This window comes from Ostrea edulis, chromosome 4 (assembly GCF_947568905.1).
Source record: "Ostrea edulis chromosome 4, xbOstEdul1.1, whole genome shotgun sequence".
NCBI lineage: Eukaryota > Metazoa > Mollusca > Bivalvia > Ostreida > Ostreidae > Ostrea > Ostrea edulis.
The window spans coordinates 79,673,216-79,784,078 of NC_079167.1; the positions used below are offsets into that span (position 1 = coordinate 79,673,216).

General features: G+C 35.3%; 3 protein-coding genes and 1 long non-coding RNA gene across 5 annotated transcripts; 1 reads left to right on the forward strand and 3 right to left on the reverse strand.

The window, feature by feature from the left end:
• Positions 1-25,406: 25,406 nt before the first annotated feature.
• Positions 25,407-38,767, reverse strand: LOC130054345 (uncharacterized). Of its 2 annotated transcripts, XM_056163890.1 has the most exons (4): positions 38,558-38,767; positions 29,222-29,359; positions 25,689-25,803; positions 25,407-25,607 (listed from the first exon to the last, which is right to left on the reverse strand). In XM_056163890.1, exons 2-4 carry the CDS (start codon positions 29,349-29,351, stop codon positions 25,442-25,444), a joined length of 411 nt encoding a protein of 136 aa, XP_056019865.1. In that variant the 5' UTR covers positions 29,352-29,359; positions 38,558-38,767; the 3' UTR covers positions 25,407-25,441. The 2 variants fall into 2 exon arrangements, with proteins under 2 accessions (XP_056019865.1, XP_056019866.1); XM_056163891.1 differs by lacking the exon at positions 38,558-38,767 and having other exon boundaries at positions 29,222-30,303.
• Positions 35,527-60,051, reverse strand: LOC130053864 (multiple epidermal growth factor-like domains protein 11). Its single transcript, XM_056161491.1, has 12 exons — positions 59,963-60,051; positions 53,633-53,881; positions 50,976-51,218; positions 50,424-50,561; positions 49,111-49,251; positions 48,736-48,876; positions 47,929-48,072; positions 39,466-39,603; positions 38,771-38,908; positions 38,558-38,689; positions 36,813-36,823; positions 35,527-35,745 (listed from the first exon to the last, which is right to left on the reverse strand). Exons 1-12 carry the CDS (start codon positions 60,015-60,017, stop codon positions 35,527-35,529), a joined length of 1,749 nt encoding a protein of 582 aa, XP_056017466.1. The 5' UTR covers positions 60,018-60,051.
• Positions 60,052-63,680: 3,629 nt separating this feature from the next.
• On the reverse strand, positions 63,681-90,265 carry LOC125672577 (multiple epidermal growth factor-like domains protein 10). Its single transcript, XM_056161492.1, has 9 exons — positions 90,262-90,265; positions 89,548-89,790; positions 88,346-88,588; positions 88,118-88,255; positions 87,864-88,004; positions 87,517-87,543; positions 87,303-87,398; positions 63,957-64,071; positions 63,681-63,876 (listed from the first exon to the last, which is right to left on the reverse strand). The coding sequence occupies exons 1-9, from the start codon at positions 90,263-90,265 to the stop codon at positions 63,699-63,701; spliced, it is 1,185 nt and encodes a 394-aa protein (XP_056017467.1). The 3' UTR covers positions 63,681-63,698.
• LOC130054361 (uncharacterized) lies at positions 76,144-78,245 on the forward strand. The gene is made up of 2 exons (XR_008802670.1): positions 76,144-77,441; positions 77,595-78,245. It is a non-coding gene; the product is annotated as an uncharacterized LOC130054361 (long non-coding RNA).
• Positions 90,266-110,863: the final 20,598 nt, after the last annotated feature.

The following is a 110,863-nucleotide window of genomic DNA, read 5'->3' on the forward strand; positions in this document are numbered from 1 at the left end:
GATAATGCGGGATGTGACCACTGTGGAAATTTGTGGCTGTCACTGCCTTCCATTAGCCATAGAACAGGTATGCAGATTACATGTATACTAATCGTGAATACATGCAAATTTGTAACTGAAGATATTGTTTTATTTATATAGGTATCTGTAATTCTATTGATGTATGCAACAATATAATAAAAAATACCATCAAAAAATCAATGATACATGAATCAATTGAAGGAAACAGTAATTGAATTATTCCACACTGTAGTCGGATTATTATTCTCTTCAGTTGAATTAATGATCAATTTAATATAAATATATCTTTAATTCTAAGTTATTTATAAGTACATTCATTTAATGTAAGATATTGTTTTTTCGTTTGCTGAATTAATGATATGTCTGTCATGATTTGAATCATTCCACGCATTGTTTTAATGAATATTATTGGGAAAGAGCAATAATTCAATGCTTGTATTAATTCAAATATGTCAAATAATTCACATAACAATATTCAGGGTTCTAAGTCAGTATTATACACATGCATTTCAGGTGTCCTAGTCAGAAGATATGACTTCAGTGAGGCACAAAGTGGAAAATCCTATTACAATGCCAAAATAGCTCACATGAGGGCAAAAATTCGAAAAAGTGTGACAGAGGGAAAAAGTGTTTTAAGTGCTTCTGACATGAAGGCAGCCCTTAATGAATGTGGAGGAATCACAAGCTGTCAGGCAGCACATGCAGAAATCATGATTTCCCATTCAAATTCAGCCACTGGTCTTATAACAGAAATTTCCCAACTGTCAAACATTGAGATCAAAGATGATGGATCGCTGCATACTTGGAGATCATATGCTATATACGGTGGTATATTAAGGACACAGAATTTTTATTTTTTCAAAGATACTAGGCAAAAATTATCTCGTGTGCACTACATAATATCTCGTGCGCACGACATAATATCTCGTGCGCATGACTTATTATCTCGTGCACATGACATAATGTCTCGTGCGCACGACATAATGTCTCGTGCGCACGACATAATATCTCGTGCGCACGACATAATATCTCGTGCCCACGACTTATTATCTCGTGCGCACGACTTATTATCTCGTGCGCACGACATAATATCTCATGCGCACGACATAATATCTCGTGCGCACGACATAATATCTCGTGCGCACGACATAATATCTCGTGCGCACGACTTATTATCTCGTGCACACAACATAATATCTCGTGCGCACGACTTATTATCTCGTGCGCACGACATAATATCTCGTGCACACGACATAATATCTCGTGCACACGACATAATATCTCGTGCGCACGACATAATATCTCTTGCGCACGACATAATATCTTGTGCGCACGACTTATTATCTCGTGCGCACGACTTATTATCTCGTGCGCACGACTTATTAACTGTTGATTCATACAAAAATCGGGAAAGGGGGGGGGGTACTTTACTACTTCTTCAGCATCATATGTATGGCGTTTCCTAATTATAATAACTTTACAGGGGTTCATGTTTTCCAGGGGGATCCAATGTCATTTTTTCGTTACTTTACTATGTACATTTGATAACTTCGCAAATTCCAGGGGAGGGGGAGGGGGAGGGGGTCCGAACCCCCGAACCCCCCCCCCCCCTCTAGATCCGCACATGGCCTGAATCATTCAAATAGTTTTTTTTCTTTTTTTATTTGGGAGTTTTTTTTTAATGCATACAGTGTAGGACTTGTCTAATACACCATTTATATGCGGATTCAGGAATTACTGAAGAGGGCATGCTTTGTACACGGACACAATAGATATGTCGAAGTTCAAATTTTATTAGAATACAAATTGGATGTTTGTGAATGCTAAGATATTAATGGTAGGTACATCGACAGGGATGTTAGGACAACGAACACCAATGGACGGGTGTTCCCCTTCTAATACAAAGAAAACTAAATATTTTTCATTCATAATTTCTGGCGTTTTGGGCAATAATTTCTTAATTAATCGCTTTTTTCTTTGTAAGATAACAACTACGATAATCCCCCTCTTCGTAAATTTATGGAAAATACCAAGAAAATTATGTAAATAATGCTAATCTTATGAGTGTTCTGTAGAAGCAATGACGATAGGATGTACCAAGAAGTTTAAAAAAAAAAAAAGCGGTTTCGAAAGATGATGACAATATGGGAGCGATGTTTACATAGGGAAGTCTTAATATGATTGAATGGCGTACATGTAATAATGGAATATTATAATACATCTGTAAAATGTGAAAATAGCTTAAGTTTTCACGTTTTGCATATAGTTTACAATGTATTTTTTAGTTTATGTATGTAGACTTTGTAGCATCTCTTTCGAAAAAACGAAAATGACTCCTGATTTTTTTTTTAACTACACACACACTTTGCTGATTTTCATCAATGATTTTCGTATTTCTCGCGAGGACTTCTTTCACAGTTGGATTAATAACCCGTTGATCTTTTTTAACATGTGGCATTTTTTTTATTCAAGAAATTGGGCCTATCCCAAGAGACCTCCACCTTCTGGATCCAACAATGATCATTGCATATCTGGAAGTCGTCCGACTGAGGGGAGCTATTCCAATCTAATTGCTAGTACCTTTCTCTCTGTGATTGTCCATTTCATATTTTCGATTTCACCTACATAACCGTTAGACCAGTCAGTTTCGATCTAATTTGGTACATGCAATTTATCCTCAGTAACTAAACATTAATACCTTCTTTATAACAGTATGCTAGTGCTCTTATGCATTTGCATGCATAGGCGTAGCTTGGGTTCGAATATTACCGAGGCAGGGGGTCTGGGGGGCTGCGCCCCCAGAAGCCATCGACATTTTAACAACGTAAAAAGTGTTTTTTTTTTTTTTTACCGAGGCAGCTGCCTCGGTTGCCTCAATGGAAGCTACGCCACTGGCATGTTTACATGCAGGTTTTCCCCATTCATTGTGTGAGAGAGAGAGTGTGTGTGTGTGTTTGTTAAAAACTGCACTGAATATGGTGTATATGAACAAGGTAATTATCCTTGTGTTGTATACTTTCAATTTATAATACGGTCACAAGAGGAAATTACATCATCGTTATGTGGAAACTTTACAGCCACATACAATTTAAGTAGAAACAGTGAGAAATGACCAGTGACCCAGGAGCAGGATTGGCCAATAATGGCTTATAAAAATTGATTACAAGTTATTGGTATTTATTGAAATCGTTTGAATTGGGTAAGCATTGTATATAACCTATAAAAACCTTCGTTGGAAACCCACGGGCAGTCTCGCACACGTGAGCCAACACATTGACCTTTTCTCATTTTAATGAATTATCCACCAATGAGAAAGTGAAACTCGGTATGAAAACGAAGATCATGTTATGAAAAAAAGTTGTTTGAGATAAATCCGTAAGAATTAACACGATTGGAGAAATTTCCTTCACAAAAGTGTGAAGAAGCCAATCGGATTAGAGCATAAATTAATCATAAGAACAAGACAAATTTAATGAGTTGGCCCACGGTCAGTAAGCATGTGCGAGACTGCCCTAAGGATAGCGGCAAGATGCATCGCCTTTTATCTTTTCTTCAATTTGAAGCCCTATGACAACTTATTAATTTCACTTCCTTTCATATTTCTTTTTTTATACTAGTATCTCTTGATATCGATAAAAATATCATAAACACGTATGATATCAGTCTGCAATTATCCATAACGCACTATCTATCAATCACTTAAACAATTTTATTGATAGATTGGCTGATTTAATTCTATATCAGTACAACAACCTCCACAGTTTTTCTTTTAGTTTTCCATACAGTTCCCGGCCAGATGAAGCACAGTCTGGCATTTGCCAGCCATTTTCTTCCATCAGAATGCGACAAATGCTATCGAAATCCGGATCATTTGTATTTAAATTAGGGTGGTTAAAAGTACACTCATTTTTGCATGCATTTAAAAACCGATCATTAGACAGCCACAAATAATCCCTGGTGCCGTAATCTTCTGGTGACGTGTACATTATAACTGGACGTCCATGGAGTACGTGCTCGTTTCTTGACCTTCGAATCGGATGCAAATTCAAAAGAAGCTGGATGTCGTTCAATTCCCTCTGATAAAAACACATAAGAATACGAGATAATAAGTCGTGCGCACGAGATAATAAGTCGTGCGCACGAGATAATAAGTCGTGCGCACGAGATAATAAGTCGTGCGCACGAGATATTATGTCGTGCGCACGAGATATTATGTCGTGCGCACGAGATAATAAGTCGTGCACACGAGATATTATGTCGTGCGCACGAGATATTATGTCGTGCGCACGAGATAATAAGTCGTGCACACGAGATATTATGTCGTGCACACGAAATAATTTTTGCCTAGTATATTTGAAAACAAAAAATTCTCTGTCCTAAATATACCACCGTAGATATAGGTTGTGGACAGAAAATAGAAATTCAAAATGATCACGACACAGTTTACAACAATGATGAAAGGTAATACATGTGTGCATATAGAAAACAAAATCATTTATGTTACTTTATCAGTCAGGAAAAGCAATCAATACACCTTTCATATATATATATATATATATATATATATATATATATATATATACATGTATATATATATATACACTTTCATATATATATATATATATATATATATATATATATATATATATATATATATCTCCAAATTGGTTTTTTTTTTAAATCACAGTGTCCGGTATAAGATATTTTATAATCATTTTATAGTCCTCAGGCGTTACTATTTTAAAATTTAACACCTGAGGATTATAAAATGAAAGCGCTTGCGTTAATATATATATATATATATATCAACCGACACACAGTATCGTCACCAACGAGAAAAAGTAAAAACAAATTTAAAGAAACGCGGTTACTCAAACAAAGAAGTGAAAAAACAACTTTTAAAAGTAGATAAACTAAATCGTTCAGATCTGCTGAAATACAATAAAAAGAAACAATGTGATCGTGTTCTCTTAGTACTTACCTATTCAAAAGGACTTCCAAATATTCACAACATCTTAAAGAAGCGTCACCAAATCCTGGAAAATTATGATCGTCTAAAAGACGCATTTAAATCCAAACCTATTGTTGCCTTTAGAAGAGACAAAAATCTGAAAGACATTCTAGTTCATAAAAAACATAATAATTTATTTTTTAAGAAAGGAAATCTGTGCGAGCCGTGTGGTGCTAAGAAGTGTATTCTTTGTAAATATGTTGTCAAGACAAGCCAGTTTGAGGATGATAATGGAAACAATTATCACATCAAAAATTATATTAATTGTAAATCATGCAATGTAGTGTATGGAGTTTTTTGTAAAAAATGTAACAAGATTGTGTATGTAGGAAAAACTGGTGGAACTTTATATCAGAGACATGTCTTGAATTTATCACTCATCAGAAGGGAAACTAATGATCCTGTGGCTGTTCATTTTTATTCCGATTTTCACACCATAGATGATTATAGCATAATAGGCATTGAAAAACTGTACAAGAGCGATATTTACCGGAAATATAGAGAAAATCTATGGAAGAAAAAGCTTAATACATATATACCAGTTGGTATAAACAAAAGGGAACATTACTGTCTATAAACTATCTTAAGGAACATTTTTGGGTGTAGTATATGTGTACTATCTATTAAATTTTATTATTTTTTTTTAAACATATATGTTTATATATCTGCAAGAATTTATTTTACACCAATTAGAGTCCACTTACAGGTTTGATTTAAAAGGTTATTACAGTAGCTCTCGCAATTTTTCAGATGTTTTTGGCGCAATTTTGATACATGACGTTGCCTTTCAGATGTATGTACATTGTGACGTCATAATACGTTGTTCAACGTAAGTTGCTATGCATTTTAATAAACACGACTGATGAAGGCTGGTGAAACGGCTGAAATATTTCGAAAAGTGTTTTAATGTTTATATATATATATATATATATATATATATATATATATATATATATATATATATATATATATATACTTATAACCTTTTGTAGGTCATTGAAGATCATTGAGCACTTAAGTTGCCATCAAAAGTAGAAGGATCTATCACAGCAACACCTGTAGATAATGGGTTTGGTTGTCCAGAGGGATGCAGTCAAGCCTTTTCACCCTTTAATGCTATGCATGAGCATTGTCTACTTGGAGACCACAACTTTGACCTCCAGCAAATGACCACTTACGACAAAATTAAGCTAAGATGGTATGATGCATGCACCATTTTGTCTGAGATGCTGAACATTTCAAAATTTGATCATGACCAGGAGAGCAGCTTAGTGCAGGGATCCAGTCAGAAGAGTGACCAAGGATGGGCATTGAAAAAGGACAGGAAGAAAGTGCGTTTCTCAGAAAAACTAAAGGCATATTTAAAATCAGTTTTTTTTATGGAGAAAACGCTGGAAGTAGAGTTAATCCTTCTGCCATTGCAAAGAACATGCGTGTGGCCATGGAAAATGGCATAAAAGTATTTGCATCATCGGAGTATTTGGAACCCAGTCAAATTGCTTCCCTTTTCTCCAGATTGGCTGCAGAAAAGAAAACACAGTCCAAACGTCCTGAGGACATTGAATCAGCCTTATCTCTCATTGAAAAAATAGAGGTCATTGAGGAAATAACAGCTGTATTATCCAATTGAATTGTGTTTACATCTGTTTGCTTTCAGTGCTTACTTACAATTAATATTAGCACATCAGAATTTTGATCAATGTTTTTTTATTGATACCTATTATGTGTATGATGATTTTTGAAAAGAATTTATTATAAAATGCTGATACATTCATTGTAATGCATGTTGCTAAAGTAAAATTGATTTCCATAGATATTCTAAAAGAGAATAAAGCTGTAAACATTTAGGTATAATAGTTTTAGGAGCAGCTTGGATATAATTATGTTTATTTACATGTAGATCTGATAGTTTTACAAAAGTAAAATTGTCGATATGTATTGTAAACTACAAATTTTACCATGAATGTAAAATAATTCCAAAGACGTAGACATAGAATGCATGTCAATAGAGAATTATATGGTGATGTTTTTGTAGTATACTCTGATTTCTTTGCAATTGTATTATACAAATTGAAATTTTAGGTGTGTTGCTAAGGAAAATTCATTGTTATGGCAACATGGTTAAATCTAATGTCTTCAGTGGGTCCAACATGTGAATAGAGAATTTTATTGTGATATATTTACATGAAATTCTCACTTCAGTGAAGTTAAATAGTACAATTTGAAATTTTATGGTTGTTGTTAGGTGAGAAAATTGGTTGCTATGGAGATATGGTTAAATGTGATGTGTTCAATAGGCCTGCCATATCTGTAGAAAATTATATGTTGGTATAATTGTATCATATCCTCACTTCATTGCATTTGAATCCTACAACTTGAAACTTTATGTTCGTTGCTAAGGAAAATTGGTTGCTATGGTGATATAGTTAAGTCTAAAGTCTTTATTGGGTCCGAATTGTCACTTAAATATTGTGGAGCATTATGAATTGTATTTATTTTTAGTGAATATTATCATTTCAATTCATACATTGTAAATATTCATGTTTTAGTGTGTTATAAATGAGCCCAAAATAGTTGCCTAGCAACCATTACTGTGTGTGTTTCCGACTCTTTTGATTTTTGTTTTGAGTACACTTAATATTCTTTGTTTTGAAATTATGCACCAGAATTTGGCACTTTTCCGAAAATTTTAGTAATACGTATTTAAAATACCATAAAATAGTCAAATTTACAGAAAATTGTTTGATATTAAAACCATGCCTATCCCAATATCCTCTACATGCACCATATAACAATATTTCATTATTATTGTATATTTTTATTTTGAGGTAACCCTTGCCTCTCCCAAATAAATTGTCACTTTATTTTAAAACGTTTTATTTTTTTTTCATATACAAATTTCAAAAAGTCTGCTTTTGTTCACTTTGCAATTCACTATGCACTGGCTGCTATGGAAACCCAAATATTGAATTTTCCATAGCAACCGTTGTCGCACGGAAGTTTTACTTTGTATGTCATTATATACCATTGTAACGAAGAGTTATGGAAATATTTGTTAAAATCCAAGATTATCAGTATGCCACTTTCTGCATGATTCTTTCAGAGAGTAGTACTTAAATACTTTTGTCATTGTATTATTTTCAACTACTGAATCTTTACGAAATCAACCTCAAATCACTTATTCTAAAATATCTCAAATACAGAGAACCTCGGTCTTTCAATTGGTGACAAAACTTCATCTCTATTATGAATTATGTCGAAAATTATGCCAGACGATGGGCTAAATATGAAAAAAGAAGAATTTGATACTTTATTAGCATGGGTAAAAAGCATAAGAGGAAAACTAAAATTCCGCATTAGACATATCAAAACAAAAATAGGTACCATCTATCCTTCTGTGTTTAGTAAACACATAAGTGATAAAAGAATTAGATAGGTTACATGAGGAATATGTTTTGGTTCTAGCTGATAAAGCTTGTAACAACATTGTCTATGTTTGTAAGCCTCATTATTACAACAGTATTTTAAACGAACTTGGCATTAATTCCACTTTTGGTAATCGTACTTATACTCCAACTGCAATTTCAAAAGATGAAATTCTTTAAAACCATGCTTCAGTTTTAGACACATTTAAACTCCCAGTCAATGGGTCGAATGAATATGAGTTACCGTACCTATACTGGATTCCTAAACTGCATAACACCCCTTACAAACAACGATATATTGCTAGATCCAGTAAATGCTCTACCAAGCCCTTATCTTTGCTCCTCACGACAATATTAACAGCTGTGAAGGAGAAACTTCAAACTTCCTGTGCGACTATATATGCCAGAAATGTGGATTCTGTTTCATACCGATTGTAAGGCCGTTCTGGGCACACTGATTTTGACTACTGATAACTCCGTTTACCTGATCAGGATATAGGGCTCACGGCGGGTGTGACCGATCGACAGGGGATGCTTACTCATCCTAGGCACCTGATTCCACCTCTGGTGTGTCCAGGGATCCGTGTTTGCCCAACTATCTATTTTGTATTGATTATAGGAGTCAAAAAAAATTTAACGCAAGCGCTTTCATTTTATAATCCTCAGGCGTTACATTTTAAAATAGTTTTGAAATGGTCTTACGTCAAGAATTAACTAAAGATATTAAAGAATACACCCGCAGATTGAGACTAGCCGAATTCTTTGGTGAGGAGGATGAACATGATGAAGAGAAAAATCTGGAAGAAAGCCTTCTCAGAAATAAATCAAAATTTAATCCAAGGAGAGGCCGAAATAATATGTTAGATACAGTTTGTGATGTTTTACTAAAAACTCCAATCATTGATGATAATTCAAACACCGGAAAAAACAATATATCGAAAACTGAAATGAATGCTTTAAAATCATTGTCATTGGATGAAAACATTATTATCAAAGAAGCTGACAAAGGGGGAGCCGTTGTAATAATGGACTCAGATTTCTACAAATCCAAAATATTAGATATGCTAAACAACGATGAGTTCTACTCGAAAATAAATGAAAGTCAAAACAAAAAGATTCTACAAAAAATTAGAAAAATTATACAAAAACATAAGTCATCACTTACTGAAAAAGAAGTGGATTTTATCAAAAATTTTGATTTGAAAGAAAGCTGTTTCTATGGCTTACCCAAAGTTCACAAATCGGATGAAATAAAACACGCAATACAGCTTCAAAATTGTGAATACATCACTTGTCTTAGACCCAAGGATTTGAAATTCCGCCCAATTGTAGGGGGGCCATCCGCCCCAACACAAAGACTTAGTAACTTGCTGGACATTATATTAAAACCTCTGTGTAATGAAGTCAACAGTTTTGTCCGTGATGATTTAGATTTCTTACGACACTTACCTGATAAGGTAAACGAGAACGCAATATTAGTAACGTTTGATGTTGTTAATTTATATACTAATATTACTTGTCCACTAGGACTTCAAGCACTAGAATATTGGATAGATAAACACCCAGAACAAATAAATGAACGTTTTTCTAAAGACTTTATTTTAGAGGCAACAGCACTTGTACTACAAAACAATGTTTTCACATTCAACAACAAACACTATCTTCAAGATAAAGGTACCGCAATGGGAACCAAAATGGCTCCAACATATGCCACACTTACACTCGGCTATTTAGAGGAATTATTATACCAAAAAGTTAAAAAATCATTTGATGAACAATTCGGTCTATATATAAGACAAAACTGGAAAAGATACTTGGATGATTGCTTCATTATTTGGAACAAAGACATTACGGATTTGAATAAATTTAAGAACATTCTAAACGAATTGGATATCAATTTAAAATTCACAATGGATTACAGTACATCTTGAATACCATTCCTGGATGTTTCTGTTATCAAAAAGGAGGATAACATAATTACAGATATTTTTTACAAACACACGGACACTCACCAGTATTTACACTTTTCGTCCTCGCATCCAAGACACACAAAATGTGCCATACCTTACAACCTCGCCAGAAGAATATGTACCATCGTTAGCGAAGAACCTACCAGAGAACAACGTTTAGGGGAATTAAATAGTTATTTACAAAAACAGAATTATCCAATCAAACTTATAAACGACGGAATCAAGAAAGCCAGAGAACTCCATAGAGAAAATCTTATCAATAAATCCAAAATCAATCCCACAACAAATTCACACATTTTACCGTTTGTTACAACATACAACCCAAGGAACTCTAATGTTACACCTATCGTTCGGCAATTCAACGACCTACTGAAAACAGATGAAAAAATGGGGAAAAGTTTGAAGAAATATACTTTTATCAACAGCAAGAGACAACCGAAAAATCTTAGGAGACTGTTATGTAAATCTAATTTTCAGGAAAAGTCCAACAAAACAATTTTCACCGTTACCAAATGTGACGATCGGCGATGCGGAACGTGCCCATACTTAAGGGAAGGAAGTTCGTTCAAATTTAACAACAAGGAATTTACGGTAAATTCACATATAACGTGCTCCACCAAAAATTTAATTTATGTTATAACATGTGCTGGCTGTGGAAAACATTATATCGGTGAAACTGGAACTACTCTGCGAACTCGTATACGAGTTCATAAACAACACATTTCAGCACCCGAATACAGAAAAATTAAAGTTAGTGAACATATTGATGTGTGTGGCCACGGACAATTCAGTGTATTTCCGTTTTATAAACTCTATAAAGAAAATACTATTTCCCGACGAGAAAAAGAAAGACACTTTATCAAGACTTTAAAAACGGCTCTCAATAGCTTACTGTGAAATATGTTTACTGTTATTATCTATGACGTCATAATATGCTTAACGTAAAAACCTTTTCCCTTCATTCGTTTATGACGTCGTTATGTACGTGAAATGTTAGGACGCCTTTATGACGTCAGATCATTTCAAAACTATTTTAAAATGTAACGCCTGAGGATTATAAAATGAAAGCGCTTGCATTAAATTTGTAACTTTGTGTACTGTTTATTCTATTTCTTTTAATATTTTATACCGGACACTGTGATTTTTTTAAAAACACAAATTGGATATATATATATATATATATATCCAATAATTAAAGTCAAGAAACACAAAACTCGAATAACATTTCACTGTTAGCGCTTTCGGCTTTAATGCCTCTTCAGACAGTTATAAAATGAAATAATATTGCTAAGTAACGTCAACATATCACGAACTAAGTAATTGTCATTTGTGACGTCATAATAAATTACACTGGTAGCGGTATAATACACACAATATTAGACAACACTTGGAAATCAATTACATATTTCAGTTCAATGTAGTTTCAATTTTACACAGTTATTTTCTATTAAGTTTGGGATTAAACAATTTTATAAAGTATTCCTCCTTTGTAACTCTGGAAATTTCGCAGTCATTATACATTTTATAAAATGGAAATATGTTGAAATCTCCATGACCACAATTGGCAAAATGTTCGGAACATGACGAATTTCTGATATTTGGATCGCGAATTTGCTGCTTGTGGACGCGCACACGGGCGTTCAGTTTGTTGGTTTGTCCGATATAGTTTTCATTACAGGTAGGGCAGGTCATACAATATATTACATTTTCGGATTTGCATGTCATGTTAGAATTTGGTGTTAATTTTTTGCCGCATTTAAGAATTTTTTCTCTGCCTTCCTCTAGATGAGTGCATGTACCGCAACGTGAATCACCACATTTTTGCACGGATTTGGAATTTTCCGTTGTAAATCGGGCACGCGTTAGAATTATCTTCAGATTAGGAGCCTGTCTTCTGCTGTTTTTTATTTGAGATTCTTTTATCAGGTTTTTGAGATTTTGGGATTGTTCTAATATACGAAAAAATCTTCTAACTGTTCCAAAAATATTGTGGTTGCGAGGGTTATGCGTAATTACAAAAGGAATATCGTTAAAGCAGAAAGCGCTAACAGTGGAATGTTTTATGTTTCTTGACTTTCATTATTGGATCTATTTACTGTATCAAATACCGAATTCTTTATTTACAAAGTATATATATATATATATATATATATATATATATATATATATATATATATATGCAAGGTGAAGATAACGAACAGTGATCAATCTCATAACTCCTACAAGCAATACAAAATAGATAGCTGGGCTAACACGGACCCCTGGACACACCAGAGGTGGGATCAGGTGCCTAGGAGGAGTAAGCATCCCCTGTTGACCGGTCACACCCACCGTGAGCCCTATATCCTGATCAGGTAAACGGAGTAATACGCAGTCAAAATCAGTGTGCCAAAAACTGCTTAACAATCGGTATGAAACACGTCAGACAGCATTTAACCCAATGCGAGGTTGTACTGACGAACTAGATCGTTATAACGACCATATAACTTGCGAAATGCTGACTTTAATCGAGACTGTTGAAACCCCTGTACCATCAACTTGTTTGTCAGTAGCTTACCTTGATTTAAAAACTGACCATACGCAGAACAAGCTCTTGCATATCGATTCAGTTGAGATATATAAACACCATATGCAGGTGATAATGGAATATTGCTACATAAATATGGGAAGATGACGATGGACAAGCTGAAATCATCCCGTTTGTCATACAGTTGAGTTGTCAGTTTGCCGTTAATGTCTACTTTCAATAAAATATCTAAGTATGAAGCAGAAGTGAACGACTCTGTGATGTCCTTTATTTCGAGCTCACAGGGATATATCAAATCGACATATGAATGAAAGCTATTATTGTTAATTGACAAAACGTCATCGATATATCTAAATGTCGAATTGAAGGCCACAGCGAAAGATTTTTTCTTCTCGAGTAGAAGTGTTTGATTAAATTCTGCTTCATATGAATATAGAAACAGGTCAGCTAACAAAGGAGCACAATTAGTGCCCATGGTATTTCCAACAGACTGTTGGAAAACCAGATCACCAAAGACCACGAAGATATTTTCAATGAGGAACTCTAGCATTTTTTTTTTATTTCAACTTCAGAGTACTTGTGCGTGGAATCAGAGTGGTGTTTAACAAAGTAAGTTTTTGAATGACTGATCACTAGATATGAATATTTCCGTTTCCCGGTTTTGTTGAAGAAGCAACTGTCTATGATGTCAAAAAATCTAGTCTTTCATTTATGGTGAGGAATGGTCGTGTATAGTGTTGAAAAGTCATAGGTTTTAATGTTATTGATTTGGGAAAAATTCTGCGATTTCAAGTTTGCTAAAAAATTGTTTTTTATTTTTTTTAGAATCCACATTTGATTAACACCACTTCTGGCATATGTAGTCGCACAGTAATTTTGAAGTTTTTCCCTCACAGCTGTTAATATTTTTGTGAGGAGCAAAGATGGGGGCTTGGTAGAGCACTTACTGGATCCAGCAATGTATCTTTGTTTGTAAGGGTTTTTATGTAGTTTAGGAATCCAGTATAGGTACGGTAACTCATATTCATTCGACCCATTGACTGGGATATTAAATGTGTCTAAAACTGAAGCATGGTTTTGAAGAATTTCATCTTTTGAAAGGACAGTTGGAGTATAAGTATGATTACCAAAAGTGGAACTATCTAATTCTTTTATCACTTCTGGTTTACTAAACACAGAAGGATATATTGTAGGTACATTAGTTTTCATATGTCTAATGCGGGTTTTTAATATCCCTCTTATGCTTTTAACCCATTCTGACAATGTATCAAGTTCTTCTTTTTCATATTTAGTCCATTGTCTGGCATAATCTTCAACATAACTCATAATAGAGGTGAAGTTCTGTCGCCAATTAAAAGACCGAGGTTCTCTGTATTTAGAACCTTTAAGAATGAGTGATTTGATGTCCTCATTTTCAACTATATCAACATCACCAGTAATGACGTGTCCAGCTGGACTATTGTTGAAACGAGATGAAGAACAAGAACATGTTGGTGGATTACGTATAAGATGGTATATATCTAGGCACTGCAAAGTTTGTTTATAATTAAAAAGTTTGGATACAATAGTAGAAGTATAGCTGTAGGAAATACAGGGTGTAGACTTGAACTTGAAATAAATTTGAATACACGACTGAACCCTTTTATGACGAAGAATGTTGCTTATGTTGACGGCATCTATTCCTTTGTTTGTAAATTTGTGCTTGAGGAACTGGTCCGTGCTGGTTTATGGAGCCTGTGGTAGGCAACATCCATAATCATAGAGTTCAGTCTATATTCAGGTGTTGAAAAATCCAAGAATAGACTAGCCATAGCTTCTTCAAATAACGTGTGTAAAACTCTCAATGGAATACAGTAAAGTTTTGTACGAATATGATGTGGACCTAATTGTCTGTTGACGTAAGGCAAAATTGAATCAAACGTACATCATTTATACTTGGTTTTTTATAGGAAGGATGTCCATCACTGAGTTTCCGTCTTTGGGTATTGGGAAAGAGTCCCATCACATTCACGTTATTTCCTTGTGGACTAGTCAAATTCCCCACATCATATACATTATCATTGCATCCATATGGAAATACGGTGCCTAGTGTCCTGGTCCAGTGATATTCTCGTTGTCTACGAAAAGGCGTGCTTAATGTAGGATTGTTTGTGTGATGGTATTTTTTTTTCTAAAACCTTACCCTCATGGACAAAATGAATTGGTCCGGTGCATTAAAATGCTTGTAAAGAAATTGGTTACCACCATTATTAATTTGAAATATGTGCCCCGATATTCTTTTATTAAGTGAACCCTTGGTTTCTCCCACATAAATTAAGCCACACAGATTACACTCAATGCATATCGTACAAGTCCATTTAAATGACTCCAGGTGAACAAAGGAACACAAGCATGGCTTCTAGTTTATTGAACACTTGACTCCATAACCAGGGGAGGAATAATTGTAACATGCATATCAAATAAGATAAGGGAGCAGTTCTTAATGTCAGTACACAATATATCGAATACCGTCACGCTCAGTACCCTTTGCTTGTGTGAGAGGTGACTAAATGGGACCGTTCTTCGGATGAGACCACAAAAACCGAGGGCCCGTGTCACAGCAGGTGTGTCACGATTAAGAGCTCTCTGTGCTTCAAGGCCGTAAGCGCCGAACATCCAGGTCTAAATTTTGTAGCCCTTCACCGGCAATGGTGACGTCTCGATATGAGTTAAATATTCTCAGGTCCCATTAAACAATATAAAAAAATACGTACTAGAACTATGTCAGACACAAGATTGATGAGTTCTGACACACTATCTTCATTACCTCCAATCTGAAACCAGCATGGTCCCATATCTGCATAAACTTGAAATCCCTGAACACAAGAATGATATATGCCAAGTTTCATTGAAATTGGTGCAGTAGGCGAAAATTAAAAAAAAAGTTTACAGATAGACGACAAACAACAGGTGATCAGAAAAGCTCAGTTGAACTTTCAGCTCAGGTTAAATATAACAAGGTTAAACACTTTGGTATCACGAGAATGGTCTTATAACAAGAAATGCACACGTGAAATACGAGAACCATATCACTCATCATTCAAACGTTATGAGCAAGGTTGACGTTTCGGACACATGGGCAGACAAAACAATACCCCCCTCCCCCGAGTATACATGTAGTTGCTGGGACATGGAAAAATTTGAATCCACACAATTTGAGAATGCTTGCAAATTTGATATGATTTAGCGTGACCTTTCTACTGTTGAAAAATATTTTGATGGATATTTTAAATATTCGCATCTAAAACTTTGATCTCTTGATATGACCCCATTCTATCTCTGGGACTCATAAATTGAGCAAACTTGAATTTTAACTACCTGAATGTATTCAATGTATAACAAAAGACTATTGAACAATTTTTAATGAAAGTTTATCTTAACTAATGATAAAATTGAAGTGTAGATCGAGTTCCCATGACTGGTAAATGATTAGAACCCTATCTTTCTTGGAAGAGTTCTCCGTCCTTGGTAAAAATGAAAATCTAATTCTTTTTTAAAGTTTGTAAGGTAAATGATTAATTCTATTTCATATTTTCATAAATTGTAAGTTTATGTATCCTTTTACCAAGAGATTTGTATGATAAATAAATTTCTTTTTAAGATACTTTGATTAAACATGCTCTTTCCATAGACTTAAATGTAAAATTTTAGATGAAATAAATTAAGCGGTTATCAAAACTTTGTAAATCCCTATGGTTGAATACTGTTCTTCAATAAACTCTTGAAAATGATACTATACTAGGGGAAAACGGGAACTATGCATTATTAATTATATGAATAATTAATAAAAAATAACAATGAACAAATTTTATTTTTTGTAATACTGTTAACAAATGTATTTGTTACAACATTTCATAATCCATTAATGTTAGCGTCGAATAACGTCAATTTCAGCACACTCGCTATACACTGGTATTCGAACTTGAATTAACAAAGTTAATAACTCATGTGATCACCATTTGCATTCACGCATGCTTGACAACGGGGCCTCATTGATGCCACTAAAGTGCTGAGAAATGACTGAGGGATGTTGTTCCAGATGTTGGTAAAGCCTGGGCTAAATCAGGCAATGTCACTGGCTGATTTGGTAAACGGCGTCGACGTCGTTCTATTTCATCCCAGACGTGCTCGATCGACGATAAATCGAGGGAAACAGCTGGCCAAGGCAAGACATCGATATTCTGTTGAACAAAAAAGTCCCTGACTACACGTGCAACATGTGGCCTTGCGTTGTCTTCCTACAGAGTGATGTGATTTTGTTGCCTCTGTATGAAGAGTATCACATGGCGCTGATTAATTTCGTCTTCATAACGTACGCCGGTGAGATTTCCATTGACAATCTGTGTAGGAGTCCTTCAACGTACTACCACCCCACACCTTAACGCTATAGCTACCTCCAGCGAATTGTCGACGTTGCACAACACAAGCGTCCTGGTACCGCTCCCCAACGCTCCCCAACGCGACGATACACTCTACAACGGCCATCACTGCTATCCAAATGGAATCTGGATTCATCAGTGAACAGAATATTGGCCCAGCCCTGGACGTCTTTGTCTGATGTTGTGCTCGCGCAGATGATTACGCACAGTTCTTGAACTGATTGATTGAAGTCCAGGAATGTTACGAGAAGTCAAACTTGCAGTCTGGAAACGATTTCTCAGGTGCACAAGTCTAATGTGGTTGTCCTGTCGACGCAACGTCACACGGGGAGGCCCAGAACGTGGTCGATCCCGAGTGTTACCAGATTGTTTGAAACGTCTCCATAATGACTGGATGGTGTTCCGATGAACTCCAAAGTGTCTTGCTACGATATGTTGTGCCATTCCAGCGCCAAGCATCCCAACAGCACGATTACGTTGATTTTCAATGAATCGTGGCATGACAGAAGGGTAAATTTTGACAAAACTAAAGTGCTTTCCTTAACAATTAGTGTCTAAAAAAACCTTTTACACTTCTTACTTCAAACAGTATTGTCCAGTAAAACTCGTGCGTACGAACATTTCAATAAACAACATGTGTTCACTAATGATGAAAACGTCCGTGCATCTGAGTTGGGTACTATCCGATATTGTTAAAAAACATCACATTTATCGATTGTTTAAATTTTATAAATATAAACAATAAATATTCAAAAATATACTAAATTTTATAATGCACAGTTTCTTTTTTCCGCCAGTATATGATTACAAAATCCCACGATCCATTTACCAGATATGAAATATTATACATTTATTGCATGGTACTGTAGTGATGGAGATATGAAGATTCATTCACCCAAGACAAAGTATATTCCTCGAGGGCAACAATTTTTCTTGGATGATTAAATCTTCATATTTCTCGAACATTCATGCAATAAATTGTTTATTATACCGAAAGAAAGCAAAACTACAAAATTGTATTTTGCAGTCCGCTCATTGCATGTACAGTGTAACTGAGATCGCCCTAACGGTAACACCGCGCCGTCAACGTATTAGAAGGTACAAACAACGAAAACAGTGATATGATAACCAGTTTTTATGCCTTGCGAACTATGAAAGTACAATGACTTGGACGTATTGTAACGTCACAGTAAACTGTAGTCTGCCTTGATTTAAAATTGATGGGAAATCCAAGGGGCTGGCGAAGGGGTGAAATATGATGGGGAGATATGATGTTTGAGAGGGAGATATGAAGTTTTATCAAACCTGGCACGTAACTGTCTAGACCAATCAGAATACACGTTGCATAGAATTCTCGTACTGAGGTATAATAGGATCGTTATACATTGATGATTACCTAAGACCCTGCTGTGAGGAGTGGGCGATTTTCAAGATATTTCCTCATATATTACTAAGTAAAACTGTGAACCAAACTACGTCTGGACATCATAGTTAATATGACCAATTATGTCCCTGCTGTTGTTGAATTATTGAAATGTAGAAAATATAAAACCTTGAGACCCAAAAGTTGATGAGAGTGAATCTACACTATGCCAGGACGTTTTCATGTAAAGTTAACTTTGTTTGGCTCAGTGTTTCTTGGGGAGAAGATTTTAAATGACCACATCCTATTTTTACCATCTCTTGTACTACTTTTAAAGAAATATCTTAGTTTTAATCTGGATTTAGAGTAATGCTATTTGAATCAAAATATTCTTTCTGCTATCCTCTTTTCAAAATGACCGAATGCTTACTTTTCCTACGCACCTGATCCAACTTCTGATATATCCAGGGGCCATGTTTGCCCAATCCTCTGTTTTGTATTCCTTAAAAAAGTTAAAAAAGCCCACTATTCGTTATCTTCACTTTTCATTACTTTGACGTAATTTGTAATAGCGCCGTGCACCTATCACTACATTAATTTATTAAGTGCTGTAAGTTGTAGCTTGGTGGATCAACGGATATAGCGGACTAACACTGCTTAGAATAACAGATTATGGCTTGGGATGGATACTTTAGGATCAATACCAGCTTGTCACAGTTTACATGGGGAGCCTGTGTGAGGGGTATGTTAGGAATGACCGTCATTTCGTATCACGATCGCTATAACGGATGGATTCGAACTCGCTTTACTCGGTGGAGTAGGTATACTTGATAAAACAAGTTATGAATAATCTCCCTAATGAACTCCCTTGGAGGCAGTGTCGTCATAATATACTGTAGATTCCTTAATTTATGCGAGTACTTATTATCACGAAATGACTCATGGACGTCAATTCGCGAGAACATAGCAAGTTTTTGCATGTATTTTGGGTATATAAAATTAAAAGCGAGTTATTTTATTTCGCGAGTGATGTTTCTCGCTTATCTACGCAATAATAAATTCCTGGCGTATATTTAGGAATTTACAGTGATCCGTGAGTCGTTTGTAACTTCTCACTTTGGATTACCGTAGCAAGCAGTTTCTGCGTTCTGTACGACTTGTGTGAGCATGACTGGCATTTGTCATTAAAGTAATATTAATTCATTATTCAAAATGTAAAATTAAGTGATTATTCCTGATTTTAGTATCAATTTCTATTTAGAAATGAAAACAGATTGATATGTATTTTGTTACCCAAAGACCAGCAAGATATTTACAAGATGGAAACTATGTTTTGCTATACTAAACTTAAATCAGTTTCGTTGACGTTCATAGAGAAAGCTGAGTAAGAGATATCATTCGTAGAAACACCCCTTGTTTCGATTGATTGTTAGCACAGTGTACATTGTGACTAATCTTCACTACCTTACTTCACAAATGAGAGAGTTACTAGTAAGACAGACATAGACACAAATGAGAGAGTTACTAGTAAGATAGACATAGACACAAATGAGAGAGTTACTAGTAAGATAGACATAGACACAAATGAGAGAGTTACTAGTAAGATAGATATAGGTAATATGAAAATTGTTTACTTACGGTATCCAGAGGACAAAGTTAGTCTCAATATTATCAAAACGACGAGTGTCTGCATGTTAGAATTCTTAAAACAACCAGGAAGTTTTATTCTAAACTGAAGAAAATAAGGGGACCAAGAGTTGTCATATTTGTAATTGTAGAGGCATTTAATGGCCGTTATGAATTAATAATGTTTTCCGACATTTCCCTCTGAAGAATTCACATGACTGAGAACGAATTAATAACGTTTTCCAACACTTCCTTCTGGACAATTTACGTGACTGAGAATTAGCGCTGAGATAGGATCACACAATGTAATTTTGTCATATTCCGTCACAAGTTTTAAGTTATGTATCACAAATTGTTACCTACATTGTATGTATGGTATTTTAAAAAATGCGGGATTTTGATATTTCTCTTATACTTTTTTATGTTTATCAGCTTCTATTACCCAAACTCCGCTCACCGTAACTCGTTTTTGCTGTCATTAAAACTCTGAACAAAAGAATGATGGAGATTGAAAATTTGTCATTTATTACAATACTAAATGACGAAAGAAATCTTCAACATAAGATTTTGGGGGAAATCAGATAATACAGTCTACCTCAAAGTATCTGCAAATCTAAATTACTCAAAGTCTTATTTCCCCCAAAGAAGAAAACATAACTTAAATAATTCTACGCTATAAGATGACAAATAAAAAATCATCAAAACAAACCCATAGGAAAAAGATGGCGAACATAAATTCATATGTCGATTTGATATATCCCTGTAAGCTCGAAATACGGGACACCACAGAGTCGTCCACTTCTGCTTCATACTTAGATGTTGTATTGAAAGTAGACATTAACGGCAAACTGACAACTCAACTGTATGACAAACGGGATGGTTTCAGCTTCGCCATCGTAAACTCCCCATATTTATGTAGCAATATTCCATTATCACCTGCATATGGTGTTTATATATCTCAACTGATTCGATATGCAAGAACTTGTTCTGCGTATAGTCAGTTTTTAAATTGAGGTAAGCTACTGACAAACACATTGATGGTGCAGGGTGTTCAACAGTCTCGATTGAAGTCAGCATTTCGCAAATTCTATGATTGTTATAACGATCTAGTTCGTCAATACAACCTATCATTGGATCAAATGCTGTCTGACCTGTTTCATACCGATTGCTAAGCCGTTCTTGGCTCACTGATTTTGACTGCGGATAACTCCGTTTCCCTGATCAGGATATAGGGCTCACGGCGGGTGTAACCGTTCAACAGGGGATGCCTACTCCTCCTAGGCACCTGATCCCACCTCTGGTATGTCCAGGGTTTCGTGTTTGCCCAACTATCTATTTTGTATTTGTTTATAGGAGTTATGAGATTGATCACTATTCGTTATCTTCACCTTGTATGAAACACATATCGGCGCCATCCGAGGTTTTAATCCATTCTGACAAGGTATCATTTCGTCTTTTTGATATATAGGCCATCGTCTGACAAAATTTTCGACATACTCTAAATTTCTAAATATACGCGTGGAATTCATTATCGCTTAATTTTGCGAGAAACATCACTCGCAAAAAACATTTCTCTCTTCTATTTTTATATTGCTACAACACATGAAAAAAACACTTGATCAACAAAGTAGTCGCGAATTTATTTTCTCCCGATTAGACTTCCATGAATCATTTCGCGACAATAAGTACTCGCGTAAATAAGGAATACACAGTAATTCACAATAGAGATGAAGTTCTTTCGCCAAGTGAAAGACCTAGGTTCTCTGTGTTTAGGAACTTTTAAAATGTGTTGAACAAGAACACGTAAGTGGATTACGTATAAGAAGGTATATATCTAGGCACTGCAAAGTTTGTCATAATTGAAATTTTTAAATGCAATAGTGGAAGTCTATCTGTAGAAAATAAAGGGTGTAGACTTGAACCTGAAATATGTTGGAATACTAGACTGAACTCTTTTATGACGACGAATGTTGCTTATGTTCACGTCATCTATTCTTTTGTTTGTAAATTTGAGTTTAAGGTGATGGACAATGTTTATGATCATATAATTCAGTCTATATTCAGGTGTTGAAAAATGCAACTATAGACTAGGTATGGGTTTTTCAATTAACGTATGTGAAACTCTCAATGGAATAGAATAAAGTTTTGTGTGGATAGGATGTGGACCTAATTGTCTGTTGACGTAAGGTAAAAGTGAACCAAGCGTGACATCATGCATATTTGGTCTTTTCTCTATCGTTCATGACTGCGTTTCCGTCTTTGAGTATTGGGAAAGAGTTCGATTACATTCACGATATTTCCTTGTGGACTAGTCAGATTTCCTACATCATATACATAATCATTGTATCCATATGGAAATACAGTATATAGATACTTGATCCAGTGGTCTTCTCGTTATGTACGAAAAGGGGTACTTAATGTTGGATTGTTTGTATCATAATAAATGTTTTCTAGAATTCTAACCCTCATCGACAAGATGGAGTTGTCGGGGAAATTAAAATGCTTGTAAAGAATTTGGTTACCATCATTATTTATTTGATGTGCCCCTATATTCTTTTATTAAGGAAACCTTTAGTTTCTCCCACATGCATATGCAGATTAAGCCATGTAGGTTACACTCAGTGTTAAAAATGTCAAAACCTTTGATACAGAAACTACGTCTGGGGAAATTATTACTAAATGAATTTCTAGTGATGAGTATATCATACGATTTACAATTTTTTAGAGAAGATTTTTAGATCTGAATAGGAATCTTCAAAACGATTTCTGTACCAAAGCTGACAATCTGATGACTGTACATACGACAAAACTTTCATATTTCGAAGGATAATCTGATGAACACCAACAAATCTGTTAGAGCCTGTGCCCCATATAGACTTCACAGAGTGACACTTTTCTATACTTGGCCCCGTGTCAGCCAGTATCGTCTTGTTATTGTTTATATTTATAAAAGAACATATATCGAACGACAAGTATCCTCGGGGACACACTGTTCACCAACAGAGATGCATGATCGATGATTAAATGAAATGTGACGATAATACGTGATATGTACATATATGTTAGTAAAGAATACTTTTAATAAAAGTTGTTGTCCTTTTATATTGATGTTTTCAAAATCGATTTCGATAATGTAAAACTTTTACGATACCAATTGTGTTGCACCAGAGCTAAGTACTTCGTTACTAACTTACAAATGCGTATGTATATTTAATTGCTGTTTCAAAATTTAGAAATTCATTTCAGAATTAAGGATTGTCTCCCTCACGCATATATCTTATTTTAAGACGAATTTGAATCCACCTTTTTGGCACACTGTTTTTCCCTATAATAGCTCTAACACTTCATTGTTATTTCGGATTTCAAACATTTCGGTTGAGCATCACTAAAGAGACATTATTTGTCGAAATGCGCATCTGGTGCATCAAAATTGGTACCGTATAACTTTTGCATGGTAAGAAATCCACGATTCTTTACGTTTTACGGTTGAAGGTCCCTTGTAAAAGTTCATCAAGTGAAAGGTGAAAATAACGAACAATGATCAATCTCATAACTACTATAAGCATTACAAAATAGATTGTTCGACAAATACGGACCGCAGGACACACCAGATGTGGGATCGGGTGCCTGGGAGCAGTAAACACCCACTGTCGCCCGGTCACACCCGCCGTAAGCCCTACATCTTGATCAGATGAACGGAGTTATCCGTAGTCAAAATCAGTGTGCCAAGATTCGTCTAACAATCGGTATGAAACACGTCAGACAGCATTTCACCCAATGATAGGTTCTATTGGAAAACTAGATCGTTATAACGACCATAGAAGTTGCGAAATACTTACTTTAAACGAGACAGTTGAAACCCCTGTACCATCAATTTGTTTGTCAGCAGCTTGTCTCGATTTAAAAACTGATTATACGCAGAACAAGCTCTTTCATATCGAATCTATTGAGAGATATAAACACCATATGCAGGTGATAATGGAATATTGCTACATACAATGTAATCATGGGAAGTTCACTATGTGCCAATGTCAAAGGGAGGTAATCCCTGGGTGTTTAGCGATTTCCTGGGTTGGCCACAGGGGTAGATTTGAATTTGAAATGGATTGTGCCAAACTCTCGCCGCTAAATGTTGCACTTTATCAATAAATTGTTTGAAGTTATATTTATTTCCATCTTTTATGCATCAAGGATTTCCGTATGGTTATCTTGATTATTGTGCTCATTTATGCTGACATGTTTTTATATTCATAAGAAGCAAAATTTATCAATAAACTTCTACTTGAGAAGAAAAATCTCTTGTTGTTGCCTTCAATTCAACATTCAAATGTATCGACGACGTTTTATCTATTAATGATAATAACTTTCATTGATATGTCGACTTGATATATCCTTGTATACTCGAAATAAAAGACACCAAAGAGTCATCCACTTCTCCGTCAAACATAGATGTTTCATTAAAAGTAGACATTAACGGCAAACTAACACCTCAACTTTATGACAAACGGGATGATTTCACCTTCTCCATCGCCAGCTTCCCATATTTATGTAGCAATATTCCATTATCACATGCATATGGTGTTTATATCTCTCAACTGATTCGATACGCAAGACCTTGTTCTGTGTATGGTTAGTTTCAAATCGAGGCAAGCTATTGACAAACAAGTTGTTGGTACAGGGGTTTCAACAGTCTCGATTAAAGTCAGCATTTCGCACATTCTATGGTCATTATAACGATCTGGTTTGCTAATACAACCTAGCATTGGGTCAAATGCTGTCTCACATGTTTGATATCAATTGCTAGACAGTTCTTGGCACACTGATTTTGACTGCGAATAACTCCGTTCGCCTGATCAAGAGATATGTCTCTTGGGGGTGTGACCGGTCTTCAGAGGATGATTACTCCTCCTAGGCACCTGATCCCACTTCTGGTGTATCTAGGGGTCCGTGTTTGCCTATCTATCTATTTTGTATTGCTTATATGAGTTATGAAATTGATCACTGTACGTTATTTTTACGTTTCATCAATAAAAATCATCGTCATGAAAACGAGAAGAATAAGTTTAATTCAAAAAGCATTTTATGAACGATCTCTTAATGAGAGATTCTGATATGAACTATCATTGGGAATGTTGAGTTCCTGATACAGGTGTACATCGTTATTGCTGACTTGTAATGGCGGTGATATTTCGGCACTAGTAACATAGTCAGACGAACGCATCTCTTGTTTCCTGTTATAGAGTAGCCTAAAATATAGTAGAATTGATATGAATTATAAAGACTTTATGGACTCATGCAGAATATCCATAACCCACAACCATATTTACCTCAATAATATAACAATGACAACGACCAGGCTAAAGTTGATGACCAGTGAGATAGACAAGGCTGCGATGTATGCATCCGGGGTACTATACTCATCATTACTGACAATAGGTGCCTCTGAAAGTAAACAATATTTAAGTTTTAAATTTAGTATTGCTTCTGATCACTAGAACATATGAAAGATTACAGTTTGTGATAGACAGACATACTTTCCTTAACAATTCAGATTCTAGACTTTTTGGGGAGAGAATTATTTGAAAATGTTTAATATTACTTTTTGTACAAATATGGGGTTCCTAACTCAAAGTAACCCACAATAGGTAAGAAAGATTTAATAGAGATCAGCAGGTCACTTCGCTGTTAATACACCTGTGAAACAGTACTGGTCGACTAGGTTCAGTTTCAGTTAGGTTCGAAAGATGAAAGGCTAAGATAACGAACAGTGATCTGAAAAGGTACATGTATAAACGATGATAAACTTCGGTATGAAATTAGAGTAACAGTTATCACTAAATATTGGTGATATCGCGAGTAAAACCGTTACTACAGTATACAAACCTTCCAAGGAAAACACGTCAAGTGGAATTTGATTTGGGGAAATGATATTCCAAGTTTAGTTTTTGTCTTTTTCAACGTAAAGGTTATTAAAGTTTAGAGAAATCGAATAATGTTTGAAATTCAGAGTTGTAAATACCTCTAGACGTTAATTATATTTTGAATAAAACAGAATGGATCTCTTGTGTATCGTGTTAGCCAAAACTGCCAACGGTATGGTTAATAAAAACATATGGTATATTGGAATTACTTATACGGGTACGTGTGCTAAAAATAGCCTATCCTGTCAATTAGATGAAAATTGTATTAAATAATGTACTGTTGGTACACCCGACTGTGTGTGAGTAATTTCACACGCTATTTCATTTGTATGGATTCAAGTGGTAAGTCGACGAGGTAAATATGTAACTTATATATTTGTATAATATGATTCTATTTTGAACATTTGCTTTTATTCCCATTGTGATTGCTAGTTCACGAAGGAGGGAGGCGGCTTAAAGCGTTATAGTTATTGCCGAAACGTTTAAAGCAGATAGTCTAAAAGTTGTAAGGCGTGATCCAGTCAGCATTGATGTCATGATTTGTGTTTCAAAAACATAGGTAATAAGACTTTACGAGAGCTTTAAACAAGCTTGATATTTGTCGTTTCAGTAGATAACACTGGCACACTGTTTTTCCCTATAATAGCTCTAAAACTTCATTGTGATTTCGAATTTGAAACATTTCGGTTTTTAGCATCACTGAAGACACATAATTTGTCGAAATGCACATCCGGTGCATCAAAATTGGTACCGTATAAGTTTTACATAGATGAGTTTTTTATAAATATGAGTTCAACACTTTCTTTCACTACAGTCAGGGGACTCCGCACACCCAGAGGAAAGTGCGCATTATCACATTTACCGAAGCAGTTCTGAGAACAATTCTTGGAGCAGTTTATTCCATATGTTCCTATGTCACATGCTTCAATACATAAAATTCAGATAGTTCTAGTTAATGAAAAGGGTGCGATACTACGTTATACGCATATTATTGATCCGTCATTGACAGGTTTTGTCTTCTATTTGTATTTCTGCGCTGGGTTATCAAACTTATGACAATGCCTGATTTGCCCACCATATATTGGAAAAAACACCAGTGTATGAAACAATTTGATATATTTCGCTAATGTTTAAACTAAGATCTAGAACTTTCTTTGATAGCGTAGTTGCGTTTGAGCAATATATAAATAAAAACATTGAAAACACGTACCGTGCATTACAAAAGTTATTTAGGATTTTTGATTTGTTTTGTCTGTTTTTATCATGTCCCTTCGATAATTCTTCACTCAAAGTTACGCTTCACAAACTGAGTTATTTAACATACTGAAGCCTGTTGCAACACGGAACCTCCATTTTAAAGTTTTCATCCGATAGACCCGCGGTGCACACTTCTAAATGCCGAATGTTTGGCGAAGGAACACTCAATACTTATTTCTACGACTAATGTTTGACATAACAAAAGCACGAGCGGGGTTCGAAACGACAATATCCCTGTCTCAAGGGGCAAATCCTTACCACTGAGTCAACAACGTAAATGATACATTGTTATACATGAATATGATTATGGATATATGCACTGTTCTTGGCATAGAAATTAGTATTCTAATATATATCATTATGTCTCATATTTCACGAAATATTGATATATTAAGTGGTACTAAAATCTATGATGATGAAAATAGCAGTAGAAATTCAATACTTCTGGCTGCAAAATTGGACATTGATAGCTTGAAGAATTACTATATTGATAAAGTTAACATGCAACTACAAAACATCCAATTCTTTAAACGTGCAAAATTACTATTCTATAGTAGAATTAAAAAGAACTATGAATTACAAGACTATTTGAAATTTCCAATTGTGAAGGTAATATGCTTTTAAAAAGTTAAGAATATCTGCCCACCCTTTAGAAATTGAAACTGGTATATATTCAAAACCATATATTCCAAACCGTTTCTCTCAGTTTTGTAAAACTTCTGTTGAATATGAGTTACATTCTTTATATGACTGCTTTATGTATAAAGACATAAGAAAGTAATATTACCCTTTGAACATCTACAATTCAAATGATGATATATCAAAGGGAAAACATTGTAAATTACTATGCAAACTTGTCAATGCAGTTCATGCTAGAAGGTTATGTGAATTTTTATATGAAAATTTTGACTTGTGCAGCAAACGTAAAGTGCTATGATTATACTAATGAAAGGCGAATATAACGAACATTGATCAATCTCATAACTCATATAAGCAATACAAAATCTATAGTCGGGCAAACACGGACCCCTGGACACACCAGAGGTGGAATAAGGTGACTAGGGGGGAGTGAGCATGTTATATGCAATACTAAATTACATACATGCATTTTACGTCACATGTACATGTCAAATATATATACCTGTATTTACATATATGAACTGTAAGTATTTAGTTTAGCTTCATTATATATCTCATATTCAGATATTATGAGCTCCGTTTACTTGATCAAGATATAGGGTTCACGGTGAATGTGACTGGTCGACAGGGGATCCTTACTCCTCCTAGGCACCTGATCCCACCTCTGGTGTGTCCAGGGGTCCGTGTTTGCCCAACTATCTATTTTGTATTGCTTGTAGGAGTTATGAGATTGATCGATGTTCATTATATTCACCTTTCATGAGCAATACAAAATATGCCAACAAGTTTGGCGAATCAATAAATTGAATTAAAATTATTCAGGTAGGGGCCAATTCCGTTCACTTTGACTTATTTTAAGACGCATTGTTTCGTATTTAGCCAGTCTCATAACTCAGTCGATTATGGATGGGAGGTCCTTGGTGCTTGTGATCAGGATTAAATATATTTCGAACTCTATATATGTGTGAAACTCCATTACAAAGTTGTATATAGCTGTACGCCCATAATAAGTGTAAAATTACTATTCTTAAACGACTACATACGCTTGTTGCAGAAACTTCCTAAGTATCCGGATGTACAGCCCTCCAGACAAGATCCAGAGATTGAATTACATGTCATATTTCTGCAATGACTGCTGCAGTGATTTCCACAATCTTTGCCATAGCTTCCCATGGAGCATTCTAGAATAGCATTAAGGGGAAACAATTTCAAATTAAAAATATCTCCCTCAAGCTTTTCCTACATAACAATAAACATTTATGTCAAACGTAGTTCCCCGGTATATCCTGGATTACAGCCATCGTCACATATCTCTGTTGTCCTGTTACAGGGGCGGTAGCTCCGACACTGTCCTCTACAGTTATACACACAATCAGGGCCGTATGATTCTGCAGGACACTCTGGTAAAGTAGAATTTTATCGGAATATTTACAGCCATTCCCCGGCATTGGTGACGTCTCCATATGAGTGAAATATTATCTAGAGGGACGTCAAACAATATTCAATCAATCAATGAATCTATGGTTTGACGGGACGTCGGGACCGCGAACGGAACCCGGGCTCAACATTAGGTATTTTAATGTAGAATAACGTAATTCAGATAAATCCAAGAGGAGTTACTTCCCCTTTTCAAACGTTCAGCGGTGAAAGTTGTACAATTTTGCATATGGACACTTACAAAATAGTATCGTACGTTTTTGTATATATCTGGTATATTTAGCATAACTAGTGATTTACAATCCCAGCTCCACTAAAGCTATAACACTACAGAAAACGACTTTGACTCGAAAATGAGGATATTTCATCTGATGTACTGATATAGAATCTTTTTTTTTTTTTACTCTCAATGACATATTAAATGTAACAGTCATGAAGTTAATGCCAACATTTACTATTGTAACGTGTAATGTGGGTTCAAACCACGGATAATAATTTTTCTTAAACGTTTCCTACGTTTCTAAATGATTGCATTAACCTATAGTTCTAAACAATGATAATAAATCAATTTGAATCAAACACTGTGATTATTTCCTTATTGATTTATTATATGATTTTCCTCTAACTATTCCTTGCCTAGTTTAATCATTCGTGTTTCAGCCTCTGGTCTGAAACCACTGTTTCAGACGCTGTTTCAAACTACAAGTTTAAATTCTTTTATTTATTTGAGAATTTGCTCCCGGGCTATCTTCTGAAGGAATAATGTCTCAAATGGTCCACCCGCAGTAATTTGAGGTCCCGCATACGATACAATAAACCTTACCTAAATTCTGGATGTGGGATACGATCTTCTCTCTTCTCCGTCTACCAGCAAACTAACTTAGATGCGCAGAAGCGCCTTCTATTTATACCTCCGCTCAATTCTGCTGACTCATATACTAGTCTCCAAAACGTTTGAGACAATGTACAACACACAAGGAATAGCTAACCATTGACAAGGCTCTGATTGACCCTGATTGCCTCATTTACATAATCAAAGGAATTTTCATTACATTACCCACGCCTCCGAAATATATGCTACTCTGCATATTGAACAAAGAAACATTTTTTTTAAAAAGTTTCATGCATCGTTAATAGGACTCATAGTCCTCTAACCACTTTGGTGGACCACATTTTCGTCTTGGTTTGGTAGACTTACCAAGTTCATCGACACTCTCAACAATTCTATCAGGTTCTTGCTCTATTTCATCTGCTTCAATGTCACTGTCTAACAACTCGGTTATCATACCGGAATCTTCCCCTCGGAGGATTTGGTCCCTCTTTTTTCGCATTCGATCGCAATGTATTATCTGCCTTTCACCTTTTCTTCCACAGTTAACAGTATAGGGCACTTCTGACCACTTTTCAAGGACTTCGAAAGGCCCACACCAAAACGAAGTGAGCTTCGGAGAACAACCTATTTTCTTTTGTGGAAAGTAAATAAAAACTTGATCACCTGGTTTAAATTTCTCCCAGGACATCTTCATATCATGATATTTTTTCTGTCTACTCATGGCAGCATCTGTGTAATTGCGAACAAAACTGTGGGCTCTCTCTATCCTTTCTTTAAGAATCCAAGCCCATTCATTTGGACTCCTACCTTTAAGAGGCTCTGGCATCTCATACTGCAAATCTAATGGCAAAGATGTTTCTCTTCCAAGCATTAACATGTTCGGCGTGAAACCTGTCGACTCATGCTCTGTAGACCTATATGTCATCATGATATAGGGAATATGAGTGTCCAATCTTTTTGATTCTCCTGTACATATGCGCTTAGCATACATGTTAAGGTTTGGTTAAATCTCTCTACCATCCCATCAGACTGGGGATGGTAGGCCGTGGTCCTTGTTTTCTAAATGTTCAAAAGTTTACACACTTCACGGAAAAGCTCACATTAAAATTGTCTGCCTTGGTCAGAATGTATTATCTTAGGCGTTCCAAGTCTTACAATAAATTCAACTTAGCCACGGTCTTAGCCTCCATATTTGGCATAGGAAAAGCCTCCGTCCACTTAGTGAAGTAGTCTGAGACCACTAAAATATATCTATTGCTATTTTCCGTAATTGGTAGTTCGCCCAGAATATCAGCCGCTATGTGTTCCAACAGCATCCCTGATGGAACAATCTGCATCGGCGCTATCTTTTTCTTATTTGGGTTCTTTCGCTTCGTACAAATGTCACAGCCTGTGACATATTGTCTTACATCTTGATGTAAGCCAGGCCAGTAGAACCTTTGTCTCACTCGCGCCAAAGTTTTATGTACTCCTAGATGTCCTGAGGTTCTGTCATCATGGCATTGTCTTAAAATTGTTCTTCTGTTAGAGAGAGGAATAACTTGCTGGAGTATTTCGTTATTTGTTTCCAACACTGTCCATCGTCTGCATACAATTCCGTTTGTCAATTTCAGTCTCTTCCATTGACTCCATAGTGATCTAAGAAAATATCCTGTACTTCTTATATCTTCAAACGATGGTCTCTCATTTGTTTCTAGCCAAGACTTGACCAAAGCTATGTCTTTATCTGCTTCTTGACGTTCTTGTATCGACATGGTGTCTGTATCCTTTTCTTCAAAGACTGATCTAAGTTGCCCTTTGCTTATCAGGCTTTTGCCATTGCAGTTGTCATAACCACATTGTCTACATGGGATGCGGCTCAAAGCGTCTGCATTGGTGTGCATTTTCCCTGGTCTATGTTGAATTTGGAATTCATATGTAGAAAGTGTTTCTATCCATCTTGCAAGCTGGCCTTCAGAATCTCTCTTTTTCAATAATCATCGTAATGAACTGTGATCTGTTCTGATTAAGAATGGCTTCCCATACAAATAATGTCGGAAAATACTTCACAAAATGGACGATGGCCAGCAGTTCTTTACGTGTGACACAATACTTTCGTTCCGTTTTGCTTAAACAGCGACTTGCATAGCAAATTACTTTTTCTTCCCCGTCTTGTAATTGTGACAACACGACGCCCATGGCAATATCGCTGGCATCAGTGTCTAATATAAATGGTATTGTGAAGTCCGGGTGTGCCAGAATGGGTGCACTGATTAATCTATTTCGCAAAGTATCAAATGACTCCTGACAATCGCCAGACCAGATGGATTTCATTCCCTTTTGTGTTAACACATGTAATGGTTTCGCCAAAACTGCAAAGTTTGGTACGAATTTACGGTAATAGCTACAAAATTCAATGAAAGATCTTAGCTCTGTTACATTACAAGGTTGCGGCCATTTCTTGATAACCTAAGTCTTCTTTGGATCTGTGGAAATGCCTTCTTCAGACACAACATGTCCCAAGTAGTCAACACTACGTGAAAATAGGGTGCACTTTTTCGCTTTCAATTTTAGTTCAGCTTTTGCAAGTTTGTCGAAGACCTTGGACAAATTAGTTTTCATTTCATTAAAGGTTCTGGCATATACAATGATATCATCTAAATAGATAAGACAAATGTCCCACTGCAAATCCTGTAGAGTTAAATCCATTAACCTCTCGAACGTAGCTGGGGCATTACATAGCCCAAAGGGCATGACATTGGATTGATATAGTCCATTTAGAGTTACGAATGCTGTTTTGGCTTTGTCTTTTGAGTCCACTTCAATCTGCCAATAACCAGAGTGTAAATCGAGGGTTGAAAACCATTTGCAGCCAGCCAGTTGGTCCAGGGTCTCATCATTGCGTGGAATTGGATATGCGTCTTTCTCAGTTATTGCATTCAATCGCCTATAGTCCACACAAAACCGTGTAGACCCATCCTTTTTTTCACCAATACTACTCTAGAAGACCAAGGGCTATTTGAAGGTTATATAACCTTGTTCTTAATCATTTCCTTCACGTGCTTTTCTACTTCTGGATTCATGTGTTCTGGGAGTCGTCTTGGAACGTCCTTGATTGGTTTGTGATCCCCGGTGTCGATGCTATGTTTAGCAAGTCCTGTTCTTCCCATGTCACTATCAGACTTTGTAAAGAGTTGAGCATATTTCGACAGAAGAGTTTTAACTGCATTTGCCTCTGTCTTACTCATCTTCAGGCAAGTCCTCATATACAGCTCATTTAAGTGCTCAGGCAATTTGTCATCAGCAGTTGTAGGTTTGTAATCATCTTCTATTATACACTCTATGGGTGATAGTTGTCCAACTGTTGTTCCTGTGTGAATTATTACATTGTCGCCAGATGGATTAAAAAGTCTTACTGGGACGGTAGGGCTACCTCTCACTACTGTCCTTCCAATCAATCCTCTGTCAGAACTCAAAAACGTTTCTGCAGGCTCCACCACTCCAACATATAAATGCATCTCATTGTTGTCTGGAACTATAACTTTTCCTGTTGTGACAATTTCCATCTTTGATGGTATCGACACCGTTTCTAGTGCCACAATTCTAAAATACCCTATTCTTCCCTCAAATTCTAGAGAGTGAGTTTCATCTCCTAACTGCAGCGTTCTTTCATGTAAATCAATTATGCCTTTGTTAGCTTTTAAACAGTCAAGGCCCAGAACAGCATCAACAGTCATGTCAGCCCAGTATTGTCTGATACAATATTTTCTTGCCAAACTTGCATTTCACGAGTGTCTTTCCGTATATTTGAAGAGGCGTTCCCGACGCTGATAATATACTCTGATTCGTTTCAGCCAATTCCAGGTTACACTTTTTATTTATCTCTTCAAACTTCTTTCGAGATACCAGTGTAACTGTAGCCCCTGTATCAACCAATGCCAGGACAGGAATATCATTTATGTTTCCTCTAATATACATTCCTGGCTCATTAGCATTTCTTTGAACTCCAATGCTTCCTTGATGCTCATGTCTAGGTTTTCTCCCACTATGAGTGGTCTTTTTGAAATGTCCAGAACTGTCGGGCTTGCCTTTGCCAGTCTTGTCAATTTTGCTTGTATTTGGGTGTGGAAACTTCTGATCAACTATTCTGTTTGACTGAGCAAGTCTGCAGTCTCTCTTTAAATTACCAGGTTTGCCACAATTGTAACACTTCTTTGGAATCCCTACTTTAGAACCCTTCTCGAACACCCTTGGCACATTATCGGTTTTAGAAGTTATCTTTTCATATTTTATATCATTTACTTCTTTCTGCAACCTGACCAGTATCTCCTTCATAGAGCTAACTGTTTCTTCTAAACTTTCACGCTTAGTTTCACGTTTATTATCATCTCCAATATCTCGAAGAAAACCAGTTTTTTCATACTTTTTGCGTTCCGCTCCTACAAAAGCGTCAAGCTCAATTGCATGCTGGATAGCATCGTTGAGGTCCTGTGGTCTAGATTGTTTTATCCTCAGACGTATATCTGCGCTTGTGAGAGCATCAATAAAATACTCTTTAGCAAGCGTCTCACAAACATCTACTGGAGCAGTAGGATAGGCTAGGCGTGTTAATCGTCTGACATCTTGTCCAACCTGTGGTATGGTTTCGTTAGCCCTTTGTCTTCTCTCTCTTAGCTGAGCTCTATATAATTCTGTTTGGTTAGCTGGAGAAAATATCTCTTCTAGGGCTTTTGAGAGTTCCTTGAAATTCATTTGCAGTGTTTCAGTTAGGTTCCCAAGCACTCCCTGAGCCTGGCCTCTGGGGGAAACAGCAAGGTACATTCCCTTTTCAGCCTCAGACCAATGGTTCAAACAGGCACAAGCATTAAAATGTGATTTATAATCTAACCACGATGTTGAACCATCATATGTTGCTGGTTTAAGCTTATCAGACTTATCTGTATTTTCTTGAGCACCTTCATTATTTAGTACTTGTAACATGTCCTTTCTTCTACGTGTTGTAACATTTCTTGGCATATTGTCTGGCGTTTCTAGATACATCGGTGTTGTTTCCGACCGAGACCTGTCTTTGCTTTTATAAAGTACATACGAGTCTTCTGTCTAAGCATCAAGCTTAGTTTTAGGTCTTGCTCCTTTTGCCTCATAGTTTTCCTCTGCATTATGTTCTATATTACGCCCAGACTCTCCAATGCCCGAGTCTCTTACAGTACCAGGTGTTGACTGTGCCATATTTTCCTTAATTCGCATGCTTTCATTAGAAAGTTCCTTAATTTTCTCTTCTAGAAGACTTATTTCTTCGTCAATATTGTCCATGGATTTCTATAATCTAAATCTTACAAAGTTTCTAAACGTCTTGTTTCATACAGTGAAAGTAAATGTAATCTTTTAAGTAGAACTACAATAGTTCGGATGTTACACTACTATTCAAACAAAAACAGATTATGATTTTACGAATGGGTTGATGTAGATTATCCCACCGCTGCCACCAAAATTTTGTAACGTGTAATGTGGGTTCAAACCACGGATAATACTTTTTCTTAAACGTTTCCTACGTTTCTAAATGATTGCATTAAACTATAGTTCTAAACAATGATAATAAATCAATTTGAATCAAACACTGTGATTATTTCCTTATTGATTTATTATATGATTTTCCTCTAACTATTCCTTGCCTAGTTTAATCACTCGTGTTTCAGCCTCTGGTCTGAAACCACTGTTTCAGGCGCTGTTTCAAACTACAAGTTTAAACCCTTTTATTTATTTGAGCATTTTCTCCCGGGCTATCTTCTGAAGGAATAATGTCTCAAATGGTCCACCCGCAGTAATTTGAGGTCCCGCATACGATACAATAAACCTTACCTAAATTCTAGATGTGGGATACGATCTTCTCTCTTCTCCGTCTACCAGCAAACTAACTTAGATGCGCAGAAGCGCCTTCTATTTATACCTCCGCTCAATTCTGCTGACTCATATACTAGTCTCCAAAACGTTTGAGACAATGTACAATACACAAGGAATAGCTAATCATTGACAAGGCTTTGATTGACCCTGATTGCCTCATTTACATAATCAAAGGAATTTTCATTACACTATAATTTATTCAATAATGTACATTAAAGTTGGATAGTATGTTACGATTCTGTAACTTTTATATAAATAAATAGTATGATATTTGCCATGCATTTAATATAGTACATACATGATATTGTTACCAGATATCATATTTTCATTTCATATTCATCATTGGGATTTTCTTTACACTGCGTATATGAAATCGCTACATTAACCAAGTGTAGTGCGAATTTACTCTGTTATACATACGCCGCGAAGTATAAAGGAAACAAACTATTGTTATAGAACATATGTTTGACAATCCATTAGCTTACCTCACAATATACTTAAAGTATATGTAGCTTTAGTCATAGTTTGTTTGATGATTATTATTGTAATCAATTATCTTAAATTATGGCGCGATATTTACGCCGGATACGATATTCCGTATTCATCGGGCGTTTTCCGAATTATCGGAACTACTTCCTGTTAAATGTTCTTGAAGTATGGCACCAAATACGATTATGTATGACGTCATCTGACAGCTGGGTGACGTACACAAAGTAAATAAATACGGAGACTTAGGAAATTTTGGGCAGACGTGTTGTCTCAGCACTTCAAAAGGAAGCAGCTTTCCACTTCAGATCATAGTATGGCGCTCCGAGAGATAGGAGTCGAGAAATACCGTTGGGTAAATGTCACTTTATACTTTGAAAGTTAATGGTGAACATATACATATTGTATGTTTACCAATACCCATGAGTGGGATATTTCAAGTTATGCTGATTGCATAACTTTATTGACATTCAATTTCAAGTATACCTGTTGTCCGTTATGAATTTGAATCAACACTTTTATAGTTGTTTTTAAACTTTGGTCGTCAGCATTTTATGCCCGATTTACTTCAACATAATGTTTCAAGAATATGTTTCAACACTTATCTTATAATCGGTCATTATCTTAGGGGGTTGGGGGACATTTTTATTACAAGTAATCCACGTAAGGCATTCCAGGAGGATCCAGTGCTGCAACTTGTTTTCATTATATGCATATTTGTATGCTAAATAAATTATATCATTTCATAATTCATTCTGTTGTTTTCATTCAACATAGAGTAATAGGAGACCCACATATTCTGTTTACTTAAGAAAAACTTAAGAACGCGACAATAGAATAGAATTTTTAATTCGATTGACAGAATTTGGAATGGTTTAATTACCTTATGGAACTTTGATATACTTCAAAGAATACAATCTTGATAATTTGGTAAAAAACGATTGCATGAAGTAATTGTACACAACATTTACGTCTACAAATTGAAGTGGTACATGTAACTTGACGAAATTATTGTAAATAGAACTATTCTACTTTGATCGATACACACATTGTGATTCTTAGTACCTGAGGGGAAAAATGAAATGTCGTGTAGGACGTGTGATGACAAACTCCAAAGATCTTGAGGCTTGACCCAGGAAGTCGTTGCTCTCATCATTGACTTTCCGACCATGACTTGCAAACGTAATATTTAGCTAGAGATTGTTTTTTATGAAAAACAAATGTTTCCCCTGCTCCCAAATTGGAAGTGCTCCATATAGGAAAAGTGTTCATAAACTATTTTACCACCCACCCCTCATATCCACCAGAACTTTAAGGATAACAAATGGACCCCTCCCTCCTGTTCCGATAATTGTACAAACTTTGAAGTTAATCGGATAAGCAATATAGGAGAAGTGATCACAAGCTATTTTAACAGTATCCATCCCTCTTAGATCTGCTATAACTTTTAGAAAAATAATTGGATCCTCCTGTCGCGACAATATGCACATCTACAAATGGCAATGAAGCATTGTACAAAGTTTCAAGTCTATACGAATAGCTATATAGGAGGAGAAGCGTTCACAAGATTTTGTGACAGACAGACGGACGGGTGGATGAAAAGTACAAAAACAATATGTTTCCTCCTGAAAGAGGGGCGACAAAACAATATGTCTCCCCTTGAGAGAGGGGAGATATAATCCTACAGAGATAGAGCATTTTCAAAAATAGAATATTCGTTGGAAAATATAAATTAGACACTTACTTTCATTACAGGTAGGGGACCCTGTCCACCCAGAGGAACAAGTGCAGGATCCGTCAACAGAATCACAAAAGCCGACGCAGTTCTGAGAACAATTCTGGGCGCAGTTGAGTCCATATGTTCCTTCGTCACATGCTTAAATACATACACAATGTACATATTCGCAATTAATGAGAAATGAACAATAAGTGGCACTATGCTTTATAAGCTACATACGTTTGTTGCAGAAACTTCCCACGTACCCGGGAATACAGCCCTCCAAACAAGATCCATTGATTGGATTACATGTCATATATCTGCAATGACTGCTGCAGTGATTTCCACAACCTTTGCCGTACGTTTTTACTGAGCATTCTAAAAGAACATTAGAGGGAAGCAATATAAGATTATTTATTTGTGATTCGAGCTTTTCCTGCAAGATGAAAAAGTGCATTTTGGACATCGAACAGCAATCAATCCCATAAATTCTATAAAGAGCACTACACTGAGAACAGGGCAAACACAGACCCATGGAAACACCAGAGGTGAGATCAGATACCAAGGAGTAGTACGCATACCCTGTTGACCGATCACACCCGTCGTGGACCCTATATCGTATTCAAGTAAACGGAGTAATCCGTAGTCAAAATTAGTACAAAATGAACAGGCTAACAATCGGTATGAAAAACGTCCGACTGCATTCAATATACATGTATGATGATGTATGTCATACGTAGATAAAGCGCACATATATTCTAAAAATTGATATTATTATAGAAAAGATTTTTGGAAAAATATGTTTGTACTTTAATTATCACTTGTGTCCTAATTTGGTTATCATTTGAAATACCGAAGCTGGAAAAGCATTATTTGATATTTAAAAGCTATATGATGCAAAGAATATTAGTAAGAAACGTCATATCTAAAATTACTCTGTTCGCAGTTGGGAGTCCTCCATCCCGGTTTACATCCGTATACACAGCTGCCTGTGATGTGGTCACATGACTGATTGACACAGTTCTCGTTACATAGTACAGAGCAGTTTTCTCCATACCAGCCATCAATGCAAACTAAAAGAAGAGAAATGGACAATGACAAATATCTCAAAAAATCAAAATTTACTATGGTAGCTAGGAATATTTTGCCAATGATTTATTTTAGCTAATACCCCCAAAGGGTCAATCCAATGCTACGTGAAATTACGTATTGCTTTATACTACTAATAATCAGTATTTTCCAAATAAAAAAACCGGAGCAAAATCGTTTTTCAATCCATCCTGGCAAAAATGGAAGTAGGCAAATATTTCCATGGATATCATATCTAGTTTTCTTTGATAATACTTGATGAATAACATGTACTTTCAATAAAATCAAAATAAACCTCCATAACACAGCTCATAAACTGTTACATAGCATGTCATATTTCATATTGCCATGAAGCCGATACTATTCCTAAAACCTTTTAAAGAAAAAATATTGACAGGTTTGACAAATCCCTTCATTCAAGAACACCATACCATTAAGAATAATAATGTAGATTGAAAAATTGTGATGAAAGTTCAAAATGAAGAGTGATCGTTTTTGAGGAAAAATATTTACAGGTGTAAAGAGTTTTTAAATACTTTTAAATTTAAAAAAAAAACAACATTTGATCGCATTTGAAAAGTTCCTTTTTCAAATTTTGTGAGCTCCCTTAAACCGGCGATTTCAATATTTTATTTCCAACCATCGATAAGAAATCAATATTTATACCATAACAAATATTCATTTAGACGGTATGATACAATTACTTTTATCGCCAGAAATGCCTTCAATTATTATTATGATTCTTAATCAAAATTGTTTTTGCATACATTTACACATATCATTAATGCGAAACCTAAACAAGAGGCCCATGGGGCACATACCTCACCTGAGTTACCTTGCCTCATATTTAAAGATTTTTTCTATATATTTGCATGTAAAACTTTGATCCCCTATTGTGGCCCCATCATACCTCCGGGGGCCATGATTTTAATAAACTGGAATCTGATTTATGTCAGGAAGCTTTCATATAGATTTTAGCTTTTCTGGCCCAGTGGTTCTTGAGAGGAAGATTTTCAAATGACCTCACCCTATGTTTGGCATTTTTGTGATTATTTCCCCTTTGAAAGGGGCATGACCTTTCATTTGAACAAACTTGAAAACCCTTCTCCTAAGGATGCTTTTGGCCAAGTTTTGGTTGATATTGGTCCAGTGGTTCTGGAGAGGAAGTCGAAAATGTAAAAACGACAGACAACAGACGATCAGAAAAGCTCACTTGAACTTTCAGCTCAGGTGAGCTAAAAATGCTGTGTAGAAGTATTCAATGTTGTTTATTTTCTCATTTTTTTTAAAGAAACAAGATGTGTTTGTGAAACACAAATGCCCCCGATAATGACCAATTCCGAAGATGGCCAAGGTCACGAGGAGAAATATATTGATACCAGTAGAAAGATCTTGTCACAACAAATGCTCATGTGCAATATGAAAGTTCTAATATTTGCCATTTAGAAGTTAAGACCAATGTAAAAAAATAAATAAAAGTAGGTCAAATGTCAAGGTCAAAAGGTTAAGTACCAACGGAGAGGTATTGTCATAAGGAATACCCATAAGAAATATCAAAGCTCTAGCACTTATTGTTCAAAAGTTATTAACAAGGTTAAAGTTTTAAAAAAGTAAATCAAACTCCAAGGTCACAGGGTAAAAAATGTTGGTACCCACGGAAAGATTTTGTCATAAGGAATACTCATGTGAAATATCAAAGCTCTAGCACTTACTGTTTAAAGGTTATTAGCAAGGTTAAAGTTTCAGACAGAATGACAGAATTACAGAATGACAGAATTACAGAATGACAGACAGGACAAAAAGAATATTTCCCCCGATCTTCGATCTCGGGGGCATAAAAACATTGAACACTTGCATAGTATGCAAAATATCTCTTGAGCACAACAAAAGACAACGCTTGTAAAACGAGAATTGGTTTAAAAGTTATATGTCAGATCCATAGATATTAAGGAGAAAAAAAAAGTATTTGAATTTGCATGATAGCTTTGATATTTTTTTAAACAACCATAGAGATGCACAAAATTAAACTTGCTTCAGGCTTTGTCATTGACCTATAAAGTCAAGCTTAAGATGAATGACTAAGATAAAGTTTTGTCAGCAGGGTCATTCCATGGTATCTCAATCTTTCCTATGGAATGATAGTTACCTTTAGCGTGTATACTTGTTCTTGTAGATATAAAATGAAACATCGGATTCAACAATGGACCTACATTTTCCGATGATTGATTGTATATTGTTTAATGTCCCACTCAAGACTTTTTGCAGCGCTTACGACCATTGAGCAGGGAGGGATCTTTATTGTGTCACACCAGCTGTGGCACGGAGCCTCTGGTTTTGCAGTCTAATCCGAAGGACCGCACCATTCAGTCGCCTCTTACGACAAGCTGGGGTACTGAGGACCTATTCTAATCCAGATTTACTTTGGGTAGGCCTAAACATTGCAATTTCCCGTATTTTGTCAATCTGTCTGAGATGAGCGACTTCAAAGTGGATCTCCAAAGTTGTCAGTGAATTACGCATTGCATGCATAACCTACACATATTTTTTGTCATGACAAACTTTACCTTCGATAAAATTTTACGCTCCATAGAACCGAGATTAAATATGGCTGCCTTCACAGCTAGACGCTTCGTTGTTGTTGCTAAGTGAATCATTGAACGGCTCATTTGACTTGTATTTTCCGAATTTATATACATTTTGATAATCGAAGGTTAGTACCTTTGTCTCTTGTATTAGATTATAAGGAATTACTTTTATTCTGGATTATAAAGCGTAAACTGACCCAAACCAGATTATACTCGTATCATTTGCCCCAGAATTAAAGTATTTCCTTAAATAACGAGCTAATATAATAATATAATAATAAGAATAATAATACTTTATTTCGTTATAACGAGTTAATTATCTCGTTATGACGAGTTAATTATTTCGTTATATAACGAGTTAGTATCTATGGAAATCTTCAGGTCCTGTTCTTTCCAAAATCTAAACATAACGATTATAATTAATTAATAACCGCAAAATTAAGTTAATAAAATGTCTGGATTGCTCACGATTATTTTATGATGACTACATGTATTACGTAACAATTTTATTCGTTGTTAAGATGACAAGAAAATCTTTATTTCTTGTTTCGAACAATTGAATAAGTGACGATATATTTTCTTCTATCAACAAAAATATCAATTTTCCATTGTCAAGAAGAAATTTAGATTTTATCGTTTTGATATATCACAATGGTTTGGCAACATTTTTGAGCTAACTCGACATTTGGGCAAAATCATCTTCTCAAGAACCAACGGGCCAGAAAATTGAAATTTACAAAAAAAGTTTCCAACATATTGCAGATTCAAGTTTGTTAAAATCCTGCACCTTGGGGGCCGCTATTACTGGGAAAATATATCTAAACGTTCAAACATTGTTTTGAATAAATTCTGCATCATATGAATATAAAAACAGGGCAGCTAACAAAAGAGCACAATTCGTGCCCATGGGAATTCCAACAGACTGTTGGAAGACCTGATCACCAAAGACCACGAATATATTGTCAATGAGGAACTCTAGCATATTTTTTATTTCGACTTCAGAGTACTTGTGCGTGGAATCAGAGTGGTGTTTAACAAAGTAAGTTTTTGAATGACTGATCACTAGATATGAATATTTCCGTTTTCCGTTTTTGTTGAAGAAGCAACTGTCTATGATGTCAAAAAGTCTAGTCTTTAATTTATCGTGAGGAATGGTCGTGTATAGTGTTGAAAAGTCATAGGTTTTAATGCTATTGATTTGGGAAAAATTCTGTGATTTCAAGTTTACTAAAAGTTCTTTAGAATTTTTTAGAATCCACATTTGATTAACACCACTTCTGGCATATGTAGTCGCACAGAAAGTTTGAAGTTTCTCCTTCACAGCTGTTAACATATTTGTGAGGAGCAAAGATAGGGGCTTGGTAGAGCACTATATATTTTGATGATTTATTTTACAAGATATATGTTTTTACAAACAATTACAATCTATTTGAAGTACATGTAATTAAATTAATGCTACGACTTGTTTTAAGAATAATCTGAGATTCTGGGAATAAGAGAAGGTCTTGCGACGTTTTCGTAAGATATATCATTTTGACCATTTAGCATTCTCGTTATAAAGAGATAATTATTTCGTTATAACGAAATAGCCAATTCATTATGAAACTCTGAAGCGTACTACTACACCACTTGCACGGAACGGTACGAAACGATTCTTGCACGGAACGGTGAACGGTTTGCACGAAACGCTGAGCGATCTGCATGGAACGATGAACGGTTTGCACGAAACGCTGAACGGTCTGCATGGAACGATGAACGGTTTGCATGAAACGCTGACCACTTTGTAGGCGTGGCTTGCACGCAAGGTGAAGATAACGAAAAGTGATCAATCTCATAACTCCTACAAGCAATACAAAATAGATAGTTGGGCAAACACGGACCCCTGGACACACCAGAGGTGGGATCAGGTGCCTAGGAGGAGTAACCATCCCCTGTCGACCGGTCACACCCACCGTGAGCCCCATATCCCGAGTAGGTAAACGCAGTTATCCGCAGTCAAAATCAGTGTGCCAAGAACGGCTTAACAATCGGTATGAAACACGCCAGACAGCATTTGGCCCAATGCGAGGTTGTATTGACGAACTAGATCGTTATAACGACCATAGAATTTGCGAAATGCTGACTTCAATCGAGACTGTTGCATGCTTTGTGAACGGTCTGCACGAAACGATAGGCGTGGCCTGGACGCTTGATTTTTTCGGTATTATTTGGTTCAAATAGTTTCAATATAATTGCAGTATTCTAGATATAAAAAGGTTGCGAAAAAAATGATAATGATTTATTTTAAAATGATTGCCCATGCACAACGCGGTAAATTTCATTTTTGCTTATTAGATCAATAACTTATGAACACGTTGGAATGAAAACAAATGAATTCTTTTTTTAATTTCGGAAACAAAAGACAAATATTAAAAAATGACATCGTCATGGAATATTGATTAATCAAATTCATCTTAGTGTCTTTAAAATACATTTGAAATTTGTATAATACAGAGGTCTTCCCAAAGACAGATATTGAATAAACCTATGCATTTTATATGTGTACGTGAATGAAAACAGATGAAATGATTTAAAGAAATTTCTCGTGAGAAAAGATTGAAATATTTTTGGGCGGGTAGAGGGTTGTGAGCGGTCGGCACGAAACGCTAGGCATGACCTGAACACTTTGATTTTTTTCGGCATTATTTGTTTCATCCTGGGGTTAGTTTAAACAAGGGATAACTTAATGATTGACGAACACGTTGGAATAAAAGGAAATGAATATTTTTTTAACTTCGGAAATAAAGGAAAAAGATGTATAAATTGTATCGTCATGGAATATTTATTATTCAACTTTATTTATTAATTGTTCTATTAGATTCATTGAAAAAGTCGCGTCTGCATCGCTATTTTTGTACATTCAATCTGAGTGCCGTTAAATCACGTGTGAAACTTGTATTTCTAGGCCTCTTTTCAAAGACAGATCTTGAATAAACCTATACATTTTTACATACGTGAATGACAACAGATAAAATGACTTTAAAAATTCTTGTAAGACTGGGACATATTCTCGGGCGGGAGGAGTGATGCATCTAGACATAGAAATAGCCAGTCGATAAGAATATGTCACCTTGCATAAGAAGGGGAAATACAAAACAAAATGGAAACAATCAAAATATGATTGAAATAGATTAAGAAATAAATCATATAAATGAATAAATAAAACAAATAATGACTAACTACGATAATGATCATCAGATATACGAGCGGATCTAACATCCAATTTTAATTAGATTGTTGCATTTGCCTCAATTTTAAACGTATATAAAACTGCATTCATTTTTGAGAGACTAAATATATAAACACCTCTTTTGTCATATTTCAATTGCCCCCGCCGATTTTCACACCTTCTGTACGAATGTTAATTTCAAATACACGGACTAACTTACCTCTATTGTGGAAAAAAAGAGGACCTTAGAATTTGCGTAGAATATACAAGTTATACACAGGTCGGTCTTTGCATTATGCAGACAGTTCCGATAAACGATTTTGATGGGGAAAAAATATTTAAAAGAGAAACTTGATCATACAAATGTAACAAAACAAATGAATTATTCCTATATAAAAATAAAAGAAAATAAATTTTAAAAAAAGTAGATAAAAAGATCACAAAGGCAGAGTTATACATGTCTCTGCACTTGCTAAAAACTACCAAGGGTGAGAAAATGGTATCGGATTTTGCTCTGCCCAGTGGTTTCATAATAGACTGTTTTCTTTCGATTTTTTGCAGATTTTCACTATTGAAAGCCCGTCTTAGAAACATTTTATAATAATTGGTCAAAATATCAACAATGTTAACCTGTCCTACATCCCATGCCGAAATGACTTGCACGGTCTGTACGTTTCTAAGGGCGTGGTTTGAACGATCTGCACGTTTCTATGGGCTGGCTTGATCCTGCATGGAACGATTGTTACACGAAAATATTTACACGCAACGGTGAACGGTCTGCACGAAACGCTGAACGGTCTGCACGGAACGGCGAACGGTCTGCACGAAACGGTGAACGGTTTGCACGGTTCGCAACGAAACGCTTTGGAGGTGTATAGTAGCATGCTTCAGGGTCTGTAACAAGATAACTAACTCGTTATAACGAGATACTAACTCGTTATAACTAGATACTAACTCGTTATATTCGAGATAATGAATTTTTGATAACGAGATAACTAACTCGTTATATCGAGATAATAACTGATTATAGCGAAATAATCAATTCATTATAACGAAATACTAACTCGTTACTACGAGATACTAACTCCTTATAACGAGATAATTAACTCGTTATAACGAGATAACTAACTTGTTATAACGAGATGATTAACTCGTCATAACGAGATACTAACTCTTTGAAACGATTTAGACTTTTTTTTTACTCTTTAGCATAGGCCTATATTTTGCAGCCAATCACTGGCAATGGTGACGTCTCTATACGAGTGAAAAAATCTCGAATGGAACGTAACACAATACAAAATTAATTAAAACACCCCTGTTACATTTGTTTTCAATCAAGTATGCTCTAAATAGAGATATTATCGCATAGTGTACACAAAAATTCCATTGTTTGGATTATCTTCGATATGTTACAGTAGGATAAGGTCAGTGAGCCAGATGCAATATGTAGGTGAATCGTCAACATTTCTGGAGAATGAGTTGTCTATCATAGGGAGATGCATTGGCTGTTGTCATTTATGCCAGACACATGACTCTAGATATGACTTCCACACCACAGCCCAGGTCGCATTAGCTCAGTGATGGAGTATTCGCCTTGTACCCGGGGGGTCGTGAGTTCGATTCTTTCTCATGCCATGGCCACCTCAAATCTACGATGGAACCACACATGTAGGTAGCGATTGCTCCTTTACTAAACGTTCGGCATTTAGAAGTTAGAATCGTAATCTTTCGAATATGACCTTAAAAACGGAGATCCCATGTCGCGACAGGCTTTTGCACAATAGAGACTAGCTACGGTCCTGCGTTCTAAGTATAGATATAAATTCACAGAAAACAGCTGATGACGTCTCAATGTGGGTGAAAAATTCTTGATGAAACTCAAAACAACTTATCAATCAACCACACCATTCTTATTTGTCTCCGAACTTCTTTTTCCGCCATGCCTTAGTTGTGACAAAACATTTTCAACAAAATATATGTGTTAAAAGGTGTTTATCAACACATGCGGGATAGTAAACAATATGAGCAATATCATACAAGAAACTATATCAAATATCACTGTAAACCTGGCTACAATTTTACTCCGAGATCAGGGAATAAACCATTGACTCAAGAAACACACGACTATCAGCGTGAAAGGTGGCGTTAGGAAAATGTCAAACATTACATGTAGGTGTAATTGACGTCACATAAAAATATCAAACGAAGTAGGAACATTACAGTACTCCACCATCCATAACGAAATATCAAAATACATGTAATGCTCCAACATACTGGTATGTTCATATTATATATTATCTCACCATGTAAGGTACGTAGACCATGTAAGATATTATATTTTTTACTGATTAATCAACTTCCTTGATGCTTTCAATTTAAGAAAAATGAATAATGAATGCAATAAACCTTTGAAGGTAAAGGACAGACAGATATAGTTATGTATGTATGCTATTTAGGTAAAATTTCAAATTCATTTTAGATTGTAAGTTTGCTGTATTTAAGAAGTGGATACCTACTTTCTTCACATTTACTTCCTTGGAATCCATCGTCACATCCATGTTCACAATGTCCGTCTCTATGGTTACAATGATTACTTTCAGATCGGCAACGGGAACTGCAGTTCTCTGAACAATTCAGTCCGTACCGACCAACTGAGCATGCTATCAATGTGATTAAAAATTGTTTCTAATTGCATCATATCAAAATGTTCTTGAGCAAATCATGGCCGGATTTAAGTGTCAAAATCATTTAATGATAACCATATTAGACAGATATCATGTATTTATTGACTGGGTCCGATGACAACCGCTGTTTCATTGACCAGAGCACGAACCCTTAGGTTGACGGCCACTGATCCGTTCGAGGGTTAAACAAAATAGCCGTTGTCCGAGGACACAGTCTATAACTATTTTGTTATACATCTTCCTTTTTTATGTATAGTTTTTACCAGATGCACATTGCTTGTTGACTTTTAACAAGACAGTATGATTGCGTATATTTATCAACGTTTCTACTACATTTGTAGTTTAAAGGACTAAGACCTAATGTCCTAATTGATGATCAATAATTACTGTTTTCGTGTTTCTGCTCTGTGTTTCATCTAATAAATATGAGAGTAGGTTTAACAGTTAGAATGTTGGTTCTAAATTGTATAAGTTGTAGATGGGAAAATATTTTAGGTGTATAACAAAATAAAATATTAAAGTACAAATATGAATGTACAATACTGTTTACAGCTTACTTCATCAACTTAGAAACAAGAAATACTTCTGTAAATACCATCGATAACGTATTTGAAACATCAAACAATTCGAAAATCTCACCTTTGTCACAGAGGTCCCCGGTATATCCTGAATTACAGCCTCCGTCACATCTTCCTGTTGTCCTGTTACAGGGGAGGTAACTCAGACACTGCCCACTACAGTTATACATACAATCCGGACCGTGTGATTCTGCAGGACACTCTGGTAAAATATGAAAATTTATCATTTTGAAAAACCATATACTCTTCCGTTTCACACCCAAGGCTTCTTTTACCAATTCTTTGCGGTTTTCATTGAATTTACGTCATTTCTATCTTGATCAAATATTCCACTACAGTTAGTGGGTGCAATTTATTTGTTTTAGAAATATTCAAAGTAATGACAAATGTATTTTATTTGCTTTAAAAATCTTTAAGATAACGACAAATGAATTACCTGTGTTACAATGTGTTCCTGTCCATCCATTACCACAGCCATAGTCACATTGTCCAGTGATGTGATTACAGGACAGGTTGTCTCTGCAGTGTCCAGTACACGTAGATCTACACTGTACACCGTAATATCCAGCTGGACAGGCTACGAAAAACTTCATTCTTTTGATAAGATATCATTTTAAATTGCATTCATACATGAGAGTGTCAATCATACAGGTAACTCTCGAATTATCGCCACTCAATTCATCGCCATTTTCGTTATAACGCCGCATTTTTCTAGGAACATTTTTCCTATTACTTAAAACTCTCGTTAAAACGCTAAATTCGCTATCGCCATTTGCCACAGTGTTTTCATTACAAAAGTCCATTTCAACGTGTTAATTATCTCGATAAACCGCCATGGGTGCACGGGGTCAGTGAAGCAGTAAATTGGTCATTATCGATCTCCAGCGTACACCTGGACAGAAGGATCCCAGTAATTGCTGTATTGAATAAATAACGCGAGATGAACTGTAATCAAGTTGTTTATACATCATAGAAACACATTTCAATTTAGCTATGGCTTCGCCACGAAAGAGGCGACATCTTAGCAGCAAAGGATGCAATTCTTGTCAACCCTGACCCAATCTCTAAAGGCTCGCCTGCCAGGAAACGGCACTGCAGTGCACTCAATACTGACTTAGAAAAGGCGTTGTTTATGTGGTTTACGCAAGTCAGGACCAAAAAAAAAACCCATTCCTGTTACTGGGGATATGATAATTGAAAAGGGAAAACAGTATGGTGCAGAGCTAGGAATATCCAATTTCAAATATTCTGAAGGGTGGCTAACTCGTTTCAAACAACGTCATGGAATTTCTTCCAGAATTATAAGCGGTGAAAGAGCCGGAATTGATGTGAGTTTGATTACTGATGGCCGGAAAGAGGCAATAGAAGTATTGAAAAATTATGATTTGAAAGATATTTATAACATAGACGAGACAGGATTGTTTACCGAATGTTACCCGATCGCTCACTTACATAATGTAAAACTTATACGGTACCAATTTTGATGCACCAGATGTGCATTTCGACAAATAATGTCTCTTCAGTGATGCTCAACCGAAATGTTTGAAATCCGAAATAACTATGCATAAGTATTGTAAATAGAGGAAAGATAACTCTTACATATACAAGAACGATAACTATATTTCTTCAAGATGGCAGTAATTCAATTCATCGCCAAATTCGTTATAATGCCATAATTTCATAAGAACAAAAGGTGGCGGTTTATCGAGAGTTGACTGTATTTTAATGAAGTATTAAACGTAATCTTACATGTGTTACAAAAGTATCCCACCCATCCTGCAGTACAACTCAAACACGTTCCTTTGATAATGTCACATCTCAATTCTTGACAGTTGTTTGGACAGGGTAGATCACAGTTATATCCATACACACCGGATTCTTTACAACCTTTAGATATATACAGAGATAATATTGGAGATACGATTCCTCATTTTACACACCACAACATAGGCCACAACATAAAGAGGTTTATCTTCAACATATCAATAAACATGTCCTTTATATTTGAGCCACGTGCTCTATTTTGTATTTAAAAATTGTTATTATAACTTATTGATGTCTTTTTCACTTACGTTATTACTGTAATATACTTATATGTTCTGTGTATTTGCAACCTATAAGCAGTACAGCTTTTCGAAATAAACAATACAATACACTCATCATAAAATTACAAACGTATTTACACACTGGTTAATGATGTAGTACAATTTAACACACAATATTATGATATTTATGATATTAAGTTACATTTATCATACACTAAATGTATTTCTAATTGTATAATTGGTAGCACAGTATTACCTGTTACAGTTACTTCACATAATTCAGTGATAACTGTAGTTGTTTGATATCCTGTAGGATAAGTTGTTCCGTCAAGTCTTTCATTGTAAAATATAACGTAACGTCCATGTTTGACGCAAGTGGTACTGAAATCCAAGGGCGGTAACTCCTGTCGATTCTTGTAACATAGATACCCATCCTCCTTTATAGTTGTGTTTGATACATAGAGCGAGAAACCAGCAAAACGTCCTCTTTGTCTCATGACTGAAATTATTAATTTTTGATGACACTGTTATCAGTTGGAAAAAAGAGAAAAAGAAAGACTTTTCCTCGATATATAAGCGATGAGATTTGACGATTTGTATCAACTTTCTATTAGAAAACCACATTTCGTTTATCTATAAGATATGTATTTTGATCAAAACATTGAAATCGATGAAGACAACTGGAATATGTAAAATGTTAGAAAAAGAGCACGGTACAAACACGATTCCACCTGTGATAGGTAACCTTTAAAGTGAGCGTCAAGTGAAACGGTCTAAACAATAATGTACTGATACCATTCCCACAATAGGAAAGTGTAACAACTGTATAATACACTATACACTTATGGACTGTTTGGTAGGGAGACATCACACATTATCTTGTATTAGTAGGGATATCACCTTCGGACATGATAGATTTATTAGAATCTAGAATTAAAGTAATATATCAAATATTTATTGACTTGTGCCATATTTAGAATTTCAAACGACAACAAAATCGTAACAACTTTTCCTGCAGATTTAAATACATTTTTAATGGTTTTCGAGGGGTGTAATCAATGTTATCCAAAATTACATGCACTATTTTATTTTATATCCAATGTAATACATTTATTCGATGTTTATAAGTTTAACTATATACAACAGTTAAACCAGCATCAGCATAACGAACATATTCGATTTAGACGTTTCAATAGAATCACACAAAACAATACGTCCAGCGTAAATTTTCGTAATGTATTTAAAAAAAAACACCCAAAAGGTAACCATCAAGCAAAATGTAAAATTGCGATAAATTGGGAATATCTATTGTTATCTGTGACCGTTAATGTTTACACCAACGTCATTTTTAGAATTTATTAATTAACGATCCCGCAAATTTTTAATTTACTTTCATCAGAGTTGTCTCGCTTACGCCATTAAAATTTATAGAGTAGTTATCGCACGTGAGGTAGACATTTCGTGACCAGCCCTCGACCAATAAGATTGATTGTATTATTCTGAAGGATAATAATATTTAGATATTGCGTGTAGATGAGGCTAACATTGAAAATTTTCACCCGAGAAAACCATTTTAAACGACACGTAGCCTACAAAGCAGAAAAACTTACGTAAAAGGTGAAGATAACCAACATGTATGCAAGGTGAAGATAACGAACAGTGATCAATCTCATAACTCATATAAGCAATACAAAGTAGATAGTTGGACAAACACGGACCCCTGGATATACCAGAGGTGGGATCAGGTGCCTAGGAGGAGTAAGCATCCCCTGTCGATCGGTCATACCCACCGTGAGCCCTACATGTATATCTTGAAAGGTAAATGGAGTCTGTTGACATTTGACCAATCAATACCATGTGATGCTTTGTATATTAATTTGGGTTTTCACGTTTATTACAAACGCTGAAACGACGTTGTCTAACAATCTACGGCGAACCGTACTTGCATAAAGTTGACACATGTGATAATTTTTATATCACCCGTTTTCAAATAATGTTATCCGTTGGTAGATACTATCACCCTGGGGCGCGTGCTTATTATTCTCTGAGGGAAATGTTTAGAATGTGTTTTTTCAAATGCTTCTCGACCAATTAGATTTGAGTATATTACAAGAATTGTATCAATTGATATGATGCATTTTGTGTGAGACTTTGTGATACAGCATATGTTAATTTATTTTATGGACAGAAATACAGGATGATACAGGGTATGCTTACTCCTCCTAGGCACGTAATCCCTCCTCTGGTGTGTCCAGGGGTCCGTCTTTGTCCAACTATCTACTTTGTATTGTTTATAGGAGTTATGAGATTGATCACTGTTCGTTATCTTCACTTTTCATTCTCACGATATATTTCATACAAAAACATCTGATTTGCAAACATTGTCATTTCATTATATAATACATACCAGATATTCAAATATCTTTTACTTTCATTTAATTGATGGAGGATTTCTTAAAGTTTTAATTATCATCGTTTACATTTCAAATAGAAATAACGAAATAAATATGAAATATTATCTTTAATCAACGCTATTCACTGTATTAATCTACAAAATACACATCCAAGAAATTTGTTTGACATGATTAATTTGTAGAAGAGAATGAAACCTTTATTTGTGTAATTTTACAGCAATATGATTTCGAATTAGCTACATGTAGAGTAGTTACTGAAACTAGACAGCATGAAAAACTGGCGTAACATCTACATTTTAAATTAAAGTAAATCCAATTAGATGGGAATGATTAGCAAGCCGGTAAGAATATAGAAAGATTCGAGTAATTTCAGAGGACTCATTTAGATAATGTTATTAACAATTAAAAAGGGAAAATGAAACATGGCGAAATGGACATAAAAAGAAAATCATAGCACTTATGTATCAAGACATAGATAATTAAAGTACACAAACCATACCATATGGTTCTCCATAGTCTTTGAACTGTATTCTGATGCTGAAGATGCTGAGTACTCTCTCAAGGTCAACATACCACCATGTCCATTTATTTGGTTGTGTTGTACTATTTCCAATAGGTGCTGTCCTTGTACACGTGTTAATGTCCCTATCCACTGCACGAGTGGATTGGAACTGCTGACATGTTCCAGCGTCTTGGCAGCCGGGTACTTCTTTAGTCTGCTTGGTCTCCTTATTCTGAGATAGGATTTCTGTAAATGAAGAAACTTATTTTATTACTATCTAAGTGTGGAAATGGTCACCTTTTCACTTATAAACATAAATCTAATCATAACAAGTAATGGTAACTGCATCGTCATAATTAATCAAAAAATTGAAATTTACATGTAAAATGTATAGGGTTATTCCAGTGTTGCAGTAAGAAAACGACGTGAAATGCATTTATATTTTCCAAGTCGAATAAAACATAATGATCATGTTGTAAATTTATACAATGTAAAGTACACTTTAATGTACGATGGCAAATGAATATTAGTTAAACTTGATTTGGTTTCATTACATTGTGTGAGGAAAACTAATTTGAAATAAGTAGTTCACTGAACTTTACAAAATGGGGATCCTACCTTGTTTCGGTTTGATTGTTAGTACGGTGTATTAATTGGCAACAACACTGTACTAGACCGTAATACGAACGAGGAGATTAATAGTACAATAGATTTAAACAATATATTGCTTACTTACAGTATCCATAGGAAAAATTCAGTATCATTGATCTCAACATTTTAAAACAACAAGGAAGGTTTGTTTGTTTTTTAAGTTAAAAAGATATAAGGGGATCAACAGTTGTCATATTTCTAATTTTTGAGACATTTAATGACCATGATGAAGTTTGAAGTTTTCCATAATTTCCCTCTGCAGAATTAAAATAAATGATTGAAAATGAATTTCTTTTTTTTTTTTTACATTGATACAAATGTTTGGAAGACGGAAAAGTGTTTAGATATGCTGATTTGTTTTTATACAGTTATACTTGCGTAGACTGAACAGGAGGTTTGGAAAATGATCGACAGCGAGTACTCAATGAAGATCGTAGAAATTACTACTCTGCGGTCAAGAGACAATATGAAACAACGATTAAAAAATGAGTCCAAATTATATGTGTAGTTGCATGATAACCCGCGATTTGTTAGATTTTATGGTAATCAGATAGTATTTCAATAATGTAGGGTCTTGAAAACTATATACATATTGACATATATGGAGTTTAGAATGACGTTGTGCAATATTTCATGCGATCCTGGATATGTCTGCCGATTAATGATCAGGACATATCTTCATAATAATTTCGATTATTTAGTATACATATGGATGCATATTTGCTGACATTTTAAGGATAAAAAGGTACATTTCTTCAATAACTGGGATATTCTGTTGAAATATTTTGTAATACATAATGAAGTATGAACAAAACCTATTATTTTTAGGACGAAGATGGGAAAATCCGAGGACGACTATTTATTACGAAGGTGGTAAAATGCGAAAGCGACCATTTAGGACGAAGATGGACAAAGCGAAATTGCAAGGACGATGGAGTGAAACGCCAAGGCGGAGGAGCAAGGGAAGCTGTTATCCATATTTTGGAGTTTGAAAATTGCATGCTCTTTGTAATCATAAAGGTTTCAGATATTCAATAAGGGAATCTCATCAAATAATGGTAAAATAACCGATATCAAACTATTTCGATATTTGCGAGTTAAATGATATCACATCGCCATCACTAAATATACCGTGATAAAATAGTTCAGGTCAGCATACTGGAATTTAAAGATACCATAAGTGATGTCACTTATACGTATGTAGGTCATTTCAAGTGATGGATGGACTTCCATGGCAGTATAAACCTCAAATCACGGTGGGTCGTTAATCATTTAGCACATTGTTAGTTATTTTGGGCAGCAAAAATGTTACTCAAAAATATAAATTTATTCCTCCATTTGAACAAAATTAACAGTATTGAATTTTGTCTGCAGTTGAACAAAATCGGAACAAGAACAGACATTCGAAACTAGAGTAATTAATCGTACATGTAACTGACAAAAGAAACAGGGTATTGATAAATCATTTGTATGATGTTCCGGGAGAGGGACATTTTAGATGCCCTACTCCTAATATTTCTTCAGTAAAATACTGGGAAAAGGATTTTCTTTCTTATATGATCAGATACCCCAAATTGATTTATTAATGGCATTGTGTATCTTATCACACCCCAGTATTATTATATAACAACTTCCAAAAAATTAAGATCCCGTGGGGATCCAGGTTAGAATAGGTCCTCAGTGTTTCATATCGTACAAGTCCATTTAAATGACTCCAGGTGAACAAAGGAACACAAGTATGTCTTCTAGTTTATTGAACACATGACTACATCACCAAGATAGTGGTAATTGTTGCATGCATATGAAATAAGATAAGGGAGCAGTTATTGATGTCAGTATACAATATTTGGAATACCGTCACGCTCAGTATCTCTTGCTTGTCGTAAGAGGCGACTAAACGGGTCGGTCCTTCGGATGAGACCACAAAAACCGAGGACCCGTGTCACAGCAGGTGTGGCACAATAAAGATCCCTCCTTGCTCAATGGCCATAAGCGCCGAACATAGGCCTAAATTTTGTAGCCCCTCACCGGCAATGGTGACGTCTCCATATGAGTGAAATATTCGCCGGTGGGACATTAAACAATATAAAATCAAAATAAAAAAAATAAGTACTAGAAATATGACAAACACAAGGATTGTTGAGCAAACTTTACAATTATCAGTGGAAATTCGGTCTACCTTATATCATATTGAGTTTGTTAATGTTTAAAGCTCTGCTATTGAAGCATATATAATTTGTTTATACGTAGTAGTTATGCTGCAGATTAATAGAAAATACAAGTATCGATAGTTTATATCTGCACTAATGGAATTTCAAGATCCTTTTAAAGTTGTAATGTTCCGTTTTTCCGCAGTTCGATTGTAAAAACGGGAAATAATGTGTTTTAATGTAGTTGTTATGGTCCAATATTGATTAATAGGAGTGCAGTATGGTGTCACAAATACAGTATATAGGAGTCATTCAAGTAGGTATTAGACCAAATTTTACAATTAAATTTGCTTACATGCAGTTTTTATCTAGCATTGTATATATATATATATATATATATATATATATATATATATATATATACATATATATATATATATATCGGTCAAGTGTGAGTTCTGTCATACATTCTTGATTACATCAAATCTGAAAACAGCATGGTTCTGTATTTGCATAAACTTGAAACCACTGAACACACGAATGATTTATGCCAAGTTTCATTGATATTGGTACAGTTGGCAAAAATTAAAAAAAAAACATGTTTACAGATAGACAACAGACAACAGGTGATAAGAAAAGCTCAGTTGAGCTTTCAGCTCATTTTAGATAGTAAGATTAAAAACATTGGTATCAACATCATAGTCTTATAACAAGAAATGCACATGAATTATGAGAACAAAATCACTCATCATTCAAAAGTTATGAGCAAGGTTAAAGTTTCGAACACATGGGCAGACAAAATTATATGCCCCCGAGTATAGTTGCGGGGGCATGAAGAAACTTGAATCCACACAACTTGAGAATGTTTGCAAATTTAATATGATTTAGTGTGACCTTTCTGGTGTTGAAGAAATGTTTTAATGGATTTTGTAAATATTCGCATTTAAAACTTTTATCTCCTGATGTGACCCCATTTTATTTCTGGAACTCATCATGAGCAAACTTGAATTTTAACTACCTGAAGGTATTCAATATATAACAAAATGATATTGAACAACTTTTAATGAACGTTTATTTGAAATGATGATGAAAGTGAAGTGTAGATCGAATTTCCATGACTGGTAAATGATTAGAACCTGATCTTTCTTGGAAGAGTTATCCGCCCTTGGTAAAAATAAAAATCTAATTCTTTTCCAAAGTTTGTGTGGTAAATGATTAATTGTATTTCATATTTTCATAAATTGAAAGTTTATCTTATCTTTTACCAAGAGATTTGTATGAAAAATAAATGTCTTTTTAAAATACTTTAATTAAATATACTTTTTCCATAGACTTAAATGTAAAATTTTTGGTGAAATAAATCAAGCGGTAATCAAAATTTTCTAAATCGCTATGGTGGAATACTTTTGTTCAATAAACTCTTGAAAATGATACTATGATTACAAAATCCCACTATATATTTACCGGATATGAAATATTATACGTTTATTGCATGATACTGCAGTGAGGGAGATATGAAGATTTATTCACCCAAGAAAAAGTATATTCCCCAAGGGCAGCGATTTTTCTTGGGTGATCAAATCTTCATATCTCCCAAACATTGAGGCAATAAATTGTTTATTATACCGACACAAAGCAAGACTACAAAAATGCATTTTGCAGTTCGCTCATCTATACATTGCAAATAGCAGAGATCGCCCTCATGGTAACATCGCGCCGTCAACGTATTAGAAGGTACAAACAACGAAATACAGTAACATGATAACCAGTTTTTGTGCCTTACGAACTATGAAAGTACAATGACTCCCACTTATTGTAACGTCACAATAAAATGTAGTCTACCTTGGTTTAAAATTTATGCATGGGGTTGCCTTAGAGGTGTAATTTGATGGGGAGATATGCTGTTTGAGAGGGAGATATGAAGTTTTATCAAACCTGGCACGTGACTGTCTAGATCAATCAGATTACGCGTTGCATAAAATTCTCATACTGGGGTATAATAGGATCTTTATGCAGTGAATGCCTTATGATGACTACCCATGGCCCTGTTGTGAAGAATGGAGAGTTTTAAAGATATTTCGTTTTATATTACTATGTAAAACTGTGGAACCAAACTACTTCTGGGCATCATAATCAATATGACCAATCATGCCCCTGCTGTTGTTGAATTATTGAAATGTAGAAAATATTAAACCTTGAGGCCCAATAGTGGATGAGAGTGAATCTACACTATGTCAGGACGTTTTCATGTAAAGTTATCTTTGTTTGGCTCAGTGGTTCTTGAAGACAAGATTTTAAATGACCCCATCTAATTTTTGCCCTCTATTGTACTACTTTCAAAGCAATATCTTAGTTTTAGAGTAATGCTATTTGAATCAAGATACTGTTTTTGTTATCCTCTTTTCAGAATGACCGGATGCTTACTCTTAAACGCAATTGATCCCACCTCTGATATATCCAGGGGTCAGCGTTTGCCCAACTTTCTATTTTGTATTCCTTAAAAGAGTAATGAGATGAATCACTGTTCGTTATCTTCATCTTTCATTACTTTGACGTGATTTGTAATAGTGTCGTACATTTGTGACTAAATGAATTTGTTAAGTGTTGTAAGTTGTGGCTTAGTGGATCAGCGGAGATAGCGAACTAGCACTGCTTAGAATAGCAGCTTATGGCTTGCGATGAATACTTAGGATCAATACCAGCTTGCCACAGTTTGCATGGGGAGCCTGTGTGAGGAGTCTGTTAGTTATCACCGTCATTTCGTATCCCGATCGCTATAACGGATGGATTCGAGCTTGCTTTACTCGGTGGAGTAGGTATACTTGATAAAAAAAGTTATGAATAGTCCCCCTAATGAAATCCCTTGGAGGCAGTGTCGTCATAATATACTGGAGATTCCTTAATTTATGCGACTACTTATTATCACGAAATGACCCACAAACGTCAAATCCCGAGAACATAGCAAGTTTTTACATGTATTTTAATTCTATAAAATTAAAAGTGAGTTATTTTATTTCGCGAGTGATGTTTTTCGCTAAGATACGCAATAATAATTTACTCTCGTATATTTAGGAATTGACAGTAATCCGTGAGTCGTTTGTAACTTCTCACTTTGGATTACCGTAGGAAGCAGTTTCTGTGTTCTGTACGACTTGTATGAACATGACTGGCATTTATCATTAAAGTAATTATTAATTCATTATTCAAAATGTAAAATTAAGTGATTATTCCTGATTTTAGTATCAATTTCTATTTTGAAATGAAAACAAATTGATATGTATTTTGTTACTCAAAGACAAGCAAGATATTTATAAGATCGAAACTATGCTTTGATATACTAAACATCAATCAGTTTCGTTGATATTCATAAAGAAAGCTGAGTAAGAGCTAGCATTCGTAGAAACACTCCTTGTTTCGACTGATTGTTAGCACAGTGTATATTGTGACTAATCTTTACTACCTTACTTCACAAATGAGAGAGTTACTTATAAGATAGATATAAGTAATATGAAAATTGTTTACTTACGGTATCCAGAGGACAAAGTCAGTCTCAATAATATCAAAACGACGAGTGTCTGCATGTTAGAATTCTTAAACCAACAAGGAAGTGTTATTCCAAACGGAAGAAAATAAGGCGATCAAGAGTTGTCATATTTGTAATTGTAGAGGCATTTAATGACCGTGATGAGTTAATGTTTTCCAACACTTCCTCCTGAACAATTTAGTTGACTGAGAATTAGCGCTGAGATAGGATCACACAATGTAATTTTGTCATATTCCGTCACCAGTTTTAAGTTATGTATCACAAATTGTTACCTACATTGTATGTATGGTATTTTAAAAAATGCGGGATTTTGATATTTCTCTTATACTTTTTTTATGTTTATCAGTTTCTATTACCCAAACTCTGTTCACCACATCTCGTTTTTGCTGTCAATAAAAATCTGATTGAAAATTTGTCATTTATTACAATGCCAAATGACGAAAGAAATCTTCATCATAAGATTTTAGGGGAAATCAGATAATACATTCTACCTCAAAGTACCTGCAAATCTAAATTACTCAAAGTCTGATTTCCCCCCAAAAAGACAAAATAACTTAACTAATGCTACGCTATAAGATGACAAATAAAAAATCATCAAAACAAACCCAGAGGAAAAAGATGGCGAACAAATAAGGCCACATGACATGACTATGACTTTTCAACACTATATACGACCATTCCTCACGATGAATTAAAGACTAGACTTTTTGATATCATAGACAGTTGCTTCTTCAACAAAAATGGAAAACGGAAATATTCATATATAGTGATCAGTCATTCAAATACTTGCTTTGTTAAACACCACTCTGATTCCACGCACAAGTACTCTGAAGTTGAAATAAAAAAAATATGCTAGAGTTTCTCATTGACAATATCTTCGTGGTCTTTGATCAGGTCTTCCAACAGTCTGTGTAATTCCCATGGGCACGAATTTTGCTCCTTTGTTAGCTGACCTGTTTCTATATTCATTTGAAGCATAATTTATTCAAAAACTTCTACACAAGAAGAAACAATCTCTCGCTTTGGCCTTCAACTCGACATTTCAATATATCAATGCAGTTTTGTCTATTAACAAGAATAACTTTCGTTCATATGTCGATTTGATATATCCATGTGAGCTCGAAATAAAGGACACCACAGAGTCGTCTACTTCTGCTTCATACTTAAATATTTTATTGAAAGTAGACATTAACGGCAAACTGACAACTCAACTGTATGACAAACGGGATGGTTTCAGCTTCTCCATCGTAGACTTCCCATATTTATGTAGCAATATTCCATTATCACCTGCATATGTTGTTTATATTTCTTAACAGATTCGATATGTAAGAACTTGTTCTGCGTATAATCAGTTTTTAAATCGAGACAAGCTACTGAAAAACAAATCGATGGTACAGGGGTTTCAACGGTCTCGTTTAAAGTCAGTATTTCGCAACTTCTATGGTCGTTATAACGATCTAGTTCGTCAATACAACCTCGCATTGGGTTAAATGCTGTCTGACGTGTTTCATACCGATTGTTAGACGGATCTTGGCTCACTGATTTTGACTTCGGATAACTCCGTTCATCTGATCAAGATGTAGGGCTTACGGTGGGTGTGACCGGGCGACAGGGGGTGCTTACTCCTCCCAGGCACCCGACCCCACCTCTGGTGTGTCCTGGGGTCCGTAGTTGCCGAACTATCTATTTTGTATTGCTTGTAGGAGTTGTGAGATTGATTATTCTTCGTTATATTCACCTTTCACTTGATGAAGTTTTACAAGGGAACTTCAACCATAAAACGTAAAGAATCGTGGATTTCTTACCATGCAAAACTTATATGGTAGCAATTTTGATGCACCAGATGCGCATTTCGACAAATAATGGGACGTTCACTATAGACAGTTACCTATGGGAGCGCATTGTGCCAATGTCAAAGGGATGTAATCCCTGGGTGTTTAGCGATTCCCCGGGTTGGCCGCAGGGGTAGATTTGAATTTTAAATGGATTGTGCCAAACTCTCGCCGCCAAATGTTGCACTTTATCAATAAATTGTTTGAAGTTATACTAGTTTCCATCTTTTATGCATCAAGCATTTACGTATGGTTATGTTGATTATTGTGCTCATTTGTTAGCTGACCTGTTTTTATATTCATATGAAGCAGAATTTATTCAAAAACTTCTACGTGAGAAGAAAAAATCTCTCGCTGTGACCTTCAATTCGACTTTTAGATATATCGATGACGTTTTCTCTATTAACAATGATAGCTTTCATTCATATGTCGATTTGATATATCCCTGTGAGCTCGAAATAAAGGACACCACAGAGTCGTCCACTTCTGCTTCATATTTAGATATTTTATTGAAAGTAGACATTAACGGCAAACTAACAACTCAACTGTATGACAAACGGGATGATTTCAGCTTCTCCATCGTCAACTTCCCATATTTATGTAGCAATATTCCACCATCACCTGCATATGGTGTTTATATATCTCAACTGATTCGATATGCAAGAGCTTGTTCTGGGTATAGTCAGTTTTTGAATCGAGGTAAGCTACTGACAAACAAGTTGATGGTACAGGGATTTCAACAGTTTCGATTGAAGTCAGCATTTCGCAAATTCTTTGGTCGTTATAACGATCTAGTTCGTCAATACAACCTCGCATTGGGTCAAATGCTGTCTGACGTTGTTCATACCGATTGTTAAGCCGTTCTTGTCACACTGATTTTGACTGCGGATAACTCCGTTTACCTGATCAGGATATGGGGCTCACGGTGGGTGTGACCGGTCAACAGGGGATACTTACTCCTCCTAGGCACCTGATCCCACCTCTGGTGTGTCCAGGGGTCCGTGTTTGCCCAACTATCTATTTTGTATTGCTTGTAGGAGTTATGAGATTGATCACTGTTCGTTATCTTCACCTTGCATTCATAAGAAGCAAAATTTATCAATAAACTTCTACTTGACAAGAAAAATATGTTGTTGTGGCCTTCAATTCAACATTCAAATGTATCGACAACGTTTTATCTATTAATAATAATAACTTTCATTGATATGTCGACTCGAAATAAAAGACACCAAAGAGTCATCCACTTCTGCGTCAAACATAGATGTTTCATTGAAAGTAGACATTAACGGCAAACTGACAAATCAACTTTATGACAAACGGGATGATTTCAGCTTCTCCATTGCCAACTTCCCATATTTATGAAGCAGTATTCCATTATCACCTACATATGGTGTTTATATATCTCAACTGATTCGATACGAAGAGCTTGTTCTGTGTATGGTTAGTTTCAAATCGAGGCAAGCTATTGACAACAAGTTGATGGTACAGGGGTTTCAACAGTCTCGTTTAAATTCAGTATTTCGCAAATTATATGGCCGTGATAACGATCTAGTTTGCCAATACAACCTATCATTGGGTCAAATGCTGTATAATGTGTTTGATACCAATTGCTAGACCGTTCTTGGTACACTGATTTTGACTGCGAATAACTCCGTTCGCCTGATCAAAAATAGGTCTCTTGGGGGTGTGACCGGTCTTCATAGGATGATTACTCCTTCTAGGCACCTGATCTCACTTCTGGTATATCTAGGGGTCCGTGTTTGCCTATCTATCTATTTTGTATTGCTTATATGAGTTATGAAATTGATCAGTATGCGTTATATTCACGTTTCATCAATAAAAATCATCATAATGAAAACGAGAATAAGTTTCATTTAAAATGCTTTTTATAAACGATCTCTTGATGATAGATTCTGGTATGAACTATCATTGGGCATCTTGAGTTCCTGATACTGGTGTACATCGTTATTGCTGACTTGTGATGATGGCGGTGATGGTGGCGATATTTCTGCACTGGCGATGTAGTCAGAAGAACGCTGCTCTTGTTTTCTGTTATATATTACCCTAATAAAGAGAAGGCATGATGTATATCAGAAGATTTATGCACTAACGCAGGACATGCAAAACCCTAACTTTTTGCTTACCTCAATAATATAACAATGACAACAATAAGCACGGAGTTGATGACCACTGAGATTGACAAGCCGGCAATATATGCATTTGTAGTACTATCCTCATCATTACTGACATTAGGTGCCTCTGAAAAAAATATAAACAATATTTAACTTTTTATTTCCTTCCTGTTCCGTGAACATATTAAAAGACGCAATGATATACCAGACAATATATCCCTCAATAGTTCACACATTCTTATTTTTCTCTGAACATTTTTATTGTGAGTTTATTCAAGTGACATTATAATTTGCAGAACTCCGGGATACTGAAATAACACATAATAAACTCGTATAAATTGAACAGCGGTTAGCAATTACAATTAATTCGTAACAGTACTATGTCACACTTGTATTATATTGGAGCATCTGAGCAAATATGGTGAGTAGAAGTTTGGTTAGGAACTGGTGTTCATTGTAAAGATATTCAACTAATACCCTCCCATTTAAAAGAATGGTGTCATTTGTATTAGTAAGATTCATTGAATCGTTCAACAGACGCTTTTACAGTAAAGTTTCACCTTCATTTATTGGAGAGCTATAGAAGTTTCACCATTATGCAATCAAAATCAATCAACGGTGCATATGAAAGGTGAAGATAACGAACAGTGATCAATCTTCAATCTTCGATCCTTCCTGATCAGTAACTTTCACAGTGTCTCAGTAAATTAGTAGTTCATAAAATGTTATTGAAAAACAAGAAATCCATAGAAGTTTAAAAGTATCTTATATCCAATAGGGGATTTTCGAGTTCTTCCGTTCCGTGCATATTTTGTGTTTTAGAATCTACCTAAGTCACGTGATTTGGCGAATTTTTAGGCATGCTTTCTTCAGGTTTAGCTAACAATCAGACAATTTCCTTCATTTATTTTACTCACTGGTTTTGATACCGAATTCAAGTACAAGTGCCATTGGTGTGTGGCAGAGGGATGTAATACGGATTTACGTAAGAGAGGAAAACAGGCACGTATCATCGTTTTTCAGGGAAGGGGGTGGGTAGTCAGAGAAGATGCCTTCACACTACTTTGTCTAAAATTATTGACAAGAATAAATAAATATATCAAAACAAACAAACCCTAACGTGTTCTTTTGACTAATATTCAAAATCTTTCAATTTTGATATGCATGGATGAAGGTTAAGTAGTGGTATACGACTAATTCTACCTCAATATATATTTTTTCACACCTTTTAAAATCCAGGAGGTGGGTGAATGATTGACACGTCGCCCAGTATAAAAAGGTGTCACTCTGTGGATTCTATAAGGGACACAGGCTCCTACAGATCGGTTGGTGTCCCTCGGATTATCGTTCGAGATATCAAAGATTTGTCGTATGTACAATTGTCATATTATCAGCTTTGGTACAGAAACCAAAATTCTTATACCCAAATTAAAGACTGTTATCTTCCTTTAAGAGATATATTTGATAATTCTTTTTCAGACCTCATGTGTTCAACCTCAAAATGTTCTGCAAAAAATTGCAAAACGTGTGATATACTGATCACTAAAAATTCATTTAGTAGTAATTTAACTGGACGTAGTTTCTGTACCAAAACGTTTGATAATCTGACTTGTAAATCTTCTAACGTTGTCTACGCCATTGAGTGTAACCTGCGTGACTTAATTTATGTGGGAGAAACCAAGGGTGCACTTAATAAAAGAATATCGGGGCACATATTTCAAATTAATAATGGTGGTATCCAACTTCTTTACAAGCATTTTAATGCACCGGACTACTCCATCTTGTCCATGAGGGTAAGGATTTTAGAAAAAATTTACCATCACACAAACAATCCTACATTAAGCACCCCTTTTCGTAGACAACGAGAAGATCACTGGATCAGGACCCTAGGCACTGCATTTCCATATGGATGCAATGATAATGTATATGATGTGGGAAATTTGACTAGTCCACAAGGAAATAACGTTAATGTGATGGGACTCTTTCCCAATACCCAAAGACGAAAACGCAGTCACGGACATCGTTCATATAAAAGACCAAGTACAAATGATGTCACCTTTGATTCACTTTTGCCTCACGTCAACAGACAATTGGGTCCACATCATATTCGTACAAAACTTTACTCTATTCCATTGAGGGTTTTACATACGTTATTTGAAGAAGCTATGGCTAGTCTATACTTGGATTTTTCAACACCTGAATATAAACTTAACTCTATGATTATGGATGTTGCCTACCACAGGCTCTATAAACCAGCACGGACCATGGATGATATTCCTTCCAATCATGCCGTCAGTTCCTTAAGCTCAAATTTACAAACAAAGGAATAGATGCCGTCAACATAAGCAACATTCTTCGTCATAAAAGGGTTCAGTCATGTATTCCAACTTATTTCAACTTCAAGTCTGCACCCTGTATTTCCTACAGCTATACTTCTACTATTGCATCCAAACTTTTTAATTATAAACACACTTTGCAGTGCTTAGATATATACCATCTTATACGTAATCCACCAACATGTTCTTGTTCTACATCTTCTTTCAACTACAGTCCAGCTGGACATGTCATTACTGGTGATGTTGATATAGTTGAAAATGAGGACATCAAATCACTTATTCTTAAAGGTCCTAAATACAGAGAACCTCGGTCTTTTAATTGGCTACAGAGCTTCATCTCTATTATGAGTTATGTCGAAGATTTTGCCAGACGATGGGCTAAATATGAAAAAGAAGAACTTGATACATTGTCAGAATGGATTAAAAGCATAAGAGGGATATTAAAATCCCGCATTAGACACATGAAAACAAAAGTACGTACCATCTATCCTTCTGTGTTTAGTAAACCAGAAGTGATAAAAGAATTAGATAGGTTACATGCGGAATATCTTTTCGTTCCAGCTGACAAAGCTAATAACAACATTGTCTTTGTTTGTAAGGCTCATTATTACAACTGTATTTTAAACGAACTTGGCATTAATTCCACTTTTGGTAATCATACTTATACTCCAACTGCCCTTTCAAAAGACGAAATTCTTCAAAACCATGCTTCAGTTTTAGACACATTTAATATTCCAGTCAATGGGTCGAATGAATATGAGTTACCGTACCTATACTGGATTCCTAAACTTCATAAAAACCCTTACAAACAAAGATACATTGCTGGATCCAGTAAGTGCTCTACCAAGCCCCTATCTTTGCTCCTCACGAAAATGTTAACAGCTGTGAAGGAGAAACTTCAAACTTACTGTGCGACTACATATGCCAGAAGTGGTGTTAATCAAATGTGGATTCTAGAAAATTCTAAAGAACTTTTAATAAACTTGAAATCACAGAATTTTTCCCAAATCAATAGCATTAAAACCTATGACTTTTCAACACTATACACGACCATTCCTCACGATAAATTAAAGACTAGACTTTTTGACATCATAGACAGTTGCTTCTTCAACAAAAACGGAAAACGGAAATATTCATATCTAGTGATCAGTCATTCAAAAACTTACTTTGTTAAACACCACTCTGATTCCACGCACAAGTACTCTGAAGTTGAAATAAAAAATATGCTAGAGTTCCTCATTGACAATATCTTCGTGGTCTTTGGTGATCAGGTCTTCCAACAGTCTGTTGGAATTCCCATGGGCACAAATTGTGCTCCTTTGTTAGCTGACCTGTTTTTCTATTCATATGAAGCAGAATTTATTCAAAAACTTCTACGTGAGAAGTAAAAATCTCTCGCTGTGACCTTCAATTCGACTTTTAGATATATCGATGGCGTTTTGTCTATTAACAATGATAGCTTTCATTCATATGTCGATTTGATATATCCCTGTGAGCTCGAAATAAAGGACACCACAGAGTCGTCCACTTCTGCTTCATACTTAGATATTTTATTGAAAGTAGACATTAACGGCAAACTAACAACTCCACTGTATGACAAACGGGATGATTTCAGCTTCTCCATCGTCAACTTCCCACATTTATGTAGCAATATTCCATTATCACCTGCATATGGTGTTTATATATCTCAACTGATTCGATATGTAAGAGCTTGTTCTGGGTATAGTCAGTTTTTAAATCGAGGTAAGCTACTGACAAACAAGTTGATGGTACAGGGATTTCAACAGTCTTGATTGAAGTCAGCATTTCGCAAATTCTTTGGTCGTTATAACGATCTAGTTCGTCAATTCAACCTCGCATTGGGTCAAATGCTGTCTGACGTGTTTCATACCGATTGTTAAGCCGTTCTTGGCACATTGATTTTGACTGCGGATAACTCCGTTTACCTGATCAGGATATGGGGCTCACGGCAGGTGTGACCGGTCAGCAGGGGATGCTTACTCCTCCTAGGCACCTGATCCCACCTCTGGTGTGTCCAGGGGTCCGTGTTTGCCCAACTATCTATTTTGTATTGCTTGTAGGAGTTATGAGATTGATCACTGTTCGTTATCTTCACCTTGCATTGATTGATTTTACGACTCGTCGAGGAGTTTTCACTCATTTCTCATTTTAAGACACCAACAGCTTTAGGTTAAGTACCACAAATTTAGACCTATGCTGGCCGTAACAATGAGGGTTCTTTATCGTGCCGACGCCGGGGGGGGGGGGGTATTAGCGTATCATATATATTGCCTAAGAATGTTTTCCCAACATTCTGATTACTTGAATCGTATGGAGAACACATTATGGATTCACTTCATAAATTGCATGCGTACCATTCACTTCTGCCGCCATAAAATGTCGGAAGGGGGGGGGGGAGGGTTGTGTCACGAAATACATCTTTATTTGTATGTATAAAAAATAGAAAGTTATGGTTGTTAAAATGGGGATCATCCCCCCTCCCTCATTCTACGTGCATACCTCAGAAGTACCGATATATCCATTATCGGATTTGCAATGCCGAAGTCGTCGTTCATTCCAATGGTGCCAATATTTGTAAAGATAAATCATGACATAATAACTTTCAATAGCTGGTAGGCTTATATGTCTTCATTCAATTTCCCCCCACAATTTTATTGATGATTTCCGACAACCCAGTCATTCAGTCAGCTTTCTTTACCGATCGGCGATTGACTTTCAAGAGCTTGAGATCAATTCTTGTTTTGTATCTACACCAACATTTTTTGGAAAGGATTTCCAAATTTAGATCATAGGGCCAATCGCAAGCTTACATAGGCTTTGTATGTTACTTTTACGGTAAAAGGAACAAGAAACACTTATATGTAGAAACAAAATTCTTTAGTTCGATTATACTTGCATAGAATCAACGTCCAATTTAATAGGTTGTGTATACACTTACACTAGACTTGGTGTATTTACGTTAACTACGATAAACCGGATATGACCATGTCTAAAAAAAAGTATGACGTAATAGTGACTAAATGCAGAATAAACACGGATATGGAAGAACTCAAAAATCCCAATTTAAAATTAATCTCACATACATACACAATATCATTTTTTTTACGCCACTAAGTGAAGTAGTTCAATATATGCACATGTCACAACTTTAGATCATATGTAACGTACAGATATTATTCAATCAAACTCCAGTGGTTGCAGAAGAGCTAGTTGACCATGTCGATATATTACAAGTCTTGATATATTAATTCAGAATAAATTTCAAAAGATTTTGATGAAGAAATAAGAGCGAGTCCAAAATAGAAAAGTCCAAAATAATGTATGTGAGTACACGTGCATGCACATGTGCTTCAGCACAATTAATTGATTTACATTGTAGGGAATACTTACTTTTCCAAGGTACCTGATCCCACCACTGGTATACCCAGGGATCCGTGTTTTGTATTGCTTATAGGAGTTATGAGACTGATCACTGGTCGTTATCTTTACCTTTCATACACATGTAATACAACATGCAATAAAAAACAATTGAAAATCAAATAATAACAGATATACATATACAGCATGAAAAGTGAAGATAACGAACAGTGATCAATCTCATAACTCCTGTAAGCAATACAAAATAGATAACACGGACCCCTCGACACATAAGAGGTGGGATCAGGTTCCTAGGAGATGTAAGCATCCCCTGTCGACCGGTAACACCCGTCGTGATCCTATATTCTGATCAGGTAAACGGAGTTATCCGTAGTCAACATCAGGCAAAGAACGGCTTAGCAATCGGTATGAAACACGTCAGACAGCATTTGACCCAATGGTAAGTTGTCTTGACGAACTAGATCGTATTTACGAAATGCTGACTTCAACTGAGACTGTTGAAACCCCTGTACCATCAACTTGTTTATCAGATGTTGCATACCGAATCAGTTGAGAGATATAAACATCATATGCTAATGAGAATGGAATATTGCTACATAAATATGGGAAGTTGACGATGGAGAAGCTGATATCATCCCGTTTGACATACGGTTGAGTTTTCAGTTTGCAGTTAATGTCTACTTTCAATAAAATATCTAAGTGTGAAGCAGAAGTGGGCGACTCTGTGGTGTCTTTTATTTCGAGCTCACAGGGATATATCGAATCGACATATGAATGAAAGTTATTATTGTTGATATGACAAAACGTCGTCGATATATCTAAATGTCGAATTGAAGGCTACAGAAAAAGATTTTTTCTTCTCGCGTAGAAGTTTTTGAATAAATTCTGCTTCATATGAATATAGAAACAGATCAGCTAAGAAAGGAGTACAATTTCTGCCCATGGGAATTCCAACGGACTGTTGGAAGGCTTGATCACCAAAGACCACGAAGATATTGTCAATGAGGAACTTTAGCATATTTTTTATTTCTTAGTATATAATAAACTTACGGATATAAATTTAATCTGAAATTATTTAATTTTATTTCTAACACGCAATTTAAGGCAATTACATTTTGGTACGCAGATTGCAGTTCACTATTTGCAATTCAATAGTGAACTGCATTCTAGTTTGCAAATTTCCGTCCGGGGTAGGGGTCTTCGATGATTCTGAGCCCGATGTTAATTCACTAGTGTAATTCACAAAAAGTAAAATTCACAAAACGCACATTTTTCAGCCGAAACTGTCCTGATCAACAAAGCTAGCCCTTTCTAATACATTTGACGCCTAAAATTTGCATAGTCTAATTTCATTTAATTTATTTCAAAGAAGTTGTTTGGTTTTTGGTTTTTCTTTAATTTTCGCAATTTGTAACTTTGCTCTTTTCTTAATACCTGTTTGGTATTCATCATTGTTTTTATTCAAACTCTGAACGTCAGCAATATAATTTAGTTTGTGTAACCGTCATTTTTCTAACTAAAGAATGTAACAATTTCACTTTCTTATACATGTCGGCTGTGAAGTTCCAGTCGATAGACATATATTGGTCAACACATGCCCTTATTGGAACAATCCAGTTTCAAGAATTATGTCTAGAAAATGGTTATCTTTATCATTTGAAAGCTTTATTAAATTTTACTGAGCAAATGATTGTACATGTGCTTTAGGCATATATCTTATTGCATGTTTTTTGTGTTTTGGTTGTCGAAAATATTGATAAAATTGATAATGAAGAATTGTTGATATATACTAAGGACATTATCATTCTGATCTAAAGAAATCGAGGACTAATTAATATTTATACATAGTGTAAAACCTACATAATGAATATATAATGTATTATTTTAACATCATTTAAATCTGCCATAGTCTATTTTATTGTGCAATTCATTTATATCCTAATTTATTTGTGTAATGCATCCATGCAAAGTCATTATTTTAATTGCATTTGAAACGGATTCTGTTTATAAGAACATGCTTATGAAAGGTGAGGATAACGAACAGTGATCAATCTCATAACTCCTACAAGCAATACAAAATAGATAGTTGGGCAAACACGGACCCCGGACACACCAGCGTTGGGATCAGGTGCCTAGGAGGAGTAAGCATCCCCTGTCGATGTATTGTGTATCTATTCTATTTATAGCACCTGCTAAGACGTATTTAATATATTCTCTAGTTTAATTCAGTATCTCATGAAGTGGGTCAAATGCTTTTTGAAACTACATGATTTCTTGTGATCATTCATGAACTGGGGTGAGATGATACAACGTAAAAGAAGTCTGGGTTTCGCATTTTGTATACCCGTGATTTTACTGATTATCCATTATTAGAAGTAACTAAGATTATTGCTAGAACAATTGTCATAAGTTATTTATTATAATCAAGCAGTCTTTTGTACCTTACAATAGCTTATTGTGCTTGTATATAACATTGCTTGGTTGACATCGTCTGCTAGACGATTCGATATTTTATTTTGGATATACATATTACTTGTAAATGAATATTTACGTACAATTTAGGATAACATATAACATAGCCACATCAATTTAATCCATGTGTACTTGTTAAATTACAGCATGTTTTTAATTATTTATTCTATATGTACGGCAAAGTTGTTTGGCACTGTACGGCAAAACTCGTGCTGTGCGGTACCGTTCTTTGCCATGCGATTGGTCGAGTGTCTCCGTACAGCTAATTTATTGGTTAAGTCCTATCACATGGTACCTCGGAAAGTCTATATATATATATATATATATATATATATATATATATATATATATGAGTCGATCAGCCAATACTCGCAGATAATTTTGTCTGAAGTTCACCTTGCGCTAAATACGAAACACTGAATTCCTACTGCTGTTCGATCGTCCAATTTAGGTGAGAATTGATTAAGACAATTATCTCCCAACACACTAGATACCTATTTATTAGCTTTTGGAAACATTATTATTAATTACTATGTAATTATACTCTGACGGTCACCGTGAGGCCCCGCCCCCTTTCTGCCATATCCCTGTACGGTAGACGCCACCGACCAGATTATGTTTTACACTTGTTGTTAATGCTGAAATGTGTTAATAAATTATCGTTACCTTTGAGAAACTCTCATTCTGTTTACAATACTGAAGTTAACCAGGATTGGAGCATCACCCTTGTGTGTTTACAGTGTGATTTATATTTTGTAACCACCACCCCCCCCCTCCATTTATAAAAGGCCATCCGTGGGAAGCTTACAATACTTTGTGACATCATGACTATACATTGCTTGCAAGAAAACAACACAAGAAACACATAAATTTAATCAGTGACTAAAATGTTTTGTTGAATCACACGATTTTTAAGTCATTACACTTAATTCTTAGAAAAATTCCTTAATTGACAATTGAAATCAATATAGAAATGTAGTTTTCCCGCTTTCAACCATTAATATTAAGAAGTCACATGAGGATTGATCAGCCTTAAGTATATGGTATTCTAGCATCATGAATGATCTTCTACATGTAAATGTAGGCTAAAGACAGTTTAATCAAATTGAAGTAAGTCTGTACTGTATTTCAAATGTGAAAAATAAAATGAATTTTTCAATATTTGTTCAATACCTTTTCAGAACTTGAAGAGCAGAAGATGCATTCCAATGACTCTCATATGACATAGAAGACAAAGGAGAGCTCTTGAGAATAAAACAAACCCTGCTAGTTTGACAGTCAATGAACACATCCCATGACACAATCCATCCTGATTCAGTAAACGTGTAGTCCATTCTTCTAAGGACAAACCATGACTTAGTTAAGATCAAGTGTTGGTGTCAGAAAACTAATGTAATTAAAATCATTGCAAAATTAACAAGCTGGGACCCCTGCAAGTGTCTGATGTGAGCATACTGAATAAGGACTCATTACTGAACAGTTGAAGGAAATCACTATTATAGAAATGACGATTGTGTTGTTTGGTAACATTATGATCCATATTTGTTGAATAAACAACTTTGCAAAAATGAGTTCTTCTGTTTACTAATTACTGGTATTTCAACATAGATTACAGTAACACTCAGTTCAGTTAAGGCTTCCCGAGAATAATTACAGTGCTGTGTATAAATGTACCTCAGTGCACTTCGCATCATATGACGTCACAATAAAAACGACGTCACGACGTACAAGTTGTATCACGGGGAAAATGTCATAATAGTATGTCGTTCTTTTAGTCCATCATTCTAGCCAAAATACAGCGTAACCTCAAACTAATTGCAAGAGAAATGTTTTTGTTTTCAAACGGTGAGTCAGGGGATGATCTAGCGTATATAAAAAATCGAGAGCACAAAACAAAGGGGAAACGTGTATATTAGGGGTAAAATCGTACATTTTGATAAAAAAAATCACCGAAAACCGGGATTTATCATTTATCTTCACATATGAAAGAAATAAAAGAAACATAATTGCTATAATCATCGGGAACGGTGTTAACATTCACAAACTACTTTATTCATACCTAAATTTCAAATCAGTGATTTTTTAATGAGGCGTAAAGCCTTATTTTGGAAGAAAAATCGATGAAAATGCGAAGAGTTAATATGAAACTCATAAACATTGATTCTGGCACAAAATTAGATACTATCTATATGAGACAGTTAAAGAAATAATAATTAATTCATAAAAAAATATTTAACAGTTTGAGATTTTAAAATCATGAGTGTATCAGTGGCGGATTTTAGGGGGCGCAAAGCCCCCCCCCCCCCCCCCCCCCAAAAAAATAATCAAAATTAATGTAAATCATCGTCTTTTGTTTTAAAAATTTGTAAACGATAAAAGAAGCAAAAATTTCTTCCACTCTCGGAAAAATAAATGACAAAATGTTTTGATTTATTTAATTACTTTCATTGCATCCCCCTCCCAAAAAAACCCTTAAAATTTGCGTCATTTTATTAATTTCCCTTTTATCCTAAACGACAGAAACTAGTAAAAATAACTACTTAGGAGACATATTTCAAGCCCTATAAAATCTGTAAAATCCATGCAGGAGTTCAAGGCAGCCCCCTGACCCACTGCCTCATAAACTTGCGCCCCCTCCCCACCCTCCCCGCAATTACTGGATCCGCCCCTATGTATGATCCCGTAATCATGTTTGCTCTGTTCGTTTGTTTGTCAGGCCGCAAAATGTTTAAAGTTTTTTAGCCATAATATTTGAATGGTAAATGTAAAACTTATACGGTACCAATTTTGATGCACCAGATGCGCATTTCGACAAATAATGTCTCTTCAGTGATGCTCAACCGAAATGTTTGAAATACGAAATAACTATGAAGTTTTAGATCTAAATATAGCCAAAAACAGCGTGCCAAACAAGTGGAGCCAAATTTGTCCAAGGATAAGAGCTATGCATGAGGGAGATAATCCTTAATTTTGAAATGAATTTCTAAAGAACATGACCCACGAACCATGAAAAATGGCCTAGCCTGGGATATTGATAATTTCCGTATATAATAATCTTCTGGATATAGGCTTTCTAGAAATGTTTTTCTTTTTTTCATATATTCTATACTTTTTTGTTAATATGACGTTGAATATTGTGGTATTTAATGTTAAAAAATTAACATTTCGGGATACACGTCACAACAATAAACCTGCAATGACCATGTACAATGTACATGAACCTATAAATCTCTGAATATATCAAGTTATATGCACTCAAATAGCTAGAATGGCTAATTCAATGATCATAATAAGCATTTTTGACCAAATATGGGAAATAGAAATAAGAAATATTTTGGAAATGATGTTCAAAGCCGTGATTGTTCAACTTTACTTTTAAATTATTTTTACTTGAATTTTGAAATACTGAAATAAGAATAAATATAGTATGTAGTCTATTTACATGGTGAAAGAAGTGAATCATTGGAACAATTCTGTTTCATATCATATTCCATGGTTTTTGGATTTTGTTTTGTTTTTTGGTTGTTTTTTTTTGTATTAAAACGACCGAGTATCGATATCAATGGTAACGAAATAAGTTGACACCGCGTCTCGTCAAAACATGTTCAATTCGAATTTACTCGGAATTACACGGTCAACGAGCATTTGCTGTGAAACCTGATTAAAGGAAAATTACTGTAGACACCTAATAGTAAGTATCAAATGATCTTTTTTGTTACATGTACATGTAGATTTCATAGCGTGAATAATAACAACACAACACCGATATAGGGGATCAGAGTCAGTATATTATTGACTCTGAAAATACGATTTGAGAAATGATACTGTATAAATTTTACTGTATTTATCTTGATCAATAATTGCATATTCCTATACGTATTAATCATGTAAAGATACTGAGGTCTTTTAACCAACAATTTTAAATGCTTGTGCCAGGGCCGTAAATTACATGGAGGCGGAGGAGGCTGTTGCCTCCTCCAACTTTTGAGCCAAAAAAAAATTAAAATTTAAAGTTCATATAGAATTTATGTTGTTTCCAATAACTAAGAACATGATACCTCCCTTAAAAAGCATTCCAAATCTTTCTTTTAGAATGAGTTAGTCAAGTAACATCTTAGAAGGCCCTAGAATCAAGGATTTTGCACGAAACGTGTTCAGTGTGCACAAAATGTGCTCAACGTCTGGGGGCCTGGGGCCCCAGACCCCCGCCTAATTTCCTGCCTCCTCCAAATTGAAGGTTAATTTACGGCCCTGCAGTGTGCAATACATTATTGACTGACAGAACGTAATTCATGAGCTGTGATCTAAAAATCTTCCAGACATTAATATAGATTTGAATAGAATTACATCTAGATACATATTTGAAATGGAATATATCCTAAGGCACTGTAGTTTTAAATTGTTTGGATTATATTGCATTTACATGTAATTTATACATGCTTGTAAATGCCACAGAATGAGAAATAATCTAAATTGGTCTATTTCATAATGTTCCCAAAATAGAAGTATCATGTAGATCTATACAGGAAATAACATTTACAAATCATGTTTGTTGTTTGTTATTTGCCAGTTAAGGTATTCAATGTATAATGACCATATTTCATATCTAATAAATGGATCGTGGAATATTTGTAATCATGGTATCATTGTGAAGGGTTCATCAAATAAAAATAACCCACGGTAGGAATTTTCTAAATTTTGTTTACTGCTTGATATATTTCACCTAGAATTTAACATTGAAGTATATGGGAAAAGCATCTTTTATTACAATATTTTAAAAACAAATTATATATTCATACTAATCTCTTGGTAGAAAGTTACATACACTTTCTTTTTATGAAAATATGAAATAAAATTAATCATTGACCACACACATTTTTAGAAAATTAGATTTTCCTTATTTTTACAAAGGGCAGACAACTCTTCCAAAAAGTCTTAAGTGCAAAAAGGTCAGCTTCTAATCATTTACCAGTCATGTGAATTTCATCTGCTTCACTTCCATCATTATTTAACAATAAAGTTTTATGTTGATCTAAATCCTTCAAAATTGTTCATTATCCTTTCATTATACATGGAATACCTTAAGTATCATAATGATAATACTAGTATTTCATGATAAGTAATTATTATGCTAAAATCAAATACCCTTTTTATTGTCAACAAATACATCACTGGTAGAAAGGTTATAAAGCTTTTATCTAGCACAAGTTTCCATATTCTACAGGTTTACATATGTCAGCAAGTCCTCAAAAGCAGCTTTAGGGGTTCCCAGGAGATTCTGATGCTCACTGTTAGACTCTCACTGTTGTCAAAATCCAACCTTATTTTCTCTTTTCTCAAAATTTCAGCTCTCAAAAACTTGTTTGATTAATTATGTCACTCCTGTTTTGTTGAACATGGTGTTGTCAGCAATAGGTTCAAGTTCTTCTATGTCTTGTTGTAGGTGATTTGTACAGAAGCGAATGATGGCCTCTTTTGAAATTAAGATTTCATGCCTTACTCCTACTGGGACTACAACTAACTTTGGACCTGGTCACTCGCAGATACAGCATGAAGTGTGCCCTCTTGATGTACATGGGGATGGGAGTGATACAGAAGGGGGACTAATTGGAAGAACTGCTACTGCTGGTGGTGGTGCTGGACTGTCTTGAATCTGTTGCCTAACCGACTTGATATTCTTCTGTTTAATATGGGAGCAACACACACACTCTGGCATATATTGCACAGAAAATCATGATCAGATGGTGCCCTCCCTATCAGAGTGGTGATCACTGTCCTATATTTCTTTGAAATCCTGGATCTGTGTTTTGGTTTTACTCTCCATGGACAGTTGAAACAGAGAAAGAATTAGGGACCACTCCTTGGCATATCTGAAATATTTATGTCATATACATGTAATTAAAATATACAATTTGGGTTGGATGAAAATCTTATCTTCATGTTAAAACCCATTAGCCTAGGTTATTTTTCCTAAAATCTAATTATAAATCAATTAACTTGTTAATTAATGCTTGGTGAATCAATTAATAAATTGTATTCAAAAACTTGAAATTATTTTTTTTCCACTAATAAACTGAAAATGTGTATCTTCAAATGTTTTGTTGATTAATGTCAGTGTGAAATATAGAGGGGGTATGGGGTTTACAACAATGTATATTACATGGTTAATTTATTTCTATTATGTAGTCCATGTAAATTTCTGTGGAAACGAGGAAGTTATTTATATTCGGTCTTTCCTATCCCGGGGTAGGAAAGACCGAATATAAATAACCCCCTCGTTTCCACGGAAATTAAGTCCATGAGAGCCTGAAATCTCCCAACCTGGGTCTGTTTAATGGACCCTTCCAAAGTCCTTTTTTAAGGAAAAAGTAAACCATTTTCCTAATCCAAAAAGAAAACTGGTGCAAAAACCATGCACATCTCCATACATGAAATAATAGAAATAATAGAAAAATTATCAGTAGTATTGTAATACATTTTCGGGGGGGGGGGGGGGGGGGGGTTGCCGTTTCACCTTTATAGATTGGGTTTTTTTCCTAACATTTAAAACATATCTTTTCAATATCAATTTTGTCTATAGCACAAAATAAAAATTCTAAAATCAATGAAAGCGTTTGATTTTCGTGTGTATATATAAAACAAAACGAAAGAAGAAAAAAAATAGGATCCTCCACTAGTAAACTATGTTTTCCATTTAGAGTTATTGCCCTTCAATTGAAAAAAGTAAATATAATTAAATGAATACTTTACATTTCAACACAAGTTATGTCAAATATTATTTAACAAGATATATTTTGATATGTATTTAAATTGACCTACTTCATTAAAAACAAACTTTCTTTGTGTTTTTGTAGGTTTCTTTCCACGTATATACAAGGGACTTATGAATTTACGAACTTAAATAGTTGAAGTTGAAAACAAAACAATAATTGTTTCCTTTCCGTTCGATGTATGAAAATTGTACGTTCAAATTCTCAAGTACAAATGTAAAATAGATAGAGCTCACAGCCGTGTTTGACATTGCCGTAATATTCGGACATTTGTTAATGTAACACGTTGCTACAACTTTACAGTTACGATTGAGAGACTTCATATTTTATAAGAAACTTTGAACTGTAGCCTATAATAATTAAACGTACAAAATTTATAAAAATTGTGAGAACCAATGGACAAATTCATACGATAGATCATACTGTCTGAATATATATCGCACATCTCCATGCGTAATATATGTGTACATGCTGGGCCTGTGTAATTGAAATCTATCGTTAAAATGATAATGTCCTACGGCACCGATTGTGGTGAGGGCCTGTCCCGAGACACAGTTAGATTATTCTAACTAGGGTATTCCGTATGGCCGTATAAGTTTGTACTGTACGTTTGATTCGAACATTCATTCTGTTTCGAACAATATCATTTTTAAAGTAACAAAAGGTAGGGAAATCGGTACTTTTAAAGCCATCGGAACGGACTTCGGAATCAAACATACACGATAGGTGTAACCCCCCCCCCCCCCCCCCCCCCCCCCCCCCCCCCCCCCCGCGCCGTACCTTTTTACCATAGGCCATGACTCTCATATTTACTCGTTTAGATATTGATTTTTTATTTTAAAAAATATATAACAACATAAAAACTCACCTCTTTGCTGTTTCTTTTTGAGTCGAATCAACTGCGTTAGATGTATGTATTGACGTCCTTGGAATCTGACGTTTCCAGACGACACTTTTGTTATTTTTTTTTTTTTTTCGACATGGCCGCATTGCTTACGAGTTAATTTTTTTGATGGAAAGTGTTAATCTAACTTTGCATTTTAATTTTAGTTTACAAAATTGAGTCGTGAGTAATGCGGCCCATGTGAATTTATAGACTGAAGTTGGCAAATTTATGCGATTTTCCCGGAAAACGTGAAACTGCGGTAGGTTTGGGCATTTACTTGAGTGCTTTAAACATCCGGTGTGAGGAAACGATTGCGCAATACAACTTAGCTCATGTTATGGATAAAAAATATAATCTTAGATTTATTCTAAAGTGTTCTTTAATTTTTCCAAATTTGGTAGGCCAAAAATGGCATATTGTGGGTCATGTTCTTTTATAACAGCAATTAAATATACATCCGTATGTTCAAGCTAGTAACGAAGTACTTAGCTACTGGGCTGTAGAGACCCTCGGGGACTAACAGTCCACCAGCAGAGGCCTCGACCCAGGGGTCATAATGTAAAACTTATACGGTACCCATTTTGATGCACCAGATGCGCATTTCGACAAATAATGTCTCTTCAGTGACAGTATTTTCATATTTAATATGTGTATTCTTTGTGACAAAATCTTTAGATGGTATCAAACATGTTGATATTCTTTACCTTGATGATTGACCTACTTTTCGTGACCTTGGAAAAAACTTGCTGAGGATGTTGAGATTTGCTTACGAGTTAGAAATTCACGCTACATGTTTAGTGATAAATTGAATCGGGTGCATGCAAATTAACCGGGACGAGGGTATTGTTTTTTTTACCATTCCTCATTTCTTTCTCTACAAATATCTATAAGTTTCATTGAGAAATCTACAGTTCGGATAGAAAAGCCATTAACGACACGTTTCCTATCAGAACATTTGCACAAAATATACAGTTCTTGTCGAAGTAAAAAGTAGTGTTGTTGAGCGAAGACCGCGACTTGATCATTCATAATTAAGACTTGTAGATTTAGACACCAAATTTTCCCTTTTTTTTTTTTTTTAAATTATTGTGTTGGGATTAGTGTAGTCACGGCGACATTTTTGATGCACTCTTTTGCCATGTATTCTTACAGCAAGTCAGTAATTATGGTGACATACATCATATCGTATAAATGCGAATTCAAAACACCCGATCCATCGGATCTATATGTTACTGTGATAAAGAAATAATAACAATACAAAGACAATAATTACGCATAGTGTTTTCTGTAAATCAAAGAATGTCTGTAAATATAAGCGGAATGTATAAACTGGGTGGTTTGCCGAGGGAAATTTGTTAATAAAAAATAATGCAATCTAAGTTGACTTACATAATGTGGGATGCAAGTAGTAAAAAATCTGTTCTGAGATTTAAGTATGCAGTACAAGGTAGTAAAACGTGAATCTCACCTTCTACACAATCTATCAAAAGTGATTGATTGTATATTGTTTAACGTCCCTTTCGAGAATATTTCACTCATATGGAGACGTCACCATTGCCGGCGAAGGGCTGCAAAATTTAGGCCTATATACTTGGCGCTTATGGCCTTTGAGCATGGAGGGATCTTTATCATGCCACACCTGCTGTGACGCGGGGCCTCAATTTTTTCCGTCTCATCCGAAGGGCCGCCCCATTTATTCCCCCACGGGAACACAATCTAAAGAATACAGTGTACATATTCTGTCTTCTAATTCTTCTCCTTTGTATCGCCCCGTTTCTATTCTAATTGGAAGTATACCACATCTTCATAATGCAAGTAAAGATCTTAGATATTTTGGAATGCTCGTGGAAAGTTAATTTTCGGTTCTAAAATTTGTTTTAATATCTTTATATAAACATAACTTAATAGTTGATTTACTTTTACATGTGCTAGCCATTACTTCTCATGGTTATGAAGCAACTTGTTCTGAAATCACCAGTGTCACACAATAGTAACTTATTATATATTTTCTTTAGAATTATAAGATTCAGATAATGACTTCATTTGTGATGTCCAGTTAGACTTATTATATTGATTCACACATTTTTAGTAATGTTGTCCATTGAGAGTAGACGATTCAATTATCGTATAGTTTATACAGTGTCAGCGTTAAGGATTCTTCCATCCGAATTCGCCAAACATGTAGTGCAGGTAAAGGAATGAATCTGTGATAATGACGAAGTGCGCGATTCTGAACCATCGCGATGTTGTGGTAGTTTCGGAGACCCCATACTACACTACAATAGTTCAAAACGATCTACACAAATTAAGAAAAGTTTTCCGAAAGTTGAAATTCCTAGGTCTTTGTAAAAACGAATTTTCGTGACAATGGAGTCATTTCTGACGGCACTCCTCCTGTTCACACTTATGTTTCTTGTCAAATGATTATCATATAATCATATATTATTTCTTTTTCATATCAAATCACTCAGCTTTTATCATATCTAGTTTGCGCGATGATGATGTTCATTTTATATTGTTACCTTGAAATCGCCCCTATATATTCTCCTGATTCCGACCAGCTGCAGTAAATATAAAAGTGCAACGATGTACAGTGTATGGTGGTGATTGATGTTTATATATTCATGTTCTTATTACATTGCTATATCAGAAAAGTGTTGAAAACAACTTCTGACACAAAAAGAAACCCCTTTCCGCATCTGATAATCTCTTGTATACTCTCGAAAATTAAGAAATAGGCTGCATTATATGCATTTTAAACTTCCTTCCTTCTATTGGAGAACTTGGTCCCAAGACTTTTCAGATAATGTAAAGTAGGCTTTGTTTTTCAATATTAAAAAGGTCGGTCTGCATGTAACCGATACTGTTGCACTTTTACAATTATCACAATCATTTTTGTTGGATGCAAGGTGAAGATAACGAACAGTGATCAATCTCATAACTCAGGTGTCCTCCCAATATTTTGGACATGTTGGTCAGTTGTTATATTTCATATGTTGGATGGTTATGAGTAGTTGATTACCCCTAATGATTTCCAGGTCAAATGTCAGCAGGTGTAATGCAGTACAATAAACAATTTATTGGTATCTGCCCAATATCTTGAGAAGACCCTTTACAGTGATGTCATTTAATGCATGTGTTGGTCACTGGTATTAGAGTGTTTTTCAGTTCAGTTTTGGTGATTTTCAGTTCAAAAGATCACCAAGTGCAGTGATGTACTTCATGCATTTGATGTCAACTAGAAGGGTTTACCAAACAATTGATTTATGCTGGACCTTCAGAAAAGAGGGAATGTTTTCCACCTTTAACCATTCACCAAAATTGTATGAAATGTAATAAAGAAGCAAAAATTAACACATCGACAGCTTTCTCGTCCCCTTGATGCATGTCCTTGGCACTTCCTTGCTTTGACTGTTGTAGTATAAACATTTTCACAAGTATACAGATGGCATACAGTGTATCTGAGGCCGGGGCATATGTTTTTCAAACAATTTTTGTTATGCTATTCATGTACTTATTTCATATCTAGATATTAATAATAGTTTACATGGCAATACAGTACATGCAAGGTGAAGATAACGAACAGTGATCAATCTCATAACTCCTATAAGTAATACAAAATAGATAGTTGGGCAAACACGGATCCCTGGACATAACTCGTTTATGGATATGATTGCAAAGATAATTGGCGGGTGGGGGTAGCAACACATCCTACTGGGCTACAGTTTTTGTTTACAAGGTTATTTTATCACTTGAACTAATATTTATCAATATGTTAAACTTGTATTTATTTTGAAATATATATTGTTGAGTTTTACTGAAAATGGTGTAGGTTTGTATTATTTGTCATTAGTGTGAATTTTAGTGAAATGCTCAAATCTACTATTTTCATACTACAATAGATCAATTGCATTACGTTTCAACTTAAATATTTTTTATGTATTAAGGGTCTTTGATATGAATATCTTTTGATGACAGTTGATTATGCTGTATGTATTTACCAAATTATCTAAATTCATCAATGCAAGGTGAAGATAACGAACAGTGATCAATCTCATAACTCCTACAAGCAATACAAAATAGATAGTTGAGCAAACACGGACCCCTGGACACACCAGAGTTGGGATCAGGTGCCTAAGAGGAGTAAACATCCCCTGTTGACCGATCACACCCGCCGTGAGCCCTATATCCTGATCAGGTAAACGGAGTTATCCGTAGTCAAAATCAGTGTGCCAAGAACGGCTTAACAATCGGTATGAAACACGTCAGACAGCATTTGACCCAATGCGAGGTTGTATTGACGAACTAGATCGTTATAACGACCATAGAATTTGCGAAATGAAAATGAAATTAAGCAAATTAATCAATGAAAGTAAGCAAAAAAATCATTGTTTCACAAAGTGACAATTTATAATACATTGGTATGGAGGTCAGTAACGCACTCTTTACCATGGTGAATATTGATATCATAAATAAGAAGGTAATTTTATACATTTATTGCATGATAGTGAACGAGATATGAAGATTTATCTCATAAGTGTGGTGTATATTGAAAGTGAGATAAAGCATTAGTTTCATCACACGCCCGTTTGATAAAGCACTTCCGGTCAGAACTACTTTTGACACTGTTCCCGCTTGGATGACATGTTTTCTGTGTTTATGCATATCGACGCATGAAATAAAGAGTATAACTTGTTATTCTGTGTTTATTTAGAATTTCTTTTATAGCAAAATGAAAATGATGTTGCCCCCACTGACATATAATGAAAGTTAACTGCCATAAAAATGCCAACTATATCAGTGACTACTCAAAATTACGATCAGAAAACAAAAATATGTCTATTTTATTACCATCGATAAGGAATAAACCGCTTACTTGACAAGGAAAATCGAAAATACCTCGACATGCTGCGGTACCAAATATTCAGAAGCACAGTCTCTTTTCTCTGGAACCAAATTGAGTGTAGTGCTAATAAATCTCAACAGCTTTACTAACTAGGCCTGAAGTGCCTCAGGATTCCCTCTCGTCCTCAGATCCAAAGAAACCACGTAAATAAAATCCAAATGCACAAACACTTCTACTTTTCATTGTAAACTGTTGAACATTCTAATAACTTTGAATTATAATATTACTTTCATTGATCGTTGTTACACATGCTTATTTCAAAAAGACGACGACATCAAACTTTCATCAGAAGGTCGGGCCTACGTCAAAAAACACACTTGCTCAATAGTTGTTACTTTGATGGAATTGCAAAATCATTATTAATTATAAACTATAATCCCTTCTAAAACAATTTTGGTCCATGTTTTCTTTTATATAAATGCCCTTTTGTACTTTATATGAATGGATTACAAGCGCACTATTTTTTTCCCGCGGAAGGAAGACTGATAAACATGACGTCGGAGCCAAGGATTCAAAACAAATTCAATCAGCTGTTTCTACCATTCTGGGGATCATCTCAAAATTAAGCGAAAAGAAGACGTATGAGATAAATAGAACATATATAATTGCGTATTTTGATATTTGGTTCATCCAACTCGTTGATATGGTGTATTCATTCGCTCGGCAAGCCTCGCGAATAAATACACCATATCAGCTCTTTGGATCAACCAAATATCAAAACACGCAATATAGATATCCTATAGTTATTCAAGCAAGAAAAATCATATTCCCCGAGGGCAAAGCCCGATGGGAATGTGATTTGTCTTGGGTGAATAAATTTTCATATCTCCCGAACATTCTTGCAATAAATTATTTATTATACCGAAACAAAGCAAGACTACAAAAGTGCATTTAAAACTGGAGTCCGCTTATCTATACATTGCATTTGCCTGAGATCGCCCTAACGGTAACACTTCACTGTTAAGGTATTACGGTATAAGGGACAATCAACGAAATACAGTGATATGATAACCAGTTTTTTGTATTTACATTCTCCTTGAATTCTGATTTACTTGCTTGTTTTTGTATAATCAAAACCAGGCGATTTAACTGTGCATCAGAGACCCGCATATATTGTGCCTTATGAACTATGAAAGTACAATGACTCGGCTGTATTGTGCCGTCACAATAAACTACGTCTACCTTGCCGTAAAATATATGAAAAATGCATGAGGTTGCCCAAGAGGTAAATATGATGCGGAGATATGATGTTTGAGAGGGAGATATGAAGTTTTGTCATCCCTGGCACGTGACTGTCTAAACCAATCAGAGTACGCGTTGCATAAAATTCTCATACTGAGGTATAATAATAAGATTTATGGAGAGAATTTGTTTTCAATTTAATTTTTTTTACCACAGGGACAAAACATGAACAAAGCGGGCTGAGTTTTGCAGTTCAATTAGGCTTCATAGACTGCTGTCGGTTTCCATGGCAACGGATAGTAAACATTTGGTGTTGGGGTTAAACTTATGTAAGATAGTGCAAGTAAAATTAATACTGGGAAAATCAAGGAAATCTTCGACATTCAGTTGCCGGACCCTATCCGATTTCTTTGATTTTTACATAGAATTGATCTTAAGAGGTTGAATATGAGAAGAATTTTTGTTGTTGAATATGATGCACATATATTGATAATTTAGTTATTGAAACTAAGTACTTGAACATTCGTATACATTGAACTTTTGGGAGGAAAAACGGGTAGTACTTTTTGACAACATTTGATATGGTGTTGTTGCTTAGCAACCAAATATATTTAAATACAAAAATAATTTAGATTAGATTAACTTTAAAGATCGATTAAGCACATCTGACACCTCAACTTTACAATTGATGAAAATTTCAAGTTGATATCTTGAGTATTTTCCGAGAATATGACTGCACAAACTGGTCCTTTAAACGAAATGACGTCAATATCTTACGTGGAAAGTGAAGATAACGAACAATGATCAATGTCAGAACTCCCATAAGGAAAACAAAATAAAGTGTTGGCAAACACGGACCCCTGGATATACCAGAAGTAGGAACAGGTGCCTGGGAGGATTAACAATCTTCTGTCGGAGTAATCCGTAGTCACAATTTGTGTGTCAAGAATCGCCTAAAGGCAACAATTGATATGGGAGATAATAGACATCATTTGACCCAATGATAAGTAAGTGACGGAGTGAAAATCGGAAGAAACAGTAAAAACGTCATGTTCCCAAACTTTGATTGCGATAATAATAATTATTAACAGAGTAAAACCAATATTTTTCCAATTCTATCATGGGAACATGATAATAAGAAAGAAAACATTGTTGGGGGAATATACTATGTGTAGTAATTTGAAACAGTAAGAACAATATGTTTCCAAACTTCGTTTGGAAAGCATAATGAGAAAGAAAGTAAAGCAATGCGTTTCCAAGTTTCGTTTGGGAAAGATAAAGACAAACAGAATACAAAAGCCTGTTCTCAAACAACGTTTTGGAAACATAACGTGTGCATGTACATTTTGTAGTACTTAATTGACTTTTTGATTTCGTCATGAAGATCGTTAGTACAAGTAAATATACCTTTGTCACAGAGTTCTTCGGTATATCCTGGATTACAGCCCTTTGTCACATTACAGACATTCAGACAATCTGGACCATATGTTCCTGGAGGGCACTCTGGGGAAATCACATTTTCAATCAAGAAACAAAATACACACTTAGAAAAATAAATGTGAATGATGTGAATTATCAAAATCGAAAAGTACGCGTTCGAAACCAATTTTTTGAAACCGACCTTTGTCACAGCGTTCCCCGGTATATCCTAGATTACAGCCACCGTCACATCTTCCTGTTGCCCTGTTACATGGGGATATAACTCAGACACTGTCCGCTACAGTTATACACACAATCAGGACCGTATGATTCTGCTGGACACTCTGTAAAATATTATTTCACCCGAAAAATTTATTATTTTTAAGAACATATCCCTTTCTGCCTCACATTCATTGCCATTTTCCTTGTTGTCTTCATTGATTTAAAATATAGATTTCATCCATCAAATATTCAAAGAGTCACAATTTGTAAATTTAGAAATATATTGTTTCTTTTCGAAAGCTTTTAAGATAATGCCAAATAAATTACGTGTGTTACAATGTATCCCTGTCCATCCATTGCCACAGCCATAGTCACATTGTCCAGTGGTGTGATTACAAGACAGGTTGTCTCTGCAGTGTCCAGTACACGTAGATCTACACTGTAAACCGTAATATCCAGCTGGACATGCTACGAAAAATTACATTGCTTTGATAAGTTGTATCTTGTCGCATCTCACTTTATATCAAAATATACATTAATGTATCAATAGTATATCAATGATGTAGTATACGTAATCTTACATTTGTTACAAAACTCCCCCAGCCATCCTGCAGTACAACCCAAACACGTTCCGTTGACAATGTCACATCTCAATTCCTGACAATTGTTTGGGTAGGATAGATCACAGTTATATCCATATAACCCTGATTCTTTACAACCTATGCATATGATATCGAAAAAACATAGCACCTAGTTTAACACACACTAAACGAAATTGTTTCTGTATAGTGATGTAATCACAACATTACCTGTTACAGTTACTTCACACAATTCAGTGTAAACTAAGGCTGTTTCATACCCGGATGGATAAGTTGTTCCGTCAAGTCTTTCATTGTAAAATATAACGTAACGTCCATGTTTGACACAAGTTGTACTGAAATCCAAGGTCGGTAACTCCTGTCCGTTCTTGTAACACAGATACCCATCCTCCTTTATAGTTGTGTTTGACACATAGAGCGAGAAACTAGCAAAACGCCCCCTTTGTCTCATAACTGAAATTATCAATTTCGGAGATGATGATCATGATGAAGGGTGGAAAAGTTTTCAATTACCACAGGTATTTATCAGCCTATATTTGGAAACGCCAACTTTTTGGGGACTGGAGATATTTAATACTAGTAAACAATTTGATGAAAATTGGGGAAAATATATATTGCTCTTAGATGTATATCAGATTAAGCAACTATGGCAACAACTTTGACAGCAATTGAGACAGCAACACTACATCATACTGTATCAATGATTATGATCAAACTAGATAGTGTAAGGCAAATAGAAAAAAAAGCAATAAATAAAAATATATTTTCGTTTTACCAAAACTTAAAAACTAAAACATTGAGATTGGTAAATCAAAATTCTTCTGTGAGATGAATTGAAATTTATTAATTCAATGTTTAAATAATATTGATAATAGGAAAGTAAATTTTATTTTAATAAAATATCTTACTATTCCATCATACATGTACAATGTTGCATATAACATTCTTATTTTTGGTGATTATATCTACTGAGGCAGTGTACAGTTTCAAAGAATTATTTCCACTCAAAATGCACTGAAAATATATTTTGTCTATATGTAATGATGTATAATTATTACCTGATGACTCTGAAGTCGTGTAGTAAGTGGGAATAATAGATGAATCTTCATTGTAACACATAATACCATGAAATGATAATGGAGGAAACTCGGATTTAATGAAAAGTTGATGATGTTTTGAGAGTGTTTTATATAGTACTGCTAATTGATTTATATAAAGGGATGTATGAACAATAGCACCATTCTCTTCGTATTAAAGGTATTCTTCACTAAATTGGGAAGTAGCATTCACTATGAAAATCAAAGCTTCTTTTATTGGGAATGGATCTGAATTTAGACCCCTGAAAACGTACTGATAAATCCTTGTGCCATATTCTTCATAATCCTTGAACTGAGTTTATTGACAATCATTACCATATTGTTCTCCATAGCCTTTGAACTGTATTCTTATGCTGTAAATGCTGATTACTTTCTCAAGGTCAATGTACCACCATGTCCATTCATCTAGTAGGTGTGTTCCAATAGGTGCTGGCCTTGTACACGTGTTAATGTCTCCAACCACTGCATGCCTGGATTGATACTGCTGACATGTTCCAGTTTGTTGGCAGCCGGGTACTTCATTAGCCTGCTCAGTCTCCCTTTTCTGAGATAGGATTTCTGTAATACAAATGAAATTATCGATCACACTAAGCAACAGTTTGACAGCTTGTATCTTCTTTGATACTGTCTACCTTCTTTATCAATACGTAAACTATTGTAATTTAATAGATATCGCACGAGTTAAGCATTGGCCAAAACCTACAAAATATCTATATATGTTATAAGTTTCACAGAATTGAACCTACTAGCAAGCAAACGTGTTCTTAATAATAGCTTAATCTTTCCATCACTTTAATAATAAGTGATACCAAGTCATGAAACTAATGATATGATGAATGTAAAATTTATTGTTTACTCACGGTATCCAGATGACGAAATCAATCCCACTGCTACATGTATGAGAAAGACAAGTGTATGCATGTCGTGTTTATCGTTGTAGACGACAACCAGGAAGTATGAATATTAAAATTTTATTTAAATAACTTTACAGACTTCATGATATGGTTGACATTTCACTTATTTGCATACCCATTACTGTCAAAGTTCAATGTGTATATTTGTGATATTCTGTAGGGTGCCAAAGATCAATGTATGCATTTGTGATATTCTGGAGGATGCCAAAGATCAATGTATGCATTTGTGTTATTCCTTCGGGTCAACGCGTTGTTTGTCAACATACGACGGGTGGTTCATGTCGTATTTAAAAATTACCCGCCCGTCTCAAACGCTTATATAAGTAATAAATAACTATTCTAAAATATTCACTTGACTATGGAGTGTGACGGTACACGATCATTGATCAAATCTTTTGCCCTTCTGCCTTCAAAGGATCTGATTAAGTCTACGCCCCACTTCATTAATTTATCATGGCTTTCTGGGTTATTACATTTGCACCAAATACGAGGGCTGTTCGATATGTAATGTGTATTGTACCACAGCGCGATAACGCTTTGTACGATTTCGTGGATGATGATACGTTAGCGTGCCACACCTACTGCAACACCGAACATCCGTTTTTAAGGTAATCTCCGAATACCCGTTACATAAACACATGATGCCGAACGTTTGGTGATGGAACTACCACTACCTGTTTTAACGACTTAAGTCTGTTGCAGCCAGGATTCGAACCCCCAGGCCTTCCGCATGCGTGGTGAACCGCGGCGGTTCGTAAGATATACGAGTATATCAAGGAATTGAGTCAACAACAAAACAACTTTCTGAAATCATATTATATGAAATATTTATCAAAATAAGATATTACTAGTGGTAATACTAATCAAACGAGGTAATTCTTTCGAAAACTCTTTGCTCATTGACTCAATACCCAAACAACCAGAAAGATAACAATCTATGTTTCCCGAAGTGTCTAAAATACAGATAGTAATGTCAAAATGTTCATCGTGACATAAACAGTTGAAAATAACGAACAGTATTGAATCTCATAACTCCTATAAGGAATAAAAAATAAAGAGTTTGGTAAACGCAGACCCTTGGATATACCAGAGGTAGAATCATCGATTTGGGAGGAGTAAGCACCCCCTATCGACCGGTCACAGCCACCATGAGACCAATATCTTGATCAGGTAAACACAGTAATCCGTAATCAAAATCAGAGTACAAAAGATTGCCTAACCATTGATATGAAACATGAAAGGTGAAGATAACGAACAGTGATCAATCTCATAACTCCTGTAAACAATACAAAATAGAGAGTTGGGTAACAAGTCAGACAGCATTTGACCCAATGGCCAATCTAATTCAAATCAGATCCTGAAATACTCTCACAATCGGTACAATACGATCTGACATACCCTCATAGAGGGTCATATGCGCATGACCTTTCGCTTGGGATATTCATAAAAACTATCAGCCGGTCAGATTGCACTATACAGACAATGATGGTTATTTTGGCGGTTCCCGGCAATTCGTAAACGCTTTGCAGTAATTTCTCCCCACGAAGTATATTTCACCCTCTAAAATTGTTTATTCTCACATAAGGAATTTTAAGATTTCGCAATAATGTCTGATCTATTCTGTTCATACAAACAACAAAACGTACAATATAAAAATACACCCAACTTAAATTAATTGTGAAATGGATTTATGTATGAATATGGATGGCTACGATTTGAATAGTTTTCAAGATGGTTGGCTTAATTAAAGCGAGGAATATAACGATAGTCGACGTATACAATGCATTGTGACGCAATGTCTACGCAGGACACTTAAGGCGACGAATTAACTCGGTATGATAATGAGCTCATATTGAGCTGATACGTCATGACAGTTGCTCCGCCTTGATCAATCCATATTTGGATACACATACGCAAACTCTATTTTTAGGATCATATAAAAAAAATATATATGGGAATATTGCCTTTATTCTACGCTAAAGATAAGTCAAATTCCCTGATTTGACAACGCATGAAAAGGCATTATGATGAGAAATACCCCGGTGAAGTTTGTGTGTCGTATGGTTGGAATCAGCGTCTAAAAGCGCTTACTACGCACATGGCAAAGAGGACGTGAATATATCAGCTGTATAACTTTGAAATCGGAAAAATCAAGGTAAGTTCTTGTAATTGAAATAATGATGTATGAATACCTGAAACCAAAGTTGTCAACAATGAAAGTAGACAACATTTACTGTGTTATATATATTGACTCAATACTTGAAAAGTAGTAGTTTGATGTTCTTTGTTTACATACTGCATACGTCACACGTAGCCGATGTGCAACATTAGGTGCACACACGCAATATATATGTTCGCCTTGCATGTTAGAGAACTGTTGCTCAAATGGTATCAGGTTTTGTTTTTATTATTCATATAAACAGGATGGTATCTAAGCAGTAAAATCCACAGGAAACTGAAATATGGATTCTATACTTACCCCCCCCCCCCCCCCACTCTTCCTTTTAATTTTTTACGATATTTTTTCTGAGATAAGCAGATTCCCTTGCTATCTAATGGTTTTTGTTGATTTATGTAATCGTTTCACACTTTTTGTAAGCTTCTACCGGTATGATTTAATATAATTTATTGATTCACCAATGATGTTGGTATGCAATCATGTTACACAAAATGAGATATGGATAATGTTGATAACCTAAATGCTAACAGTTCATATGCATATATATTAAAATGTATATATATACAATCTAGCGTTGCATCTTTAACATTAGCAGGCTATAATTTATTACACAATTTGTGCTAATTTTTTTTTTATACCGGTACAAAGCCAATCTCTAAAGCTTACAAAAAGCGTGAAACGATTACAGTATTTTTAAAAATCGAAAGAGGAATGGCATAGACAGGGAATCAACACATTTCAGATTTATCGCCGCAAAAAATATTTTTTAAAAGAAGGGTGGGGGGGGGGTAGTATCAGTACTTCAGGTACCTGTGGTAAAATCTTGTACAAATGCACGTGTAACTACATTAGTCTTGATGCTCTAGATTTACAGTCACATTTATTTTTATCATGTGACATACTAGAAAAAAATAAACTTGGGATGTTTTCTTTACAACCAGTCTAGCATCATATTACTGACCACAGTTTGAATAAATGGAAGAAAAATAAAAGAATCTGAATACATGCTGATTGCCCACATTTTGTATGTGTATTTGAGACCCTTCTTTAAAACATGGACTGTTTGCAGCATATGTATTTATAATATGAGATAATGCTATTTACAGATGTGGAATGTGAACTTTTCAAAGAGCGTGATATTTCCGAGTTTTCCACATCTCTAGAGCAACTACCACAAATTTACATGCAAGGTAATTCTTACAAACTTTAACTTTAATATATTCATCATTTACACCTAGTCAACATCAATTTCTTCAAAATGATAAATTATAGAAAATTCATATGAATCATGTTTTGGTATTGGTAGACGGCATGAAATTTGAATGTTTTTATGTTATAATGCACATATAAACTTGGACACTTAGAGCTACATCATTGTGTTTTAAATATTGTTCACAGGCGACTTTCTTCTTGTTTCCATATATGCTATTCAAAATTTGATAAGGATCATGGATATTTTTATGTTTAAAAAATTAATAACTGCATAACTGACAATATTGTGTCCAAGTAAAATCAAAAACGTCTTCAACAAACTTGCACGTGCATTTCATGCCATGGGAATTGCGTTTCGCATCACAGTTTATGCGTTTGCTATCATTGCACGATTTTCACTCAGGCATCGGTGTCTGATTCTTTCTAAAATTTCAAACTCACTTGAGTGTTTACACTACGTTTATCAACACAATGCCCCCTCAACGTGTAAGGCGTCGCCTGACGACAGAACAACTTGGCAGATGTATTGGAATGCTTGACGCTGGCTATTCACAACGTGACGTTGCAAATGCACTAAACGTCAACCAGAGCGTTGTAAACAGGGCCTGGAACCGGCAGCAAACTTTTGGTACAGCAGCACACCGACATGGGGGTGATCGTCAGAGGTCGACAACCCAACGCCAAGACCATTTTGTGGCTCTTCAGGCACGACGCCATCCCTTCTGGACAGCAACCAGCCTACGTAACGACCTCCTGAACGCCTCGGGGGTGAATGTGTCCAATCAGACGATACGGAATCGGCTTCACAATGGAGGTCTCAACTCGAGAAGGGCATGTGTTCGAGTCCCTCTGACTGTTCGACGCCATACCCGGTATTGACACTTCATCGACTAAGTGTAATGATGCCACTATCCCCAAAAACTGTGTAATTCTTTCTCTGCTTTGCTGTTAACTTTTTGTAATGAAATGCCTTTTGGTGTTGTTATCAGATTTCAAGCATTCTGTATAGATAAAAGTTCATGCCGTTCATGAATTTTCATTTATAACCTGAGTAAACACGTTTCTGAGTCAAATTTTTGTCTTGTGTTATGTTAGTGGTAAATTACACACATATAACCTAGTGATCCTTATCAAATTTTGAGTAGTATATTACCCACAGATGACAGCCATATTGACTCTAGTGGATAATATTTGCCTCCATCAGCTGCTTACTACACTGTGGATATCTACTGATTGCATTTAGTTATGTGAATTGTCATATACATCTGTGCTTATGAACTTTAGTAAACTGTCAGGTTTTAATAAGAAGAAAATAACAGCCAAAAAAAGTATCTTGTGTTCTATGAATGTTTTCAATTAAACACAAAACAAAATGAGAAATAATTTTATTGAAACTTAAATGACATTTGCCTTGAGTTACTTTGCATTGACTGAGTACTTCAAATGTTAATCTTTCTACATTTTCATGGTCAAGTGATAAAAAGTATTTGAGAGTGAAGGGAGGGAGGGGGTCATATGAAGTAAAAAGATTGACAATCATTTGGTGAACTAGATATTTTACACTGCAGCCACTTATATTCATTTTTATTGATGAATTAAGAATATTTCTTAAAAATGGAAAAAATGTAGCCCTTCCAAGGTATTGGAAGAGCATATGTCACTTCTGGTTTTCCGGTAGCTTGTATGATGGCTGTATTCTAGATACATATTTTGTTGAAAGCTATTTTGAATTTCAAGTTGTCACCTAAAACTATTTCTAAAAGAAATCCAACTCGAGTCGTTAAGTATTTCCACGGATTCTTTAATGTACACAGTGATATAATACAAATATCCATTGTATAACAAGATCCATATACCCCTTCCCATTGTGTGTGTTTGATTGCAAGAACGAATACAGCATGGGTCCACACTCCTACCCAAACCCACTCAATTTGAAAAGTAATAACTCCATGACATTTTCATCGTTTTAACTATCAAATTAAGTTATCCCCTTCCCTAAACTGTGTTTCATTGAAAGAGCAGTATGGGTCCAGATAGACAACCACCCCTCAACAGCTAGTGTTTCACGAAAACAATCTATAGACAAAAATAATACATATTATATTGTAACCTGTTACTTGATTTTCTACTTTTAACATGTTTGGATCAATAATAATTAGTGACATTGTATTGTGCATTACGATGTATTCCTTCAGAAATGGTCCCGTATATTTTGACATGTCTCATGTTTACACGTGTTCCAATAGTAAGTTATTCATTTACGAGTTTAGAGCAATCTTGAGTCATTTCATGTACTTATGTGCATTCCCATGAATAATTCCTGTTCTAATTATCAGTTTGAGTTTCACGAGGGGTAGTGGTAGTAATAATATTGGAGAATGTCGGGTGGATATTTACATTTCATGTTTTTGGTTGCCATAATCTTTTTTACGAGTGCAGTATCACTCGTCACTTCCGATTTGGTGACGAAGATATTTACGATGGTTGTGAGATAGTATTTGCTATGTGAATCATTTAGACATGTGAATTAATGTTCTTTAACAATTTGAGTTTGAGAATTCGTTGTTATTTATTACATACTACATGTAACCAGTCATATCTTAAGGAACTATATTTGTTTACGGTATCGTTGTTAGTAACTGTATTCGTGCGCACACAAGACAGAGTATGTTTAACCCACATGCATGAGATATTGTGATATTTATTTACTTGTTTAGATTAGCAAATTGAGCTTCTTCATGTATGTTACTCAGTTTTAATTATTGGTACTTGTTGATATTCCTTTCGCGCTTGTACGGTAGCCTGTACGGGAAAAAGTTGTTCTGTGTGGGAGCCGATGCCACTGTACAAGTCGCTGATTGGTTAGAGGCCTGTACGGCATATTTTGATTGGTTAACTATAGTCATGTGGTCTGGGACCGAAGGTTATATAAGTAAGCTCGCTACGTTACTACGGCAGATTTCTACAAGTTGAGCGGCGGAAACATTAAAATCTCTTAAAAGAAAATTAAGGTGAGACTACTCATAATGTAATAATCATAGTAAAAACTTAGTTAAAATCTCCTACCAACTGGACAACCAAAACTTGTATTTCTGAAAATTCAGCACTTGTATAAAGCCTGTCGTAGTATACAGAGTTCACCACAGGAAGAGATTTTATTTGTGCCTTGTTTTGTTTATTCATCATAATAAATACAGATTAAGACTGAAAAGTTTCTAGTATTCTTCACCACAAATGGGAGAGAAGTGTGACCGAGATATTGTTTATTGAAGTTAAATGATCTTTGGAATTATCCTGACATGAGTGGATCTGCTGAGGATTCAGAAATATACAAGCAAACTCCTATCCTTGGGTAGCTTACAAACTGGTGTCAGAAGTGGGATTCTACAATTTTAGCGGCTGTCCAGTGTGGTAGTTAACCATCCTACATTTGAGATGTACAGAACTTAGAAGTGTAGAACATATCCATATGATGTATTGTTTATTTATTCCATAAGTAAGAAGTAAGCTCACAAAGAATGTCTGACTCGGGTGAATCAGTTGATCATGAAGTCGAAGTTCGCGTTCCTAAATCGGTCAATTTAGACGAAATCGGTCAAGGCGATGTGGTGAATGATGATCAGAAGATCCAAGAAGATGAAATAACACTGAAATGGAAAACATAGACCTCCTAGAATCAATGCAAGATGTCGGACTCCTACACCCGAAGGTCACCAATTTTATCCTGGACGACCTATAACTCTGTCAACGCCATCCTTTCATACCTTGGGTGCCACATTTAACATGAAGCCAGAACCATTCAGTGGAAAGGAAAGCTGGGAAGAGTACCTCTCTCACTTTGAAGATTGTGCAGAGCTGAGTAGATGGTCTGATAGCGAAAAACTACTTTTCTTAGTAGCAAACTTGCGAGATCAGGCCAGAAGCTACTACATGAGCCTGTCTCTGGTGGAAAGACGGTCCTATGAAACTCTTGTCAACAAATTCAGTCAGCGGTTTGGTAGCTCTAGGCATCAGAACAAATGGCTATCTAGACTCGAGATGCAAAAACGACAACCAGGAGAGACTGTAGAAGCTCTAGGTGATGACATACGACAAATGTCCCAGAAGGCATACTGCAACCTTTACGAGAAGGCACAAGAAGCATTAGCCCTATATGATTTATACAAAATAATCCCTATAGAGATGAAATGCCGTTGCATTGATAGAGACTGCCAAAGTATATCTGATGCTGTTGATGTTATTGAGAGATATGAAGCAATTCTAGGTGAAACTTTTGACAAGAAGAAACAGACTGCTCGAGCTGTATCATACTAAAGATACCCTCCCTGAAAATAACCTGGCCATATCAACTCCTAATAAGGGGCAGATATAAGAATCTGATGCTAATAAACTTCTGCGGGACATCAGTTCCAGATTGGAACGTCTTGAGAAAAATTCTCAGAAGTCAACCACTCGGAAGTGCTTTCACTGCAATTCTCCTGCTCACTTCATTAAGGATTGTCCTCATCTGGGTACAAAGAACCAACATTTCCAAGACGGTCATAGGAGAAATCAGGAGTCTTCAAACTCAAGAGCCAAGCAACAGAGCTACCGTCAGGGAAACGGGAAACCATCAGCTTGGTAGGTCGAGGGCTGGTGGCCAACAGAAGACCTGAAATAGATGAATCATATGGGGTGGATTTTAAACAATCTAGAAACACAGAGAAGTTTCATTTTGATAATGGTTTTTATATTACTGGGGTATTATGTGGGGTGGATTTAAGATTTTTATTGGACAGCGGTTCCACAGCTTCACTTTTGTCTTATGAGGAGTACTGCAAGTTACCAGAAGAGTTGTATCCCGTACTTCAACCTACAAGTATTAATGTGCATGATCTCAATGGACACCCGCTCCCAGTCCATGGAGTTGGAAAAGTTCAGATATATCTTGATGACATGGCGCATGAAGGAAGTCTTATGGTTGTTGGCATGGATCTTTCAGCGATATTGGGGCAAGACTTCATCCTTGAGTATGTTCACTTCACTGACTACAAAACAAGAACATTAAGAACTGAGAAAACAGATGTTCAGTGTTGGATTGCTAATGATAAAGACTCAACAGAAGTTAAAGTGAAAAGGACAGTTTCCATACCAGCCTTTCATGGAGTGTGGGTTCCTGTGTCCTTGACTGACTTTGATAACCCTACCCTTGCTGATACAGGTTTCTTTGAACAGCTCCACACATTTAACGAGGACATCGAAATTGTTGATGGGTTGATTGATGCTAGGTCAGACCAAATATTAGTCAGCATATTGAACCACATTGAAAATCCTGTCAAGGTTCAAGCAGACAACTGTCGGACTATGCAGGAGTGCACATCATGTGGATCAAAGCAAAATTCAACACAGTGTAGCTTCATATGATGACACTAGAGAGGACCCAACTTACGAGAAAACTTTAACAGATCACCTTTTAGATCTATTACAGAGAAGTTCCAAGCACTTGAATGACGAACAAAAAGGAAAATTATTTGACTTATTGATAGTTCACAAAGATGTATTTTCTATCTCCTCAGATGATCTTGGTTGTACAAGAATTATAAAACATAAAATAGAAACGGGAAATGAGAAACCTGTAAGGCAGTCCCTAAGACGCCAGCCGATAGCGAAGAGAACTGTTGAGAGAGAGGAAGTGAAGAATATGTTAGAAAAGGGAGTTATAGAGCCCTCCACAAGTGCTTGGGCATCAAATCTAGTGTTGGTGACAGAACCTATTGGAACAACCAGAGCATGTGTTGACTACAGGACACTAAATACGAAGACAACCAGAGATGAATACCCACTGCCTCGTATAGACTAATGTCTAGATTCTCTCTCTGGTGCTTGTTGGTTCTCTACTATGGACCTACATTCATGTTTCTGGCAAATAGAAATGTCCCCAGATGATAAAGAGAAAACAGCATTTGTAACTACACTAGGATTATTTCAATTTCGTGTCATGCCATTTGGTCTTGTAAATGCCCCGTCAACCTTTGAACGCTTGATGGAGAATGTTTTGAAGGGTCTCCAGTCGACTGAATGTCTTGTCTATATGGACGACATTATCTCATACAGCCATACATTTGATGAGGGTCTTAAGCGCCTAGCCACACTATTTGCTCGACTCAAAGATGCAAACCTTAAGCTTAAACCTGGAAAATGTATTTTCTTTCAAAAGCAAGTTAAATTCCTTGGTCATGTAGTCTCCTCGGATGGTATTCAAACTGAACCAGATAAAATTTCAGCTGTTAAAAATTGGCCCATTCCCAAAAGTGAAAAACAGATAAGATCATTTTTAGGCCTTTGTTCTTACTACAGGAGGCTTGTTAAGAACTTTGCTGAGATTGCTAAACCACTACATGCATTGTATGAGAAAAATGCCAAGTTTCTGTGGACTCCGGAATGCCAGAAGTCATTTGACTCTTTAAAAGATTCCCTACCATCCGCACCAATATTGGAATTCCCTATTCCTTCCATGCAGTTTATTCTTGACACTGATGCCAGTAACCAGTCTGAGGGTGCTGTTCTGTCACAAGACCAGGGTGGACTGGAATGGGTCGTTCCATATATGAGTAAAACTATGAATCGACATGAGCAGTCCTATTGTGTCACCCGAAAGGAACTCCTCGCTGTTGTTACAGCCCTGCGGAAATTTCATCATTACTTGTGTGGTCAAGATGTGCTGCTACGCACCGATAACCCCGCTGCAAGTTGGATGAGGAACCTTAAGAACCCCACCGGTCAGATGGCAAGATGGCTTCAAGAAGTAGAAACCTACAACTTGACTGTTACTCACCGCCCTGGAAGGAAACATCAGAATGCTGACGCATTATCCCGAAAACCATGTAAAACATGTCCGAGACAAGAAATGGACAAAAATGAAAGTGACGAAAGTGACGACAGCGATAGTGACATAATGATCCCCGTTCCTTTGACCAAACCTGCAAAAGATCAAACCATAAGAGTAATTACAAGGAGCCACCAAGATCCAGCAGTAAACATTAGAAACCAGGAAATATTAGAGGGATGGGATAAAGAAGAGCTGGGACAGCTTCAAATGGAAGATCCCTCCATTGGGTTACTGCTTATAAAACTTACTGAAGGACAAATTAGGTCAAAATGGGATGAAATATCCAATAACTTTGCTGCTTTCAAAGTTCTCTGGAGACAGTGGGAAAGACTAAAAATCGTAAATGGAATCCTGTATAGAGAAGTTTTAGACCATGACACTGGAAAATCTGAGTTTTGATTTTGACTGCGGATAACTCCGTTTACCTGATCAGGATATAGGGCTCACGGCGGGTGTGACCGGTCAACAGGGGATGCTTACTCCTCCTAGGCACTTGATCCCACCTCTGGTGTGTCCAGGGGTCCGTGCTTGCCCAACTATCTATTTTGCAATGCTTATAGGAGTTTTGAGATTGATCACTGTTCGTTATCTTCACCTTCCATTGCCCAATGACAGGTTGTATTGGCAAACTAGATTGTTATAATAACCATAGAAATTGCGAAATGCTGAAATCTGAGAATGAAAAATACCGAGTAAAAATGCGAAAAAGAAACATCATCCTTGTTGTTATTTAAGGTAAGGTTTGCGACATATTGACATGTAGCAAACAAAGACATGTTGCATATCAGTATGTTCAGTAGGAATTTATCTTTTAAAAAATGACCTTTTAAAAGAAATCGCCCGTGTCGTTTTTTTACCAGATGGGCTTATTTTTGTGATTTTTTTTTTTTTTTTTACATTTTCGGGATCTTTGTACAAAAGGGAATACTAGTGGTATAAAAACTACACGAGGCAAACTTATGGGGTAAAAAGCTGTTATAATTTTTAAAAAGAGTATTATCTATAAGATTATACTAATTGGTAGAAAAGTGTTATTTTAAAACACCAAAAAATAGCACTTTTTATATCTTGAATAAAATTTAAATTGGTTGCCATGGCAACACAAAATGTATATTGAACAGCTTTATAAGATCTATGTCAGAAAAAAATTACTTTAAAAATAATATTTGGACCATAAATATTTAAGAAAGCATATAGAATTACAACCCACCGGGCTTTCTTTTCCATGGTAACAGATTAAAAAGAATTATTTCATTTATGCGATTTGTCACTTTGTTTTATAATTGTACAACTTTTGAAGAGTGCATTGATCATTTTCATGAATAAGATACAATTCCAGCCCAAAAATGATATTTATATTTATTTGTCAAGTATTGTAGTATCACATTTATTAGAAATTAAGATGTTGAGTTTTTTTTATTCTAAATTCAATACAATACAATATTTTCAATATCCCGGTGGGTTTTCCACGGTCCTGCTTCGTCATAAATTCCGTGTAACATTAGTGTTACATTAGCCCGAACCTGTCTTATATACATGTACTACATCTTCGAAATAATGTCCCTCTCCTTGTTCCATTGCTTGATGTCTGTTTACAACTGTAACCTTCGGGACAGTATAAAGTATAAAGCCCGGTCAATGGTGGATCTAAAGGAGGGGGGGGGGGTAACGTAAAGTTAGTAAAAATTACACTAATAAATATGTTTTATGTCGACGTTATGCAAATGTTCCTCAGAAAATATTAAGACTGTTTTAAGATGTATTAGAGAAGACCCCTTTTTTATTCTTACACGATCAGATCAGTCGCGTTTTCTACATTTCAAAGTTCATGCGATAAATCGCTCTATCAGCGCATGTAGACGTCATAGCATTGAAATATGAAGTGCATGTAATTAGAGAGCATTGTCAAGTTTATTTTTTAAACTGCTTGTGAATGTCATAAAAATTCCTAGCTTCGTTAATGTCGAACCTTGTCTTTGTGGATGCTATTCACAAACAATGATCAATTATAACAGCATCAAAATAAATCCTACTTTCCCTACTGAGCAAGATTCGCAGAGATTACATGGTCACAACATAATTTTAATGGAAATTAACGGTAGCGCATACTATATATGTATATATAAAAAATTGTAGATTTTCATAATATCAAAGAAAATAATTTATAAATGATCATTTGAAAAACATTATTACTATTTTGTCATTGAGGGTTACACATACGCCACTTGACACTTGACAGCGGTAGTAGATAACAAGTGAATATTATGACATTTTCCCTCGATTCAACTATAACGTGATGCATTTTTTCATGATGACGTCATAAAGTGCGAACTGCACTGAGGTATATCCAGAGTTATTTCCTTGTTGTTGCAAACCTTACCTTAAAGCAAATCTTAAGGAATATGACAGGTAGAAAAAAATGTGGTTGAATAAAAATCGGTTTTGGCTGATTACTACCTAAACTGTTTTGGCAAAATGATTATAATGGGAATAATAATAAACTCTTAAATATAGTAATAACCATTTTTAAAATGTATATCTTAGATTTTCAGTGTAAAATTGGGTTGTCCTGAATCAATTATATGTTTAACATAAAGTGAAGATTAGCGCCACATGCCTGTGTAGGTTCACGTACAATCACAGTTTGTTAATCACAAACAAAATCTTAAATAGATTATCAATTACAATTAAACTTTTACTTATAACAACAGAACTTATGCTATTTATACAGCCATTGACTAGAACTTGAATTGATCTGTTGAAAAAGAACAGTTTTATTTTGAATGATCTAAACATATAAAACTTAATTATATGTATGCAATATATAAATGTAGATGAATCTTAATTCTTAAATGCTTCTTTTGAAACTTGTTTCTTAACGTTTTTCTTCCCTAGTAGGTTTTGAATTTTAGACCTGTTGCTAAACTATAATTAATTTCAGAGAGCCCAATGAAAGGTGAAGATAATGAACAGCGATCAATCTCATAACTCCTATAAGCAATACAATATAGATAGTTGGGCAAACACGGATTGAAACTGTCTTAAACTTTAAGATTGTCTTAAATCAATAAAGTTGTACTTAAATCTTAAGACTGGTCTTAAAGTAGATCACCAAAAAAATCACTTAGACTTAAGATTGATATTTTCTCGACTGCCTCAGAGCTGAAATCCAGAACTCCTAAATCTATCAGGAATCACATATTTCTGTATAATTACAAATGAATTTATATATCAATATTTTACAATATATTAAATATATTGTGTCATTTACAAATTAAAATCATTTTTATATTGTCTGTTCTAATTTTAGTCACATTTTATATTGCATGTATATATGGCTGTTTCTTGGGAATTAATGCAGCTGTAATTTAGGGTTACACGGAAAGTGGATATTAGCATCGATAGTTCAGTGGTTAAAGCACCTGACTAGTAATAGAGGGGTATCAGGTTCGTTTCCCGATTCCGCCAATGATTTTCTCCTTTCGAATACTACATTTGGTGCCGGTGATCACCCCAATGAAAGTTGAGGATAACGAACAGTGATCAATCTCACAACTCCTATAAGAAATACAAAATAGATAGTTGGACAAACATGGACCCCTGGATACACCAGGGGTGGGATCGAGTGCCTAGGAGGAGTAGGCATCCCCTGTCGACCGGTCACAACCCCTGCCGACACACCAGGGGTGGGATCAGGTGCCTAGAAGGAGTAAGCATCCCCTGTTGACCAATCGCACCCGCCGTGAGCCCTATATCTTGACCAGGTAAACGGAGTTATCCGTAGTCAAAATTAGTTTTCCAAGAACGGTCTAACAATCAGTATGAAACACATCAGACAGCATTTGACCCAATGATAGGTTGTATTGACGAACTAGATCGTTATAACGACCATAGAATTTACGAAATGCTGACTTCAATCGAGACTGTTGAAACCCCTGTACCATCAACTTGTTTGTCAGTAGCTTGCCTCGATTGAAAAACTGACTGTATGCAGAACAAGCTCTTGCTTATCGAATCAGTTGATAGATATGAACACCATATGCAGGTGATAATGGAATATTGCTACATAAATATGAGAAGTTGACGATGGAGAAGCTGAAACCATCCGTTTTGTCATACAGTTGAGTTGTCAGTTTGTCGTTAATGTCTACTTTCAATAAAATACCTAAGTATGAAGTGGAAGTGGACGAATCTGTGGTGTCTTTTATTGCTCACAGGGATATATCGAATCGACATATGAATGAAAGTTATTATTGTTAATAGACAAAACGTCGTCAATATATCTAAATGTCGAATTGAATGCCACAGCAAGAGATTTTTTCTTCTCGCGTAGAAGTTTTTTTTAATAAATTCTCCTTCATATGAATATAAAAACAGGTCAGCTAACAAAGGAGCACAATTTGTGCTCATGGAAATTCCAACAGACTGTTGGAAAACCTGATCACCAAAAACAACGAAGATATTCTCAATGAGAAACTCTAGCTTATTCTTTATTTCAACTTCAGAGTACTTGTGCGTGGAATCAGAGTGGTGTTTAACAAAGTAAGTTTTTGGATGACTGATCACTAGATAGGAATATTTCCTTTTTCCATTTTTGTTGAATAAGCAACTGTCTATAATGTCAAAAAGTCTAGTCTTTAATTTTTCGTGGAATGGTCGTGTATAGTGTAGAAATGCCATAGGTTTTGATGTTATTGATTTGGGAAAAAATTGCGATATTAAGTTTACTATAAGTTCTTTAAAATTGTTTAGAATCCACATTTTATTAACACCGCTTCTAGCATATGTAGTCGCACAGTACGTTTGAAGTTTCTCCTTCACAGCTGTTAATATTTTCGTGAGGAGTAAAGATAGGGGCTTGGTAGAACACTTACTGGATCCAGCAAATATATAAAACATGAAAGCACTGTGGACAGTCTGATAGATATGCCCAATCAACACTGATATTAATTCTTAGTTCATTTCATAAAAAAAAGGAAAATGAATTCAGGTGTTGAAATTAAATCGAAAGAAGTTAAGTCCAGTGAGGATACAGATATCTGGGAGGAATGCAAGTACACTGATATTTAACTGATATAGTGTTTTCTCACATTATCACCAGTGTGAGATCGAATTTACCCATGTGAGACAGCCATGTGAGATTTTTCTGTCTCACACTGCTGCGACGTCATTTGATTGTGACGTCATATATTTTCTATGATTTACGTTACACGGTGAAGATTTACGCTATACGGTGAAATAAAAGTATTTTGCATTGTTATATTCAAATCTTAATGTATATAGCTTTCTAGTGGATAACCTTGGGTTGTTTAGTTTACATTTTTAGTGTTAACCATTTTCGGGTAGGCTCTTTCTGCCTATCTAATTAGTTTTTCCATCGAAGTTCAAATGCGGATTTTGATAATTTAGTATTTTCTCAAAGCTCCTAAATTTATGCACTAAACTATAGGTAAAATGTGAGAAAAATAATCCTTCATTATTTACTCCTGTGAGATAGGGAAATTTCACCTCTGGAACATTATTCGTTTTCTAGGACTCGGCAAAGCCTCGTCCTAGACTGCGAATCTTGTCCCCTCAGTGGAATTTCCCTATCCTATACTCGTACTAATGAAGGATTCTATTATGAATTGGTGATGGATTCAAATAGAGTTTTGAACGAGCCTCAAGTAAAAAATACTAGTGCCCGTTTAGAAGATAAAACAGAAAAGACATATGACCGTCTTGTGACCCCTACTTAAAGGTCAATCCAACTGAAGATGAATGACACGGAGAAATTAATATTACTTCAAATATTGAACAGAATATTTTAGAAGATTTTTTATCATTTCAGCAGCAATTTTATGGAACTCATTACCAGATTTTATAAGAAAATGCACAACTACCAGATCTTTTAAATCAGCCTATCCCAAACATTATTTTGATCATCAATAATACTCATGTGTCAATTGTCTCTTTTCATTTAGTTCTTATCTGTATGTATATAAACTGTGATATTTTCATGTTTTGTGATATATGTTCTTGACAGGACTACAATATAAACTAGTTTATATAACTAATTGTGCAATCCTGTATAAATAAAGGATATTATTTCTAATATCGTGAAGAACAGGTGTAAGAATAGCTGGCTTTGTGGGATTGTATTCATATTTCAGTAAAAATTAGACAGTAGTCTTAATACATGTAAGTCTGCAAAGCATATTTAAGATATCCTGCAAATAATTTATGGAAAATATGAAACTTTACAAATAGTATATATGAAAACACGTAATCATGAGCAATATAGTAAGAGTCAGTTCAGTTCAGTTTAAATTTACATTTTACGAACGATCTCTTAATGCCATATTCTGATATGAACTATCATTGGGCATTCTTAGTTCCTGATATTGTTGTACGTCGTTATTGCTGACTTGTGATGGCGGTGATATTTCTGCACTCACGATATAGTCCGAGGAACGCTTCTCTTGTTTTCGGTAGTAGATTACCCTAAAATGTAGTATGATTTATATGAATTACAAAGGCTTTTTGGACTCATGGAGAATATCCATAACCCTAAAAGAAAGTTTGTTTACCTCATTAATATAACAATGACAACGACAAGGACGCAGTTGATGACCAGTGGGATATACAAGATTACGATGTATGCATCCGGAGGACTATACTCGATATCCCTGGTATTACGTGCGTCTGAAAGAAATACAAGAAATATTGAACTTTTGATGCGTACGCCGACCTTGAAACCCACGCAGAAGATGTAGAAACTATGTTTAACAGGAAGCTATGATGAAAAGTGAGCTTCCACATGCACAAGTGTCCGGTCATCTGAATCGGAATTCGCCATCAGCTATTAACGTTAGGTTGATGACTCGGTCTTTATTTATAGATTAACCGTAACAGGGTAGCACGTGACCATAGACATGGAGAAGTAAGCTTGTCCATCCACAAGTACATATTTAACCAGAATCGGCACTGTTTCATTGTCAAGAGAATTATTAATTGTTCAGTATGGTATGTAAAAAAATCGTGTTCTTTATAAGAACGATTAATATCATGAAGTCTAATTAATGATTTAAACAAACATGATAACATTTTCGACTCGACAACACTCAAACAAAGAGGAAATATATCGCTGTTCAAATCTTTCGAATGAACATTCTTAGTGGAGTTCCACTGAACTATTACAACGAATTCAGGTTTGTGAGCATCAATACTTTGTGATCAAATTTATATCATTGGACTAAAGTATTTGTGCCAGATCTGTATCATTGAATTAACTCAAACGTTATTATATTAACCAGATTGTGTATCTGAATGTCCAGATTAAATACATGGATAACTCTTAATCCTGATATTAAAATCAAGGCTAGAAATATTCCATATCTATGGAAAGCCGTAGGGTACCCCCACATTATTATTTTTTTTCCCTATATAAAATACCAAAATTATAATCTCTTCCAAAAATAAAAATGTCCCCCTATTTGCCGATATTATTATTATATCGCAGCGATAATAATAATCTGTCCCGAATCTCAGACACCAAATTATAATTTCATCCCCAAAAGAAAAATATTCTTTATTTATGACATTATTATAATTATAAATACTGCTGCAATAATAATAAAAACTGACCCGATTTAAAGTCACACTTTATCTTTATAAATATAATATTTCCACTACAATAATAATTACTGAACATCGCCAACAATAATTATCTTTTTTTTTATTTGAACGCTACAAAATATAATCTGTACTGACAATAATAATTCTGGACCAGCCAAAAAGACAAGATTATTATTTGGACGCTTGAAACAGAAAACGTTTGTCTGACTCGGATTCACAATAATAATCTCCGACTTCAGATTGGCAGATATTATATGAAGCATGAAGGCAGATATTATTTGAAGCGTGAAGGCAGATATTATTTGAAGCGTGACGAAAAGAAGCACCCCATTGAGAGAGATTAACACGTGACGTAAGCGGTACGTATGAATACTGATTATACTGATAGACCTACATGTAACTGTTATTCAACCTATTGATTTATGGATAGAGGTAAGGCTACAATAATACACATGTGTACGTGATTATGTGCAAAGGTCAGGTACCTCATCATCTGTTAGGAGCTCTAAACAGCTTAACATTGGCTATATCCTCAGACTATGGTCATTAGGGTCAGGTACAGCTACTACAGGTATTCTGAAATCATTGTCAGTGGGTTTTAATGAATTCATTTTAAATTCCCTGGTACAACTGATGTTACCAGCATCTTCCTCTTGAAAGAGCGTTCAAGCCATTGTACTTAGCCCCATTTATTCATTTGTAGCTTGAAAATGCTCCGATAGATATGCGTATCATTATGACCCCATCAGTGGGATCACTGATAGAAGTATAAGTGACACAACTTAGTCGCAAGTAGTAGTAGCATGTTGTCCTCAAAATAAAATAAGGCAAGGGTATTCAGACTGTCACAGTCATCCAGTAGCTTTAGGTGGGGTCGAAGAAAGGGGGGGGGGGGTGTGTGCCAAACATCATCTCGGTACAATTGTCTCTGTAGATCTATATAGTATATTATGGAGACACAATAATGATATTTTTAAGATGTAATTAAATTGTACAGTCCCAGGCACATAGTATTGGGGGAGGGGACCCTCCTATTTTTTATTTTTTAAACATGAAGTTTAACTGTTACTTTACTATGAAAATGTTCATTGAAATTCACCCCCCTCCACCACCCTGACAGTAAATTGAAATGCAATCATGTTAAATGGAAGAAAAATAACTTTTCTGTTCACCAAATAATACCCCCCCTTTTCGTCTGTAATGCTCTATAGTGATAAATGTTTAGGAAAGTTAAATTGATTTGTAGATCTACTGTAGAATACCTTAATTTTGTTGTATTTAACTGCATATTGCTCTCTCCTATTCGGAGTTGCTTGATCACATTATACAATTATTGATTTTTAATGAGGTCTTCTCATAACCATTTGGACCTAGTCAGGTATTGGTTGACCAGGACAGAGTAGACTGAATTCAAAAGTCAATAAACGTTTTATTGAATAATCATGAATTTGACAACATTTTTGACACCATATAGTTCCTGCCTCCAGCAAATATAAACACAAAATAAGATGTGTAAAAAAAAACACCATAATAACCGGGTATATGTAAACAGTTTCTGAATCAAAACTGTTTTTAAAAGTGGAAAAGAGTATTATAAAACAATAAATACTCCACCAATAAGTAATAAAGGTGTTTTGTCTCTTTGATACTTGGCGTTTGCCATTGTTTATGTTCACAACGACACATCCGTTAAAATTTGCAATTTGATTGGTTGATAAAATTGTAAGCAAATCTACAGTTTGTTAAGAGGGGAAACTCAAATAAACCTCCTGTAACTTCATTTGAATTGAACTCACTCTGAGGTACACCCATTTGGAAAGAGAGTCTGGACCAATCAGAGAACTTCAGTTCCTGATAATTTGATAAAGTATCATAATCTTTAACCTCATGTTACACCAATGGCAAAAAATTGCTTCAGTTTCAATGAACAATATTTAGTAAATATTACTGTACAATGATTAAGTATTGAAGGGTTGTGAGAAAGGTAATTTTCTAACTATGCTTTCTTCCCATAGACTAATATTTGAGGAGTAAAAAATATTTTCTCATTCCATGACCAGGTGACAATGATTGTAGCAATGGGCTTTTAAAAAATAACACGTTCCTCCTTTTCAAAATCTCTACTTAGGGTAAATGCCTAGTTAATAGTTATATTACAATCTCTATGTCATTAAATGAAGTTAAATGGTTAAAAAAGGATTTAGCTAGTAGTTTATTTTGTCTAGCTAATACAGTTGAACTTCGGTATATCAAACACCGATGTCTGGAATACCATGGGTATTTCTAAACGATTTGGAAGTCTCAAGAACTGATTCTTTAAGTAGTTTACCCTCAATATCTCAAATCCTTGTATGTTATTTCTCATTCTCACAGAGTTTGAGATAACAAGGTTTGATTGTACTCCGTAACTCTCACTCTAGTTTTTTTCCCTATGTTGCGCAGAGAGGAGAATGCAAATCGCTCGCTTAATCATCGAGACGATTGATTTCCTGATCCAAAACCAGCTCACATTCCCAATTTTTATCATTCAAACAATGGCTGAATAAGGTAATTTTCAATTAGTAAGGGAGGAAGAAGATAGATATGCTTGAAGTTGAAGGGTTGGCAAAAAAGTGGTCAATATGAGTATTGACCGGGCCGGTGGTCAATACTGGTTAAAACTGGTCAATACTGGTCAATGGTGGTCAATACTGGTTGATTGAAAATTGTTTGGTCATTATAGTCTGTGTTGTTGGTTATTTTAAATGTTTCAGTGGTCCCCTCTGGTCCAGGAGTATGCTAATTAACACTTGTCAACTCTGTTTCCTGTACTCAGGTACATCTCCTGCTCTGTACATTGCA

What these genes read in the sequence shown, in the direction of transcription:
- LOC130053864 (XM_056161491.1), bottom strand. Translation starts at nt 60,017, where the DNA reads ATGCAGACACTCGTCGTTTTGATATTATTGAGACTGACTTTGTCCTCT. An exon ending in AGGAACACATTGTAACACAG is followed by an intron (nt 48,877 to 49,110) that starts GTAATTCATTTG and finishes ATATTTTACCAG; the next exon opens with AGTGTCCTGCAGAATCACAC. An exon ending in AGGAAGTAAATGTGAAGAAA is followed by an intron (nt 39,604 to 47,928) that starts GTAGGTATCCAC and finishes CTCTTCTTTTAG; the next exon opens with TTTGCATTGATGGCTGGTAT.
- LOC125672577 (XM_056161492.1), bottom strand. An exon ending in AGGGATACATTGTAACACAC is followed by an intron (nt 87,544 to 87,863) that starts GTAATTTATTTG and finishes GCTGTAATCTAG; the next exon opens with GATATACCGGGGAACGCTGT. An exon ending in GTCATTGTTATATTATTGAG is followed by an intron (nt 63,877 to 63,956) that starts GTAAGCAAAAAG and finishes TCTCTTTATTAG; the next exon opens with GGTAATATATAACAGAAAAC.
- LOC130054345 (XM_056163890.1), bottom strand. Translation starts at nt 29,351, where the DNA reads ATGGGAAGCTATGGCAAAGATTGTGGAAATCACTGCAGCAGTCATTGC. An exon ending in AGGAAGTTTCTGCAACAAGC is followed by an intron (nt 25,804 to 29,221) that starts GTATGTAGTCGT and finishes GTTTACTTTCAG; the next exon opens with AGGCACCTATTGTCAGTAAT. An exon ending in GTCATTGTTATATTATTGAG is followed by an intron (nt 25,608 to 25,688) that starts GTAAATATGGTT and finishes ACTATATTTTAG; the next exon opens with GCTACTCTATAACAGGAAAC.